The 139962-nt window shown below is 49.9% G+C and overlaps 4 protein-coding genes across 14 annotated transcripts; 2 read left to right on the top strand and 2 right to left on the bottom strand.

Annotated features, from left to right (window-relative positions):
• Positions 1-3965: 3965 nt before the first annotated feature.
• Positions 3966-22526, bottom strand: KDELR2 (KDEL endoplasmic reticulum protein retention receptor 2). 2 transcript variants are annotated; one of them, XM_080831117.1, is made up of 5 exons: positions 22298-22526; positions 12654-12754; positions 8707-8865; positions 7419-7671; positions 3966-6031 (listed from the first exon to the last, which is right to left on the bottom strand). In XM_080831117.1, exons 1-5 carry the CDS (start codon positions 22386-22388, stop codon positions 5997-5999), a joined length of 639 nt encoding a protein of 212 aa, XP_080687243.1. In that variant the 5' UTR covers positions 22389-22526; the 3' UTR covers positions 3966-5996. The 2 variants fall into 2 exon arrangements, with proteins under 2 accessions (XP_080687243.1, XP_080687244.1); XM_080831118.1 differs by lacking the exon at positions 7419-7671 and having other exon boundaries at positions 5678-6031; positions 22298-22508.
• A 13286-nt stretch (positions 22527-35812) lies between these two features.
• Positions 35813-69061, bottom strand: GRID2IP (Grid2 interacting protein; the record flags this gene model as incomplete). 5 transcript variants are annotated; one of them, XM_080830582.1, is made up of 22 exons in its annotated part: positions 35813-35884; positions 36126-36290; positions 36897-37015; positions 37094-37223; positions 38256-38342; positions 38477-38632; positions 38989-39185; positions 39708-39785; positions 40592-40679; positions 41225-41641; positions 42024-42379; positions 43142-43259; positions 43422-43519; positions 43787-43933; positions 44812-44966; positions 48096-48279; positions 48552-48646; positions 49295-49364; positions 51886-51971; positions 52211-52459; positions 60163-60317; positions 68648-69061. In XM_080830582.1, the coding sequence occupies 22 exons, from the start codon at positions 69059-69061 to the stop codon at positions 35813-35815; spliced, it is 3636 nt and encodes a 1211-aa protein (XP_080686708.1). The 5 variants fall into 5 exon arrangements, with proteins under 5 accessions (XP_080686708.1, XP_080686707.1, XP_080686711.1 ...); XM_080830581.1 differs by having other exon boundaries at positions 43787-43936; XM_080830585.1 differs by lacking the exons at positions 60163-60317; positions 68648-69061 and adding an exon at positions 59344-59357.
• Positions 69062-90175: 21114 nt separating this feature from the next.
• On the top strand, positions 90176-104778 carry ZDHHC4 (zDHHC palmitoyltransferase 4). 5 transcript variants are annotated; one of them, XM_080830673.1, is made up of 8 exons: positions 90176-90243; positions 90752-90942; positions 91511-91634; positions 92406-92479; positions 93592-93770; positions 95708-95833; positions 97620-97864; positions 104432-104778. In XM_080830673.1, exons 3-8 carry the CDS (start codon positions 91518-91520, stop codon positions 104720-104722), a joined length of 1032 nt encoding a protein of 343 aa, XP_080686799.1. In that variant the 5' UTR covers positions 90176-90243; positions 90752-90942; positions 91511-91517; the 3' UTR covers positions 104723-104778. The 5 variants fall into 5 exon arrangements, with proteins under 5 accessions (XP_080686799.1, XP_080686801.1, XP_080686802.1 ...); XM_080830675.1 differs by having other exon boundaries at positions 90752-90890; XM_080830676.1 differs by having other exon boundaries at positions 90195-90243; positions 90752-91049.
• A 1221-nt stretch (positions 104779-105999) lies between these two features.
• INTS15 (integrator complex subunit 15) lies at positions 106000-119790 on the top strand. Of its 2 annotated transcripts, none has more exons than XM_080829969.1 (6): positions 106000-106399; positions 106878-107099; positions 109180-109345; positions 113225-113749; positions 114721-114760; positions 119051-119790. In XM_080829969.1, exons 1-6 carry the CDS (start codon positions 106208-106210, stop codon positions 119250-119252), a joined length of 1347 nt encoding a protein of 448 aa, XP_080686095.1. In that variant the 5' UTR covers positions 106000-106207; the 3' UTR covers positions 119253-119790. The 2 variants fall into 2 exon arrangements, with proteins under 2 accessions (XP_080686095.1, XP_080686094.1); XM_080829968.1 differs by having other exon boundaries at positions 106079-106369.
• Positions 119791-139962: the final 20172 nt, after the last annotated feature.

The raw sequence follows: 139962 nt of genomic DNA on the forward strand, positions 1-139962 counted from the left end.
TAAACAAACTCATTGAATATCAAGGTTTTCTAAGTCTGAAGTTCCTTCAGGGATCTGCTAAAGGGCAGGATTTCAGAGTTAAAAATAATATCGAAATTATATTGATGGTTGTGGAAACCATACAGGAAATTGTAGATGGGGAAGTTACCAAGTTTCTATAGAAAAGAGAACCACTCATTATAAAGTAAGTATTCATTGGGTACTTGGTGTGGCCAAAAGTGACTTACTCAGAAAGTCAGGGAAGACTTCCCTGAAGAAGATACTAAAATGAGATCTGGAGGAAGAATAGTTCAGTGGAAGAGAGTAATTCAGAAGCTACAGGGCTGTGCCTATAATCCGAATATTCTCAAATGTAATAGTTCCCTTTTGCAGACAGAATTTGTAAGGCTCACCACTAAGTTCTTCTTCTTTTTTAAAAATTTTATTTATTTATTTGACACACAGAGAGAGGGAGAGAGATCACAAGTAAGCAGAGCAGCAGGCAGAGAGAGAGGGAAAAGCAGACTTCCCACCGAGCAGAGAGCCTGATGCAGGCCTGGATCCCAGGACCCCGGGATCATGACCCGAGCTGAAGGCAGAGGCTTAACCCACTGAGCCACCCAGGTGCCCCTAAGTTAATTCTTCCAAATAAGCTTTTGTTAGTAAAGATAAAGATACTGATGACTTAATGTTACAAACAATAACAACCCACAAAACTATGACTTCAAACAGGTAGCATACACATTAAAAAAAAAAAAGAAGATGTATTTTGTACAGTTTTTTGTTTTCTGGTTTGTTTTTTTTTTTTTCAGATTTATTTGTGTGTGGGGGTGAAGAAGCAGGGGGCGAGGGCAAGAATCCAAGCAGACTCTGCTGAGTGCAGAGAGCAATAGGGGGCATCATCTCAGGAGCCTGAGCTCATGACCTGAGCCAAAACCAAGAGTCAGATGCTTAACCAACTGAGCCACCCAGGTGCCCCTGTATTTTAGGTATTTATAATCTCTGTATGTTTTGCTATTTCCTTGTAACATCATTCCATTTATTGAATTAGAGCCTTTTTAAAAAGATTTTATTTATTTAACAGACAGAGATCACAAGTAGGTAGAGAGGCAAGCAGAGAGAGAGGAGGAAGCAGACTCCCCACTGAGCAGAGAGCCCGATGTGGGGCTCAATCCCAGGACCCTGGGATCATGACCCGAGCCGAAGGCAGAGGCTTAACCCACTGAGCCACCCAGGTGCCCCGATTAGAGCTGTTTTAAAACATTATTCCATCGTGTTGATATCTCATACAAAGCATATTAACTTCCTTATTTTATTTTATTTTAAAAGATTTATTTATTTATTTATTTGTCAGAGAGAGAGAGAGAGAGAGAGGGCGCGCACAGGCAGACAGAATGGCAGGCAGAATGGCAGGCAGAGGCAGAGGGAGAAGCAGGCTCCCTGCTGAGCAAGGAGCCCGATGTGGGACTCGATCCCAGGACGCTGGGATCATGACCTGAGCCGAAGGCAGCTGCTTAACCAACTGAGCCACCCAGGCGTCCCATTAACTTCCTTATTTTAGACGTTTTTCAATCTTTTATTAAAAAGTTTTTTAAAAAAGATTTTATTTGTTTATTTGAGAGAGAGCACAAGCAGGATGAAGGGCAGAGGGAAAAGCAGACTCCCCGCTGAGCAGGGAGCCCGCTGATGTGGGACTCCATCCTGGGATGCTGGGATCATGACCTGGGCCGAAGGCAGATGATAAACCGACTGAGCCACCCAGGTGCCCTTAAATTAACTTTTTTTAAAAAACAGGGGATCTGCCCACGTGGGGCTCAATCCCAGGACCCTGGGATCATGACCTGAGCTGAAGGCAAATGCTTAACTGACTGAGCCAACCAGGAGCCGTTATATACTGTATTGTTAGAATAAAGTAAGCTGGAGAAAAGAAAATCATAAGGAAAGTACATTTACAGTTCTGTATTGTATTTATTGAAAATAACTTGCGTAGAAGTGGCTCCATGAAGTTCAAATCCATGTTATTCAGGGTCAACTGTACTTCCAAAATACCAAAGCATAGCTCTTGAAAAGTAAATAGGCCATCATCACTTTTTTTTAAGTGAAGATTTTAAATACAGAGATGCCTGACACCTAAGGATCTACCAACCGGATGTAACAAAGGATAACCTCCTACCATAGATGCTCCACCTTTTTGGAGAAAAGAAAATCTTCGGTATCTTTCTCTGCTTGTTCTTTCTGGTTAATTTCACTGTGTATTTGCAAAATACAGTAAGTCTTCTTTGGAGACTTTCTTGGCTTTTCATTTTACCTTCCTAGTAACTTGGAGAAATTGTGATCTTTACTCTTTCATTTTTCCAAATCAATTGGTTCATTTCCTCCCCTATTTCTCCCTTTGGGATTTAATTTTCTTTGATTTGAGTAAATGCCTGTGTCCCGAGTAAAGTTAATATCCTTGCATTTAGTCTTTGTCAGGTGGAGGTGGGGCAGTGTTAGCTAGGCGATCTTTCAGGAAATTGGATAGTTGTTTCTCTAAGCCCTTCTTTACAGCCCTGGGATCTCCAGTTCTCAGAATTCGAAGTAAACAAGTGACTTTTTTCGTTTCAGTGCACACCAGTTTCCTTATTACCCAACCATTTATTGTCTTAGATCCTTATTGGAGGAATAAATACATCTGTCTTTCCATTCTGTTTCAGTAACAGAGTCAAGTGTAGTGTAGCATTTGCCTAGAGACTCTCCCCTTTTCAGTGCCCACAGGGAAACTTGAGGTGGAGACCTGGAGCATCCAAGTATTATACAAAAGTATCCCTGTCATTGTTTTAAGACATTTGTGCTGTATTTTGCTGCAACCTGCTTTTAAATGGCAGGGATAAGAGGGAATGGTTTCAGAACTTGAGGAGAAACACCCACAGCACCCACACAAGACTCCACATAGGCTCGCTTAGAGGGGTGAAGGAGTGCCCCCTGTAGTGAGCCGAGTGCGGGGTCCTTGCTATGTCCACATTCAGTCACTAGAGGGCGAGGCGCACAGGAAAACCCCACCTGGAGCCCCAGTCCCATCAGCCCTCAGTAGAGGTCACTCAGATGGTTGGGGGAGGTACTTAGCCCTCAATGTCTACAGATGCGGTCCTCTCCCAAGGAGGGCAAACTCGATCAATATCATTAAGTAGGTCACAGGGTCTCCCGCCAGAAGTAGTTTCCAGCCAGCTTTGGAGGCAGCTGTCCCAAACTAAGCACAAAGGGAGGGGGAAAGGGGATCACACTGATGCTGAGCACTTAATGTCTGTGCCTCAAGCTCTAATTTGAGCTTCACAAAACTCCTGTGGCAGGAGTCTCTGAAGGGAATTGAGGGAGATGGAGACTCATGTTAAATCTAGGGTCACGGAGCTAGGGTGTGAGGAGTGACCCCAAAGATTGTGCCTTCCTTACTCAGGGTTCCCATCACTCACTAACGATTTCTTTTTTTTTTTTTTTAAGAATTTATTTATTTGACAGAGAGAGACACAGTCTAAGAGGGAACACACGTAAGGGGAGTGGGAGAGGGAGAAGCAGGCTTCCCACTGAGCAGAGAGCCGGATGCGGGGCTCAATCCCAGGACCCTGGGATCATGACTCAAGCCAAAGGCAGACACTTTAACAACTGAGCCACCCAGGCGCCCCTCACTATTTCTATTGCAACAAAAATCTTTGCTTGACCAGAAAGTCGTCCAACCTAATGGCATCTCTGGAAAGGCTGGGCAGGATCTTCTCCCTTCCACCTGCAACCTTTTCTCCCCAACCTCCCCCCGCCCCCGTCACCTATTTCCCTACCTACTCCTCTCTTGACCAGCTTGTAAGGAAGCAGGAAATGTTATTCTGACACTGACTGAACCGGACGGGGGAGTGGATTGGTGTCTGTAAGCCCCTAACTTAGCCCAGTTAATAGAACTTTCCTTCTCTTCATGCTTTCATTAAAAAAAATTCACACGAATAAAACACCTGGATAAAAAATATTCATAACCTGATAACCTTTATTGGAGAAGTGAAAGGAACTTTGAAACAGTGCTTTGTAAGGCGCATCATACAAGGCCTTTGTTTTCTATGTGTGTGAGGACGCTGCCCCAGTCCCGCACTTCCACTCGGCCACCCAGTTTATTAAGATGTCATCCTGGTTGGCCACAGAATGGTGGTTAACATCTTAGCCAGTTTCACTTTTACATGGGCAGAATGACTAGAGAAGACACTGATACTTCCAAAGTCAGGCAGTCTGCTGAGGTCCCAGATCCTTGTCGTCTGCATTGTGCTCTCCCACAACGATCCCAGCTCATGTTTAATTTACATGCACAGAAACCTTGTGAGCCCCCCACCCCGCCCCCAGTGTGGGTCACAGTCTGCTCCACTATGCTGAGATTTCCCACCCTTCCTCCACGATCTCAGAATCTTCCAAGGAGGATGAAAACAGAAACTAAACCGAGACAAGAATGCTGGGAAGATACAGATACACAAAAGGACAACCATGAGGTGGAGGGGGGTGAGAGATTGAGACAAGAGGTTCAACTATGCAGTCACACTGCCAATTTAAAGAGACACACTAGATAAAAATAAAACCCATCTAGCTCCCTTCTTCCACAAGATATTTTAATGCAGCAAGCAAAAATACTACATCCTTCTTGTAGTAAGCACTGTTAGTATTCAACACTTTAACATTTATGGTGCATCACATAAAAACAAAGTCATATGCTTTTGCACAAATCAAAAAAATGTAGCAAATCAATAAAATAGCAAAATCAGGAGGAAAAATTATAATTTTCCCTCAAAATACAGAAAGTTTTAGATTAAATTTATGGACAATAAACGTTTGCAGCCCCATATAGAGCTTCTGTTGCCAATTGAAAAATGAAAAAAAATCATCCTGACATAGGATGTTCCAACAGCCTAGTTCACCAAAAAAAAAAAAAAAAAGACAATTTATTCTACATTTAATAAAACGTTTATTTAGGATGGTAACACAAGACAAATCATGCAAGAGCTCAGTAAAAACAAAACAAAACAAAATCAAATAGTATAAGGAATGGCAATTGGTGCTGCCAATTAAGAAAAAAATGTAAATCATTTTACTACCTGAAAGTGATATGAAAAACCTTTTGAATCTGAGCAGGGACATGGTTGTAGTAATCTTTTGGAACTGTTAATTCAAGTGATAAGTGACTTGTGTTCCAGTCCTCAGAGGAGTAGAGTCCTAGATCCAACATAATCATTAATATCCCTCACACCCCACATTTAGATGGCAAGCAGCCCAGAACCCCTGCCCCCCAAGTTCTCTGACACCCCTGGAACAACCTCAAAGTCACTCTTCTTAGCAAGAGAGTAGGGCAGGCACCTTTGGTGACTCTTAAACGAGAGTCATTCATCTACATTCAGAATCTGAAAATTTTGGTAATGAAAATCATAAGCTTGTGAGTCATCCTTACCGGCCTTACATGTAGTGTTGTGACATCCAAGGAAGGATTTCCACATTCGGTGGGAAGAGATTTGAACGAAGATAGACCAGATTGAACATAGTGTCTCAGATTTCAAACAAATATAACTCATCTTTTGGCAAAAAATAAATATAGTGGAATGCAAATTTGATAGATGGAAGAATATATAATCTACCAACTGTCAAGGAGTACAATTTCATTGCAGACACAAAGAATCAACAGTTTCAAAGAATTAAAAAAAAAAGTTTGCACTTATTCCTCACAAAATCTTCACTTTTGGAACTACCCCAATTGAAGCTACACACTGAATTTATTAATACAGCATTAAGTTTCTTTGTGTAAAAAAATCTTTGTACATAGTAATAAAAAAAGATAAGGCAAGATGCATTAAACAGAAACCTTCTGGTTCTTTTCCTCTGGGTTCTTACAGAGCCACTGATGACTATCTGCAACGAAAGAGTTAAGTTTCTGATTTTCCGTATCAAGCATCTTGTGCCTTTGCTGTGGTAAGAATTCTGTCCGAGCACCCTGAAGGACAGATGCTGGTGACGGTCTTTGGCACTTACGCTGGCAGACTGAGTTTCTTTCCCTTGAGTACTAGAATTTTAAAGAAAGGAAGAGAAAACAAAAGGTTATTGGTCTTGACAAGCTGATCATTTCCTTCTTCCTGTTCCTAGAGGTCTGTCACCCTCACGATACTACAGAATAAGGTACAAGGAAAGCTTTTGGCACCAAGAGTCATTGGATTTTGGTGTCAATAACAAAACAAAACAAAACCCTAAACTATGAGTATGTCATGTACACATGTACTAGAATTTTCTTCATATACCCTGATGTCACAGCAACTGAATTTAAGAAACACAAATTCAACTGAAACTGTCACTAAATGCACAAAATTTTCTTCTCATTACTTTCTCCCCTAGTCGACATATAGTAAAATATAGCTGTTAATACGTACAGAGGTCTATGAAATTTGAGATGTTAAAAAAGAGAGAAAATATATATCCCCCTGTAGCTACCAGCTCTACCATTAGGAATTATACTGTATAGCAAGGGTTCTTAGCCTGAGTCTGTGGTTGGGTTACAGGGGCTCCTGAATCCCCTAAAACTATATGCATACATTTGTGTGTACATGCATTAATATGCCTTTTTTTAAAAACAAGGACCACAGTTTTCATCAGATTTTTGTGGTGTTTGCATGTCCTATATTCATATAAACGTGAAAATGCACATACACAAGGATACTCATCTAAGCACTGTTAGTGTGCGCAAGCTGGGTGGGGCGGGGGGGGGGAGGGAGAGAGAGAATCTTAAGCAGGCTGCATGTTCAGCGCAGAGCCTGACACAAGGCTCAATCTTATGACCCTGAGATCATGACCTGAGCTGAAATCAAGAGCTGGATGCTTAACCAACTGAGCCACCCAGGCACCCCAAGCACTGGATTTTAGTAGCAGCAAATCAGTAACAGCCTGAATACCCATAAACAAGGGGCTGAGTAAGTAAATTATGATGTAATATACATAATGAAATGTTCTATGGCTATTGAAAACTATGCAGATTTCTATCTACTGACTTGAAAAACTGTGAATGGGGGAAAACAGATTATAGAACAGCATGTGTAGTTGAACTCACATGTCTGTATATATGCACATACACACACATATACATATATGCATAGACCTATCTGGAATTACGTTTATCGAAACATTAACTATGATCATCTCTGAGTGGCAGGGTTTCAGGTGATTGTTTTCAGAATTATAAAAGCAGATTAAATTTCTTATAATCAAAATGTGTTATTACAGAAAAACAATAAAGCTATAGGAAAAAGAAAAGGCTGAAAACCCTGTGTTTTTTTGGAAATGTTTTTCTGAAACCAGCTGTGCTTGATGAGCTAGTGCCGGACTAGGACCATGCTGGGCCAGGGAGCTCCTAGAAACACAGTGCTGCGGGAACAAAGCAGGGAGGAGGCAGCCCAGGGTACCTTTTGTTATGTACAGGTAGAAGAAGTCGCAGTATAGAATAGTCTGGACAACACCGGCCACCACAGCAATGAGGTCGAAGAAGCCCTCGAAGTAGAAGCGCCAGATCCAGTTGACGAGATAGAGGGCGCGGTAGAGGCCCAGGAAGAACAGGTAGTGGGTGGTGATGGTCTCTGCCTCCCCTGTCTTGCTGATCATGAACAGCTGAGGAAGGATAGCCACGGACTCCAGGTAGATGGAGAAGGTCCACAAAATCTGCAAGAGAGACCAGAGGCTTCAGTCGGCACCCGGCACCCGGCACCCAGCACCCGCCACGAGCTCACGGGAAAATACTCCCGCATTACTGTGGAGCAGCATGAAGAGCGAGGAGTCTGGGCAACAGAGTACGAAATGGAGTAGCTCAGCCACGGAATAAATCTCAGAAATGGGAGCGACACTGAAGAGGCACATTCCCAATGACAAGCTGGGTAACCCGGACACCTCTCCTCCGTGACTCTTAGTTACCCTTCTCTCCAACATCTCCTTCCCGGTACAATTTTCTGTGAATCTACCTATGTGTCTCTCCAGGGTAAGCTTGTTCCACTCCGAATCCAGGGGGCTCTCTACAAGGGGGCACGGGGATGACAGGGCCTTCTACACTCCCACTGCTGCTTTTCCTTATCAGCTGGTCTCCTTCACAGACTAGCTCAATATTTCCACCATCTTTCTTAGTCTTTGGGCTTTCCTGGTGTGGTTAAATCAAAGGGATAAGCAACAGGAATTGTAATTATGCAAATACTCTGCCCAACTTGATTCACACGGACGACAGAAAGCTTTGCAGGTAGCCCTGGGAACATTGTGAATCCACAAGCAGCAGCTTCCCTAGGACACTGAGGGAAGGGCGAGGCACCCAGGAGTGCAGGGCACCACGCAAACCACTTTTCCTCCACACCTGCTGTATGGCAACACTGCTTAGGGGATGGGCACACAGTTATCAATGTGCAACAGCCCTAGGTGAAGAAGAAACAAAGTTGGGTCTGAGTGCAGAGAAGACCATGTTCTTCCAGCACTGGGACGGGCAAGGCACTGTGTTTGCTACCACAGAAGTTGGTTTATTCTCTGGAGGAGAATCCAGCAATCATCTGTCAGCAGACGCCCAGATAGCTGGGGGTTTAATGCCTGTCTGTGATTTATTTAAACCAAATAGTGTATGCTGCACCAGAAGCTGGCCAAATCACGAAACCAAACAAACCAGAACCACCCACATTACCTGCAAGCCCGAGTGTTTCCCTAAATAACCTCTCAACTAACCTCCAGAGGAGAGAAATCATGATTGACCAGGAAGGAGAGGCCTCCCACAGGGACCACCAGAAACTCCACTCGGAAGGTATCATGATTTCCGTCGTAGGTCGCCTTAAATTTCATGTAGATCAGGTACACCGTGGCATAGGAGCAGGCAATGTAGATGAGCTAAGGACAGAAGAAAAGCACAGGTCATCTCTACTTTACAACGGCGCCAGATGCCTTGACTTTCTACAGGACCCGTATGTTCACAAAAGCAAGATCTTTTCCCTTAGCTTCTTTATTTCAAAATTTAAATACAATAAAGTTTACTTCTGGGGGGTACATAGTTCTACTAGTCATATAACCACCACCATAATCAAGACACAGAATGGGGGCGCCTGGGTGGCTCAGTGGGTTAAGCCTCTGCCTTTGGGTCAGGTCATGATCTCAGAGTCCTGAGATCGAGCCCCACATCGGGCTCTCTGCTCGGCAGGAAGCCTGCTTCCCTGCCTGCCTCTCTGCCTACTTGTGATCTCTGTCAAATAAATGAATAAAATCTTAAAAAAAAAAAAAGACACAGAATAGTCCTATCATGTGACCCCACCCCCACCAGAAACCTCCCTCATGCTGCCCCTTTGTAGTCAAGCCCTTCCCCGAGGCCCAACCTCTAGACACAACTGATCTTTTTTTTTTCTTTTTGGATAACTGATGTATTCCTGGACCCCGCAGTTTTTGCCTTTTCCAGAATACCAAATAAATGGAATCATATAGTATGTCCCTGTAAGACTGGCTTCTTTCAAGTACCATAATGCATTCTCGATGCAACCACGTCGTTGTGTATATTAATGACTGGTTTCTTTTTACTGCAGTAAAAGAAGGACTGCACTGTGCAGGTGAACCACAGTGTTTGTCCACACACTAGCTTCGGGACAGGTGGGTTGGGGTTGCTGTCAGCTTGGGGAACAGCAGATAAAGCTGCTATGAACATTTATGCACACGCATTTGTATGAACTGAACTTTTCATTTCTATTGGGTAAGTACCTGGGAATGGGATTGCTGGATCATATGTTAAAAGTGTACCTTTAATTTTATAAGAAACTACCAAAGAATGTATTTTTAATCTCACTTTAAAAACAAAAACAACAACAAAAAACCAAAACAAGACCAAAAAAAACAACTATTAGATAGCAGCTTAGGAAAAAAAAAGAGCACCAAGTTCAATGGAGTTCAAAATCAGTACACTTCCCTCCAGCATGAGGCTATTTCTTAGGTAGTGCTTTTCTTTTCCTTTTTACTTGACAGAGGCAGACAGTGGGAGAGGGAATGCAAGCAAGGGGAGTGGGAGAGGGAGAAGCAGGCTTCCCCTCAAGCAGGGAGCCCAATGGTGGGGCTCCATCCCAGGACCCTGGGATCATGACCTGATCCGAAGGTAGAAGCTTAACGACAGAGCCACCCAAGTACCCCTTTTCTCTTCTAAGATGTATTTATTATTTGAGAGAGGGGGAGGGAGAGCAAGAAAGAGTGAGGGGAGGGGCAGAGAGAGAGGATCTCCAGCAGACTCTTCAACAAGTGGGGAGTAAATCTCACAACCCATGAGATCATGACCTGAGCTGAAACCAAGAGTTGGAGGCTTAACCGACTGAGCCATCCAGGCGCCCCTAGCTCGCGCTTTTCTAAAGAAAAGACACAATGTAGCTCACATTTAACTTTACAATGATCAGTTTTACCTACACTGTGTTACTTTAATACAGAACATTCAGATCATTCTATGAAATTTTGTGTGGTAGCATACCAAAAGCAAAACCAAAAGTAAGGGATAACCTGTCAAACACTGCTGCCTACAAGGGAGCTCACATAGCAGTGCAGTGTTCAAAGGCTTACAGTCAAGTTATGTTCTTTCATATTCAAAAGGTCAAACACCATATAGTCACGTGACCCAAAGGAAAAGTCTGTTACTCTGAAATTACAGCAATTTTCAGAATGCAGAATTTTAGGCCCAAGAACCAAAGGGCAGTTTGAGTCTCTGAATGGAAACAAGTGGGATATTGGTCGAGCTACCCGGTACTACTCTTTCGGAAAACCACCTCATGAAACCTAATGAAGACGTCTGGGCCAATGACTTATCAGGAAAACGAGAGCAATCATCATGCCCTCCTATGCTTAAAAACAAAGTAAAGACTCTAAACTATCCCTAGCACCTCATCATGGAGTTATATTTGCAAATAAATAGTTGGTAAGGTATTAAAGTTGTTGGTCATACCCATACACCAACCTACAAAAAAAAAAAAATTTGAGATTAACACCTTATATTGTTAGAGTTCTCTCCACATACAAATATATGTATACATGGATATGAATAAAATAACATATTATTTACATGTATCAATAAAATACATATACATTTACACAGAGTCTCCTCCAGCACAACATCCGGCCAAGGCATGCGGTATAGCCAGGGGTCCCTCCCCAGCGCCCGGAACAGGGCCGGCCAAGATTTTGTCCATAAAGGCTTAGGCAACCACAGGAGTAAGCAGCTGCTTTCCCCCTCTCCCTGGGCTTGGCATTTAAAGTCAAAGCAATGAGCACATAAAATTTGGCTCTCACTCCTCTAATTTTCAGGACATGCTTGGAAACCAGAACAAAGCAAGAAGGATTCTTCTGAAAGCCACGGAGGAGGTTCTTGCTCACACGCTTGTAATACCAGCAGTTTTAACTTGCCTGGACAACAAGCAGGGACCTACCCATGTTAAGGAGGCTAATTATTTCCTGGACACGAGGCTCCAGTCACTTAGTGATGAAGAATGAAATGATTCTGGGTAACTCAAGTTTGTTTCTCAGTAAAGACCACAGACCCAAATATGGCTTTGTCTACTCTGACCTGTGCTTATAAAAAATGCTTTGTAAGTACAACACCAAGAGGCCTCAGGTTAAACATGACATCCTCAGCTGGCCAATAATCCAGTGCCTACAGCACCGCCCCGCACGCAGGTGCTCAGAAAGCTGTGCAGAACGAATGAATGAAAGAAAGGAGATGCCTTTCTTTCAAGCCCTGAGAGTGCCATACGTCTCCCTCCCAGCACGCATCGCAAACTGCCGTCACCCACTGAGTACTGGGATGATCAGTCTACTCTCCCCAGCCAGACGCTAAGTCTTCTGTTTGTTTGGGGCCCTGTCCTCAGCACTAGGGAAGTGCCCGGCGCTTCAGGTGCTCAGTATTAGTTCAAGGACTGTGCAAAACCGAGGCCTCGGCGAGCGGGAAGCACGCGCCCCCTCGGGTCCACGAGATGTGAGGTGGTATGCAAACACCTTGTGTTTTAGTAACTATAGGTTTTCACGTGGATTCAGAAAAAACAGAAGGACACCGAAGCCACGGATACTAATGCTTAGGACAAGTTAAAAGGTTTTAGAGACACATTAAACAAGTTATGGTACAGCTGTTATTTAGGCATGGAAAGAGTAACAAAGATGGCACACAAAGAAGTTTACGGGACATGGATTTCACAGGAAAAGAAAGAAAAGAAGGGGAAGCCTACACATGATCCCTCCCACAACAGTGAAAGGAGGTACTGCAGCGAGGAGCCCTGGCTTTCGTTCCTCACGCTGAGCCACCCTGCCGGGTTTCCCAGGGAGTCTGTAATTTCTCACAGCTTGAAAACATAATAGTTATCCCTCTTTCTTACAGGGTTATCAAGAGCTTTAGAAGTTTATCATACTCAAGGAACTTAAGGTTAAAAAATCTCTAACTGCAAAGCACTTTAATTAAACAGATACTCCTCTGAAACAGAAAATGTGCTTAATGATAACGCTATTCCCACTTCTATGTACAAGGTGGTCTAAAAGTGCTTAGGTCGAGAACAGCATGTTTAGACATTATTCTAGAAGATGTCTAAGTACACAACTGACACAAACTTAATAGTTGCCACAGGCCCATGAATTATGGATAAAATGCATTCCAATTGGATGCCATACCATACCTTCATAGATGTATTATATAATGAAATAAATGAAGTAAAAAGGTCCAGGTAACGAGTTGTGAAGACCAGTGCAAAGAGAAGCTGGCTTTTTCCAGAAATACCTAAGGAAACAAAAGGAAAGTATTAGAAAAGCCTCTCTTAGAGAAGCTGAACCCTTCTCACAGAGACCACCACAGGTGCAGATACGGAAAGTGGGCTCCAGGGTCAGAGGCTGGTATCTGGGATGACTTCACAAATGAGGACAGCCGTCATCTTCCTCTCACCTTACATTCTTGAACATGTTCCTTCGGGGAGGCTCTAAGAACCCGGCAGTCTCATCATGCTGGGTGACTTGTCTCGATCATGCCAACACCAATATGCCAGGTGAGTAAAAATACTCCAATGAGTATTTTTCTTTCTTTTTTTTTTTTAAGATTTTATTTATTTATTTGAAAGAAAGAGCAAGTGCAAATGGGGGAGGAGCAGAGGGAGAGGGACTAAGCAGACTCTGCCCTGACACGGGGCTCGATCCCACGACACCATCATGACCTGAACCAAAATCAAGAGTTTGGACGCTCACAGACTGAGCCCCCCAAGTGCCTCTGAATGCTGTATTTTCCAAATATATATTTTAGGTAAGAATAATTTCACTACTTCTGCTGATACTAATTTGCTTGCTAGCTTTAGCATCTTTCTTTCCACTTTAAAACAATGTCTCTCAAGGTGACAAACCTTCATGGCCTGGGGGTCTCATCTGATTGAGGAGATAAGGAACCCAGTGAGGAACACTGCTGCGAGTAACAGTGAGGTAACAGTGAGCAGTAACGTCACTCCCTAGAGCAGTGGTATGGCCTCCCAAGGTAACTTATTTTGTAAGGGCGCATTTCTTGGACAGGTTAAGATTTTTAAAAACTCCATTTCTTAGATTCATCACAGCCATAAAAATGTCGCTCTGGATGCCATAGCAACAAGAGGGTGGGAACCTACTATGACAATCCTCAGAAGCAGCAGTCTTTAAAAAAACAAAAACCAAAAAACCAAAAACAAACAAAAAACAGAAAAACCACCACCACCACCAAAACCCCACCCCAACAACCACCACCTAAAGTCTGCTCCCACCTCCAACCACCAGCCCTCCGCCGCCAGAGCACTGTTGCAGCACGCGGAGATCATTTGCGCAAGTGTCGAAGGTCATGTAGTGTGTGTACTCAGCTTTTCTCACATCTATATTTGGCCAAATATTTATGTGACAAAGGATGTGAACTATGGGTTTCAGATGACAACTGAGCGAATTCATGAAGGAAACAGAATTTGACTACCCAGTCAGAATCCACCCACCTTCCTCTATGCTGCAAACTTCACACCATTAAACATTTCAGTAAGCATGTATTTTGCAGAAATGTTGCTGCACCAAATTATTAGCAACAGTCTTATGGAATGTGAAAATTACAGTTTTTTTATAAGCATATGTACAACTTTAATTTTGTTGTCATATGTATATGATTTTATTTATTTATTTGACAGAGATCACAAGTAGAAAGAGAGTCAGGCAGAGAGAGAGAGGAAGCAGGCTCCCCACTGAGCAGAGAGCCCGATGTGAGGCTCGATCCCAGGACCCTGGGACCATGTCCGGAGCTGAAGGCAGAGGCTTTAACCCACTGAGCCACCCAGGCGTCCCTTACACTGGTTTTAAATGATATTTTACAACATAATTTTGCGGCTTGTTGAAACTAAAAGCCAGGATACAAGAATGTTACTTTCTTTCTTTTTTTTTTTTTAAGATTGTATTTATTTATTTGACAGAGAAAGAGAGATCACAAGTAGGCAGAGAGGCAGGCAGAGAGAGACAGGGGAAGCAGGCTCCCTGCTGAGCAGAGACCGATGTGAGGCTCGATCCCAGGACCCTGAGACTATGACCTGAGCCGAAGGCAGAGGTTTAACCTACTGAGCCACCCAGGCACCCCAAGAATGTTACTTTCTACATATGAATAATTGCAGTTCCAGTCTATTCACAAAAATACCTAAACAAAACCTGAAGAAAAAGTTGACTCTCTCCTTCTGGATCAATCAATAGTAACCAATTTCAAGGGTCAAAGGTGGAGATACAGACAGTTTGCTCCTTTCAGTTTTCCCCAGTAATGGGGAGCTTTTTTTCTTATCAGAGATCAGTGTTCCAAAGGAGAACAATGAGGCTGTCATTCACAGAGAGACACGGGAGAGAGAGAGAGAAGATGAGATGAAGGGGAAAAGGACAGAGAGCATGCCATTCACGTCTGGTATTTGTTGAAGCTTTGAGAGAAAAATTCCCAGTTCCTTTCCCATCTGGTTCTTTCCAATATTTTATTTTTATTATTATTATTATTTTTTAAAGACTTTATTTATTTATTTGACAGGGATCACAAGTAGGCAGAGAGGCAGGCAGAGAGAGGGAGAAGCAGAGAGCCCAACGCAGGGCTCAATTTCAGGACTGGACTCCGGGACCATGACCTGAGCTGAAGGCAGAGGCTTTAAGCCACTGAGCCATCCAGGCGCCCCTTCGGTATTTTAAATAAAAAAAAATTATAGGATACATACAGGCAAATTTGTTATAAAGGCTTTATTCTAATGTAACTTTGGAAGCCAGATAGATTTGCGATTTTTCCTCATTTTCAACATTCTTATACTACAAAGCCAGGACTATCATATCGCTTTTACCACTCCCTTTGAGACCCAACTCACATACCACTTTCTCTGGGAAGTCATCTTTGAAGACACCTCCCCCTTGGTGATGTTTATTCATTCAGCAAGTACATAATGGGAACTTTCCACCAGCTGCTGCCCTAGCTCCCATTACGGTCTTATAAAATACACTGCGATTATCTGGTTGCCTGTCTTCCCACTTTCCCAACAGACACTGAGATCTCCAAAGGTTAGGGTCATGTCTTATCCATTTTGTATTCTCTGTGCTCAGCTCTGGGCCTGACACGCAGCAGGGCTAAGGAAGTATCTGCCGAATGACTGAACAAATGGTCCAAAAAAAAAAGAAAAAAAAAATTCATTTTATTTTCATGTCATGGGGTAAATTCTCATTTTGTGGTATTTTGGGATAACATTTCCAAAGAGTATCTAAGTCATACTGTGTCCCTATGACTGTAAATAGGCAATGGTCTTTGGGCTCTGCCCTAATTTACTGCCAACCAGAGGGTGGGAGAGTCCCCTGAGCAGGAGAGGAGCGAGAGACAGGCAGTATGTGGCCTGTAGCTTGTCTCACGGTGCAGAAACCACGCAGGAACTGCCATGCTGGAAATCTAAGTGTGCTTATACAGTTCTACCCTATTCTTCCTGGTCTGGAATCCTGATCAGGAAGCAGCAACTTCTTCCTTTAAGACAGAAAAATTGTCCTGTCTTCACAGATAGCAGAGATCCCAGCTGAAAACAGAGAGGGCAGGGGCAGGAATCTCTTTCCCGGAGAGAACCTAGTCACTTTCCCCCTGTTTGGGACCAAAGCATATGAAGGCTGGCAGTTAACAAGTTAACAAGCTCTCAAGAATATTCATTCTAGGTCGCCTAGGTAGCTCAGTCCGTTAAGCGGCTGCCTTCGGCTCAGGTCGTGATCCCAGGGTCCTGGGATCGAGTCCCACATCGGGCTCCCTGTTCAGCAGAGAGCCTGCTTCTCCCTCTCCTTCTGCCTGCCGCTCTGCCTACTTGTGCTCGCTCGCTCGCTCTGTCAAATAAATAAATAAAATCTTAAAAAAAAAAAAAGAATACTCATTTTAAATGTTTCTGAAATGGCCATCCCAATACCAAATGCACCAAATATTCATATTAATGAGTATACCATTTTAAATGGAAACCAGTCATTAAACCCAACACCATTTCTGTCATTTCCCATTGGGCCAAGTTAGGTTTAATATAATCCTACAACTATACACTATAGTGTGTATTACTTTAAATCATGCTGCAGGCTGAACGTTGCATTTCTTTTATTTCCAGTAGTTTACAGAACAGAACCCTCGAACAAAGAGAAAAGCCTTTCACGACTTATTTTTGTCCTGGTAACAGCTGAGCTGCAATCAAGTCCCGTAAGTCAGACCACCAGGACAGTCTGCACTGTCAACCAGGCAGCATTCAACAGGGGCCCCAGGCACCATACTCCAACCCACTGTCCCTAAGGATGTGGATACTCTTGGAAAGACCATTAACGATGCCTGGAACCAGCAGCCTAAGAGTCAGGAGCTGACTTGTAACACAACTCTTGTGACTTGAGGAAAGAGAGGCTCTGGAGCCAGACAGACTGGGTTTAAGCTCAGCCCCTGAACACACACAGTAAGCCTGGGCCCATTACATACATTGCGCCCCAGCCACAACCTCACTTCCTGCATCTATCTAATGGGAACAAATTATGACATCTTTGTGAGACTGTTAAAGAAAAAGTGCTCTATACTATACCTGCCACAATGGAAATGTTTGATAAATGATAGTTCTTACTAGGTACTGTTTCACTGTTTTTTCTTGTTTTCAAAGAAATCCATGCTATTTAATTAAAAATTCCAACTGGGCTAAAATATATGGAAAAAACCACAAAAGGACCTTTTGACATCCCTCCCACCTCCATTTTAAATGAAACTTTCCAGGCTTTTTAAAAGCCAGGGTGGCTCAGTTAAGAGGCTGCCTTTGGCTCAGGTCATGATCACAGGGTCCTGGAACAGAGCCCCACATCGGGCTCCCCACTCAATGGAGAGCCTGCTTCTTCCTCTCCCTCTGTCTGCCACTCCCCCTACTCTATCAAATGAATAAATAAAATCTTTAAAAAAAAAAAAAAGCTTTTATATATGTATTTGTATCTGCACCTGCATATACGTTTGCCCCTTAAAATGGGGCCATAGAATCTTTTGCTTTACAATTTTTTTTTTTAGTTTTATTTGAGAGAGCGAGTGAGAGAGCAAGAGAGCACAAGCAGGGGGAGCAGCAGAGGGAGAGGGAGAAGCAGCCTCCCAGCTGAGCAGGGAAACTGATCCAGGGATCGATCCCAGGACCCTGGGATCATGTCCTGAGCCAAAGGCAGATGCTTAACCAGCTGAGCCACCCAGGTGCCCCTACAATTTGCTTTTTTATATTAACCTCTCAAATTTATCTTCCCCTGTTAACACTTCCAGCTCCTTCTTGTTAATAGCTGCACAGTGTTCCCACAGTGCAACCATACCACATTTGTGCAACCACTCCATTAATGGACATTTGGGTTGTTTGCAATTTTGTTTTTATGAATACTACACAAACATCCTTTTATCTATAAACAGTGTTTTGTAGTTATTTAGGTACAAGGAACATCTTTATACTTACAGATAGTTAACTTATAGGTAGTTAGCCTCTTACTTTTTTCACCCAGTAAGGAAACAATGGTATGCATTGCTGTTTTACCATCAGAGTTCCCAACTATAGTGAGCCCGGGCAGTCATTCACACTTAATGGGCCTTCTGCTATTCTGTGAACTGCCAACTTTGCCCATTTTTCTATCCTTTTTTGTTTAATTTGTAGGAGTATTTTATTATGTGTGTTATGTATATTATGTGTATTATGTATGTGAGCTTTTCGTCGCTTAGATATATTGCAGATTACTTCTCTCAGTTTACTGTCTTTTAACTTTAATGACATTCTGAATCAGTAAGTTAATTTGAGGAGATGAATCATCTTGCCTCCTTACCAGCCTATCTGGTCCTATTCAGAACCACGGTTATAAAGATACGTTCAGGTCATCTTCTATGTCCATTAACAAAGTTTCAGACTTTTCTTCACAGAGATCTTACATACACCTTGCTGGGAAGTCATGGGAGCCTTCCCTGGGATCCTTCTAGCCACTTCACATCCACAGGATTTACTGCCTACATTTAATACCCTTTATTTTTATCTTTTTATATATGTCTTATTATTTCAAGTAAATTGCAACTTTCTTCAAACCAGAGACTTTGCTAGCTACAAGGTGCTTCTCTGAATTGCAATCTTAGTGCTTTGCACACAATGGGTGGCCAACAGATGTTCGAGAGCAATGATTAGCCAACAGACTGGCACTCAAAAGAACAGAGGAGACAGCTGCTACAAAGAGGGAGCTGGGAATGTGATACAATAGCTTCCTGAAGTACTCAGTGACCTCAATAAAAGATGAGATTTTGTATTCAAAATTATATGCTGTCCAATTATGAGAAATGGAGGGGACGCTGGATGTTCCTGTCATGTTTGGAAGGATAAAAAGTCTACGACAAAACCAACATAACAACACCTAACAACAATCAAAGCAAAGGAGGGGAGAGACTAGGAGAGGGCGCCTGGGAGTGACGGATCGCAAAAGGACTCCACTAGTAATTCAAACACAATAGATACAGCACTATTAATAACTATCAGCCAGCCTACAGAAAAATGTTGCTAGGAAGTTCTTCATCTACATACCAAGGCTTGTTCTCCCAAGGCTATCCAGGTTGGTGTTTAGGACAAGGACAAAGTGATAACTTGAGTGTACTATGGATCCAGCAGCTGCAGCAACGGTTCAGGCATCTGAGAAAGTCACACTTCAACTGGGCACCCCTTTGTAATGACAACAGCAGACAAAGACACAGAGAGCTAAACCAAGATCAGCTCTCCTGTCCTCACATTAAAACAGGTCCTTTAAGGTGGCCATTCTCAAATTAGATGGTCAGGAAAACAGAAGCTGCAGCTTCCTCACTAACCTGTCTCATCCCTTACCCTAAGGGAAAAAAGGCCCATGGTTCCGGCTGCAGGGATGTTCAAAACAGGTGCCCAAATCCTAAAATGAACCCCAATACCAGTATTGTCAAAGTGAGAAACACAACCTGAACGTACAAGTCTCTTATTCCAGTTATTTGAGAAACTCATATCGAATTCTTACTCTTTCAAAAGCCTCTCAACAACTTTCATAATTTAGAATGGAAAAACAAAGCAGCCAATCAAATTTAGCATTTAATTCTGAATAAATGATCTCGGTGATTTTGGTTTCTAAAAGGCCAGGAAATCTCATGTATAAGAACTAAAATCTGACAGAGAATAGTTTAATAAGTGCTACAGGTTAACTGTCAGGATACTTGACAAACACACAACCCATCTTGACAAACATACCTGCCTTCCTTACTATTTTGGCTGAAGTATTTTCTATTTTCCTAAATGCTCCTAGATCTCTCAAATGAAGATAGTGAATATTAAAAAACAAACAAAACAGCAAACCCTCTCACTTTCTCTGCATTACTCAAGGTTCCCTTAAGAATTTTATATGTGGACGGGGCGCCTGGGTGGCTCTGTGGGTTAAAGCCTCTGCCTTCAGCTCAGGTCACGATCCAAGGGTCCTGGGATGGAGCCCTGCATCGGGCTCTCTGCTCAGCAGGGAGCTTGCTTCCCTTCCTCTCTTTCTCTCTGCCTGCCTCTCTGTCTACTTGTAATCTCTCTCTGGCAAATAAATAAATAAAATCTTTGGGGGGAAAAAAAAGAATTTTAGACGTGGAGGTATACTAGCTTCTCCCCAACATCTTAGTTTAAATACCTGTTTAAGACACAGCATGTTTCAATACTTAAGGACTAGACAGAGAACGAGATTCTGAGAAATACACGAAAGAAAATGAAGAGACTCACACAAAAATTTTGGAGCAAAAATCAAGATAAAAGTAACATTTTCTAAGTGAGGGTGAGTGAAACGGGTAAAGAAGGTACATACTTCCAGTTATATAATAAATTAAGTCCTGGGGATGTCATGTATAGCAGGATGACTATAGTCAGTAACACCAAATATTACATATTTGAAAGTTGGTTAGAGAATAGATCTTTAAAGTTCTCATCACAAGAAAAAAAATGGCTAACTATGTGTGGTGATGGATGTTAACTAAACTTATTGTGGTGATCATTTCACAATATACACATATATCAAATCATTATGTTGCACAACTAAAACTAATACAATGTTATATGTCAATTATATCTCAATAAAACACATGGGGGGGCAAATTTCCTGAGTGTAATGAAAAAGATGACTCTGCCATCAGAGTTTAAACTAAAATTACTTTGGCCAAAATAGATACTGATTCAAAATCCTTAACTGTGATTAGATTGCTTGTGTTTCGATCCTGGCTCTACCACTAATTTCCCCAACTCCTTTCAGGCTCAGTTCCCTCCTCCACAGAATCGGGATAATAGTACCTAGCTCTTAAGATCATTTTAAAGACTAGGTGGAAAAAGCTACGTTAAAGCATTTAGTGCACTACCTAGCACACAGCAAGCACTTAATCATCAGCTGTCACAGTTGCCACAATTACTTTTCTATGACTGGAAAACTTACGACTGAATCTCTCAGAATGTGTACAAAATGAGAGATCATCTCCAAGCCAGACAACACTGGGTTCAGTGCATGGACTTTGGAAGATCCATTTTGACTGCTCAAAGGTCTCTTGTTCTTGCTTACTTCCTCAATCTCAGGTACGTTCTGGGGAGATAGGTGAGTCCTAAAGACAGCAGTCAGTGATGTGGGGTGTTACTCTAGATGTGGAAATCTTCAGAAATTGATCAGGGAAATGGGATCTCTGCCACCTAGGTAGATGCATCTTTTACTGCCTCTGCAAAAATTAAGCTCTCGAATTCAAAAGTTACTTCACTGAGGCCATGGCATCAAAAAGAAGTTTAAAGAAGACACTGCATTTCAAGAAACCATCTAAAAAATTGCCCCTCTGAAACTTTTACGGTTAATGAAATGTAAAACTTCACAGTTGTTATCTGGGAAAGATTTGTCCCACTGCCTCCCAGCAATGCGTGCATGAAATGTGTACTCCAGAGGAGGGAGTCGCCAACTCACTGGTGACGTGGAGTGAGGAATTACAGGAGACCACATGAGACCTCGGCGGGCCCCCGGAGCCGCAGGTTTAAGAGAACCCGTTATTAGCTGGAGGCACTTAGGAGTTCGACAAACTAGTTCGTTTTTCAAAGCAGCACTGACGGTCCCCAAGAAATTCACTTAGAAACCTCCTCACACCTCCTCCCGCGGCGGCCGTGATCCTGAACCCCAGAGCTGGGGTGAAGCCCACAGAACTCTAGGGTCAGACCTGACGCGACACCCTAACCTAAAGGCCAGTCCTCGAAGGGGCAGGGTAGCGAGCGGGGTGACCTCCCGCTCCCGCTCCACCTCCCGGGCTGGCCTGGCTGCCACGTCAGGCCGAGCGGGCCGCGGTCCTGCCCATCCTCCTCCCTCCCGTCCCATTGATTCGCGGGCTCCCCACACCTCCCGACCCGCCGCCCAGGCGCCCCGGCGCCCAGGCGCGCGAAGCTGCGCCCATCAGAGCCGAGAGCACCGGGGCGAGCCTGCCGGACTCCCCCGGCCCCCGCCCCATCCAAACTTTTCAGACAGAATGGGGTCCCGCGCATTCCGGCTGGCGCCTCCCCCGCCCCGACAGCTCAAGTTCGGGAGCCCACCCAGCGCCCAGCGGGGCCCAGCGCCGCGACACCCCTCCCGGCCTGCGCGCCCACCCCGAGGGGCCGCAGGGTCCCCCCGCCCCACGCCCGGGCCGACCCCCCGCCGGGCCAGCCGAGGGGGTGTGTCGGACGCCGCAGGCCCGAGGGCCGTGGGGCGGCCGACGTCCGCTGCTCCGCGGGGCGACCCGGCCTGGCGCCCGAGCCTCTCTGGGACCTGGCCCGCCGCTCACCGGCGCAGGAGCGCGTCTTCCAGATCTTCAGCAGCAGGATGACGATGGCCGCCAAGTGGGACAGGTCCCCCGTCAGCCGGAAGATGTTCATGGCGGCGGCGGTCGGCGCGGCGGCCCGGGGCTCGGCAGCTCAGGCGGCGGCGGCAGCAGCGGCGGCCCCTGAGAGGAAGCGGCGAAGATGGCGAGAGCTGGCGCGACGTGGCCAGGGACGTGGCCGAACTGCCGGCGCGCGCGGGGCAGTCTGGGACAGGGGAGGCCGCTGCCAGGCCCCGCCCCCGGCCCCGCCCCTTAAAGGGGACGCGCCCAGGGCAGCCCCGGTCCGAAGCGCCGGCTCAGGGACTCCCTCCGCAGGACCCCGACCCCTCCCCATCATCCCCCTGCCGGTTTCCGGCTTCCCCTCGGGTGCCAGCGATTTCCTTTAATTTTTGAAATGACACTCCCTTGTGAGAGATTTTCCCCCCGCACCCCATCTTAAGAGCTCTGTAGGCTTACTGGATGAAAAAGTGTAAGAGGAAAATGAGTCATGTGTCCATAATTGTATAAGCTGGATAATTGCACCTATTCACGCAGGAGAGAATTTCCATTTTGACACAGAGAACTCACTTACCCTTTCACACTTTTACTGGCTACAACGATTTTTTGCAGACCAGCTTCTGGCCCTCTATTCTGCACAACTTGTTTCTCACAGAGATGTGCTTCTCTCCCCACCCCCTCCCCCCGCATCCCAGATACACTTGCAAGAAAGAGCTTGCTGCCCCGGTGTAGGAAGTGTGGTCAAGATCCTGCAGTCAGTGTCTTCTGGGCTGGCCTCACCTATGGTGGGGGCCACCTCACCCAAGGTCACCCCTTCCATGGGGCAACCCACATCTGCTTCCGGTGACTGAGTGAGCTGGAGGTGAAGGCTTGGCCAGTTCACTTGGGACATTCTAGCAGACAACACTTAGTCCAGAACTCCCATCCTGTGGCCGGAGCTTTGCTGGGCCTGTGTGACCATTTGGCTTCTCCATGCCCTGTCCTGTTTTTCCTTCTTCCTTCCACAGGTATAGATTTCCTGTCATTCCTTGACCTGTCTCGGCAGTGGCTGCTTCTGGAGAACCCATCCCGCGACAGTTGGAACAGGGAGGGATGCAAGAAAGCAGGGGATTAGAATGTGGGATTTGGAGCTGGCTGGCAGTGGCTACCCCACTGGTGGGTGGAGCACAGACAGCCCCTAGCAGAAAGGAGATATTCAGTTATGAAAACTTTAACTTGCCCAGCCAAAATGAGTCTGTTATGTCAAGGGTAGGGCCTTGGTTGAAAACACCTGGAATCCAGGTACATAGATATGTGGGCAGAGGCCTCGACCATGTCTAGCTCCCTGGGCTACCCTAAAACTTTTGAGCCTGCAGCAATGGCCCACTCCCCACCCTTTCCCAAGAGCTAGCATTCCCTGGAGCTGGAAGGCCATGCAAAGGCCTCTCCGCACCAGGCAACATGTGCTCCTCTCAGGACCAGCCCTGACAGGTGGGAGGCTGGCAGCTGCAGGGCAGGGATTTCAGCAGATGGGGTCCGGGGCTGGGCAGAGCCTCAGCACTGGCAAGATACCGGGGAGAGCGACCCCGTGTGGTAACCCTCAGTAACTACACCGCCTGGTAGACGTGTGCGCATGAGTCCTCCTCCGCCTGGTTCTGGGATGCGCCTGAGACTCAAGTTAATTCATAGAATGAAACAGAAGGGATGCTGTTCTGGTTCAGGACCTGGCTTTCAAGGGGACTGGCAGTCTCCCTGTCCCCTCTCTTGGGAAACGTGTTTCTGGGATGCCTGGGCTGCTCCGTGAGGACTCCAGCTACCCTGCTAGGGAGGTCAGGATATGGGGAGAGACCTACGCAACATGGCTGAGCTGGAAGAAAGGCAAAATATTGCAAAAACCAGAATGAGAAAAGAGCAAGAATCCAGAGAAGAAAAGAAGGCCTGGATTTAGAATCAGCCCTGGAGGCTTGTGTTGATGGTTCTGGGCTCGGAAGGACACAGGAGGAAAAGTCTGTACAGTATGGGAGAGGGTTAGGGTTGGCGACCTGCATATAAAGGAGGGCCCTCAAGAGTTGGGACCCTCAGTGGGTACACCAGGGTGGAAATCACAGAGGGTGAAGGGCTTCTTTTAGTCTTGGGTCTGGGTGAAGGGAGCAAAAAAAAAAAAAAAAAAAAGTCTCCCTGAGAATTCTTTTTTTAAAGATTTATTTATTTACTTGAGTTGGGTAGGAGGGGCAGAGGGAGAGGGGGAGAGGGAGAGAGAGAATCCTGAAGCAGACTCCCCACTGAGCCCAGAGCCCCATGCCAGCTTGATCCCAGGCCCCTGAGATCATGACCTGAGCTGAGACCAAGAGTTCGATGCCCAACAGGCTGAGCCACCCAGGCACCTGTCCCCTGAGAATTCTTTTTTTTTTTTTTTGGAAGATTGTATTTATTCATTTAACACAGACAAAAAGAGATCACAAGCAGGCAGAGAGGCAGGCGGGGGCGGGGGGAAGCAGGCTCCCTGCCGAGCAGAGAGTCCGATGTGGGGCCCAATCCCAGGACCCTGAGACCATGACCCGAGCTGAAGGCAGAAACCCAACCCACTGAGCCACCCAGACACCCCTCTTTTTTTTTTTTTTTTAAGATTTATTTATTGACTGATTTTTAGAGAGCATGGGCCGGGGCGGCGGGGGGGGGGGTGGGGGGAGGCGGGCAAAAGGAGAGGGTGAGAGAGTCTTAAGGAGATCTGTACAGAACATGGAGTCCCACATGGGGCTTGATCTCATGACCCTGAGATCATGACCCTAGCTGAAACCAAGAGCCCAACACCCAACTGACTGAGCCACCCAGGCACTCCTCCCTTGGGAATTCCTTTTTTTTAGTTTAATAAAATTTAGTTTTTATTTATCTGCCAAGAGAGACCAAGACAGCAAGAGCACAAGCAGGGGGAGCAACAGGCAGACAGAGAAACACTTCTCTGCTGAGCAGGGAGGCTGATGTGGGACTTGATCCCAGGACCCTGGGTTCATGACCTGAGCGGAAGGCAGCAGCTTAACCTACTGAACCATCCAGGCCCCCCTCCCTTGAGAATTCTTTTTTTTTTAAAGATTTTATTTATTTATTTGGCAGACAGAGATCACAAGTAGGCAGAGAGGCAGGCGGGGGGTGGGGGGGGGTAAGCAGGCTCCCCACTGAGCAAAGAGCCGGATGCGGGGCTCTATCCCAGGACCCCGAGATCATGACCTGAGCTGAAGGCAGAGGCTTAACCCACTGAGCCACCCAGGCGCCCCTCCCTTGAAAATTCTTGACACAACCCTACCCACCTATGAGTTTGAGGCAGGAATTCACAGTACCTATGTGACAAACAAAACAAACCAAAACCACCAAAAGAAATGCACTTTGTTTTTTTTTTAAGATTTATTTATTTGAGAGAGCTAGAAAGAGAGAGCATGAGCGGAAGGAGGGCCAGAGGGAGAAGCAGGCTCCCCGCTGAGCAGGGAGCCCAACATGGGGCTTGATCCCAGGACCTGGAGATCATGACCTGAGCTGAAGGAAGGTGCTTAACTGAATGAGCCATTCAGGTGCCCCAGAAATGCACTTTAAATTCAGACTCTAAAGAATTACCGCAGGCAAGTTTCCAAGAATAAGAGTTCTCAATACAACTGCAAAACAAGCAAAAAGCAAAAAGCAAAAAACCACACACAAGGAGAAAGCCACAGTGAATTAGAAACCGCAGAAATAAGACACTGCAATATTGGACTTGCAGAGACTTTAGTTATTAGAATTAGCAGACACAGGATAAAAAACTAAATGTGTTTAACATGTTTATGTCGACAAGAGGAGAAAAATATGAATGGGAACCAAGAGAGTATAAGAAAAATGATCTGGCATAGTTGAAAAAGAACCAAATAGAACTTTTTCAAAAGAAGATTTTATTTTTAAGCCATCTACACCCAATGTGGGACTTGAAGTCATGACCCCAAGATCAAGAGTCACATGTTCTGCTGACTGAGCCAACCAGACACCCCCCCAAATATAACTTTTATCAATAAAAGCCATAATAATTGATATTAGAAATTCAGTAGGTGAATCAAGCAGATTAAACACAGCTAAAGAGAGAATTAGTGAGTTAGGAGTTACATATGAAGAAATTAAACAGAATTTATGGAACAAATAGATGGAAAATATGAAAGAGACAGAGAATAGAGTAAGAAACAAAATGTCTGATTGGGATTTCAGCAGAAAGAAAAGAAGGAAAGAATGAGAGAGAAACAATACTCAGAAAAACAATTACTAGGAACTTCCCAAAACAGATGAAATATCTAAATTCTCGGATTCAGGAATCCCAGTGAATCCCAAGTGAGACAAAAAAAGAAAATCCCGGCGTGCCTGGATGGCTCAGTCCATTAAGCACCTGCCTTCCGCTCAGGTCGTGATCCTCGGGTCCTGGGATTGAGTCCCACATCGGGCTCCTTGCTCAGCGGGGATCCTGCTTCTTCCTCTGCCTACCACTCCCCCTGCTTGTGCTCTCTCTCTCAAACGAATAAATAAAACTTTAAAAAAGAGAGATTTTCAGATACAAAAACGGAAAGAATTTACTACCACTGACAGGTTCTCACTCAGTAGGGGTGCCTGGCTGGTTCAGTTGGAAGGCCATGCCCCCCTTGATCTCAAGGCCCACATTGGATGTAGAGATTACTTAAATTAATACATAACAATGTTTTTAAAAAAGTTCTAGTGTTGCGGCGCATGGGTGGCTCAGTGGGTTAAGCCTCTGCCTTCGGCTTGGGTCATGGTCTCAGGGTCCTGGGATCGAGCGCCGCATTGGGCTCTCTGCTCAGCGGGGAGCCTGCTCCCCGCCCCCCCCACCTGCCTCTCTGACTACTTGTGATTTCTCTCTCTTTCTGTCAAATAAATAAATAAAACCTTAAAAAAAAAAAGTTCTAGTGTAAGATATGTACTTGAGAAGAGTGAAAATGATCCCAAGAAGGAAGAAGGGATGACAATTGAGAAGAATGTGAAGATAAGAATTCTTCAGTGGTGGGGGCGCCTGGGTGGCTCAGTGGGTTAAGCCTCTGCCTTTGGCTCGGGGTTCTGGGATCGAGCCCCGCATCGGGCTCTCTGCTCGGTGGGGAGCCTGCTTCCCCCCCTCTCTCTGCCTGCCTCTCTGCCTACTTGTGATCTCTGTCAAATAAATAAATAAAATCTTTTAAAAAAAAAAAAGAATTCTTCAGTGGTGGATACTGGGAGACCCAGAATAAGACAAGAGGGGGCACCTGGGTGGCTCAGTTGGTTGGGTGACTGCCTTCAGCTCAGGTCATGATCCTAGAGTCCTGGGATCGAGTCCTGCATCGGGCTCTCTCCTCAGTGGGGAGTCTGCTTCTCCCTCTGACCCTCTCCCCTCTCATGCTCTCTCTCTCTCACTCTCTCTCTCAAGTTAATAAATAAGTCTTAAAAAAAAAAAAAAAGAAAAGAAAAAGACAAGAGCACAGCAACCAGCTCTTCATCAGGGTAGAAGTTCTGCATCCAGGAGACAGTGGGCCCAATGGTTCCCCGAGATGGAATTTTCCACTTATGCCTGAGAAAAAACTGACAAAATTAAAAATATCTGCTATAGCAGTGATCCCTTGTGACTCTGCAGTTCAGCTCACGAACCAACATTGTATTAATTAATGTCCATTTAAACAGCCTCCTTCAGAGATATCCATTAGAATTTAGTATAAGGGAGGGCTAACCAAGGTTTTGGGATGACTTCCTTGAGTACGTGAGAAATGGCTCTTGACACAGATACAAATATTTTCATTTATTTCTGGGAACTTCAGATCATTTTTGGTAACTAAGTAGTGTGTTTTCGACAAGTAGTATGTATTTCAAGGACTTCGACCAGCGAGTAAGTAAAAATCCTAGACCGGTCTTAATATTTTGGGTCACTCGTTGGCAAGCATCATTGTTTTTCACTGATTCCTATTTTTGGACATCCTGGTTGCTTCTGATCTGGCCTACACATTTGAAAGCATCATAAAACAAATTGATTTGTATAGCAAGATGCTGTTAGTTGTATAACTAACATACAACATACACCTGTGTATTTCAGCAATGGGACTGGTGTCTTATCACCTATTCCCTTTTTGTTTGCTTGTTTTTGTTTGTTTTTTATTTATTTATTTATTTATTATTTTTTTTTAAAGATTTTATTTATTTATTTGACAGACAGAGATCACAAGTAGGCAGAGAGGCAGGCAGAGAGAGAGAGGAGGGAAGCAGGCTGCCCGCCGAGCAGAGAGCCCGATGCGGGGCTCGATCCCAGGACCCCGGGATCGTGACCTGAGCCGAAGGCAGAGGCTTTAACCCACTGAGCCACCCAGGCGCCCCTTTTGTTTGTTTTTTAAAAGACTTTATTTATTTATTTGACAGAGAGAGAGATTACAAGTAGGCAGAGAGAGAGGGGAAGCAGGCTCCCTGCAGAGCAGAGAGTCCAATGTGGGGCTCGATCCCAGGACCCTAAGATCATGACCTGAGCCGAAGGCAGAGGCTTAACCCACTGAGCCACCCAGGCACCCCTGTTTTTTGGTTTTTATAAGTGAAAAAGTTTCAGAGCAAGCACACAACCACTCTTCATTCTTCGCCACAGACAGATAAAACAGCTTCCTGTCAGGGCAATTCAAAGTTAAGCACTGAAAGTATCCAGATAGTTTGAAAAAGCCAACCTCTGTTCATCTCTCCTTCCATTGGGGGTACAGCGTGTGTGCCTTTTTTGGTATAGGGTCAGCTTTGTGAACTTTTTGGGTGGGGTTAAAAAATGATAGCACCTCGGCTCATATTGACAATAATGCCCAAGAGATTTACAGTTTCTTTTGACGCTTCTCTAGAGCTTATGACATAAAGTTTCAGCCTTAAGCATCAGCAAAACCTTGTGCTACGTAATGTAATGCTACAAAATTGTACGTTTTCTCTTCTCATTTCTCTTTTTGCATGCAAGTTTGCTGTGAAAATGCAGATCTCTGAATATGAATGAGGTTATGTCTGAGATTTATTTCTGCATATTATGTCTCTGAGTCCATGATATCTTCAGAGGAATAATGAATTATTTTCTATGTGGATGTATATACATATACATTCATGTATGTTTCAACACACATACACATGCATGTATATACTTCTTTTGAATAATATGAAATTATTTGGAGACAGGAACTTTCTGCAGATTCGTTCAACAGTGAGGATCAAATTGACTGCTGGGCACGTGGGTGGTTCAGTCAGTTAAGCGTCTTTCTTCGGCTCAGGTCATGATCCTGGCGTCCTGGGATCAATGCCTGCATCAGGCTCCCTGCTCAGTGGGGAGTCTGCGTCTTTGCCCTCCCCTGGCTCATCTGCTCTCTCTCTCAAATAAGGAAATAAAATCTTTTAAAAAAATTAATTGCTTAAAATTCCTTGACAATCTGAGGATAATTTCTCATGGATTAGATTAAGTGGCTGAGAACACTTAAACATGGCAAAAGAGATTGGATGGCATGCACCTTGTTCTTCTCTTTCTCTGCAGACTGGTCTATGCTCCTCTGGCCCACCTGGCAAATTTACACCTCTTCTGTTCCAGAGAGAGGCCGCAATGAGCTTGAAATATCCAGGTATTTATTTCAGGTCTTCTCAGGTGGGGTTCAGATTGGCTCAGCTTAGGCCAAGAGTCCACTCAAAATCCAACACCGTGGCCAAGTGGGCAAACACATACTGTGGAAAATGGTCGCCAAGGGCCCATTGGGTCTGTTGGGAGGAGGGGCATTGGATGGGGTCTGCACAGACAACCAAGAGGACTGCCCAGCACACTCCATGGGTCAAGGGCAGGCTCTCCGGCTCCTGTGAAAATTCCACTCCGGGCATCTTCTGGCTTCCAAAGTCAAGCCGGAAAGAATGGTCACCTGCAGCCCAGTCTAAAGCTTGACCTGATTCATTTCAGGCCCCAAGATTCACCTTTTCGAGGATGACTGATTATACGATTTCTATTTCCAGGAGAAAACCCATCCCCCAGAAAGGCGAGCACATGGAAGTTAGGATTAGGGCACCCCCCCCCGCCCCCGCCCAGTGTCCACAGTGCTCAGTTCTGAGCGGCTATGCAGCGGTCATGGACAAGCCAATCCCACGGGTTGCCCTGGCCAGCGCTCCTCCTCCTTCTCCTCCCTCACCCGGGCTTCCAAAAACTCATCTCAGCCAAGGTCGTCTTGTTACATCCAATTTTGTATTTTTCTTTTTCATTTATTACATCATAAGTCTTCTCCCACGATTTTGCACCTTCTCCATATTTTAATCACTATGTTCCAGTCCAACATACGACTGTCCTGTATCCTTTCACGAATCCTTTGCTTTTGCCCGTTCTTGTTGCTTCAGATCAACTCCACAAACAAACGGACAGCTGTGTGCCTCGATAACTATTTGCACTCCTGTTTCTGTGGGGTGAATTTCCTAGTGATGGCTATCATCCATTTCACCAGACTGGGGGATATGACGCCCTGGGGGTTTTAACTGCTCAAATCACAATGCTTCTAAGATTGCTCTGGCTCAGACTTGTGGGAGTTCTGGTCTTTCTCCTGGGTTTTCCCTCCTTGAAGAGCTTCTGGGGAATTCTTGAGGGATGGGGCCATGTGCCACACATCTGTCGTGGTGGTATCCTGAATCTTGGTCTGGGCCCTATGCTCTGAGCCACCATTTCTGCCCACCCTGCTTGCATCCCTGAACCAATTCCCTCCTAACACATTTAAGTTCTGCCAACGCAACTAAGCCCCCCCACCAAGAGGTTTCTTCCCAGCACCCAGTGGGGGAGGCAAGGCCTCTGTCCCTGTAGCTCTCACGAGGCAGGGCCCAGATCACCTCTCGCTACTAAGGAGTCCCCAGGTCCACCCCAGTGGGCTCTTCCCTTCTGCACCCTATAGTCTTTCCTGCCCGTGGATGTGAGACAAACTGGACATCCATTTCCTTCTGTGGAAACCCCCCACACTGTCCCTACATGATCCATGAACACACAATCACTGTGTTTATTCAATGCTGGTGACATCGAGAATCCAAACTATCTTTAGAGAAAATAATTTCCCTTCCCTTTCAAGACACTGTCAAGGTAAAGATGTAGCTAATTTGCACAACTAAACAGACCCTTTACCTCTTGGTCTGTGGAACCAGCAGCTGGTTTCGTGGTAGCTCACGGTCCCCCCCGCACCCCAGAACACTGTGCGGGTCCTGCCTTCCTGCCAACGAAGGGCCCACTGGGTGAATTTCCTCAAACAAAGGACATCTTCAAAACAAGGTAATCAGCATCTTTTCATCTAGAAACTGGAACTGCCCACTAGCCTCAAACACAGTTCCCTTGTTAAAATTGAACAAAGAATCACGTCCTTTGTTATGGGGTAACCCACTATTCCCTAGGGCGGTGTGAGTGTGCTAACTGGTGCGGACCCTCTATTTCAGGGGTTACGCACTCACAGCTGGGCCTCATTGGGCTCACAGGCATGTTTTCTTTGGCTCATCACAGATACTCTCCCTTACAGTTTTGCACTGACTGCCAACATTTCACCAGGACATCGTAAATAAAAAATCTAGATTTCTAGCTTCCTTTGAGAAAGGCTGAAGATCAGGTATCACAAGGTGTGCCTCCCCACAGCAAAGTCCACAGGCTGGTTCCCCCTTCAGTTGGGGGATCTGCTCCCCGGCACCCCCATGCTCTCTCCCGTCCCTCCGTATCTACCACCCTCCGTCTTGCGTCGCTTTCTTGCACCTGCCCATTTCTTGTGTTTGCCTTGCTTGCTAAGGCCTCTGTGGGCTTTTACTTTGCAACCCTTGTCCTAGTGCTTCGAATGCACGCGGCCAAACCATCTGACAGGAGGGAGGCGGTCAATTCCTGAGCAGCTTGGAAGCCCTGTATCTGGATGTGATTTCGGTTCGATTTAATGGGCAGTGATCGAGCGTTTGCTGTGTGTAAAGGCTAGAAGCAGCGGGGCCAGTGGGAAGTCAAGCTGTTGAGAGAGTTATCGGTACACCTTGACCCCTGGTAGCCCGAGCCTGGGTGTGTGAGAATTTGCCAAGGGAGGGCAAACAGTGCCCGGTGTTGCTTCAATAAAGGTCAGTTACGATAAGAATAAGCGTGCCCTGTGGCTTCCTGTCAGGGAGATAGCAGGTCGAGGGGGATGATGGGAGAGAAAGCCAGGTGGCTGAACACTGAGAGGTGAGCGGATGGTGTGGATGCAGAGGCAGGGAGAGTGGGTCACAATGCGGAAAGCTTGGCTCTGAAAGGGCACTGGATAAGGCCCTGGGACGCACATAAATTTGTGAAATTGTGCTGAGCAACACAAAGGAGACATTTCCACATAGAGGATGGGCTTTCATGTAGACAGCACTGAGTTTTTGATCCAAAAAGTCACAAACCTTCCTGAGTTGCACTTTTTATTTGTAAAAACGAGAGGACAAAAACCCATCTCAGAGGGTCACCGTGAACATGAAACGAGCTGAAATGTGTAAAATGTTGGGCACACTACCTAGTAAACATGTGTGATCAGGAAAGGTGGCATGTAATTAGGCAATGTTATTTGGGTAGTATTATTGAGAAATTGGTAAATTCCTGGGGCATAAATGCTTGCCTTCACAGCTTGTCACTTGGTGAGGAGTTGCTGGGGGGGACAGAGTACACATATGGCTCACATATAGGGCCTTGTGGGGGATAGAACTCAAGGGATAGAACTCAGGGATAGAACCACCGGGATGCAGGACTCTAGAAAACCAAACTCAGGGATGCTGACCCATAAGGTGTTTGCACTCGCTATGGCACCTGGCACATAGTAGGCAGTGAGAAAGTATTGGCCAATGCATTTATGAATGAAGCGCGCTCACTGAGAATGTGAAAAGAGTGAACATCCATAACCATCTGTGGACGAATGCTCTTAGCCAACCCTCTTAGTGCTGCAAGTGACAGAAACCCATTCAAACCAGCCTAACCCAAAAAACCAAAATAAATTTGGAAAGTTTACAAATGGAGGTGAAATGTGTTGGCTCAGAGACTGACAAGTCCAGATATCTGCTTCAGGCATGGTTGGATCCAGGAACAAAGAGGTGTATGGAGGGGGCTTCTCTCCTCTTCTTCCCTGTGTCGGCTTTACACCCAGGCAGGTGTTCTCCACATGGTGGTCCTGGCAACCCCATCCAGGGTTCCACCCTCTAGACATCCAACAGTTCATCTAGAAGAGAGGGAGCCTCCCTTTCCAAACAGTGCTAACTTGAGTCTAACTGAACGCTGAGCCACCCAGCCAGAGTCATGAGACCATCCTTGTCCAATCAGCCCTGCTCAGGGCCTATGAGTAGGGGAGGCACAATTTCCCAAATGAAAACTGGGGTGTTTTCCCCCACAGAAAGGAGATTAATTGGTCTAGGCAGGTGCAGGGCACTACTGTCCACCGGAAGGAGTAGAGTCGGGGGACTAGGCAATGGGTGACTAGGTAAGAGAGAGGGAGAAGCATGCTACCAGGACGACACGCAGAGATGGCTAACCAGAGCTGAGCTGTCAGGACCGAGGCCACTGAGGAGTTCAGGAGGCTGTGATCTGTACTGGCATGTCTGGCCAAGCGGGCAGGCAATAGACTGATTGTGAAAATGGCCCTGATTCTCCACCCATCCCTGAATCCACGCCCCCTGCCGTGTGACCTGGCATCAGCTCTCATCAAGGGTGGAGCCTATTAGCCCTCCCCTGGAACCTGGGCTGGCCCTGTCACTTGCCAGGAGACTGTGGGGGAATGGTGGTATGCCAGCTCTGAGGTCCGAGCTTAGACATCAAGGGGGTTTCTGTGATTTTGCTTCTGTGACTTTGGTTCTCTTGGACCCCTGCCTCCACCATGGGAACCATCCTGGCTATTTGGCTGGAGGATGAGAGGCCACATGAAGCCGTCCCATCTGTCCCAGCCAAGGCCCCAGATGTGGGAGAGAGACCTGGGAGAGAGGGTGGGGAAGGGCGGAGGGAGAGGAAGACAGAATCTTAAGCAGCCTCCACACCCAGCATGGAGCCTGACATGGGATTCGATCTCATGACCCTGAGATCATGACCTGAGCTGAAATCAAGAGTCAGATGCTTAACCAGACTGAGCCACCCAGGCGCCCCAGGTTTATAGGGTGGCTGTGAGTGGGGAACAAGGAAAGAACATACATGGCCTCGAAGAGCAGTTGCGGGAGACTGGCAAGAACTGAACAGGTCCCAAATACTGTCCAAAAGCAACATTAACCATTTGACTGTAGGGAGAGAAGAAGAATCCAAGAGACAAGTTCAAAGCCCAGTGCAGACTTTTCTGGAAGAAAGTTAAGGAAAGAGGCAATGGAAATCTACTGATGCCGAAACTGCCGGCGGGAGCATGGGAAGGATGGAGGAAATTAACACATTGTCCCTGTCCATAGCAGCCCTGCTCCCTGTCTCCTCCAGCCCCCGACCTCACCAGGGCCTCCAGACACACATGTGAAAAAACCTCCCAGCTACGTCCCACTGTGTCATGCAGCCCAACGCCTACTCTGCGCAGGGGACCCATTTCATGGAACATCACCACGACCCAGCCAATCAGGCCCCGGGTCCTACTGACCCAGCACCGGAACATCTTTCTCTTCTCTCTGCCCCTACCCTGACCACATCATCCCACTTTCAGGCTCCCTGAACTGAACTAAAATTTGTCTGCTGGATAGAGCCCCCAATTCTCCAGTCTGACATGGCGTGTCTTCCTAATCCACACCTCCTCTGGATCCCTGCCCAGCATCTGTCCTGCCTGTCCTGCTTCTGGGCTGCAGCCAACTGCAGTTTCTTCCAGCTTCCAAGACCCAGACTAGGTGCCCAGGCCCCCAGATCCCTGTACCCAGGGATGTCCTTTCTCTCGCTTTCTTCTGAGCTGCCCCAGGAGGCTGAGGCTGGGTAAGGGACCTCAAGGCCAATTGTGCCCACTGGCATGGCATGTTCAAGGGCGTCTCCAGGCTCCAGAGTGAATGTTCTGCAAGGGCGTCCCTCCAGTCCACTGGGAGCAGGCCCCAAAAGGAGATTCCGATGTCCTCATTTGGGGCAGAGTATGCTCTGGCCAAGCTTGGAGGGGCAGACAGCAGACGCTGCCCCAGGGTGGGGGCCGCCCCACGGTCCATTTGCGGGTCACAACCCTGTCACCCCTCCCTGGGACCAGCCAGAGTCCTGAGGGAGTGCACAGCCAGCACCTGCTCCAAGGCCCAGAGCGAGGCGGGGCAAAGCCAGGCCTCCCAGGGTGAGCACACCTGTGGGCAGCCAAGGTTCACACTCCCTGGGGAGTTGGCACCTCCTCTCTGCCTCAAGCCCCCAGTGCTCCATTGGAGCCAGAGTCAGGGCCAAGGCCCACAGAGGGGCAGCCGGCAGGCCCTGCACCTTCCCGGTGCCCAGAGCCTGACGGCTGAGGTAGCTGGAGCCACGGGGAGGCTGGGCCCCGTCTCCCACCAGGCCGCTCTGGGCTGCTCCAGGCCACTGGGATGGGCCTCAGGTAGGACAGGCTCCGCAGGTCACCAGGCCAGGGGTGAAACCATCCCCGAGCTGCGTGGGCCATCCCCAGCCTCCAGGTCACTGAGCGCTCGCTGGGGAGGAAGGGACACGTGGGGAGGGTCTGGTCAGTGGTCCCAGGAGCCCCTGACCCCGTATTGCCTCATTTCCTCCACCCCCACTCCCCCAGAGAGCCAGGGAAGAGACCTGTTGACCCCATGTGGGTCATGTCACACTTGCGGGAGGTCGCTTCCCGATCTGGGCTTCTTGGAGGCCCCGCATTTGACCTCCGGAGGGACTTCTCAGAGGCCCCTTGGGCCTCCCATCATGGCTCACCTCGAACTTGCTCATGAACTCTGCGAAGATGCCGAAGAAGGCCTCAGAGGTGGTGGCTTTGGAGTCCTCGCCGAAGAAGGCCAGCGCCCTGCCCAGCTCCTCCATGGCCTCGCGCTGCAGCCCGTCCAGGGCCCGCAACACCGGCTGGGCCGTCTCTAGGAAGGACTGAGTGGCCTCCGTTAAGGAAACCGCTGGGCGCCCTCAGGTTCTCTAGCTGCCCGGCTCCCACCTGCCCCGTGCCCAGTGCTTGGCCGGGAACCAGGCCGTGTCCAGGGGCTCCAGTGCCTTGGCATGCGGCCCTCTCAGCCGCTCCCGAAGCCCGCCACGTCCAGCGCAGCCCCAAGGCCATCCACTTGCCTTCTCTGTGGGGTAGTCCTCTCCCCACTCTGGGCTCTTCTCAGATGCCATGACCCCCTCCTCCTCCAGCACCCACTCACAGTGGCTCCCTGGCACTCTCTCAGCTTTGAGCTCCCCCTTTTTTTTTCCTGTAGCATTTGTCCCTAACTGTGCTCAGTGGCAACGTGTCCCTCTCCTGACTGCCTCTGGCTGGCCAAGACCTGTATCTTGTGACCCAAACCTGGGCTCTACTGCCCACGAGGACAGACTTGGTGCAAGTGCTTGGGTTCTAAATCAGCAGGACAGACGCGCTCCCAGGACCCATATTAGCCTTGCTGGGACCCAGGGTCTGCAGTGGCCGCTGGAGCGACAGCCAGCTCTACCTGGCTTCCCCAGGGTCCACCCTTGTGCAGGGACAGGCTGCTCACTGGATACCGTCATGACCACAGCAAACTTGTCCTCACTGGAGGGGCACATGCTCTGGCAAGCAGCCTGTATCTCACTGATGGTGCCATGGAGGTCAGCCAGGTCACTGGTCAGGGCCCGTTGGTTCACTGCAGGGAAGGGAACAGAGCCTCATGAGCGCTGCCCCCCTAGCCCTTCCGCGCCCACTGCCCAACCGCTCGGCCTACCTTTGGCAGCCAGGGGCACAGTGGGCAGGTCCTGAGAAAAGCCCAGGAGTTCTGGAAAGTGCTGGCTCAGTGATTTGGCAAGGATGTGCAGGAAGGTGGACTTCCCGTCCACAGTCTTGGTGGAGTTCAGCTGCAAGTGATGCCCAACACACATCCTCCTCAAGGACCCCATTGGATTCCTGGTTGCGTGGGTCTGGGTACTCTTGGCCCCACATCTCCTGGACTGTGGCACTAATTCCTGGCCCTTGACACTCATCAACTCCAAAGTTTATAGTACTCCTCACTGAAGCTCTGCCGGAATGCCCACAGGCCTCCCCAAGGTGTTCGGAGGTTCCCTGGCCCAGATCTTTGAGATACCGCCCCCCACCCCCACCCAGGAACCAGGCCCATTGCCAACAGCTAGAGGAGGCCACCAGGTGTCCTGGCCCTGGGAGCATGCCCTTGTTGGCAGATATAGTCCAAGATTTTCTGACCTCCTGGGGAGGGGGGGAGCACCACTCACATATCTTCACTCTTGTGGTTTGCTGGACCCAAATGTGGCCCTTCTGTGCCTCAGACATCCTAAAACATTCATGTCTACAAATAGAGTTTTTCTTCCTCCCTTTTAAAACAACTAACAGGGGCGCCTGGGTGGCTCAGTGGGTTAAAGCCTCTGCCTTTGGCTCAGGTCATGATCCCAGGGTCCTGGGATTGAGCCCCGCATCAGGCTCTCTGCTCGGTGGGGAGCCTGCTTCCTCCTCTCTCTCTCTCTCTGCCTGCCTCTCTGCCTACTTGCGATCTCTGTCTGTCAAATAAATAAATAAAATCTTTAAAAAAAAATAAAACTAACGGTACCCTGGGGAAAGGTCCCAGAAGCAGTGGGAAGGCTGGATATTCGAGCTGTCCTTTTTCAGAGCGTAGGTTTTTTTTGGGGGGGTGTAGGACATCTTGGCAGTGGTGGTGGTATTAAGGGGCAGAACCTACCAGGCGGGATTCCCTCCTTCTTCCTGGAGTTTACTGCAGTTACATCCTGGCCTGCCGGCAGCCAGCTTTTCCTCCTGGGGAGGGGCCCTCTGGGGTCCTGATGTTCTCTTTTCCTCTGCCACAACTTGGGGTGGGCCTGCCCTCCCCAGCCCGTGACAGTATCACAAGCTCATGGATTACTGCCAACAGGTCCCCTCACCTCTGTCAGGAAGTTGATCTTGAAGCCGGTGGTCTTGTTGGTTTTGGGCTGTCCGTCGTTGAGATAGTTGCCCATGGCCAACACAAACTGTGGAAGGGAAGATGGCAGGCTCTGGGCAGGCTCTGCCCAGGTCCTCACCCCACCGCCCTGGAACCACTATCAGGATGGGTCTCCAGACTGGGAGCCCCAGGGGGCAGACAGTTAGAGCCGTGCTGCCTGACCTCCAGGATCTTGGCGAGCTTCCGGCTGTTCCTGAGCTCAAGGGAGGCCTGGCGCAAGCACTCCAGGCTGCCCCGGATCTCCTCCGTCTTCTCCTGCAGGGTGGCTTGGAAGTGCAGGCTTCGCAAGCGGGTTTTGTATTCGGGAACCGAGAGCATCTGTCACGAGGCAAGGCCAGGACTCACCCGCCCCACCAGGACACTCACCGCCCCACCGCAGCCTGGGGTGGGGGTCAGCTGGCTGCCCGGCATTCCCTCAAGAAAAATAAGCACAACCCCAATATAAGCACAAAAAAGAAGCACAATCCCATCTACCTTGGACCCCAGGTGGGAAGGAACTGGCCGTTAAAGGTGTAACACGGGGACTCAGAGGCGCCAGCGCGGTGGCGGTAGGGGAGCGGGACTCACGCAGCCCCGGTGACAACGAGAGAGCCCTGACTGGGGGCGGCCGAGGCCGCCGGGCAGCACCCCCTGCCCCCCCCCCCCCCGCCCGGCGGCCGTCGCGGCCGCAGCACCTGCAGGACGAACTGGTCGGGCTCGCTGAGGCGGCCGGGCGCCTCGCGGAAGGCCTGGTAGCGCTGCTCCTCGTCGGCGTCGGGCGCGAAGAGCAGCAGCTGCGCCAGGTGCGCGGGCTCCAGGCGCCGGGGCTCCATGCTCATGAGCACCTGCCGCAGCTCCGCCGGGCTCAGCTTCAGGTGAGCCAGCAGGATGGCTGCGGGCGGGGCCGCGAGGGTGAGCCGGGGGCGGGGCCAGGCGGACCGGGGGCGGGGCCCAGAAGTTCCCCGGGGTGACTGGGAGGAGCCTGGGCGGGGCAAGGAACCTGGGCGGGGCAGGGGCCTGCCCAGAGATGGAGAGGGTCCTTCCCCCGGCCGAAGGAAGGTGAAGACAAGGTTCTCGAAGGGACAGACGTAGATATGGGTGAGGCCTGTGGGGTGGAGCCGGAAACGAGGGAGGAGACCGCGAGAGGGAGAGCCAGGGACGGCTGGAGGCGTGGCCAGGCCCCGGGAACCGCTCACACGTGGGGCGGGGGCAACGAGGGGGCGGGGCCAGTGAGGGCGGAGCCCAGGCCGACCACCTAGGTGGGATCTAGGACCAGAGAAAGGGCCTTCACCCAGCCGGCGTCGTCGGGGGGGGCCCCCGGGGCCCAATCCACACACGTGGATTCAAAGCTCTGCGGCCCAGAGAGATGGCCGCTCCTGTCCCCCACAACCCCTGGGACTCCTCAACCCCTCACAGGTGTTGTAGGCCTTCTTGTGAGACAGGATCTCCACCACCTCTTTCTTCCTGAAGGGCTCAGGCCCAGGCACTGGCTCTAGAAGGGAATATGGTTTAAGGAGAGGAGAACAGGCTGGTGGGAGGGTCCAGGAGGGGTGTGGCCACACCCAATAACCCAGACACCCCCTGACATGGCCTTTAACGAATCAGCTCCAGGTGTCCCCAGTCCCCTCCTTCCTCAGTCTCCCACTCGGGACTCTCTGGCCCGCATACTCAGCATGCATGGTGCGTGCCTCTCCCCCATCCTCTTTCCCCTTGGCCCTTGGGGTTGAGCTGCCCAAGGAAGCTGAACCAACCACCTCGCCATCTTGCAGGTGCTTCCTGGATGGACAAAGGCCTTTCTCTTCCATCCTACAACCACCTTCCACAAACAGTATCCCGGCTCCCGGGAGCCCCACCCAACAGCTATGGGGAGATACCCATAGAGAAGGGCGGGGGGACTGAGAGAGTGGAAGGGACATCTAGTTGGCTAGATATGGATGCCTCCTGACCCCTTACTCTGACTGTGTGACTTTGAGTAAATTACCTAGCCTCTCTGTACCTCTTCATCAGGAAGTTAGGGTGATCACAGTCCCTACCTCGTAGAATGGTCACAGCATTAATTTAGAAACGGGGGTGTCCGGCATTCTGTGAGCATGCGATGAATGCCAGCGACTATGACTATCCCCAGTTTCAGACGGGAGAAATGCTCTGAGAGGTTAAATAACTCGGGGATGCAGGAAGGAAATGGCAGGCAGGGCAGACCTCTGGGATTCTAAGCCCTGGGACGTAACAGAAGGCAGCAGGTGGGCTTACGCAGATGGCCTGGTGTGAGGGTTCCTCCAGGGCCCTCAGACCACTCACTAGCAGGTTTCTGGGTGCCAAAATGGAGCTCCAAATCAAGGTATTTCACCATGTCGCTCAGCTTGTCATAGTCAGAATCTTCCCCGAGCTGCAAGGTGGTAGAGTAGGGGGGAGGTTCAGGGAGAGGAGGAACACGGGCAGCTGGACTGCCATTCCCCCCTGCCCCATCCTCTAATAGCTGCCCTGGGAGCGACAGAGGGAGATTCCCTCATCGGGCCCTGGGAGAACCCTGAGGCCCAGGAGCGACTGCAGGAAAGGCTAAGTCACCCAAGTGATGAAGCAGTGCGCCGCCTGCTGGTGAGGTCAGTAACACACACACCCAGAACACTCTCCATGCGGGAGGCAGCAAGCTGCATTGCAGGCGGGGGTGGAGGGGGGTGGGGGGGTTAAGGGACAGCAAAGGGGCTGCAGCCAACCAAGGGGGCTTAAGGAGGTGGCTGAGAGGTCTGGCCCTGTCTTGAGGGGTCCTTTGCCAGGGGTGAGTTCACCGGAGCTGCCCTGGGCTTCCGATGCTGGGGGAATGGCAGTAGGGAAGTGCCAGGGGCTAGACACTGGGCAGGGTTTTGTCTTCAGTGCTTCGGCCCAGGCCAGCCTCCCCTGGTGGAGGGCACCCCCAAGCCCCAGGTCACCTACCTGACCCCAGATGGTGCCTTCCGAGTTCTCCACCTGCTCCCACCGCAGGCGCTTGACGCTCATGTGACTGGTCTCACTTCGCCGGTGGCCCAGGCCCCGGGACAGCATGGGGGGTGCACAGGGCACCGGTGGGGGCAGGGGTGGCGGGGGCGGTGGAGGGACAGGGTGGCTGAGTTGGGTGAGGGGCTTGGCCAGTGTCTGAGGAGGGCCCCGGGGACCATCAGGGGTGCGGGAGCTGGGCTTCGGGTCATGGAAGGGCAGAGGTGGTGGAGGCGGGGGGCTGAGTGGGGGTGGGGGGATGTGGTCGGAGATGGAGGAGTAGGTCAGGGAGCTGCCCTCCTCACTGCTGCTGATGCACTCACTAGCGCTGCTCCGCTCATTGGTCACAAAGCTTCCCTGGTCATCGTGGAAGCTCATCTGCCCGGGGCAGAGCAAGGTGAGGGAGGGTGGGCTAGCCTGGGGCAGAGGGTGGGCTAGCCTGGGGATAAGACAGGCTAGTGTAGTGGGTTAGCCTGAGGCTGTGGGTAGGATGGCCTGGGAGAAGGAATGGGGTAACCTGAGGCAAGGAATATGGGGGAGACTTGAGTGAGGGGTTTATAGCTGAGTCAAAGGGTGGGATAGCTCAGCCAGGGAGTGGGGTAGCCTGAGACAGATTCTAGGCTGGACTGGGGCAGGGAGAGGAGTAGCCTGGGGGCGATCTCAATGTCAAGAGGTCTCTTGCAGGAGCCCTGTCCCCTTTACAGGCCCCCCATGTCATGCCTGGGTCCCCATCCCTCCACATGGGCTGGCAAGTGCTTACCTCCTCATAATCATTCTCAGGGCTCAGGAAGTCATCCACGACAGTGACCCGGGGGCCCAGCTGCTCACTCAGCACATCCAGGAAGCGGTCAGTATCCCGGCTTTGCACAGGGCGGGAGAAGGTGAAGAGCTTCCTGCGGCTGGGCGGGCGGGCAGGGTCCGGGCTTGGGGGGCTGTCGGAACGGATGGGCCCAGGGTCTGGCTGTGGGGAAGGCGCCCTGCTGCTGTCCAGGCTGGCGTAGGGGTGGGACTCGGAGCTGCTGGGGGAGGCCAGGCCCCCTGAACACAGTGGGTAGTAGCAGGGGGAGGGCACGAGTCGCTCGCTGGGCCACGAGATGCTGGACAGGGTCCTGGGCCCTGGGGTGGGGAATCAAGTGTGAGGACTCCTCTCCAGTCAGTACCTGCATTCCAGGTGCAGGCTGGAGGGGAGGGTCCTGGGGCAGGTTGGCTCTGTGTCCCTGGGCACCTTTATTTCCCCCTCTGGACACAGCACAAGAAAACCCTAGATGACCCTGCCCACCCCCAGGCCCTTCCCTGAGGGAAATCAAAGGTCAGAGTATGTGAGGGAGAATATTACTTAGCCCCAGGACAGGCCAGACCCCCGCTCATCTTGGAAGGGACCTCAAGGATTCCCCCTGGGACCAACTAAACACAACTGAAAGGCAGAAGGGCCTTCTCCAGGCCCCAGATCGAGGATCACAAGCACCTCCCAAACCCAACAGGCCGGTGGCTGGCAGGAACATCACCCAGGGGTCCTGCTTTCTGAACAGCAGAGAAACCATCTTCCCAGTTGTGCCATTCACAGAGCAATGCATGCACTTAACAGTTTATCCAACAGCCACAAGCTCATTTGTGGCTCCTTTGGGGAGGATCTCTGCTTTTCTAAATCTACAGTAGGGGTAAGGATCAGAGAAGGTGTGGGAAGGCCTGTGATGACCTCAACCTCAAGAGAGCTTTGCCATGGAGGGGTGCTGAGGTGCCCTACACCTCAGTCATGTGTTCATGGACCAAAGGGGAGGCTCCAAGGATGTGCCCCAGATGGGGGCAACACCCAGACAGACAGCCCAGAGGCCAGAGGCCAGTGCTGCTCCCAGGAGCCAGAGCTGGCTAAGCCCCTACCTGCTGGGCCTGCCGGGCTGGGCACTGGTGGGGAGGCACGGGATCTGGATGTGGTCCCCACCTTCCCTTTGAAGCTGCTGTTCAGCCGGGACTCGAGCTCTGCATAGACGGCTGACATCTTCAGGGAGAGGAGGCCAGGGTGAGTCCAGCCCACTGTCGCCTCCCCCATGAGGCCCTCCCATTGCTTCGGAGGCCAGGCCTGGGTGATCTGGGAGGCAGGGATCTGCCCCAACCACAGGAGCCACATGAACCCCCAGGAGGGCAGGCAGTGGGGTCTCACCATCTTAGGGTTGGGGGTCTCGGGGAGGGACGTGCCGTCGCCCGCCTGGCGCTCGCCTGGAATTAGAGGAAGAGGCATCTCGGGGCAGTCGCTGGGACCTGCCAGGGGAATCAGGGAGGGTGGAGTCCACCATGGAGAGGTCTAGTGATCCCTCTGAGCTCTAAGGTTTGGGTTCCAGCCCAGGCCCTGTGGGCAGCCATCAAGAAAGGACTAGCCAGCCCTGGATCCCCGGGAGGGCCATCCCTCAGCCCTCCTCAAACTGTTCTCGGGGATCTCCCATCTCACCCACCCCATTCTGCAGATGGGAAAACCGAGCACTGTTGGCCCCCTCACACCCAGTCCCGCCTTTCGGTCCAGAGCCTCACCGCAACTGAGGCTGGCCTCCAGGCCCTGGGACCGGAGGCTGCGGCGGCACATGGACGAAGCCCTCAGCGAGCTACGGCGCTGCAGCTCAGGCACCGGCTCGGGCTCCGGCTCTAGCTCCGGCTCCAGGTCCAGCTCGGGCTCCGGCTCTGCTGGGTGACACGAACAAGAGACAGGCCCTTTGTCCTCTCAGCCAGACAAAGTGCCTCCAAACACAGGAGGTGGAGGCAGTCACTGTCTGCACCAATCGGTGACCCCAGGCCCTGCTTGGCACGTGGGCTGAGATGGAAGATTCCAGGTCTAGGCAGATGTATGGAATAACTTTGCCCAGTCCATACTCTGAGCCTCTTGCTAAAATCCTCGAGCCTCCCCCAGCAAATCGTGGGTGTCCAGGACCAGGGACAGCGGGCAGCCGAGGGCCAGCACGCAGGAGATCTGTAGGCTGTGACATCACTGCGTGACGCAGAGCGCCTAGAACAAGTGCTGGGTTCGGCACGCTTCCAATTCCTGTGGCCTCAGTGGTGAAGTGCATGGTTTTATGGGCACATGGGGCCCGTGGTAAGAGGTGCGTGGCAGCGGGAAGCGGAAGCTTCACGTGGCCCCGCAGACCTCAGTGTGCATCTGCGTGCACCAAAGCCCACCAGCCAGGTGCGATCTGGCTGTGTCCTTGCTCTCCAGTTCAATAAATGGCAACCATGTGAATTTCTCGATCTGCGACACGTTTTGTGGTGTGCAGTGCACAGCCACTGAGGTCACTCCCATTCCGTGGGTGCGAAGCCTGGGATTCCGCGCAGCGAGGTGGGGTATCTAAAGTCTGAGGTAATGTGGCAGATAGACAGATGCTTGAGCATCAGGCGGGGAAGGGACGGCTGTGGGGCCAAGCGTGCGACTGGCCTGGTTGCACCCGGCACGTGTCTGCAGGCCCTGGGACGCGTCTGTCCGTGGGAGAGGCCCGGGTCGGCTGTCATCTAAGAATGGGTGCCTGGCCCTTCAGCGGGTGGGCTGGGCAGGGAGGGAGGCTGCTTACCTGTCATGGCCGTGTAGCCCAGGAAGCACGCGATTTTCTCCTGGCAGAGTTCCTGCTCCTCGTAAGTCAGCAGCTGGTAGATGAACTGCCAGAGAACTTGCTTGGCCGGCGTGTCCAGCACCGGGTAGACGTCCACGATGAGGGTGTCAATGTTCCTGGGGGATGGTGCAGGAGCAAGGGGTTCATGACTCAGGCGCTTGCCATGGGGGCAGGGGGAGATGAACGAGGGGGCACTTTGAGGCGCCAGAACCCACCCGTGCAGAGACAGAGAAGTAGGGAAGGTAGGAAGGCAGGCCCTGGAGACGGGCTCCCCCCGCACCAGATTCAAATCCTGGCTCTGCCACTTACGGACCAAGTGACCTTTCTCAAGTTACTTAATTCCCCCATGCCTCAGTTTCCTCTTCTGTAAAATGTGGGTAAAAACAGCATCTACCTCACAGAGATGCTGTACGATGAAAACACACAGAGTGTATTGGGTAAACCGACTCACTCTGGCAGGGACTGGCAAATGATGGCCTGCAGCCCAAAATCTGGCCCACCTTCTGTTTTTGTTAAAAAAAAAAAAAAAGAGAGAGAGAGAAAAAAAAGTTTTATTGGAACAGCTATGACTGTGTGTTTACATATTGTCTATGGCTGTTTTCGATCTACAACAGCAGGGTTGAATCGTTTCTATGGAGACTATATGGGCCACAAAGCCGTTTACCATGTGGTCCTTCATAGAAATAGTTTGCTGATCCTTGCATTATATGGAAAAAAAAAAAAACTGAGTCCTCGCATAACACTATACATAAGGATGAACTCTAGGTGGATAAAAAAACAAAATATGAAAAATACAATTATAAAATTAAGAGAAGACAGTGTAAGGAGAATGTCTTTTGGCCTAGGGGTAGGGAAAGGGTTCGTAAAATTTTTTTTTTGAGATTTTATTTATTTATTTGACAGACAGAGATTACAAGTAGGCAGAGGCAGGGAGAGAGGGAGGAAGGAAAGCAGGCTCCCTGCCGAGCAGAGAGCCTGATGCGGGCCTCGATCCCAGGACCCTGGGATCATGACCTGAGCCGAAGGCAGAGGCTTTAACCCACTGAGCCACCCAGGCGCCCGGGTTCTTAAAATTTTAAGAGCCAAAGCCACAAGGCCTGAAATGTATTGAATTTGATTTTACAAAAGCAAGAATATCTGTTCAAAAAACCCCAACTTGGACACATGGATATTAGATGTAACAGAAGTACTAAGAAGTAACAAATGGGAGGAGATGTTTACAGTGTTTGAAATCAACAAGGAATCAGTCTCTAAAATATACAAAGAACACCTGCAAATCAACAATAAAAAGGCCAGTAAAATAAAAATGGGCAAAAGGTCTAAACAGGTAATCTATAGATAAAGAAACAAAAAAGGCTGAAAGGGATATTCAAAGATGTTTAAAAGAGTCATTTCAAAACCGCAAATAAAATGTCACTTTATGGGGCACCTGGGTGGCTCAGTGGGTTGGGCCTCTGCCTTCGGCTCAGGTCATGATCTCAGGGTCCTGAGATCGAGCCCCGCATCGGTCTCTCTGCTCAGCGGGGAGCCTGCTTCCCCCCTCTCTCTGCCTGCCTCTCTGCCTACTTGTGATCTCTGTCTGTCAAATAAATAAATAAAATCTAAAAAAAAAAGTGTGACTTTATGCCTAAAAGACTAGCATGAGTAGAAACCTGGATGGTGCCAAGTGTTGGGGAGGACGTGGGGACGGGGGGCCCAGGAGCACTGCAGGTGAGAGACAGCCGTGCTCTGGGAAGCAGTCTGGGATGACCTGGTCACATTAGGTAAACAAATACCTTACTAGCCAGCAATGCTGCTCTTAGATATAAATTCCAGATGAATTGTATACAGCATCATGCCGAAATGCGTGCAATGATGTTCGCCACTGCTATCAAGATGGAAGAGAGTGGTGACAAACTGTTGTCTGTCACTGGCAGGTAAGTAGATCAGACCCAGACCCATGAGCCACAGGAACTTGGTTGCAGTTATCAGCAATGTATTACATGTACACAGAGCAACACGGCCAGGTCTGAACACATAGGGCTTGGTGAAAAAAAAAAAAAAAGCCACACCCAAGAATGCACACAGGATAGCCACAAAGGCAATGTAGACCAAAAATACAGCCCATGGCGGGGCGCCTGGCTGTCTCTGTCGGAAGAGCATCTGACTCTCAATCTTGGGGTTGTGAGTTTGAGCCCCACGTTGGGGATAGAGATAACTTAAATAAGTAAAACTTAAAAGAATCCAGCCTACAAAACAGCAGTGCCCACACTTCAAGAACACGTCGGACAAAAGGATGCCCGTTAAACTCATCAGACTGGGTGGCCGTGGGACGGGAGGGACGCAGACGACGGAATGGAGCTAAAAGGTGGAAACAAGGCAAGTGTCCATCATGGGTAAATGGACAGGCAACGTGTGGTCTAGTCACACAATGGAATGTTATTTGGCCATGAAAAAGGGAATAAGTAGATGCTAGAACTTGGACGAACATCGAAAACATGATGTTGGGGGAAAGAAGCCAGACATAAAAGCCCACATACTGTAGGATCCTATTTATATGAAAGCCCAGAATAGGGAAAGCCACATAGACACTAAAGTAGATTTGTGGTTGTTCGGGGGCTGGGATGGCGTGCAAGGGGGTGGGGGTTGGAAGACAGGGGGTGACATTGAAGAGGTACAGGGGGTTTCTTTTTGAGTGAAAATGTTCTAAAACCGAATGTGGTGATAGGTACACGGATTTGTCCATTAAAATCCGGTGCATTGTACAGTTGAATGAGTGAATTGTAGGGTGTGTGACTTATACCTCAATAAAGCTGTTTAAACAAAAAAAGAAAAGGGCGCGGACGGGTGAGGGGTTTGCACGGACCATGACAATGACCCTGTGGACGGAAGAGTGCGACAGACACAGGCTGCTGGCACTCAGGTACAAAAGGAAGACACAAAACCAATCCCAACAGGCCTGGCCGGCTGGTGGTAAACACCCACAGGCCAGTCCTGTGACCTTTCCACAAACGTTTTGAAGGTCACTGCTTCACTTGACTGAGGCTGGGTCACGTGGCTGGGAGGTTTCAGAGTCGGGGTTTGAGGAAGGGCCCCTTGATTGCCCACCACCCAGGGGCCCCTGGTACCAGCAGCTGCTTTCTTTGGGTCTCTCCCAGGAGAAGGGGGCTCGGGAGGCACAGGCAGGGAGACCCAGATGGTGAGTCTGGGCAGGATTTGGGGTCCACCCAGGGCAGCTCCCCCCCCCACCACCCTGGCCCAACCACCTGTGCTGGAAGAAGCTCTCGAGGGCCCGGCAGATCCCATAGCGCTCGGGAGGCGTGAGGAGGTGCTCCAGCTGCTGGCTGAAAGTCCTCCCCTGCACCCGGATGCTGGAGGGCAGGATCTCTGCTACCCACTGCAAGGAGGTGAGCGCCGAGGATGGGTTGGGGGAATCCAAGGAATCGGAGTCTGTCGGGGCCACAGGCAGAAGAGGTGCGGGTGACCCAGCGTCCCCGGACCAGAGGCGGTTTCTCTCCCAGTGGGAGCTGGGGACGGGGACAGAGGGATAGCCCCAGGCAGGGCCCTGAGGCTGCCCCACTGGAATCTACAGCACCACCTGGGGAGGGAAGCTGCAGGTTTGGGGGAAAAGCAGAGTCCTCTGCAGACTTGTAAGTCCCACACGTAGAGGCCCTGGCAGGGGCTCTGTGGGCCACGAAGCCAAGTGGCCATGGGTGTCTCACCGCTGGCAAATGGGACGAGCCCCTCCTCCACCACCAGGGTGGGCATCGCGCCGCTGCCTTGAAGCATGGACACCACCTTGTCATGCGAGCAGTTCCTGCCAAGAAGAGAGGGGCCCGGGAGGGCTTGACCAGGATGAGCAAGGGCCACGGCCACCCATCGGATCTCCCTGTCCTGCCCGTAGAGGCCACTCAGCAGTGCACAGGTGGGCCAGGGCCGGAAGCCATTCTCCTGCTCATTTATCTCCTCTGCAGGAGACCCTCCAGGCCCAGGACAACCTGGACACTCTGGATGCACAAGGGTTGTGATCATGTCACCCTAGGCAGGGCTCCCCTTCAAGGGCAAGACACTCATGGTCCATTTAATTCTGTGTCCCCTGGGCACCGGACTGGCTCAGCCAGCAGAGCCTGTGAGTCTGGATCTTGGGGTTGTTAAGTCCAAGCTCCACATTGGGTGTAGAGATTACTTAAAAATAAAATCTCTAAAAACAGAAATGAAACAGCAACAACAAGAAAAAAAACCCTCTGTGTCCCTTGCGTGGAGCTGGGGTATTTTCCGGTTGGAAAGATAAACTGACATCTGTCTAGTCTGAGGGGACAGAGTCAAGAGTTCCCAAAGGAAGAGGGGCAGACCCTGGGGACAAACTGGTCCCAGGCGATCAGGACCATGGCCTCAGTGTCCCAAGAGCCAGGAGTCTCAGAGGATGGTTTGTCACCAAGCTTTGACGTCCCCAACAGCCTCTGACCTCATGTCCAGTCCATTGAGGAAGAGGATCCGGTCTCCTGACTTGAGGGATGCATTGTCAGCCGGGCTCCCTGGGAGCAAAAAGAGAGAGTGTGCTGGTCAGCTGTGTGGGGCTGTGCTCTGTGAACCCATTTTACAGGTGCCAAATGGGACGGCTGGCAAAGGAGAGCAAACGCGGCCCAGCAGACCCCACGTTAAAACCAGCACCCCTCTGCTCTCGGCTGCTCGGAGCGGGGAATGAGCCCCTGGGTGGGGGTGCGGGAGTTTGGGGCTCAGCGTGGACCGCAGGTCAGCCTTGAGCTATTGGAGAAGGGGAAAAATAAGGAAGGTCCTGGGAGTCATATTTCTGTAACATCCATACACCTGCTGAGAAGCCCCCTCTGTACTGTTCTCTGCCCAGCACGGAATGGTTACCATCATAGATTCTCTGTGCCTTTGTCATGGGCAGAAAATGCACGTGCCTACAGGAAGGGAGCTTCCTCCCCCAGGCTGGGAAACATGGTGTATTAATCGTGCCTGTTTGTTTCTGTGTTTCCTGAGGCTTCGGCATCTCGGGTTGTTGCTGACCCTGGAAACACTGCCCTTCCGTGGCTGGCCCGTCCCTACCTGGTAAATTACTGGCTCAGAAGAGTGCCTCTTGTATGCAAACCGACCAGTCCAGAGCCCGCACCCAGCGCCCTTCCCTAATGGGCTCTCACACCCCAGGCCACGACTGCGCCCTGCCCTAGTCTCCCAGGGCCAGGCAACTGCCGACTCCCTGGGACAGTCATGCCTCAGAGCCTGCTCTGGCTAGGCCTGTACCTGCTTTCACCTGCCTGGCCTCATCCTTCCCTTCCCCCGTGTGGTCCTGCATGGTGTGGCTGTGCTTGGTGTGGCCATGTCCCCTCCTCTTGGGAGCTGTAAGGGACAAACTGTTTTTCCATTGACCATTACTTCCTGATCTGTTGACCTCACCATACTTGAATAATAGTAGACCTGTGTTTTTATACGTTTTTTTTTTCTTTTTGCCTCTTTTATCAGCTGTTCCTCTAAATTTGATTGGAAAGCAAGTGGGGGAAGTGACAAATGCCTAAAGAAAAGGTACTCTCAGATTGTGAGGGGTTCTCTCATGAGGCTCTGGGGACTGTCGGGGGGGGGCAGAGGGGGAGGGATGCTCAGGGAAGACCTGCTGGGGAAGTGGAGTCCTTCCCCCGGGACTGAAGAGGCAGGGAGGGGAGAGGTGATGGTGGTGATGGATCCAACCTGACCCGTCTGGAAGCTTGGGCCAGCCTGGGGTGGGAGGACCAGAGGGGTTGTAGCTGGGGATTCAAGATTACTGGGTCAGGAGTCAGGAGACCCCAGGTTCTGGTCCTTGCTTTGCCAGAGCCTCTAAAGGCCTCAGTTTCCCCATCTGTAAAAGCTCTCACTGAAGCGTCCCATGGCTTCCTATGACAAGGAAGGCATGGGGTTACCAGCCTGGAGGTTGGGTTGGGGAGAAAACACCCCGGGGCCTTAAACATGGCCCCAGGCAAAGTATGCCTGGCTGCACCCCACATGGGGGTGGGGGGAGGTGGGTGGTGCTGGTGGTGGCACAGCTGGAAGAGACAAAGGGGAGAGATGACGTTTTTCTAGAGGACCAGCCATGGGCCTCTTCCCTGCAACACTGTGTCAACGATTTAGTAACACCAAATCCGAGGAGAACTGTGACATGTCAGTCATCAGGATTTGGTGTCAAAATGATCTGATGGCTGGACAATGATGCAAAGGCACTAAGGCACTTTCCTGGGGATCAGAAGTTGTCCAACCCACAAACCCCTGCACTACAGGTGTGAGATGAGGAAGGGCAGAAAGGACTCAGCATCAGACGGACACAGATGGGGATGTGTCACTAGGAGCATCATTCCCAGGTGCTGGGAGGGTATGGGTACACGACAGAGAGAGCAGGTGACCCAGCCCTGTGGGGTGATAACTGGGAGGGAGAGTTCAGTTTAGCACCAGGAGACACTTCTGCCCCACAGAGACCTTCCACAATGGAATGTGCTGTCTCGGGGAAGAAAGGAGTTTCTCCCCACTCTCCCCCCACCTGCCCTGGAGAGGCAGGAAGGAAGAATTCCTGCATCAAGAAGGCTCTGCTTTCTTCAAGATGTCACCATTCCAGGAGGAAAAAGAGGCAGGCTGGGTGGGAGCAGGAGCAAGGTCCAGACTGGGGGTAGGGGACCAGGTAGTAGGCAGAGGCCCTGAGGGCCTAATGGGTCTCTGAGTCTGGCCTGCCCAGAAAGTACCAAGTTCACAGTGGGCACTCCAAACCGGGCAGGCTGACTGGGTGCAGACTGGGCAGGCGTCAGATGTGTGCTGGCTACCCCAGTGTCTGGGGCAGTGGCCCCCAGCCCACCCCGCTGGACATAGAAAAAGTCTGGATGGACAACTTGGCTTTCTTGGCTCAAAGGTGACCCTGAACTTGGAGGGAGTTTGCCCCAACTCGGATGGTCCCTCTGGGATACTTAAAGGACATGAGCTACATGAGGTTAGAACTTGGAGGCAGAAGCGGGGGCTACTTAGTATGGGCCTAAGAGGCTCCTTCAACCCATCCTGGACAACTCGCCCACCCCTCACCAGGCAGGACAGACTCGATCCAGACAGGCCCGTGACCGCGCAGCGTGAAGCCGAAGCTCTTGTTGCCCTTGTAGACTCGTACTGTCCTGGGGAGAAAGAAGGGGCGGGGTGGGGGGCTGGCAGGGTGCCCTGCCCTGGGGAGGGGAGGCTGGGGGTGGGGCGTAGAGGATAGAGAAGTCCCGTGCCCTGCTCCCCTTAATCTCTCCTGACCCCCATCCCCACGCCCGAGTGTCCCACGCCCCAACCTCGCGTCCTCTGCCCAGATCTGCATCCCAGCCCACCGACTAAGAGGGACCCGCGGCCCGTGCCCGCGCGCCCCGGGTACCTGCGCGTGCCGCCCGGGCCCGCACGGCCGCCCAGCAGAGAGGCAGCCTTGCGCGGTGGCGGCTCGTCGGGGCGGCGCGGGGCCGCGCTGGCGCGAGTGGACACCAGGAGACGCTCCGGCCGCTCCTCGCTGCGGCTCCGGCGCAGCCCCTGCGCGCCTTGGGCCCGCCGAGCGCGGCACAACTTGCCCAGCAGACCCTGTGACACCACTTCGTCGAAGCGCGCCCGGTGCTTCTTGGGGATGAAGATCCTGTCGGCGAGGACCGCAGAGTCGGGGCGCGCCCCCAGACCGCGCCCCGATCGTGCCAAACCGCTGCCTTAAGGCTCCTTCTCGCGGGCGCCGCCCTAGGCTCTCCCGCCCCTACACGGGGGTTACAGGGGAATCAGCAGCCGGCACCCCAGTCTCCCTCTCGGTGCTGGGACTTGCGCCCCAACCGGCCTGGGCCACACCAGGACCTCGCGCCCAGCTCTCCACCTCGGGAAAGTCACAATGGGACCGTCTCCATTACTGTGGCCTTGGGGGACCTCGGTGTCCCCTAAAGCCCTTTCGTGGACCTGTTCCTTCTCCTGCCTCCGTCTTCCCATTTCTGGCCTCTCCCCTACGCCCTCATTTCATGCCCTTGCACCTGCCAGGCCTGACCCCAGCCAGGTATCCTCCACCACCTGTCTTCTTACCTGATTTCATGCAGCTCTGCTGGAGGAAACCGAAGCCACACTCTGGCCAGGGTCAGACTTCCCCCAGACCCTCATCACATTCCTGGCCTTCCTGCTTGCCTCTCCGGCCAGCCCTTTCTACAGCCGCCACCTCAGAATTTGCCAGGACGGCCACAACCAGTCCTACCTCTTACACTCTTGCCGGGCACACTCTCTCTGCTTCCTAGCTACACGGGGATGGACCTTCAACACCCAACACTGGCCTTCCTTCTGTTAAATCCAGCATACTTCAATAAGGCCCTGCTGTCCGTGCCAGCCAGGCACTTGGGTTCAAAGCTGAAGGCACTGCAGTTCCTACTCTCAGGAACCTGGAAGTGGTGAGAGGCAGTGGGGAGGCTTGGGTGGACGCTGTATGGTGTCTACACCCTGGCATGAGGCCCTGGAACCTCTGAGTGTCTCCTGCGAGGAGGGAAGCTCTCTGAGGGCTAGGGCTGTAGCCTGGCTGGGAGCCACAGTGACGGCTCAGGATTTGGCACAGGGAAGGGACTCAGTGACTCAGTAAACAGGGGGCCCACCAGCAGCACAGCCATGGCTCCCAGTAACGGCAGCAGTTAACAACCTGGTGGAACCCCCTGTCCGTGGCAAAGGATCCGGGGGCTCAGAGAAGACCTGTAACTTTCCAGGCTGACACAGCTAGCCCTTGGCACAGCTTGAACAAAAGGCCAGTCTCTGACCCTCGGCATCGTGGCAGGACTCTGCCAAGGGTCTCTGAAGCTCTGGTGGCTAGTGAGGCCTCCCTGGCCACATCCCAACGTTCCCTTCCCTGTTCTTTGTATGAGGAGGCACTGCCAAGGCCATGGTGGGGAAGAGGGAGGAAGACGGGAACAGGGGCTCTGCAGCCAGCTGAAATACAACCCCTCTTCGGTCATCCAGTGGCCCCCAGTCGGTTTCCTTGACCTCTACGGTAAGATTAATAAGACCAGGCAGGCAGAATAAGCTGCCTGGTGGGAAGGAAGGGAAGTGGGTCCTCCAGAAGGAGGGGGCATCAGGGTTGACCCCGCTGAGCTCTGCTCCAGGTATGAATGTTCCAGGCGACCAGGAGACCAAAATAAGAGACCTGCTCAACTTTTCCAGGACATTCTGGCCCGATGCTCATCCTTGCCCACCCACAGAGATTGCCGAAAATCTAGAGCCTCGGTCTCATTGCCCAGATGGTCACTCAAGGTCTCCGGAGCCCGACACCTTTTTCTGCCTGATCTGCACATTCCCCACACTGTCCCAGACCCACCACCCATGCCTCTCGCCCAGGCAAAGGAGGGATGACAAGCCAGAAATTGTCCACCTCACAATCTGGGCTCCAGCCCCAGGCTCCAGAAGACCCTATGTCCAGCCTGGGCAGGGGCCTGGTGACCATCCCAGCTCCACCCTCCAGCAGCAATTAGAAAAGGTCTGCCCCTCCCCACTCCTTCTGCCAGGGATGGTAACCATGGTGAGTCACCAGCTGCCCAGGTGGGAGAAGATTGGTGGCCTTTTCTCTGCTTGGTGTCCTTGGGACTGCGCCAGATGCCCTTCCCGGCTTGCACTGGCCCTCCATGCAGCTAAGTCTGGCCAGGCACCCCAGGCCTGGGTCTGCCCTCGATCCACGGACCCAGTAGAGCCAGGCACAATGGGGCCTCACGGACCACTGTGGCAGATCACTAGTCCTCTGACCACGACAGCATGGCTGCCCAGGACTCCCAGGTCCCTGCTATGCCAACAGGCTTCTCTGAGACCACAGGACCCTTCCCTGGCCACCCAGCCACGGTTCAGTCAGTCAGTTCAGTTCCCTCTGCCTGGGGGGTCAGGAGTAAATCCGTGTCCAGATTCTCCTAGGGGTGGCCCTAGGGTCCTCTCTCTCTACCACATTCCCTGCCTAGGCTCTCTGGCCAGGTCCCTGGACCTGCCCAGTTGTAGAAAGGAAAGAGGAGGGCTTTTCAGTCCCAGCCCTTGGTCCCCCCTCCGTCTCCCATCCCGACCCCCAGGGGCGCGTGCAGGATCCAGGCATCCAACGGGGGGAACTCGCCCCCTTGTGCCGGGTGGGTGTCCATCTCAGTGCCCCAGCCCTACCCCTTCTCAGGCCGCCCGAGCCGGGTCGCCGCGCCTAGGGTGCACAGTTCCCGGGGGCGCGGGGCGCGGTGGGGAAACTACCGAAAGTGCCGAGAGAAGCCCTGGTCCTTCCCCATCTGGAGCCGGCGACGGCGGCGTGGCAGGTGCCGACAGGTAGGGGTGGCCGAGCCCGCGAGCAGAGCGAGGGCGCCGCGACTCCACGAGCCTCTGCCGGGCAAGCGCACTCGGCCCCTCCCGAGCCGGCCCGGCCCGCGGCCCCGCGCCCGCCCCCTCCGGGTGGCCCCGCCCCGCCCCGCCCCGCCCCCCAGGGGGATCCTGCTGCTTGCTCGGGGGGAACGCGGGTTGGGGGGGGGCGGTTCAGGGCTGTGGACGCTGCTTCCTCTTGGCTCCCTCCATCAGTCCCTCCCCAGGTGTCTCGCCTGCAACCTCTCGAGGCCGGGGCTCCCAGGTCCCTGCACCGTGGCGAGTCCCCGGCCCCTGGCTGCAGCGAGGCTGAACCCCAAGGGTTCAGAAGAAGCCCCGAATTTCTTTTGTAGAGCATGGGAAGGCTTTCCGGAGGGCGTGGCCTTTGTGCTCGGTTTCAGGGAGTGGGTCAGGGAGGGGAAGCCCCCCTCCCCTTCCCAGGGGGGAAGCGCTGATCAAGCAGCCGGTAGAGAGGGAGGCCTTGAATGACATTGCCAGATGCTGAGACTAAACTTCGTGGGGGCAGGGACGGTCCTGAGGATTTAAGGAGTGGAGGAGGGACCCCAGAGATTTTGGTGTACCAGGGGAGTGGGTGAGGCTGGGAGGTGAACAGGGAGGGTGTGGGGTGGGATAGAAGCACAGAGGAAGATGTATGAGATTTGGTGAGTGAGTGGAAATAAGGAGGGACAGCCAGGCTGGGGCAACTCCCAAGTGTGTGTGTGTGGTGAGGGGACAGAGGGCCTCCTACCGGGAGAGAGGGAGCTGAGAGGAGAAGAGGGGGATGACAAGGAAGGGAGTCTGGACCCTTCTTCTGGCTCTGGGTCTGCTACTCCTGTAAGTCAGAGCGGGAGCAGACCGCGGGGAACCCACCGCCTCGTCATTTTATCGCTGCTCCAGTCCCGCTTGCCTGCGGGAAAGAGCATATAGATACGGGGGAGCCGGCCCAGGACATCCTGAGCAGGGGCTCCTTCGGGAACGTCAGCACCGGGCTCTCTCCTCACCAGGAGTTGGCCGGGACCCAGACAGACAGGACCTGCAGAGGCAGAAAATCCTGGGACTCTCCCTCTGTCTCAGTCACTGGCAGAAAGGGACATCTGACATGGTTCTGCCTCCAGGTTCCTGAAGTCAGTCCGACCACGGTTCCTCAGCCCTGGTTCCTGGCCCCAGCGAGGCCACCACCCTCCCCTGATCAGCCCGGGCTGCTTTTGTCTCCAGCAGCAGCTGCAAGCCCAAGCCAGAATTCACCACCGTCGCAGGCTCCCATGCTGAGTCCTCAGCCCCGCCAGGGAGAGAAATGCCTGAAAACCGCTACAGTGACTACAGCTCCCTGACATCCGCAGGGCCACAGCCATCCCATCATGACCAAGCCACCTCGGGAAGTTGGGTTCTGGGTGCAATGGCCCGGCATCCATAACCAGCCCAGCCCAAAGGTTATGAAGACTGTCCACCTCGCTGGGGGCAGAGGAGGTGTGAGCGGGGAGGAAACGCTCGTGGCTGAGTCCAGACAGAGGCAGAAGTGCACACACTGCCTTGGGGCTCGGTGTCCTTGTCATCCCCTATCCCTGTCCCTGTCTGTCCACACATTGCCTGGACCCCTCGGTCCCAGCACCCCAACACACGGGGAAGGCATCAGAAGGGGAGAGCAGCTGGTGCATCAGATAGCCCAGACAACATGGGGGGGGGGGTAGGGGTGAAGCGACAGCTGGAGTTTGCTCAAGTGCCCGCCCCTGCTAGAGGGGGCTACTAAAGGCCGGTCAGTCTGGGCCACAAGCTCTCAGTTAAGGATTTTGCCCTCTCCTCAGGGGACATTTGCATTATCTGGAGACAGTTTCGGTGGTCACAAAATGACAATTAGGATGGGGAATGTGCTACCGGGATCTAGTGCTGCTGAATATCCTAAAAGACACAGGGCAGACCCCAACCACAGAGGGTTATTGGGCCCCAAATGTCAAAAGTGCCACAGCTGAGAAATGTGCTCTAGGGAGAAAGAGACCTTCCCTGAGAACATACCACGTCCTGTCATTTCATAGATTTCTCCCGATCTCTTTGTATTACGGTGTCTCCGACACTGGTCCCCAAAGCAGAGGGGGATGGAGGGAGCACAGGTGTTCCCTCGCACCCTCCCCCCAGATTATCAGCTAATCTCTTTTCTGCTTCCAGTTGGCAAGGTCCATTTCTGAGATTTCCTCCCAAGAACCCTGCTGGGAACACATAAGCATGACCAACCCCATTTTACAGATGGACTGTAGAGGTCAATGAACCTGCTCAAGGTTGCACAGTCCGTGAGGGGACCTGGGGGTCCAAGGGAGGTCTGTGGGGATTCCACACCCCAGCTCCCTCCAGCACCGTCCCTGCGCTTCCTTCTCCCACCTGCCGGCCCCTCCCTCCCCTTCCAGGTTTCCTGAACCACCCCCCACCCCCCCTGCAGACCGTACAGCTCCCTTTGCTTTCCTGCTCCCTCCTAACCACGTCACACTTCCCAAGCTGCCTGGACTGGCCTGTCCTAATTAGAAAGTCATTTTATCACTTCATCAAACTGGGATCCCTTCGGGGATAGACCTAAATTAAGCTCTGAGCTGCAGGGTGAGCTGCCGTCATGGGGAAAGATGAGACCCTTTGCTTCCATTATCACCACTGACCCAAATCTTATGCTCAAGGCAGCACCATCCAGGGGAACTTTTTTTTGATGATGGGCATATTCTAAACGTGCACTGTCCTGCGTGGTGGCCACGAGTCATACGTGGCTAGCAAGACTGAGAAGCTGAATTTCCAATTTTATTTAGGATTCATCAAATTTAATTTTAAAAAGCCACACGTGGCTACTGTGCTTCATGGTCTCACTGCTCCTTCTTTCTCCGCAAGCTTTCTGATTTGGCCACTGGGACCACCTCTCAGAGATCACACAATGACTTGGGTGGGTTCCAGCCTCTGCCAATCTCTCTCTCTCTCTCTCTCTCTCTCTCTCACACACACACACACACACACTGCTTCAGCTACTGTTTGCACTCATGGTCTAATGTAAACCCTGTCTCTCCTCAGTGGGCCATCCTAAGGCCACAACTGTCACTCTTTGTGCCCACCCATCCTAGGCAAGGTGGTTCACAGCCCAGTACTGTTAAGTACTCAGTGTTGGGTACTGAGTGGCCCCACTCTTATTGTGGTATCGTTCACTTCTGTGGCTAGATGCCTGGCCCTGATGAACTCTTCTTAGTGTCTGTCTTTCCACCCCCATAGGACATACTGCCAGACTCTAAGATTCATTAAGCCACAGTGGTGGCACCTGCTGCCTCCTCCAGGGAGCCCACCCTGATTGCCCCCCCCCCCCCCGCTAAGTTGGCCCTGGGCAGCTGGCATCCAGGTCTCAGAATCACAGATGACTGTATCTGTGACTCCTCCCTGCCCCCTGAGAGCTCTTCAATAGAAGGTTCTGCATGGGGATCGCTATTGCAACCCTGGAACCCAGCATGTGGGCCGCCAGACCCTGGTGGTGCCGATGGGGGTGGGGAGATGGAGAGGAAGGAAGTGGGGGTCGGGGTGGCTGAAGCCCCACTGCCAAGGCACCCCTCTCCCTGCAGAGCCCAGCTGGGCACCGCCCCCTCCTCCAGCCTCCGCCCCACTTGTCCAGTCGTACTTGACACTGACACGCGCTGACAATAGAGGTTGCTGTTTCATCCTCCCCAGCAGTGCCCCGGGAATGCCGCGGGGACCGGGCAGCCCGAGGTGGCCAGGATTCCCGCTTCCCAGGCTCCAAATCCAGCACGCCAAAGGGGACGCCTCCCCCACCCTGGCTCTTCCTGACCCGCTGCCGGTGGTGGCTTGGGGAGGAACTGCGGACAGGAAAGCAAGCGTGGGGAAGCAGACAGGCTATCCGGAGAGGCAGAGGCGACACAGACGGAAGCCAGGGCAGCTCCGAAGGGAGGTGAAGAGGACCAAGAGGACCTCCAGCTGAGACTGGCTGCTAGCAGCCTTGCGACACGCACGTGCCAACTTCCCAGGGGACAGCCAGCTGCCGCCGGTATCCCTGGCCCAGCCCTGGTAGAGATGGGTGGAGTGGGGGGCTGCCCATCCATCACCTCCCCAGGGAGCCCTCATCACCAGTGCATCATCTCCACTGTAAATTAGGCTGGAGAAATAACTTTTTTTTTTCTCTCTCTCTGGATTTTCCTAGCAAGGGGCAGGCCCCTAACTCACCCCAGGCAGCTCATGGTGGCCTCTTTCGGTGGCCTTCTGTGCTCGGCTGCAGAGCCGAGCCGCTGCGCCCGGGCTTTGGGGGGTGGTGGCCAGCCCCATCCCTGACATTGGCCAGGCCCAGAGGGAGGGGCAGGCTGCTGCAGGGTGAATGGCAGCAAGGGGAGGGGGCGGGCTGAGCCCAGGAAGTGGGGGGGCAGAAGTCGCAGGCCCTGGAGACAGGGTGAGAAGAGAAGGGTGCCACCCCCCCACCCCCCACAGGATCCCGACAGGGAAGGCATCACTCAGGCCCAGTGGGGGGCTCATCAAAGCTGCACTGTGCCACGCAGTGATGCCCCGGCAGGAAAGTGGATGGGTGTGGGGGCTCCAGGTGTCAATCCACCAGGAATTTTTCTTCCTAAAGGATAAACTTACAGGGTCCAAAACTGAGCAAAAGAACAGAAAGTGCAGAGCTGATGGGTTCGCGGTCCTCTGCCAGCCACTCATTTGCTGTGTGACTTTTGGGCCAGCCTCTTAACCTCTCTGAGACTGTTTGCCTCCGAGAAATGGGGATAATAATAGCGCTGGGATGATTCAGCTGGAGAGGGCTCCCCTAGGCCCCTGGCGAGGTCCTGGGCACACAGCTGACATCATCCAAAGGGAGAGAGCACACACTCTGTCTAGCATGGGGATGTCCTTTCTGCAGGAGGTGGGTCCTGTCTGCAGCCTGTCCCAGCAGTACTTCCGTTCTCACTCACAGCAATGCCCTGGGACTGGGTCGTCGTTGGACGCCTCTGAGCAAGCCACACCCTGCCTGCCCCTTCCTCCCCCTAACCGAGGTACCTGAGGTTGTCCAGGAGGGGCGTGCAGGCGTCGCGGGGCAGCTCCAGGGTCAGTGCCCACACCAGGTCATCCACCCGCTGCTCGGCTGCAAACTGCTTCAGGGCGGCAAACACTCGTTCCTTGGCAGTCGGCTGGTCCCCCAAGATCTCATCCACCTGCGAGGACAGGCCTGGTGAGTGACCACCGGGACCAGAGCAGAACACTGCTCACCTCCTTCCCTTGCTTCCTCGGTTTACCTCCATGGGACACCTGACATGGGAGCCCTGCCGGGGTAGAGAGGTGACCTCTCTACCCAAATCACACTTCCAGCCTCATAACAGACAGACAAGGCGACGTGGGTAGTATCTTCATGTACATCTAAGCACACGGAGGCTGGTGTAGGTGGAGGTGACCTGCCCAAGGCCAAGGGGGTCATGACTCAAACTTAGAGACAGCCCTTCTACCGAGTCTTATAACAATCAAAGGAATCAATACAAGGGCTTTACCATGTGCCAGGCGCTCAGTAATTGCTAGTCACTTTTATTATAATGCTATACTTCTTTCCACCACACTGTTCGCTGAGAGATCCCACAGAGAACATTCTGGCTCCACAGAGAAGCCCCGGAGTGTGTGCCTAGCCCTGAACTTGGGCTCCCTCTGTGCTCCCTCGGGATTTCTGCTTTCTTCTGCTCTGTGCACAAACCAGCTGACACCAATCTAGGTACATCTAATCAGAGGAGCCCACGCAGCTGCTGGAAAGGGGCGTGCAAATGGGCACCATGTTTCTGGAGGCAAGCTCTGGTAAACGTGTCCAGGGTCTAAAAATGCACCCGTCCTCTTACCCAGTGATCTAGGAACGTATCCTAGAGATGTCCTGAAAGACAGGGTGGTGCACAACATTTGAGTGAAGAGGCTCACCTCTGGGTTGTTGTAATACGGAGACATTGGAAGCAATATCGCTATCTAATAATATGCAATAAATAATGTCAGCACATCCATCTGGGGGATATTTGCAGTCCTGGCTATTCAGCTAAGAAAGGAAGAAACCCCAGACTCTGAGCGAGGTGGGACCCTGGCAGTTAGTGTTGTAGCCTTGGGCATTTGGAGGCTCTGGTCCAGGGTTTTGGCTCTTGAAAAAATGATGCGGAGACTCGGGGACAGCAGAGCTTGCTGAGGGTGGTGGCCGAGCCCCGCAGTGCACCCGGAGCGGACTCTTCCTGACCGCGTGATGCAGGACAAATGGACTCCTCGTTACTGGAACCTGTCCTGGTTCTAAGGCTGGATCTTCAGCGTGGATTCCGCAAACTGTTCCTCCCACAGATCCCTTTCCTGCCTAAGTGAGCAGAGTCAATGTCTGTTGTCTGAGAGCCAAGTTCATTTGACACACTGTAGTACCGGATATTGTTGATTCTGGGGTGAGCATTTTTTCATATTCTTTTTTTTGTTTTGTTTTTTTTAAACAGAAACAGTATCCAGCATGGGTTGGGGTGAAGGCTAAAGGGCTGAACTTTTTTTTTTTTTTTAAAGATTATTTATTTATTTATTTGACAGACAGAGATCACAAGTAGGCAGAGAGGCAGGCAGAGAGAGAGAGAGAGGAGGAAACAGGCTCCCCGCTGAGCAGAGAGCCCGATGTGGGGCTTGATCCCAGGACCCTGGGATCATGACCTGAGCTGAAGGCAGAGGCTTTAACCCACTGAGCCACCCAGGTGCCCCCATTTTTTCATATTCTAACATCTCCAAAATCAGTATGTGTCGTTCCTGTGGGTGTATATGGATGTGATCGTAGTTGTTCCTATTGTTACTTACACTGACTTATGGGCACTGCTGGTGCTGAATATGTTCATGTAAGTCTAAAGTCCTCTTCTAATAACTAATGAAATTAAGTGACAAGTAGGTGATAAGGTAGCACGTGTCATGGGTTTATTGCCAGGGGCATTCCTCTTTTTGTGATTTAAACAATGGGATGTCTTGCAACTGACCGTTTTCAATTTGATGCAGTGTGGTACTTTATGGCCAGGAAGAACGATGCTATAGATATTTATTGAAAACCATGAGGCGCTGAGGCGCCTGGGTGGTTCGGTCAGTTAAGTGTCTGCCTTCAGCTCAGGTCATGATCCCAGGGTCCTAGGATCAAGTCCCGTATCAGGCTCCCTGCTCAGCGGGGAATCCGCTTCTCCCTCTGCCTGTCCCCAACCCTCCCGCTGCTTGTTCTCTCTCTCCCTCTCTCACTCAAATAAATAAATAAATAAACCCATGAGGGGCACCTGAGTCGCTCCATCGGTTGAGTGTCCGACTCTTGATTTCAGCTCGGGTCATGATCTCAAGGTCCTGGGATCGAGCCCTGTGCTGGGCTCCACGCTCAATGAGGAGTCTGCTCGAGGATTCTCTCCCTTTGCCCCGCCCCCCGGCCTGCTCACTCTCTCTCTAAAATAAATAAATCTTTTAATAATTTTTTTAAAGATTTTATTATTTATTTGTCAGCGAGAGTGAGCACAGGCAGGCAGAGCGGCAGGCAGAGGCAGAGGGAGAAGCAGGCTCCCTGCTGAGCAAGGAGCCTGATGTGGGACTCAATCCCAGGACGCTGGGATCATGACCTGAGCTGAAGGCAGCCGCTTAACCAACTGAGCCACCCAGACGTCCCTAAAATAAATAAATCCTAAATAAAAAGTGAAACCATGAAACCGAGAGTGATGGCTAAGGGTGTGGGGATACTTTTTGGTGTGAGTAGCGTGTTCTGAAATTGATCATGGTGATGGTTCCACAAATCTGTGGATTCACCCGAAACCACTGGATTGTACACTTTAAATGAGTAGATGGTATGACACGTGAACCTATCTCAATAAAGCTGTTATAAAGTATTTATTTGTCAGAGAGATAGAGAGAGTACAGGCAGGCAGAGTGTCAGGCAGAGGCAGAGGGAGAAGCAGGCTCCCTGCTGAGCAAGGAGCCGGATGTGGGACTCGATCCCAGGGCGCTGGGATCATGACCTGAGCTGAAGGCAGCCACTTAATCGACTGAGGCACCCAGGCATCCCTAAACCTGTTATAAAGTATGCAAAAATTGCGATAAACAGGTGAGAAAAATGGTTTACAAATGGAATACACGGTGTTATATTTTTAGACACATATGATTACACATGTGTCTATGAATTGGAAATATGTACTAAGTTTTACAGTAATTTGGCTTTTTTTAAAAATAAGCCAGTGGTTTCTATCTTTTCTATAGTGAGCTTATAGGACTTATACAGTCAGGAAAAGGAAGGCATGTTATCACTGTTCCTTTTTTTCCCTTTATTTTTTACTGTTGTAAAAATGCACATAACATATAACAACCGTTGTAACCATTTTAACATGTACAATGGCATTAAGTTACGTTCCACAGCATGCTGTAATCATCACCACCATCCAGTTCCAGAATATTTTCATACTCTCCCAAATGAAAGCCCTGTACCCACGAAGTAATCACTCCCTACCCACCCACCCCCACCCCTGCTTCCCCAGCCCCTGGCAACCACTAATCTGTTTTCTGTCTCCATGGATTTGCTAATACTGGATACTTCCTGTGAATGGAATCATACAATATGCGGCTTTGGGGTCTGAAACGGTTACGTTTTGTTTAAGCAGCAGTTAAGCATTGTCTGTCTGGTCTGTCCGTACTCCACGAGAGCCGTCCCTTGATAGTCAGGGGTCTGCGGTGTGTCTGGACACCGATGCCCTGAGCTGACCCAGAAGCAGAGGTGGGGGGCTGGGTGGTGGAGTGTGTGGGTTTGCCGTGCCTCTCTCTGGGGGGAGGGTGGGCGCAACCTCAGCCAGAGGTAGGGCTGTTCAGCTTCATCCCCTTCCACCCACCCCCAACGTCCCCACACAGCATCCTTCCCCACCACCCTCCACTGGCAGAGCATGAAGACCTCCCCCCTTCCTGGCCAAGGTCGACCCTCCGGTCCACAGACACCCCACTGCCCCACCGGTCCCTGCTTTCTCTTCCTCCACCTACTTGTCACTTGGCTCTCAGCTCAAACTCACCCCCTCAGGAGCCTTCCTGACCACCCTGGTCAAGTGGCCCCTATCTCTCTCTCTCATCTTCCTGTTTATTTCTTCACATCCTTGATCATGAGCCCTAGATAGCTTGCTTATACGTTTGTCCACTTCCTCGCTGGCTTCTCCCCCACAGGGACACCCGCTGCGTGGGAGCAGGTCCCCTGCTTATCCTCATCATAGCCATCTCCCGGGGCCCTGAGACATCACAGGTCCACCATCAGTAATGGTGAAATACATCGATTTCAGCGTCTCTACTGCCTCCTTCCCTTCAGCTTACATAAATGTCCGAGTGTCTCCCTACCTGTAAATACGTGAATACATAAAGTCCGTCTTGCCCTGCAACCCGAGCATCCTGTTCATTTTCCTGGCCCAGAGCTGTCTCCACTTGTTATTTCTATACAACCGCCCTGACCCATTGCAGGGCGCCCCCTACTGGTGGCACTCCGTGGCCATTCTCTGGGCAAGGACTCCTGAAGGTGATTTCTGGACCTTGATCCTCCGCCCACAGCATGCTCCAGAGTTTCAGATCTGCATGGCCAACTCCTCCCTACACACTTGCACAAGGGGATTGAGGCCGGCTTTCCAGAGGTGGTGAAAGAAGCAAGGGGCTTTGGGGGCCTCATGCCTGAGTCCTAGAATGTGCACCCCACAAAGCCTGTGTTGCTGTCTCTACCTGACATGATCTGATGGGACGACCTGAGACCCAGACCTGAGATCTTGCTCCCGCCCAGCCCCCAAGCACAGGGCTTGGCCCATAGCAGGTCCTCAGTGAATGTTTACGGAGCTCAACCCAAGAGCCACAGAGGGCCGGCTGTCCTCTCGCTGCCTTTCCTTCAGCTCCGCAAGGGCCTCAGTTTCCCTGGCGGTGAGGAGGGCAGGCCGCAGCACCAGCAGCCCATCCCCATGCACCCACGGTGCCGAGGAAGGTTAGTGGTTTTGCAGTCAAAGTCAGCGGCAGCCTCAATTCAAAGGAGAACATGGCTGGCTGGAAAGACGTTTTATGTAAGAAAGAGGAAAAAATAGTTCCTCCCCCATGGGGCCTGTGCCACAGCGAGGATTTGGTGTCAGCTCTTACCCAAATGCTCTCAACCTACATCTAGGAGCGAGGCGCCATCACGGGACGCTAATGGATTTTCCATTAACTATCAGAATCCTCAAGGAGGAAAAACTGGGGCAGGGAGAGCGCCGGTGAGAACCCGGGAGCTCACTGTCAGAAAGCCCTTGCTTGTCGGAGGCAGTGTCTTCTAGGGATTTGCTCCCAGTTTTTGGAGGTGAGCTTGGTGAGCTCGAACCAGAACCCACCACTCCCACTCCCCCTAGCCAGCACGCACAACCTGGACGGCCTGGACAGCCAGTCTCTTCCCGGCCCTGCCTTGTGGCTAGGTCTGCGGTCCACCTTGCCCTTCTGGTGGCTCTGACCGTGGCCCCGTCCAACTCTCCGGGGGTCGGATGGCGTCTGGGACAGGGCTTGGGTTCTGCAGCAGGGCATCTGGAATTACAGACATTACTAGATGCTGCGGTCTGAATGGTGGTAACCCCCCCCCCCCATTCCTATGTTGCAAACCTGCTGTCCAAGGTGATGGTGTTGGGAGGTGGGGCCTTTGGGAGGGGATGAGGCCATGAGGGTGGGGTCCTTGTGAACGGGGTCAGTGCCCTGATGGAAGAGAGCCCAGAGAGCTCCCAGCTCCTTCCCTCCCGTGAGGACACAGGAGGTCTGCTACCCAGAAGAGAGCCCTCTCTCCACCATGTTGGGACCCTGATCTTGGGTATCTGGCTTCCGGAGTGGTGGAAAATACATTCCTGGGGTTTTTAAGCCACCCAGTTTGGTATCCTGTTACAGCAGCTGGGAAGGACCGAACCACTCATGCTCTATAGTATTGCTAGCTCCCCTCTGCTCCCTGGGCGCACAGAAGACGGCATTTCCCAGCACCCTTTGGGAGCAGTAGCGTGCCTCGTTCTGGCCAAGGAGCACCGGCTGTAGGTGCAGTGCTTCGCTCCCTCTCTGAAGTCCTTAAGAGGCGATGTGCACGTTTCTGCATGCTCTTCCTCCCCTACAGAAGCTCCTGAAGCTACACATTGAGATGGGGGTGCCTGGCACGTTGAGGCCTCGTGCAGAGGTCAGCCAGCCCAGAGAATGCTTGCACTTTTAGAGGACTTTGTGCAGATGGGTGGCGTGTGCAAAAGCACCAAGATGTTTGATGTTTGTTATAACAGCAGAGCCTGCTCTGGGGATAGAAAGCAAGCCGCATCTTCGGGGAGCTGGACAGTGGTGACCTAGGGAGTCCAGAGCTGGGTCGTGTGTGCATGTGTGAGCGACTGCATACACTTGGCTACCGAGGCTGGCTTGTTCTGGGGTCATGGGCTGAAAGGTTCAAGCTGGGGTCCTACCCAGACAAGGGGTCGTGCCAGGGCATGTGGTGGAGGTGCGGTTCTTGAGGGGGTTCAGTTTAGAAGAGGGGAGGACTGGACCAAGCCTGGGCACTGGAGAAGGCCAGGTGAATGGAGATCTGATACCTGGGCAGTGGGCTGGGGGTCAGTTCTCTAAGAGCAGAGCTCCCCATCTGCCCCCCCAAACTTCTTGGTCATGCTCTGCCAAGAGGACGAATCAGCAGTGCCCTTTCCAGGGAGGAGGAGGGAGGGTGTCTGTGAACTTGAGTGTCCCAGTCATCGAACCGAGTTTCTAAGATGTTGGGCTGGACTCCCCACATCTAAAGGCCCTGGAGGACAGTACATGAGGGCGGAGGGCCTGAGGAAGTTGCTGCGGTGACACCTTTCAGGGGCCCCCAGTAGGTAGGACCGTACTGGTCAGCCTCCTTCCCGACTGTGTTACCTCCAGGTTTCTTGGATTTCCCTGGATTTGTCCAGAAAAGGGCCAGGTTTCTGCAAATCAGGCATTGCTCAGGATTCTGGCCCGAGGACAACTTCATCCTTAGATGTTATTTTCCAGCTCTGGGTCTCTACCTCTCCTGATGGCCACCCCTTGCTTCCTGAAGGTGACTCAGACCTTGGACTCCTCTTGTGGCTAAGGATGTTGGCCATTCCAGGATTTCACTCTCAGTCCTCAGCGAAGCCCTTACTTTCCACCTTCCAGGAAATGCCTCTGGAAGGTCGGGAGACTTGAACCAGGGCCTCCCGTTGCCAACCAGCCAGCCAGCCAGACTACTGTGCGAGGCACGGCCAGTTCCCAGTTTTGTGGGGGCTTGAAACAAGTGTCGCTCTTTTGAAAACACACACACACACACACACACACACACACACACACACACACACAAACTATGGTACTATTGTCTGAATGTTTGTGTTCCTCCCAAATTCATATCTTAAAATCCTAAGTCCCAACAATGATGGTATTAGGAGGTGGGGCCTCTGGGAGGTACTTAGGTCATGAGGGTAGACCCCTTAGGAATGGGATTCGTGCCCTTAGAAAAGAGACCCCAGGGGCAGGCACCTGGGTGGCTCAGTGAGTTAAGCCTCTGCCTTCGGCTCAGGTCATGATCCCAGGGTCCTGGGATCGAGCCCCACATCTGGCTCTCTGCTCAGCAGGGAGCCTGCTTCCTCCCCTCTCTCTGCCTGCCTCTCTGCCTACTTGTGATCTCTCTCCCTCTGTCAAGTAGATTAATTTAAAAAAAAAAGAAGAAGAAAGAAAGACCCCAGAGAGCTTCCTTGCTCCTTCCACCATGTGAGGACACAGTGAGAAGCCACCAGCTATGGACCAGAAAGTGACTCTCCCCAGACACTGAATCCACCGGCTCTGAGATCCTGGACTTCTGGCCTCCGGAAATGTGAGAAATACACTGAAATAAATCCCTGTTGTTTCTAAGCCTCCCGGTCTCTGGTATGTTGTTGCAGCAGCTGCAACAGACTAAGACACTCTGTTTGTAACACAGGCAGTAGGAGGAATGGCCCACGGCCACACGCCGTGGATGAAAGTCACAGCAAAATGTTGAGTACAAGAAGCTCAACACCAGAGAGAACGCGCGGTGTATCCAGTAATATAAAGTTCACAAATGGGCAAAAGTCAACTCTGAGGACGCAAGTCAAAACAGCAACTACTTCTTGTTGGGGTGGACAGAGAAAGGGGCATGCGGGAACTTTCTGGGGTGAAGGAATCATTCTATTTTCTACACTCTACCATTATCTATATTCTGTCGATCCGCATTTTGATCTGGGGGTGATCACGAGGGTGCGTTCATCTGTAAAACCCAGTGAGCTGTCTACTTAATGTACTTTTCTGTACACCTGTGTACAGGAGAGAGAAGAGCCACCCCGACAAAACCACCACACAGGGCCACAAAATTAGGTACACGGCCTTGAAGCCTGCACGTCGTTATATTTCGGGTAAATATGTCCCTAGAAGTCTCCTCAGCTCCAAGCCCGCTCCAGGCCCCGGAAGGGCCTACCCCGCCACTGCCGGGGGACCCTGCCAACCGCGTCCCCCAGGGTCCCCCCTCGCCCCCGCGTCCTACCTTGCGGCTGAACTCCTGGGCCTTGCGCCTGCGCTCCCGATGCACGGCCTCCGGGCGCCTGCGGCGGGTTAGGCGCAGCAGCTCGCGGCCCAAGGAGAGGCCTCGGCCGGGGCGCAGGGGCCGCAGGGCCGGGGTCGGGCACGCGCGGCCAGATCCGGCGCCTGGGTCCCCCTCGGGACCGGGGAGCACGCCGAGGCTGGGCGGCACTCGCGGGCAGCGCCGGGCCAGGCGCACTAGGCGCTCGCGGCTCAGGCCACCCACGGCCAGCCCCTCCACCTCCAGGATCTGGTCCCCGGGCCGCAGACCCCCGGCGTGGGCGCTGCTCCCTTCTGTCACCTCCAGGACGAAGCAGGGGCCCGAGCCGCCCAGCCGGAAGCCGAAGTCTTCGGGCCAGCCCTGGTTGGTGGCCGGCATGGCGGCGCTGGAGGCGCGGCTGGAGAGGGAGAGAGACCCAAGGGCGGATTCATGGCGACCCTGTCCGACGTGCCGCGGGCTGCTTAGAGACCCAGGAGATGCGCCAGGCTGGGTCAATGCTTCTCTCTGCCTCGGAGTGGAGGATTAGCTCTTAAGATAATGTCTCAGCTCCTGGATCCAGCTGTGCCTGAAATTCACCAGCTTCCACGTGACAAAAGGACTTCCCAGTGACAGGAGCTCACAAATTCCTACTGACTTTGGCAGATATTTGCCCATTGAATTGTATGACTCTCCTTTTTGACTTCCTTGGGGAAGCATGGTAGGGCTGGCTCGGAGGTCCCTGGGCTCCTGGGTCTGGGGGTGGGGGGTGCCTCTGGCCTCCAAAAGAGGCCAGAGTGTGTTGGTTGGTGAGGTGGGCCCAAGACAAACGTGAACATTAATAACGGGAGACCTCACTAAAACAGAGTCAGGAGGCCAGAAGGGGGAGCCATACCACTCCTCAATTATAGGAAGGATTATCTATTACAAAGCCCAACAGAAGAATGATGAAACAGAAACAAATCTTCGATTTCAAGGCCAACAGGAAAAGACATGCATTGTCTCTCCTACAAGAAAAGGAGCATCCCTGCAACTTTGCCAATGAACAACAGTGATCACCCCCATCTCTCGCTTCTCTCCAGCGGACTCCTGTTCAAAATCACCCCTCCCAGCTTCCTTGTTCTTCTCTGTGAAGTTCCTCTCCTTTGTTTGTTGGACTCGCCTATGGTGTTTGCCATAGCTTGCTTGTCCTGGATTGCTATTCTCTGCCATTTCTGAGTTAACCCATTTTTGCGGGGAAGATAACTTTTATTTTTGAGGTTAACAAACACAGCCCAGGGAGTCTAGGGTAACTGTCCTAGATGGAACAATCTATGTGTGTTTCTGTAGGTCTGTTTAGAGCAGGGGATGCCCACAGCCCACCGACAGCCTCTGAAATTGTAGGTAGTATGGGTGTCAAGGCTTTGTTTTCTGAGCTCCCCCTCCCAAGACACCTGGACCCCTCTTAGCGGCTGGGGAGTTGGGGTGAGGAGGAGACGTGGGGTTCCAGCAGCATCGTCGACTAGGAACAAGTGGTCTTAAGGGACAACCAGGGAGAATCGGTATCACCTGACCACCAGAGGACAGCGTGGGCACTGTCACCTGGGTGTGGTGGAGGGAGGCTGGCTGGCTGACTCCCGAGCCCATCCCAGGGGACCAGGTGGCCATGCTACCATGGGGCCTCAGGGACACTTACTCTTTCACTTGGTGGCTTCGCTGGAGTCTTGGGTGCACTGGGCCCAGATGGGGTGGGGGCATGACCACGTCTTAGAGGCCCTGAGGTCAGTTCTTGTACCATGAAGTAGTTAGCTCCCCCATAATCAAAGAGGGGCTGGCTGGCAACTCTGAATTTGGGGCTGGGGCCCACGTTTCCCCTCCATGGGCACAGCTGTGGCAAGGCTGCCTCTCAGAGGCCAGAGTAGCCAATGCCCAGCACCTCTACCAACCTGCGGTGCGCCCACGGCCAAAGGGGCTGCCGGCACTTGGACCCCGCTGGGCTTCTGCACCATGGCAGGCCCTCCTGTGTGTCCCCAGCCCTGCAAAGTGACTCAAGCCCCCCCCCCCCCGAACTCCTGGTGTGGGCCACTCTCTGCTCTCTCATCTTCACCTGGAAACAGGAATCCAGGCTCCTGGCAGGGCTGACTCTTTCAGGGAATGCGAGGGAGGCATCCCAGGGCCGCCCATCCCAGAATACTGCGGACCGACCCTCGCGCTCCCAGGTTTGCTCACCTTCCTCCCTGGCGATTTCAGTGGTTGCAGGGACAGAGCACAGGGCTTGTGGAATGCCTGGGGACACTAGCTTGTTGCCAGCCCTCTGCTGCTCAGGGCCTTGGCGTCAGTTACTGATGCGCCCGAGGTGACAGCTGGAGTTTCTAAGGCAAAGTGATCCTCCGAGTAACCTGAGAAGGCCCCAGTTACCAGGCAGACCAGCAGGATGGCTGGACAGCTTGGCCAGGGCCCAGAGTGGCCGGGGCCTTCTGCGTGGTCCTGGGGGGCGAACAACGATGCTCAGACAGGAGTGAAGGCTGCCTGGGGCTGGGCCACGGGCTGGGTCCACCCGTGAGGTCATGGAGCTTGGCAGGTGGGTCAAGAGGGTTCATCCAGGCTGTTTTGAGGTGAGGGGGTGTCCCTCAGTCCAGCGATGGCAGAGGGGACTGCGGAGACTCAGTGGGGCATGGGGACCCAGTCTTCACGGAGAATATCACTGCAGGAGCCCTGACGATCAGATTTATTGTCAGAAGAAGGGGAGATCCAGCCCAGGAACAAAGGTTTGGACGGGCAAAAAGATGCTCACCTAAGTACCTTTGGAAGTGAGTACCGTCCGGAACTAAAGGCGCATGAAACCGCACACGGCACCGTCCTCTAGCAGGAGAAGCTGCTTCCCACGGGGGTACAGGTTAACGATTCTGAAATCACACACGTGCATACTGGGATTGAACAATTAAGTAAATGGCCTGTGGGGGCCAGCTTTCTCTCTGGCCGAGTAGGAAGTTACAGACAAGCAAAGAGGGAAGCTAGAATCATCCGTGCGGTCCTGGATTAGACTTGGGGACGTCAGAATGAGCTCCTGGTTAGCTCACTATAGCTGCAGATGGACACACAGAATTATTTCTAGATCTGTGTATATACATAGGTTAGTCTACAAACATACGTCTGCTTAGCCTGTCAGCAAGACGGCGTGGAAGCCGGGTACCCTGGCAGCAATGAACACATCTAGTGCCAGATCTTGGCTTCTAATATCATTCTCCAATAACAGAAGCCCAGGATCCTTAGAGAAATAACTGATTCTAGGGCTGGAGCAAGAAGCACACAAGCTGAGCCTAGAGCATCTTCTAGGGCCAGAGAGTACACAAGTGCTAAACACACACACACACACACACACACACACACTCGCATGCATGCACCCACGAACGACCGTGCTTGTCAAAGGGACACAGGAGCAAATTGAGAGAGATTTTGTTGGTCAAAGAGGGACAATTTGAGCAAAAAATAAGTAATGTCATACTGGATTAAAACCCAAGGTATAAAATAAATATCAGTGAGTCTATACTGAGTAAACTAATGGTTGAATAAATAGGGAAGAAGAGATATATGTCCCAGGCAGAAGAATTCCACATAATTTATAACTTTCCCCCGTTTAAGTGTGGGCTGCACATAGGGACATCCTTCCAACGAGGACGGCACAAAGGGGTGGGGGTCACAATACTTTACGTTGGAGAAACTGACAAACACGACCTCACACAGGTGATCAACGTTAACGGCAACGGGGAGAAATCAGGTTGATGGCACGTGCCCTTTATCTGCGATAAGAACGATGATCTGCAATAAGAATGGCATTTGCTTTTGTGAATTTCCTCTCCTAAGCCCATAATCAGTCTGAATATGAGGAGAAAAAACATCAGACAGATTTAAATGGAGCGACATTCTAAGAATATGGGGTTTGTCAAAAGGACACAGGAGCCCGCTGAAAGGGCTCCCTAGGGCCAGTGCTGGAACAATTTAAGCAACAAAGTCAATAACATAGTGTTGGATTATAACTCAAACAAAATGAATATCCACTGGTCCATACTGATAGAGACAAAACATACCTGACTCTTCAAAATGGCCAAGGTCGTCAAAAACAAGGAAACTCTGAGAAACTGTCACAAACTGGAGGGGCGTAAGGAGAACCAATGACTAGCTGCCATGTGGGATCCCGGGGCAGAGAAGGGACATCAGATAAAAACTGAGGAATCAGAATTAATGACAATGGATCAACATTAGTTCATTAGTTGTGACAAATGCACCATAGTAACGTCAGACGCCAGCAGTAGGGGACGTCGGGTGTGGGGCAACAGAGAGCCACTGTCCCAGCTTTTCTGCACATGCAACACTATTCTAAAATTAAATTTTCATTATTAAATCCCAGGATGTGGGAGCTGGGGATCAGATGGATGGGACAATACTTTTTTTTTTTTTTTGAGAGAGAGAGAGAGAGGTGGGGGTGGCAGAGGGAGAGGGAGAGAGAGAATCTTAAGTAGGCTCCACGCACAGCACAGAGCCCAATTGGGGCTTGAACTCAAGACCCTGAGATCAGGACCTGAGCCGAGATCAAGAGTCAGATGCTTAACTGGCGGAGCCACCTGGGCGCCCCTGGGCGATACTCTTAGTAGGTCATGACGATTGAGCTGGATGTTTTCCAGGGTTTGCTTACCCAAAGGTGCTCCAGGTTACCGTGTATGTATGTGAGAGAGAAAGAGATGTCTGTTTATATACTCTAGTCTGATTTACATTATAAACTCCACTAGGGAGACTACAGTATATCCTCTTTGGGGAAAAAAAAACCCCAAAACTGTGAGTGAAACAGTGTCCCCAGAGCATGGTCCAAGACTGATAGAACAGTTTAACTGACTGAGCCACCCAGGCACTCCTCTTTAGTTTTCTTCATTAACAAACTGATGTTCCTCTAGATGGTAAAAAATGGCATCATCTGACCCTGCTGATGGGAGTGTAAAATGGTAAGATCGTTATGGAGTACTGCTTGATGGTCTGGCTGGCTTAGTTGGTAGAGCACTTGGCTCTTAGTCTCAGGGTCGTGAGTTCAAGCCCCACAGTGGGCATGGAGCCTATTAAAAAAAAAAAAAAGCTAAATGTACACTTATTATGTAACCCACCCATCCTAGGGATTTATGTCCCCCAGAGAAATGACGGTGTAAGTCCATGTACAGACTTGAACTTGAATGTGTATAGCAGCACTATTCACAATATCCCCACGCTGGAAACAGTTTATATACCGATCTATGGGCAAATGGACTGGGGCATATCTCTGTAATGGAATGCTACCCTATAATAATGAGAAATGAATTACTGATACACATAACATAAGTAAGCCTGAAAAATGTTAAGTGAAAGAAGCTGGTAACAAGAAGCTCTATGATTCCATTTATATTAAATTCTATAATATGCAAATTGATCTATAACATCAGAAAGCAGATCAGTGACTTCTGGGACCAAGGTAGAGGCAAGGGTGAGCTGCAAAGGACCTTGAGAAAACTTGTAGACTTCATATGCATACAGTTTGTTATATATACCTTAATAAGGTTGATTTTATTTTATCTTATTTTTTTTAAGGATTTTATTTATTTGAGAGAGAGAGAGGGAGAGAGCAAGCACGGGGGTGGGGGAGGGGCAGAGGGAGAAGAGACTCTCAAGCAGACCCTGTTCAGCACAGACCCCAACACAGGGCTCCATCCCAGGACCCTGGATCATGACCTGAGCTGAAACCAAGCATCAGATACTTAACTAACTGTGCCACCCAGGCGCCCCTAAAGTTGATTTTTTTAAAAAGAAGATTTTATTTATTTATTTGACAGACAGAGATCACAAGTAGGCAGAGAGGCAGGCAGAGAGAGAGAGAGAGAGAGAGAGGAGGAAGAAGGCTCCCTGCTGAGCAGAGAGCCCGACGCAGGGCTCGATCCCAGGACCCTGAGACCATGACCTGAGCTGAAGGCAGAGGCTTAATCCACTGAGCCACGCAGGCTCCGTCCTAAAGCTGATTTTTAAAACTTGAATTACTTGAGGGGTATATTCCTAAATCCTATAACTTAAAGGGGATGGGGAAAATGACACACTGAGCCAGACCCTGGTAATTTTCATATATATATATGTGTACATATATATACTGTGTTACTGTATACACACACACACACACACACACACACACACACATATTTATCTATCTCATTTGCTTGTCGTGCTCTCCTAGCAAAGTCAGAATTGTTTCCTTTAGGTTAGAGGGGAGAAGATAGAATTTCAGAGAAATGAAGGGACCTGACCCGAGTCACACGGACTTCTGATTGGCTGAGGTAGGCTTTGACCCTCCCCAGGCTCCGCCCTCTGTCAGACCTCGGGAAGACACAGAGGTCCAAGACCCTGGCATTGACCACAGAAGGACGATGCAGTCCAGCCTGGATCTTTGCTTCATGCTTCACGTTCTGCTTTCTCGAAGGCTTGGCCCAGGATGACCCAAAAGGCTCAAAATGTGCCGTGGTATTTCCAGAAAGTTGAGCCAAGCTGTGGGTTTCCTGGGGGGCAGGAAGGGGCATCCACATGTTTGGAGATGCGTGGGTGGGCACTGCTGAGAAGGGCTGGTGACCCTGACTCCCCACTTTATTGTACAAGCCAAACTCAAACACCAGCCAATTCTGAGGATGCTGCCTTCTACCTTCAAATTATAACCAGAACACACCTGCTGCTCTCTGCTGCCACTGCCACCACCTTGGTCCAAGTTGCCATCATCCCTCTTCTGGACTGGTCTCCCAGCCTCCTAACTGGTCTTCCCTTGGCCTCTGCAGTCAACATAGAATCCAGAATGATCTGGTCAATCCAAAGTCAGATCCTGTCACTCCTCCGCTCAAAACCCAACCCATCTCTTAAGTCCTCACCATGCCCTGTGGGACTCTACCCACTCAGGCCTCTTGCACCTCTCTTGCACAGACCTCAGGGCCTTTGCACTAGCTCTTCCCTCCCCCTAGAATCTGTCCCCACCTCCTGAATGTGTTTAGATGTCTCCTGTTCCATCCTATTTCTCTTTCCTTCTCTGCTATCTGCTTCTTCCTAGCAGTTCTTACCATCCACATGCCATGTTCCTTGCTGATTGATTTTGTTTCGTGTCTGCCCCCACGCATTAAAATACAAGCCTCAGGAGGGCAGAGATTTCTGTTTCGATCATTGCTGTACCTATTGTACCTAGAATTGTAGTTGGCGCAGAGTGGGTGTTCAATATTTGTAAAAGGAGTGAGTACATGAATAAACCTTACCCTGAGGTCCCAGCCCTCTAACAGAAGAAAGTGCCTTCTCCTCCCAAGGCTGCCCTAAGTGATCTTTTTTTTTTTGTTTAAGATTTATTCATTTTTCTGGGGGGTAGAGGGAGAAGGAGAGGGGAAGCAGACTCCCCACTCAGTGGGGAGCCCAATTCTGGGCATGAACTCACAACCCTGAGATCATGACCTGAGCCCAAACCAAACCCTTAATCGGTCGACCCACCCAGGTGCCCCTGCCTTAAGTGATCTTATGGGAATCTCAAGGAAGGCCCCCAGTGTGACACATGGTACGTATTATGTGATGATGATTATAGTTATAGTCACTATTATTTCCTTCTGACAATTCAATTGTGTTTCCCAAAGCTACAGACCATCTTTTAAAACATAAGCTTTTATTAAAGTAGTTTTAGATTAGATTTAGAGTAGTTTTAGATTCACAGAAAGAACCCCACATCCAGTGTCCCTTACTGCTGATATCTTAGGTTAAGATGGTGGTTCTGTCACGATTAATGAACTAACATTGATCCATTACTACGAACTAATTCAGAGTTTCTCAGTTTTTACCTAATGTCCTTTCTCCCAATTTTTTTCTTCTAGAAAACATCCAGCCCAACCCTGGTGCCCTGTTAAGACTATGTTGTAGCTGATCTGACTCTTCCAGAACAGATTTCCCCCCCCTCTTAAATAATGCACAGAAATATGACTGAACACCACAGAATGGATCCTGAGAGGGGCTAAATTTGTCCCTTTGAGTCCATTGGTTGAATTCTTAACCCCCGGAACCTCAAAATGGGACTGTGTCTCCTTTCAAGAGGTGATGGAGTCAAAATGAGACTGGGGGGGGCGCTAATCCAACTTGGATGCTTTCCTATGAGAAGAGGAAATTTGGATACAAAGATACACCAAGGGATATGCATTCACTCAGGAAAGACTATGTGAGGACACACCGAGAAGGTCACCAACTACAAGCCTCATGAGAACCCAACCCAACCCTGCCAACACCTTGATTCCAGACTTCCCACCTCATCACATTTCTGTTGTTTAAGTTACCCAGTCTGTGGTGTTTTATTTTGGTACTCCTAGCAAACGAATGCATTGCTATAGTGAAATTTTATCAGAGCATGGCTGAAAGATTCTTTTATTCAGGACGTGTTAAGAGCTGGGTAAGTGGGGGCGCCCGGGTGGCTCAGTGGGTTAAAGCCTCTGCCTTCAGCTCGGGTCATGATCCCGGGGTCCTGGGATCGAGCCCCGTATCAGGCTCTCCGCCCCGCATCGGGCTGTCTGCTCCGTGGAGAGCCTGCTTTCTCCTCTCTCTCTCTCTGCCTCTCTGCCTACTTGTGATCTCTGTCTGTCAAATAAATAAATAAAATCTTAAAAAAAAAAAAAAAAGAGCTGGGTAAGTGGCCTTGGCCAAGGACAGCCAGAGAGGGCAGAAAGGGATTGATGGAGAAAACCCAGACGTAAGGTTAAATCTGATTGGTGTCCTTTCTCTGTGCCAAGTCCTCCTGACACATCCAGCCACTCTGGACTGAGTAGAGAGAGTCCAAACTGGGCATCGATATCTTGCAATCATGTCGTGTCAAACTACCCAAAGCCTCTGGGTATACCTGCACGGTGTCCTCAGATGACGAAGGCGGGGGGCGGGTGACTGCCTGCTGGAGGGATGGAGATGATTGCCCATACCCATGACGGGAGAACTGAAGTTGACCAATGACATAATGGTATTTTAGGGCATTTTGATGATTGCCATGGGGCCAGGCTCTGGCTTTCATCAACAACTTGGATAGCCTATTAAGGAAGGTGATTAATGCTAGCTGCTGTAACAAACACCCTCCAATCTCAGTGACTTAACACAATAAAATTTCATTTATCACCTACATGACAGTCCAGCATGGGTTAGATGGCTCTCCTGGATTGGGCTGTGGGCTTCCTCTGGGAAAAGAGGCAGGGTTCTCGATCCTTCTGTCTGGCACTGACGTTTTAGACACATGGTTGCTTCTCCAGAGGTCACTGCAGAAGGGAAAGAGATTGCCAGAGGGTTGTGCAAGGATATTTTAAAGGCCCAGTCTAGTAGTGACCCGCATTTCTTCTGCTCACTTTCTTAATACCCAGAATGAACTTCGAAGGGGCCTGAGATGTAGCGTTTTCCCTTGTAGCCCAGGAAAAGGAGATGCTGTGGCAAACACCTGATGTTGTCTCTACCACAGATAAGGACAGGAATCCTCCTATCCGGCCTGCAAATGTTGGGGTGCTGGGGAAGACGGTGGGCAGAGACTCAGCCCCCACAGTCAGGGATGTTGGTTGAGACAGTCATTTCAATCTAACAGGACAGGAGGACAGTTGGCTTAGCAATAAACGGGGCAAGAGTTGGGGGCTTTCTGGACAATGGGTCTGTTATGAATTAAGAAAGGGGCTTGCTGGGAGTAGTCTTTGAAGAGGAGGATGGCAATGCTGAGCAGCATTTGGGACAGTAAATCCCACGGCCATGCTACAGGAAGTGTTAGCAATATAACAGTGACGAATGAAACAGCTGCCGTGTCCAGATCCAGACAGGCCTGACTCTGCTCAGCCCTCGTCACTCAGCCCTCGTCCCAGGTCTTGGGCCTGAAGTTGCAAAGTTAGGCTGGTCTGTGAGCCCCGTGCTAGCGGGAGCCCCTCCCAGCACCTGCTTCCACAACAGAAGGGAGATCAGCCCTGGAGCATCTCATCCTTCTTACACTCTCTTCCCTTTCGTCCTGCTTTCCCTGTTTGGTCCTGTTTTCTACTCAGGTCAAAGTTATTTTATCTTGTTTTGTGTGTAAACCATCTCCAGTCCCGCCTGGACAACAGGGAGATGTAAATTAATGGGGTGGAGAAAAGTTTGTGATACTGAGAAGTCGGCTCTTCTCATTCCTTTTATCCACTGCTCTTTCCCCAGGCGTCAAGGTTCTTGGTGGGGGAAGAGAATGGTGGAAGGGCAGGTTGGGGGGGTGGGTTGAGCCCTGAAAGAGCCACTTCTCTATTTTTCAACCTCCTGTGTAGACTTCAGTCTGTCTTTTGGAAAGACAAATGTCCGAAAGTCAAACTAGTCTTCTGCTGCCAAGTTGGGGATTTGGGAAAGGAAAAAGATATTGCAAAAGCTTATGGTCTGTCCTATATACCAGAGAGTGGGAGCACTTGCGCTGGGACTAAGAGCCTCTTGCACACCCGAAGAAGAGTCTGAGTGGTGGGCAAGGAGGGGAGACTCGTGAGGAAAGCTTGGAGGAGCGGACTCATTGCTCCCCTGGAACCTGGCTCGCCGGAGCCAAGCTAAGTCCAGTTATGGGAAAACAGAAAAGGTTGCATTCAGCACAGTGTGAACTCCTCTCAGCTGCACAAGCTCCCTCTGGGGGCCCCACCCCACTTTCGGGAGCACCATCAGAGTCAGGGGGATTAACCCCAGCTGCTGTAACAAACCACCTCCCTGTTTGTATGTGCGACAAACTGGGTATCCCAGACACTTCTCCCTCGGGTCCCGCTGCTTGGGACTCGTGTTCAGAACCGCTTCAGGGGTCCCCCTGCCCCAACCCGCAGACTTTGCAAGCTGCTAATCCTGGTAATTCTGGAGATCCTGGATGGTGATGTGCCATCTGTATCAAGAGGAGTTGCCCTGCTGGCTGGTTGACCCAGAGGAACCCCCAGAACCTGGTGGACTGGTTCACTGTTATTACTGACGGTAGGATGAGGGGTTCTCTGGGGACATTTCAAGGAGCCTGTGGCATGCTCATTCCAGGCTCCTCCTTGCGCCTCCCCTCTTCTAGCCTCCCCGAAGAGATTAATAAATACTTCTTCTATTTGGCTTCCATGGCATTCCTCAAGTTGGGTTGACCACCCTGACTTGGCCGTCTTTGCCAGCTCCTCCTTTGCTTCTGGCCCGTGATATTGGAGAGCCTCTGCCTCTTCTCTCTTTACAACTTTTTGCTCACCCTAAGGAATTGCATCCGTTCTGGGTGACCTTGCAGCACTAGTGACTGCAGCTTTGTGGCTAAAATTTCCTCCCCCTTCCCTTGAATATACATTTCCTTGAATCTACACCAGGAGAAGGCTGCCAGGAAGGAATTTTATTAATAGATTTGCCTTTGCGTCTGGAGACAAAGGACACCCACCACACACTCCGGCTGTGTACTAAGCACCTCACGTTTTCTTGGTGGCACTTCTCGTTCATTCTGGGCTTCATCTAGTTTGGGGGATACTTTTGACAGATTCCTATCATTCCAGATACAATGACTTATTAGATGCCCACTTGCTGAGTGCCTACCCAATAGCCATGCCCCTTTCTAGTATTACCAAGTCAGGGAGAGTGAATTTCAGCACTCCACTGGGAATGCCAGGGTAAACTTCCCCCTTCTCCTCTCACTGGAAGTGAACGTGGAAGCACGAAGCCCCAGGGGTGGCTGGCAGCCATCCCACCACCAGGAGGAAAGCTGTTCTGGGGAATAAGGCTGATACTTGGGTGACAGAGTGAGGAACACAAAGAACTTCTGTCTTTGATGATGCCATTGAGCTGCTGATTCAAACCGTTTCTGAAGCCTGCCCCATCTCTGAACATGACAGTGGCAGAGGCCAGGAAGTCTCCTTTGTCGTTTGATCCAGTCTGAGGTGGGCTTACTATCACTCGCAACATAAAGAACTTCGATACCTCAAACCCCTGGTGTCAGAAATACTTCCCCTTTTGTTCTTCCATATGGATCCTATTTGCTAACCATAATACTAGTGGCCAGAATTGATCGAATGCGTTTTACATGTCTACGTTATCTCATTTAATCTACACGACAACGCTTTGAGGTAGATTCTGTTTGTGATGAGGAAATTGAGACTCAGAGAGGTTAAGTAACCGGCCTAAAACCACACAGCCAGAAGACATGGGTCCCGGACTGGAATTCAGGAAGCCTGATTCCTGAGCTCATACTCTTAACCCTTACATGACTTCCCATCCAGTGTTCTCATTCTGGAATTTCCTCCTGGATGGACATTCATGTCTGTGCTGCCCAGAGTCCTGTCGGTCCTAGTTTACTTGGTGTCCAGAGTGAGCCTGGGAACTAACTGATACGGGCAGGCTAGATCTGAGGACCCAGATTGGGGCCCGCAGGATGAACCAAGAGGGTCCTTGATTTCGTGTAGGACAGAAATCAAATGCAAGCCAGGAGGAAGTGAGAACAGAGTTTATTGAAGATATAGAGAGCAGATAGAAACAGAGCTTCTGGGACACTTGGAATGGAAAAGGAGCGAGTTTCATCTTTACTTGTGGCCTAGGACGACCTCGCCCAGTCACTCCATAGGGGTTATCTGTGGGGCTGGGAGACTCCAGAGAAATAATGGACTCTTTGACCTTCATAAGAAGGACATACATTATCGGTATGATAAGCCATGTGTGAGGCAGGAGTGCAGGTCCTAGCAAGAGTAGAAGCGGGAGGGGCGCCTGGGCAGTGGGTTAAAGCCTCTGCCTTCGGCTCAGGTCATGATCTCAGGGTCCTGGGATCGAGCCCCACATCGGGCTCTCTGCTCAGTGGGGAGCCTGCTTCCCTTCCTCTCTCTCTGCCTGCCTCTCTGCCTACTTGTGATCTCTGTCTGTCAAATAAATAAATTTTTTAAAAATCACACACACACACACACACACACACACACACACACACACAAATAGAAGCAGGAAAAGGAGCAGAAAAGAGGTTTTCTTGTTTTCCTGTGTTATTACCACAAAGTGCCATTCATGTCTTCCTGCTGTCCTGAGACAGCATTCACAACATTGTCCCTTGTCCTTCTCCACCCTCTTTCTGTGTGACTTACAAATAGACCAAGTGGAGTACAAATTGAATACTTTATACGGAAGGCCCACCCTCCATCAGCCCACCTGTAATTTCCGGCTCGTCTGCCTTTTCTCCAGGTTGACAGGTGGCTTCGCTTTTCTGAAAATGTCTCAGTGGTTGTCCCGAGACTGTTCAGCCCCGACTCAATGTCCAGGGCTGCATGCTCCTTTTGCCCAGGACTGCTAGCCAAGGGATGGCCAGATTCCAATTGTGAGACTCATTCTTCTTCTCAACCAAGACAGAAAACTAGAACCTCTATTGAGAGGCATTCGCGGGGCGCCTGGGTGGCTCAGTGGGTTAAAGCCTCTGCCTTCGGCTCAGGTCATGATCCCAGGGTCCTGGGATCGAGCCCCACATCGGGCTCTCTGCTCAGCAGGGAGCCTGCTTCCCTTCCTCTCTCTCTGCCTGCCTCTCCCCTTACTTGTGATCTCTGCCTGTCAAATAAATAAATTAAAAAAAAAAAAAAAAGAGAAGCATTCACATGGTGGCTAGAGATGGGATCTCCAGATTTAGCAAATGAACATACAAGACACTCTGTTAAATTAGAATTTTAGAGAAACAAGAGATACTTTTTGACGATAATTATGCTTACACCCTTGTTTGACCAGCTTGTCAAGACCAGCTCAGGAGTGATCCGGAAATGGAGGTTCTGATCTGACAATCGTGTTTGACCTGGTAGCTTTAAGGGGCAGCAATCAAGGCAGCAGAGGCCAAGTAGAAATTCCAAAGTATTAGCTACACTGTGCTCCCACCTGGCCAATGGTGCAACACATGGCCCCAGGGGCTGGCCCGAGGACTTTGTGTCTTGGTGATGTCCGGGATATCGATGTCTCCTGGGTAGCTTTCATCTTTTCTCTTGCATTCATGCAACATACTTTTATTGAGCATCTATTATGAGCCAGCCACTCAAAGAGTTGCTACTGATAGAGCAGTAAGCAAATACAGACCCAATCCTTGGCTTCCAACAAAAATACCTGTGTTGTGTCCCTTTAAAAATTGTTCTTCTTTTTTCCTCCATTGTAAAACTCCTCCTGACCAATACTATGAAGTCCTGTATCCCATTTCCAAAGTATAGCCTCAGTCATTCCCTTGGGGAAGGGAGATCATGGTATAAAAGGTGGTTGATCCTGTCAACCGATCTTGCAGCAGGTAAAAAACTGATAGCACAGGTCCAGTTTCAGGGGCTGACAGGAGGGTTTAGGGACGCTCCAAGGAGAAATTCTTCGCCACGAGCTTCACAGGCGATACCATCCTTCCTATCACGTTTGAATTCAATGTTTGATCTTAGGCTTAAGCAGTGTTTTCTTCTACGCTAGTTATAAAACGTAAGTGTCAAGGTTCACGCTTGGAGGTTTTGAAGAACAGAGGGAAAGAGTAAAATGCCAGAAACACATGAGTTTCACGAACTGACAAACCGAGCGATTTATCCTGAGAAAGTAATTCAACTGGAAAAAAAAAAAAAGCTATGAATATGTTAGTTGCAAAACTATTTATAGTATTAAAAAGTAGGAAATCATACAAATTCCAAACAATAATATTGAGTTCATTATATTGTATCCCTGGATAATGATTCAAACTGTCTGGATAGGGGCACCTGGGTGGCTCAGGGGGTTAAGCTTCTGCCTTCAGCTCAGGTCACGGTCTCGGGGTCCTGGGACTGAGCCCCACATCAGGCTTTCTGCTCGGCGGGGAGCCTGCTTCTCCCTCTCACTCTGGCTGCCTCTCTGCCTACTTGTGATCTCTCTGTCAAATAAAAAAATTAAAAAAAAAACTGTCTGGGTAAAGGAAAAGCACTTATGATAAACTGAAAGGAGCAAAACACAGAAATTGTTTAGATGCTCTGATTGTATCTATGTAAATCATTTAAATGAAGATATAAAATTCATGTTTTTATGTTTATAGAAATGCACAAAAATTAAATACCACTTAAGAGAATAGAATTTAGCCTTTTCCTTGGCTGTTATTTATATATTTCTATAAAGTGTAAAAGGAGTTTAAAAAGAAAATATACAGTGGGGGAAGAAAAACTGAGTGACTGTATATTTCGGTCAGGATTAAGCCCAACATTTTAAGTTGCAAGTTACAGAAGACGTAACTCCACATGGTTTTAAATTAAGGGGACTGGGACGCCTGGGTGACTCAGTCAGTTAAGCATCTGACTCTTGACTTCTGCTCAGGTCGTGATCTCAGGGTCCTGGGAATGAGCCCTCAGGCTCTGTGTTAGGGGCAGTCAGCTTGGGATTCTCTCCTGCCCCCTCCCTGTGCCCCACCCCTGCATGTGCATGTGCTCTCTCTCTCTCTCTCTCTCTCAAATAAATAAATATAATCTTGAAAAAAATAAAGGGGACTTTTGGCTCACCTAACTGTGAAGTCCAGAGGTAGTATAAGCTTCAGGTACAGTTTGCTCAGGGCTCTGACTTCATTTCTCTGTGCTTCTCTCCGGTGGGCCCTCTCCAGTGCATAGGCTTCATCCTTGGACTGGCTTTTCTCCTAGTCCCAAGATAAGAGAAGTGAAGCTACAGGGTTTCTCTTTAATATCTTTATTCAATCTAGAGGAGAGGGGGCACCATTGAACAGGAATCCTAGCTTCATTCTAACTGGGTCCCTCGCATTCCAGAGGCTGGCTTTGTTTTGAAAAATTATTGTGGTGGGTCGCCTGGGTGGCTCAATCGTTAAGCGTCTGCCTTCAGCTGAGGTCATATTCCCAGGGTCCTGGGATCAAGCCCCATGTTGGGCTTCCTGCTCAGTGGGAAGCCTGCTTCTCCCTCTCCCACTCTCCCTGCTTATGCTCCCTCTTACAGCGTGTCTCTCTCTGTCAAATAAATAAATAAAGTCTCAAAAAAAGAAAAACTATTGTGATAAAGGAGAGGATTATCCTGATTGGCTGATACCAATTAAGTCCCACCCCTAGAGCTGGGGGTAATTCAATGCTACCCTAAGAGCCCATAGGGAGGTATGTGGCTTACATGTTGAGTCTTAGTGTCCATTGAACCATGTATGTGCATAAGAGTGTCACGAGAAGCTGGGATGTGAGTTAGAAGGCAGTTGAGAATTTGATAAATACACTGGGCCTTGGCTACATACTTAAAGTGTTCCCCTTCCCTTCTGAAATGATCTCAGCCATCACAGGAAGAAATTCCAGGTGAATTAAAGATAAAAGCATAAAGCAACTAGAAGAAAATAATGGAGAATATACTTGTGAATTGTGTGTGTGTGTGTGTGTGTGTGTGTGTGTGTGTGTAATTTTGGAGTAAAAAATACCTTTTTAAATAAGATTTTTTTAAAAGCCACAAAAGAAAAGGCCTATAAATATATTTCAGAATTTAAAATCTCTGTATGACCAAGTCACCCTGAGCCAAGCTAACAGATATGGGACACATAGAAGAAAATGTCTGGAATTCCGGTCAGAGACAAAGGATTAATATTCAGAATATTAATCTTATTAATATTTCTCGTTGTAACAACAACCCACCAAGTGTTAGCTCAACACAGCCAGAGGCTATATTTCCCGGCTCCCCTTTGGGCACGTGACCAAGTTCCTGCAGGGGGAATTTGAGCAGGAAGAGGTAAGGACAGCCTACAAGTTCCCTTTTCAAGGGCCAACAGCTGTTCTTTCCTTCCGGTCTTTCCCCCTTTCTCAGGGACGCAAAGGTGGTGACCTTAGGGCAAGGACACCACCCTGGTGCTGTGGCTCCGAACTGTGCACGGAGGAGGCCCCTGGGGAGCCACAGCGAACTGGGGGGCGCCGTGGGCTATCTTAGCAGTTTGAGGAAATGAAGCTGCATCTGTGTTGTACGTGGCATGATAGCTTGAACTAGTTCACATTTTCAACGTGAGAACACTAAATTCCTGATAGCGCATCTTTTTTTTTTTTTTTAAGATTTTATTTATTTGTTTGACAGAGAGAGGTCACAAGTAGGCAGAGAGGCAGGCAGAGAGAGAGGGGGGAGCAGGCTCCCCGCGGAGCAGAGAGCCCGATGCGGGGCTCCATCCCAGGACCCTGAGATCAGGACCTGAGCCAAAAGCAGAGGCCCAACCCACTGAGCCACTCAGGCGCCCCCTGAGAGCACATCTTTGAGAAGAGGGATTTCGGAAGCAATTGCCCCGGGAATATCTAGGTTGAGCAAGAAATGAGAATGGTGGTTTCCCATCTGATTTTAAAGTTTGGTAAATTGTGCCAGGGATGCTAGGTTGTTAGGGCATAAATATTTATGAAGTTGTTTAGAGCTCATTATGTAATAGATGGGATTGTTATCCTTTTGGCCGAGGAGCTCTGCGAAAAAATTTCTAAGACACTTAAGGGTGCTGGTACAGAGAAGGTTTGGGAATTTGTGTCTCGTGGTGGAGAACAAGACTGGAAGAATCTGGGTCCTCATGTGATCTCATGTGATCTTGTGGATGTCCTCGAACAGAAATGCCTACTGTTGCTGAACTGCCACCTACCTCTGGACTCTAGACTTCTTTCCTATCAAAGCCACTGTGTTTGGGAGTCTCTCTGTTTTGACAGCATACAGACAATGTTGGCGGCCTGCCTATATCCCCACAGCCCACCGCAGAGGTCACCTTCAGACGGTTTCTGTACATGCTGATGATTTCCTGAGTTTCTGCCTGAGAGGGTTCTCTGCTTGGGGCTGGGCTGGCCTCTGTGTGGGCAGACCAGAAAGATTAGGGAGTTACTGCCCCAGGAGTGGTTGGGTGAAGACCCCTGGTGCTTTGTCCCTCAGTGGAACAATTCTGAGGCATAGACTATGGAGATTCTTAGAGGAACCCAGGAGGGACTGTGCCCTAGATGCCCATCTCTACTCATCGACCCCTGCTTTCTTGGATTTCTACTCTTCTCTCACTTTCCCAATCCCTCGCCATGTTTCCTGGGACTATCTCCAAAAACAAGCTACTTATGCCAAATCCTCGTCTTGGAGTTTGCTTATTTTGGGCTGGGAGTTGGTTACCTAACTGAGAGAAGCACTAGCCCATACCCTAGCAAATACATAAAATATGTAAATAAGTACTGCAAAGCAATAAGAGAATGGGAAACAACTCAAATAAAAATGGCAAAGGATTGGGGCGCCTGGTGGCTCAGTGGGTTAAAGCCTCTGCCTTAGGCTCAGGTCATGATCCTAGGGTCCTGGGATTGAGCCCCGTGCCGGGCTCTCTGCTTAGCAGGGAGCCTGCTTCCCTCTCTGCCTACTTGTTATCTCTGTCTGTCAAGTAAATAAATAAATAAAAATCTTAAAAAAAAAAACCTTTAAAAAAATGGCAAAGGATAATTGTAAGCAACTCACAATAAAGGAACGATAATTGGCCAGTAAACACATAAGATGTCCACCAGGAACTGGCCAGTGGTAATTGAGATAGCCCAGCCCAGTAATTGAGACCACCGAATGATTCTTAGTCCAATGGTCTGAGTTTGAATCGTGGCTCTAATACTTTCTGGCTCTATGTCCCTAGGAAAAATATTTAACTTCTTTATGCCTCTATTTCCTCATCTATAAAAGTGGTATAATAGGTCATCTGGGTGGCTTAGTTGGTTAAGCGTCTGCCTTCAGCTCAGGTCATGATCTCGGGGTTCTGGGATTGACTCCCATAGTGGTCTCCCTAATCAGCCGGGAGCCTGCTTTTCCCTCTCCTGCCCGCTTGTGCTCTCTGTCACTATCTCTGTCTCTCTCAAACAAATAAATACTTTTAAAAAGTGGTAATAATAATAATTCTCTCACTGAGTTCCTATAAAGATTAAATGATAAATAATTAAAAATATTTTAAGTGCTTAGAACAGTACCTGCAACACAGGTATCACTATGTAAACGCCTGTTAAGCAAATAAATAAAATGCCATTTCACCCATCAGAATGGTAAATATTAAAGGAACCAATCCATTAAATGTTGGAAAGAATTTGGAGCAAAAGATTCTCCCAGACATTTGTGGCTGAAGAGCAATTTAATGGCATTTATTAAAATTAAAATGCCTATATGTTCTTGGGGCACCTGGGTGGCTCAGTGCGTTAAGCTTCTGCCTTCAGCTCAGGTCATGATATCAGGGTCCTGGGATCAAGCCCCGCATCGGGCTCTCTGCTCAGCAGGGAGCCTGCTTCCTCCTCTCTCTCTGCCTGCCTCTCTGCCTACTTGTGATCTCTCTCTCTGTCAAATAAATAAATAAAATCTTTAAAAAAATGCCTATATGTTCTTTGGCCCAGGAATTTTACTTCATGTGGCTGCCCTAGAAAATACATCTACTTGTGTGTAATGAACCTCATTCAGGTATTTCCACCATAGCACTGTTCGCAATACAAACCGAAATGAACCTAAGTGTTGAGTAGTAGGACAGCGGCCGTCGGTTTAAATTTGTCCTGCAGGGATGTTCTGCTTAGCCTGAACAGTGTTTTAAAGTCCTGGATTAGTTGCCAACATTACAAAAATTAGATTTACATTACCAAAAAAAACCAGATTTTCACATACTCTTAAAACACTGGAATTCAAAGAGTGCCTGGGTCGCTCAGTTGGTTGAGTGCTCCCATTCTTGGTTTCAGCTCAGGTCATGATCTCGGTGTCCTGGGATTGGCCCCACGTCAGGCTTTGTCCTCAGCTCGAAGTGTGCTTGAGATTTTCTCTCTCTGCCCCTCCTCTCACTCACTCGCTCATTCTGTCTCTAAAATAAGTAAATAAAATCTTAAAAAAAAAAAAAACCCACTGGAATTCAAGTTAACAATCTTGAGGTCTGTGTAAATAGCTATTTCTGCTCACAAGATACACCTGCTTCACGTTGTCACTTTACTACCTGCTGAGTCCCTGTAGGCACTGGAAAGTGGGACCCTGGCAGATGAGTTAAGGCTCAGCTATGTAATGAGATGTCTATAATAAGGTAAATACAATATAGTAAGATAAATACGTGGAAAGATCACCAAGACTGAAAAAAAAAAAAAAGGAAGATGGAAAGCCATTATGATGCCATTTTTGCAAACAACAACGAATTATGTATTTGTATATATACACTAGAATGTAAACTATAAAGTTCAGGAATTTTTGTTTTATTGCTGTACTCTCTGTGCCGAGAATAGTACTTGGCATATACTCAATATATATTTGTTGAATAAATATTTCTGAATAAATGTATAAAAATTTTGGGAGGACACATACTAAATAAGTGATTAATTTTGTCAAGGGACTGGGATTTGGGGGTGGCGTTTGAGGAACTGTTTTGTATAGTCTGATTTTTTTTTTTTTAACAAGCACAGTGTTGTTATTACTTGTGTACATTTTAAAAAATTAAAGACGACCCGGCACAAAAAGCCATAAGTGATCAAACTCAGATTCAAAGTTAAGTCTCCACTGAAACCATCCGGAGAAAAATGAATGGGGATAAAAATAAAGCTCTGCATTTATGAGCCAAAAAAAGTAACCCAAAATACTTAACCACTGGCTCAGAATTAATCAGCAGGGTGATGAGTCAGCTGGAGGCACTGAGGCGATCCAGCCCCCTCTGGATGTGGGATGAGGTTCCATCCACAACCACAGTCTTCCCTGGTGGCCTCGCAGCTTCTGATTTGTAGCTTTTGTTTTTTTCAATTCTGTGTCCACGAGTTCATGAAGGCTTTGCACACCATGTACCAGAAGGCGCCCAGCTTGTAAGTTTCTTAAAAAGGAAAAAGAAAAGGAATCAAGAAGCTGGGGTAGGTCGCAAAGACAGAAAAAGAGAAGAGCTTGAAAGCCAGTGTTTGGAGATCAGACGGTTCCCCTCAAAGGGAGGACAGGCCTGACAGATTTTCAGAGGCATCAAGAATAGACTGGTCTTCGTGGATGCAGAGGCGTTCGGAGCAAAGGGACACCCTACAGGGGGCTTCTCAGTGCTATGTTTGGAAGCAGCTCTTCTCACCCCAGGTTCAACTATCATTAAACAGCCTTCCTTCTTATCCTCCAGGTTTGGAGTCCAGCAATTGTTCACTGTTCCTGGGGACAGGATGTTCAGAGCTGTTCTGAGACATGAGGAGCAAAGACACTGGGGCGGGTCGGACGGGGACGGGTCGGACGGATCCCTACGGTGCGGTTAGCAGAAAGCAAAGCAAGTCCTGCCCATCGCGAAGATTCGGTATAGGAGCCCCTACGTGTGCCCGCCATGGGCCAGCCGGGGTCCCTGCTTGACTGGGCTCAACCCAAGCCGCCAGGCGGCTCCGCCCGCTTCATAACACCTGCACTGGCTTAGGACCGCTTTTTTAAGATTTCCTGGCAATAATGCTCCAAAGTTTGATTTTCCAGCCCTCGGACCCGACCACCCCTTCTGAATGGTCCAGGGTGCGAAGTTACCAACACCATCCCGACCGCAAACGCCAGCCGCGAACCCCACCCCCGGGGGCTGCCCGTCCGCCGGCATTTCCGCCGGAAGTCGGCCTGGCGGCTAGCGTTGCGTGCTAACGTCACAGGCCCGCCGGAAGTTTAAAGAAGCGCCCTAAAGGCGCCGCTTCGGTGCGCCTGGCGGTTGGCTGATCCCGGCGGTAAGGCCGCCTCCGAGGGCTTTTTTTTTTTTTTACACCCAGCTGGTCCAGGGGCGTCTGTCTCCTTGTCTGATCCGCCCTTCCACCTGTGTGAGAGTGTGTGTGTGTGTGTGTGTGTGTGTGTGTGTGTGTGTGTGTGGGCGTGTGGGTGTGGGCACCCATCGTATCCCCTCTGCGCCTTCTGCACCCCGTCCCCCAACCAGGCTCCCGGCCCCCGGGGAAAACTCCGGCCAGACCCACCCGCCGGGACCCTCGGATAGTGTAGCCTCGGATAAGCCTTTCTGTCCGGTGGCCAGCTTAGGCACCTCAGAGATTAGGAATAGGAACCGGGATCCAAGGCTCCTGGCTTTAATCTTCCCAGTTAGCTTTTCCTCCCTAAGTCCTATAACCCCGTTCACCCCCGCGGGATCTCAGCATCCCCTGACTTTAAAATTATTTTCCACACTTTATACCGCCCCTGACTCCCACCCTGTTTTATTGTGTGGGTGTTTTATCGATGTCTCTGCAGCCAGATCCAGACTTCTAGAAGAACCATGCCTCCTGCAGCTTTGGGTGCCACCTGTTGTGCCAGGCACACGCCGCTGCACACGAGGAGATGCCGTTTGAATTCTCCGTGAATGTTGGGAGGAGCAATGCCCGAGCTGCCGGTAGAAAATTATCCAAACGGGAAATTTGTAGGCTGGAACCCTGAATCACATCGTGAGAATTGCTGCTCATTGTTTCCTCCGTCTTACCTCGTGAATAGTTTGTAATTTGGTTATCTCAGTTGGAAGTCCTGCCCGGAATCATATCTGCTAAGGCCAAAAGTAACCGTTTCCAGTTAATACAGGCCTGTGTGTTGACTCTGGTCCCCGTGGGTGATCCACGATTGTTGTGGGAGTGAGTCCCCGACTGCCTCTGGGGGTGCTTGTTCCAGTAGCATTGTCAGCAGATTCTTTTGGGTACATTCTGTATCAATATCTATGTGGGTTTATATTTAAGTAAATACAAAGATGATTTGTTGCTGGTGGGAGGGAAAGTGTGTGCATTTTGCATATTTTCCCCCATTTAATTTTGGAATTTGTAGGCAGAAGATGCCGTAAATAAATCAAAGTGGTTTGATTAGGAAACTCTTGAAGAACAGTCTGGGAGGCCTCAGTGCAAAGCAGTGTGTGCATGAGGGCTGGTGAATTCTGTTTGGGGAGCCGTTTACAGAGTTGTTATCTAAGAATATGCACCTTGGAATATATCCCCCAGTAGTAGTCACACTCTTTCTGTTTCTTTGTAGCCCCAGGATGGACTTCTTGGTTCTCTTCTTGTTCTACGTGGCTTTGGTGCTGATTGGTGTTGTTATGATCTGCTTCTGCTCAAAAACCCATTACCTGAAAGGCCTGGTCAGAGGGGGAGCACAGGTAATGCTGATGCTTGGAGACTGCTGGATTTTGACTACCATCAGTCTAAAAGGCTCATCAGTTCCCTGATGGAACAAAAAGAGAGTTGCCATTTTTATTATTTGTTCACTTCTTTCATTTATGGTATTTGTGGTCTATTCAAAAGTCTCTTTTTTGTTGTTGTTGTTATTGTCGAAAGTAATCTTGTGATGTTGCTTTGAGAGAAGATAACATTCTCAAGGTTAGCTATTTTTCTTTGAATTTGATGCCTGTAATTGGGCCTGGATGTGAGCAGTGTCTGCCTAGAGGGGCCTGATGGGTGGAACTGGGGGCTGTATGACCAGGGAGTGAGCATCAGGCTTCCAACCATCCTTCAGGGGTCAAAGTGAGCAGAGTTGGGGTCAGCAGCCTTTGGGAATGGGTTGACTTGGGACTGACCTGGGTTAATGCCTAGTGATTGCAAATGGACTCTGGAATTTAGGATTGAACCCAAGGTAGGGAAGGGAGTGGAATTCACATTAACATTACCTACCAGCCCCTCTACTCTCCTCCCTTTGCCTGAAGACCCTGACATGGTGCTTTCTTTGGAGTTAGAGTGAAAAGGGAGGAGAGGAACTGGCATCAAAGGAAGACCAGCTGAGGGAAACCTTTTATTTTATTCTCTCTCAAATCTGTTCTCTGCCCTTATGCAGAAACACAAATCCACAGTATCACTAGCTCAAAGTGGAGCATCTGGTATGTTTGGGAGTGGGGAGAATGCGAAATGACATTGAATCCTTCTTTCTTGTTTAGATAATTTCCTATATAATTCCAGAATGCCTTCAGAGAGCTATGCTAAAATTGCTTCATTACCTCTTCCATACACGGTATGAGTTTAAATACTCTCTTCTTGTCCGGGTGGGTCAGTTGATTAAGCGTCTGACTCTTGGTTTCAGCTCAGGTCCTGATCTCAGAGTCCTGAGAGTGAGCCCCGAGTCGGGCTTTTTGCTGGGCATGGGGCCTGCTTAGGATTCTCTCTCTTCCCTCTCCTTCTGCCCCTCCCCCTGCTTGCTCACTCTCTCTCTCTCTCAATAAAATCTTGAAAAAAATAATTAAAAAATAAATACTATCTTCTTTTCTGTTTTGATTATTAATTGTTGCTGTCCCCTAGCTTCAGGACGCTCCTTGTTGGTTTCTAGCCGTAGTTCGGGGAAGGAGGCTGAGAAGGATCAAGAGTCCTGGGTTTAAGACCTCTGCTCATAAATAATCCGCCTTTTATTTCTGGAGTTTTCACAGAAATATTTAAGGAGTGGCAATATTACATGCATTTCTATAAAAAGAGATACATCCTGGGACGCCTGGGTGGCTCAGTTGGTTAAGCGGCTGCCTTCGGCTCAGGTCATGATCCCAGCGTCCTGGGATCGAGTCCCACATCCGGCTCCTTGCTCCGTGGGGAGCCTGCTTCTCCCTCTGCCACTCTGTCTGCCTGTGCTCACTCTCTCTCTCTGACAAGTAAATAAATAAAATCTTTAAAAAAAAAAAAAAAAGAGAGATACATCCTGATACCTCAATCCCCAATAAAGACAAAAGGGGTGCCTGGGTGGCTCAGTCAGTTGAGCCATCCAGCTCTTGATTTCAGTTCAGTACGTGACCTTGGGGTCGTGGGATCAAGCCCCACTTTGAGCTCCCAGCTCAGAATGGAGTCTGCTTGAGATTCTCTCTCTCTCCCTCTGCCCCTCCCCCTGCTGTCACGCTCTCTGTCTCTCTCTCTGAATAATTAAAATCCTAAAAAAAAAAAGTTAATAATAATAGATGACATCTATTGAGTACTGAGTATCGTGAGGCACTGTGGGAACTGTCTCACATCGTCTCTTGCGTAATTCGTGCTATTATCTCAAGCCCAAAGGAAGTGGTTGGGCCCAGGTTAACTTTAGTATGACATGATTTCTTCATGGAGAAGGCCTTGTGAACAAGCCACGTGCTGCCTTTTTCCTTTCAGAAACCACACCTTCATTCTCCTGCACCTCGTCTTGCAAGGGATGGTTTACAGTGAATACACCTGGGAAGTGTTTGGCTACTGTCGAGAGCTGGAGTTCCCCTTGCATTACCTTCTTCTGCCCTACCTGCTGCTGATTGTAAACCTGGTGTTTTTCACGCTGAGCTGTGTGAGCAACCCTGGTAAGTTGAGGCCCTCAGTATGGAGACTGGCGGCAACTCAGCTGTCCACCTACATGGTGACAGACTAGTGATCCCTCTGGGGACTTGGTAAAAGATGCGCTATGCAGTGCCTTCATCATTTTCTCGTTGTGATTGTCTTCTGATTTTGTTTCTTCTTTGACCCTTGGGTTATTTAGGATGGCCTAAAATTTTCTACATGCTTTTTTAGTTTATTTTTTGATACTTTGTGTTATGTAGAGAGTTTGTGGTCTCTGTGGCCCTGTTTCAAAAATTTCATTGGTATTTGCATCATGCCCAGTTATGTGTCATTTTTGTAAGTGATCTGTGTGGTTTTGAAGTAATGTATATTTTCTAGTTCTTGGGTGTAGACAGTATGTGAGTTCATGAAGTCAAGTTTGTTAGTTATGGTCAAATCTTTTATGTTCTTCCTAATTTTTTTGTTTGCAATAACTGAGAGAGGTATGTTACCTCATTTTGATGATAGATTTGAGGTTTCTCCTTGTCAGTTTTGGCTTTACTTATTTTGAAGCTATTATATATGTATGTATGTGTAGGTGTGTATAATAGTTATGTATATATTTCTATTATATGCATTCAAGTTTAGAATTGGTATTCCCTTTTCCTTGAATGTTTTTTCAACATATAATGAGCCTCTTTGTCACTAGTAATGCTCTTTGCTCTCAATTTTCTTTTGTTTGATATTATACTTTTTTTAAGAGGGAGAGAGGGGTGGGGGACAAGTGGCAGAGGGAGAGGGAGAGAGAGAATCTTTTCTTTTCTTTTTAAGATTTTATTTTATTTATTTGACAGACAGAGATCACAAGTAGGCAGAGAGGCAGGCAGAGAGGGGTGGGGAAGCAGGCTCCCTGCTTGAGCAGGGAGCCTGATGCAGGGCTCGATCCCAGGACCCTGGGATCGTGAGCTAAGCCGAAGGCAGAGGCTTTAACCCACTGAGCCACCCAGGCGCCCCGAGAGAGAGAGAGACTCTTTTTTTTTTTTTTTTAAGATTTTATTTATTTGACAGGCAGAGATCACAAGTAGGCAGAGAGGCAGGCAGAGAGAAAGGGGGAAGCAGGCTCCCCACTGAGCAGAGAGCCCGATGCGGGGCTCGATCCCAGGACCCTGGGATCATGACCTAAGCCGAAGGCAGAGGCTTTAACCCACTGAGCCACCCAGGTGCCCCCCGAAAGAGAGACTCTTGAACAGGCTCCATGCCCAGCGCAGAGCCCAACACAAGGCTTGATTTCACAATCCTGAGATCATGACCTAAGTTGATATCAGGGGTCAGATGCTTAACCGACTAAGCCATTACCCCCCCCCCTTTTTTTTAATTGATATTTGCTTGGTATCTTTTGTCCATGCCTTTACTTTTAAGCTTTTCTATCCTTGAAGCCCCACGTGTCCATCAACTGATGAATAGGTAAATGTGATGTGCCTCTTCAATGGAACAGTGTTTGGCAATAGGAAGGAACGAAGGAGTGATATGTGCTAGAACATAGAGGAACCTTGAAAAACTATGCTAAGTGAAAGAAGGCAGATACGAAAGACTACAAGTTGTATGATTCCATTTATAAGAAGTATCCAAACAGGACAAATGCATGGAGGCAGAAAATAGATTACGTGATTGCCAAGGGCTGGGATTCGAGAGGAGTGGGGTTGCCTGCTAAGGGGCTTCTTTCTGAAGTGATAAAAATGTTCCAAAATTGATTGCAGTGGTGGTTGCGTAACTCTGTGAATGTACTAAAAACTATTACATTGTACGCTTTAAATGGGTGAATTGGGCCTATGAATTGTATCTCAGTAAAGGTGTTTATTTTAAAATGAGTTATTTAGAATAGTAAATATACAAGTTTTAGTCACTCTTTGTCAGGACAGATTTTGTGATCGTTCAGTCCATCGGATCGCTCGAAACCGACACTTGTTCTTACGTTTTTCAGGTACCATAACAAAAGCAAATGAATTATCATTTCTTCAAGTTTATGAATTCGACGAAGTGATGTTCTCAAAGAATACGAAGTGCTCTACTTGCAATTTAAGGAAACCAGCGCGGTCCAAGCACTGCAGTAAGTTTGGCTTTGGTTCGTTCCGGCTCTGTCCTTGCACAGCAGACACATGGGCCATGTAGCAAGAAAATGTTACAGAAATCTAGAAGCAGGGCCATTTGTCTCCCACACATGGAGCAGCCACTGCTGGTAGAGGCCACATAGTGGTTTCTTACAGATGACTGGAGGTGAGCTCTTATTTTATTTTATTTTTAAATTTTATTTACTTATTTGAGAGAAAGAGAAAACACGAGTGGTTGCGGGGTAGAGGGAGAGAATGAAGCAAACTCTGTGCTGAGCAGGGAGCCTGACACGGGGCTCAATCCCAGGACCCCAAGTTCATGACCTGAGTCGAAGGCAGACACTTAGCCCAACTGAGCCACCCGGGCTCCCCTGAAGATGAAGCTCGTAATGTTCTTGTGTAGTGGGCAACTCAGCCCTGGGCATAACAGCCCTTCCTTTGCCACGTGGTAGGCCGTGTTACCCAACAAGAATTTCTGTGGGATGTCATGTTTGCAGATGTCATTCGTGGCAGAGTCTACTCTTTTGGGGAATAACCAAGATTCTAGACTAGTGCTGTCCAACAAAAATACAATGTGAGCCACATGTGATTTCAATTTTCTAGTAGCCACATTACAAAAGTAAAATGAGGGACCATTAAATTTAATGATACATTTTATTTAACCTAACATATCTAAAATATCATTTTAATGTGTAGTCAATATAAAAAATCATTCATGGATAGTTTATATTCTCTTTTTCTTTCTTTTTTTTTTAATTTATCATTGAGGATAAGTCATTTATTTTTTTTTAAAGATTTTATTTATTTATTTGACAGAGATCACAAGTAGGCAGAGAAGCAGGCAGAGAGAGAGGAGAAAGCAGGCTCCCCATGGAGCAAAGAGCCCGACGCGGGGCTCGATCCCAGGACCCTGGGATCATGACCTGAGCCAAATGCAGAGGCTTTAACCCACTGAGCCCCCCAGGCGCCCCTATATTCTCTTTTTCATACTTAGTCTTTGAAATCTGGTATATATTTTCCATTTACAGAACATGTCCACTGAGACACTAAACTTTCCTTGGAACTACTTGATTTATATTTAGATTTTATAAAATTTGCAGTAAGAAGAGCAGATTCACATACCCAAGTTATTCCAGAAATTCTTAAACGTTTTTAAATAACTGAATCAGTACCAAAAAATCATTTTCCTTTAATGCCCACATAATGCTTCATCTTTATCAGAAGAATTGATTTGACCTTAAAGCGTCAGTTTTAAAACTATATCTGTTCAGGGGCGCCTGGGTGGCTCAGTGCGTTAAAGCCTCTGCCTTCGGCTCAGGTCATGATCCCAGGGTCCTGGGATCGAGTCGTGCATCAGGCTCTCTGCTCAGCAGGGAGCCTGCTTCCTCTCTCTCTGCCTGCCTCTGCCTACTTGTGATCTCTGTCTGTCAAATAAATAAATAAAATCTAAAAAATAAAAAATGTAAAAAAAATTATATCTGTTCAAGTAATGCTCATATCGAACTTAAAGGAGCATTGCATAAATTGAAAAACTATCTTGAATTTATCAATATCAACAAAGTATGCTTTCAGATTTTTCTTGTAGCCACGTTTCAAGTGCTTACTAACCCACCCGTGGCTCATGGCCACTGTACTGACGCTGCGGTTCTGATAGCTCGGTGATAGCAGCCATCATTTCTTCCAGCTCATACTGCCAAGAGTTCGTAAAAATCTCCATAGATGTGCTTGGTCTCATTGTTCCCTCAAGGACTAACTCGGGCTTGTGGCTTTCCCTGTTCTGTGCAGGTGTGTGTAATAGGTGTGTGCACCGTTTTGACCATCACTGTGTTTGGGTAAACAACTGTATCGGGGCCTGGAACGCCAGGTACTTCCTCCTCTACCTCCTGACTTTGACGGCCTCAGCTGGCACCATGGCCGTGGTGAGCACTGTGTTTCTGGTCCAGTTGGTGGTGCTGTCGGACTTGTATCTGGAGACTTACGTTGATGATCTGGGACACTTCCAGGTTGTTGACATTGTCTTTCTCATTCAGGTAATTAATATGCAGGTAATTATGTTGTAGGGTGTATGTTTCTGACTTTAGGTTTCAAAATTGGAAAAAGGACATTTTCCTAGTCAAAAGATGAAGCCATCCCTTTTTTAAAAATTAATATATAACTTTTAAATTTTTAATTATTTGTTTAAGATTTTATTTATTTGAGAGAGAGAGAGAGTGTGCACGGTCGCACATGTGAACAAGGGTTGGGGCAGAGAGAGAGAGAGAGAATCTGAAGCAGACGCCCCACTGAGCGTGGAGCCTGATGCAGGGCTCAGTCTCACAACCTTGAGATCGTGACCTGAGCTGAAATCAAGAGTCAGATGCTTAACTGACTGAACCAACCAGGTGCCCCAGTATATAATTTATTTGGTTGATATATAATACATTTACCGTAGAATTCATCCTTTTTAAGTTTACTTATTTTTTTAGTAATCTCTACACTCCATGTGGGGCTTAAACTTATGACCCCAAGATCAAGAGTCACCTGCTCTTCCTACTGAGCCAACCAGGGGCCCCTAAAATTCATCCTTTTAAAGTGTACAGTCTAGTGGTTCAGAGTTGTGTAACCTCTACTACCATCTAATTTCAGAACATTTCATCACCCCAAAAATAAACTCTTACCTATCAGCAGCCATTCCCCATGCCCCTCTTTCCTTGCAACCACTAATCTACCTTCTTTTTTTAACAGATTTGCCTTTTCTGAGTATTTCAGATAAATGGAATTGTACAGTGTGTGGCATTTTGAACTGGCTTCTTTTTTTTAGCTTAATATGTTCAAGGTTCATCCATGTTGTACCATGAATCCATATTTCACTCCTATTCGTGGCTGAATAATATTCCATTGTGTGGATGGACCACATTTTGTTGGTTCACCACTTACGGACATTTGAGTGTTTTCACTTTTTATTTGTTTTTGAATAAGGCTACCATGAACATCTGTGCATGAGTTTTTTTGTGAATATAGGTTTCCACTGCTCTTGAGTCAGACCTAGGAGAATTGCTAGGTCATATGGTCACTGTATTTGTAATCATTTGAGGAGCTGCCAGATTGTTTTCCAAAGTATCTTCACCATTTTACATTCCCACCATCCATGTATGAAGGTTCCAACTTCATACATCCTTGCCGGATACTTGCTACTCTCTGTCTTTTTTATTAAAATCATCCTAATAGATGTAAGTGGTGCCTTATTGTGATCTGATTTGCGTTTCCCTGATGACTTAACGATGCTGACCATCTTTTGTGTGCTGCTTGGCCATTTATATGTCTTCTTTGAAGAAGATTTAGAGGAGAAGCTCATTTTTTTGGATTGTCTTTTCTTCTTGTGTTGTAAGAATTTTTCATATAACCTGGCCACCTGACCCTTCACGGGTGTAGAATTTGCAAATATTTTCTCCCATTTGGTGGGTTGTCTTTCATTTTTTGGATAACTTTCTTTGAAACACAAAAGTTTCGTATTTTGATTTTATTTTTTCTTTTGTTGCTTATGCTTTGGTGTCATATGTAAGAATCCATTGTCTAAGGTCATGAAGATTTGTACTTACATGTTCTTCTAAGTATTTATTTAGGTCTTTGATCTTTTTTGAGTCAATTTTAGTATGTGCTGTTGGGTTGGGCTCTAACTTGATACTTTTAGTATGTGAATACCCAGATGTCCTGCATCTTTTGTTGAAAAGACCCTTCTTTGCTCATTGAATTGTTTTGGCACCCTTGTCAAAAATTAATTTACAATAATGTAGAGTTTTTTAAAAAACTCATTTGATGACTAAAAGATTTCTACTGAATTTATGGGAAGTAGATTATGAGCAGTCACTAGGGAACTGCTTACTTCTTCTTGAGTGTTTTTCCCTTTGGTTTCAAAGAAAATAAAAATGCCATGAACAAGTGGGATATAGTCCATGAATGCAAGGTTGGTTCAATGTTAGGAAACTGACTAATATTTTATACAGCAAGGTTGGTTCAGTATTAGGAAATTGATTTAATATTTTATACAGCATTATTAAATATAAAGAACAATGACATGATTATTTCTCTAGATCCTGAAAACTTTTTCACAGAATTCAACACCCATTCGAATTTAAAAGCACTCAGAAAATAGGACTGGAAGGATACCATGTTAATATGGTAAAACACACTTTTTTTTTTTAAGATTTTATTTATTTATTTGATAGAGAGAGACAGCGAGAGTGGGAACACAAGCAGGGGGAGTGGGAGAGGGAGAAGCAGGCTTTCCTCAGAGCTGGGAGCCCGATGCGGGGCTTGATCCCAGGACCCTGGGATTATGACCGGAGCTGAAGGCAGATGCTTAATGACTGAGCCACTCAGGCACCCCGACAAAATACACAGTCTTAAAGCCAGTATTTTTTTAAAGTTTATTTTGAAATGATTACAGTTTTATAGGAAATTATAAAGAAACACACCAGAAGCCTATGTGCTCGTAAGCTCTTTCCCCCATGCCAGCATCCCTCTACAACCTCGGCTCAAGGCCAAAACCAAGCAATTGACGTTGGCACAATCCGCATAGCCAATTCAGATTTTACCAGTTATATATGTGTTTATTTGTGGGTTTTGTGTGTGTGTGTGTGTGTGTGTGTGTGTGTGTTTGTGTGTAGCTTTGTGCAATTTGTCACATATGCAGCCATGTACAGCCACCACTACAGTCAAGACGCTGTATTATCCATCACCACACACTCCCTCATGTTACCGCTCACAGCCACAGCTTCCTCCTCACATCCCTAATGCCTGGTACCACTACTCCCTTCTCCACCTCTGTTATTATGTTATTTTATGATTGTTACATAAATGGATCATACAGTATCTTTTTGAGGTTGGTTTCTTCACTTAACGCAATTTCTTTGAGATCCACGTGAGTGGTTGCGTGGGTCTAGGGTTCCTTCCTTTTTACTGCTGTGTAGTATTCCACACTTTGTTTAAAAGTTCACCGTTCACCCTCTGAAGGACCCTGTGAAAGCCTGCATTGAACATTCCCATTCACAAGCTCCTGCATGATGATCTGTCTTCAGTGTGATCGTTGGGTTGATGATAAGTCCATTTTCAGTCTTGGAAAGGACCGCCATCCTCTTTTCCAGAGTGGTTGTACCATTATTGTACATCCTCACCAGTGATGGGGGAGGGACGGGTTTCTCTGGATCCTTGCTAGCACTTAATGTTATCACTATTTTTCATTTTAGCCATTCTGATAGGTTGTGTAGTGATAACCTTGTTTCAACCTTGAGGAGTTTTTACTCTTAAAATTTTTTTTTCAATTATGGGGCTTCTGGGTGGCTCAGTTGGTTAAGTATCCAATTTTTTATTTCTTCTCAGGTTGTGATCTTGGGGTTATGGGACCAAGCCCCATGTTGGGCTCATAAATTGAAGACATCATGTCATTTTGCCCCTAAATACTTGAACATGCATTTTAATTTTTATTTATTTACTTTTTAAAAAGATTTTATTTATTTATTTGACAGAGAGAAAGATGACAAGTAGGCAGAGAGGCAGGCAGAGAGAGAGAGGGAAACAGGCTCCCCACCAAGCAGAGAGCCCAACACAGGGCTCAATCCCAGGACCTGGGATCATGACCTGAGCCGAAGGTCACTGAGCCACCCAGGTGCCCCTGAACATGCATTTTTAAAGAATGTCAACCTTCTCCTATATAACTATAATTATGTTACCTCACATAAGAAAATTAATAATAAATCTATGTGATAAACATAGAATATATAATAAATAGGTACTAAATCATCTAGTCCATATTGAAATATCCCCACTGTTTCTCTCTCTCTTTTTTTTTTCTTTTTTTTTTTCAAATGAATCTTATAGCTTTTTTTACCTCCTTGAACCAGATTCCACCTCATTGTTAGGCATCTGAATGTTGTCTTGTTAGTCTGTCTAAAATAATGCCCCCGCTTTTTTTCATGAAGTTGACATTAAGTAGTTTAGTTGGTTGTCTTTTAGAATGTCCCTTGTTCTAAATGTGTCTTTTTCCTACTTCTGTCAACAGATTTTCCTCTATTCCCTCATATTAATGTGAACTGGAAGTTAGTTCTAGAGCCCTGATTAGATTCAGGTTTAATATTTTTGGCAAGAATGTTTCCTACGTAGGGATGTGTATTTTAATGTTGCTTCCCATCAGGTGGGACTTGGGACCTGTGATACACAGCTCTCTCCATGGGTGAAGTGCATTTTCCCCTTTGCAGTGTATATGGTTTTGTCTTTGTATTTAGGACTTTCTGTAGGATAAATTCCAAATAATATGTACTGGATCAGAGATTATTGACATTTGTAAATCTTTTGACTTTAATATATATTTTTATCAGTGTTCATTTTGTTGAGTCAGAGCTGGCATTGAGGATGCCCGGGGACAGCAGTTGCTTCTAATTTGGTAGGAAACTACCATGTATCCTTTTTTAAAAATTGTATTTCTTTCATTACTTTTGATTACTTTTCTTGTTTGTCAGTTATTTGTAGATCTTTTATGAATTATGTCCTTTTAACTGTTTATCTATTTGATACCAGAATTACTTTTGATCTGAGATCATGCAGTAATGACAGTTCATTCTTACATTTGTGTTCAATTTATGTATCCTTTTCTGTATAAAAAGAGTTAGACCTCCTTTCTCATCAAATATATCTCTTTTCTTTATAACTTCAGTTAGAAAGTCTCGCCTGTCAAGAGATGCATCTACTTCTCTCTTATTCCTGACTTTCAAATATACCGAACTCTTGGGGTGCCGGGGTGGCTCAGTTAAGCTTCTGCCTTGGGCTCAGGCCATGATCTCAGGGTCCTGGGATCGAGTGCCACATCGGGCTCCCTGCTCAGCAGGAAGTTGGCTTCTCCCTCACCCTCTGCCCACCCCCCCAACTTGTTCTCTCTCTCTCTCTCTCAAGTAAATAAAATTTTTTAAAAAATACTGACCTCTTTCAAAATTCATTTTCTTTATTTTATTTTTTTTTTCATTTTCTTTATTTTAAAAAATAACATAAAAATTCAAGCAGTCCAGAAGCATTTAAAAAGAAAAGACGGAAAAGGTGGGGAATTGGGCATAGGTAGTCAAAGGTACAGAGTCATATTAGAAAGATGAGGAAGTCCTGGGGATACAATGTACAGCCTGGGAACTGTAGTTAACAATACTGTGTTGTATATTTGATGTTTGCTAAGAGAGTGGGTTTTAAAAGTTCTCATCACAAAAAAACATTGTAACCATGTGTGGTGACGGATGTATTAACTAAGCCTGCTGTGATCATTTGCTGTATGTCATGTTATGCACCTTAAACTTTCACAATGTCCTGTCAATTATATCTCAGTAAAGCTGGGGAAAGAAGCATAACACTTTAAACATCTTTAGGAAAAAATGAAAAGAGAACTGGGAGATCCGCCCCTCCCCTCCTAACAACTTCACGCCCCAGAGGCAACTACTTCTGTAGTTGTTTGGTTTTTTTTTTAAGATTTTATTTATTCATTTATTTGTCAGAGAGAGAGAAAGCACAAGCAGGCAGAGTGGCAGGCAGAGGCAGAGAGAGAAACAGGTTCCCCACTGAGCAAGGAGCCCTACATGAGACTCGATCCCAGGACCCTGGGATCATGACCTGAGCCGAAGGCAGCGGGTTAACCGACTGAGCCACCCAGGTGTCCCTACTTCTGTAGTTTTGTGTGAACATTTCAGTCTTTTTTTTTTTTTTAAGATTTTATTTATTTATTTGACAGAGAGAGATCACAAGTAGGCATAGAGGCAGGCAGAGAGAAGAGGAAGCAGGCTCCCTGCTGAGCAGAGAGCCCGATGCGGGGCTCGATCCCAGGACCCTGGGATCATGACCCGAGGTGAAGGCAGAGGCTTAACCCACTGAGCCACCCAGGCGCCCCCATTTCAGTCTTTTTTCCTGTGTGTGTTTCCATAGTCATATGGAGTTTCATGGAGTCTTTTTGTTTTTACACAAATATGATCCCATTGTAAGCCTCGCCTCTTGTCTTTCACATCCAACAATCTTTTATCAATGTCTTTTCCAAATTGGAATGTAGAAATTGATCTCATTTTTATCGGCTCCTTTTTATTCCAGAGCGTGACTATCCCGAGGTTTGACTTCCTCGTGGATGGACTTTTACCATGTTTCTTTTAGGAAGAGGGGCCATTAAAATCAGTGTAGTGAATACTCTTGTATGTGCATTTCCATGGTCGTGCTTTGTTGAGAGAGAGCGTGATCTCCTCTGTCCATCTGGACTTGATTTTGATGCATGACCTCAGGTCTGTAGTTAGGGCTTTGTTTTTACAGACCGCTAGCTGGGAAGGCACTTCCTCCTGGGAGTATCCTTTCCCTTTTCCTTCAACGTACACGTTTCATTTAGCTCACTTGGAACTCTCGTACGTACGTGGGTTTCCTTCCGGGCTGTTTTTCAGTGCTGCTTATGGTTTGGTTTTGTGTTTAGAGGGTCAGATGTGTACGCAGGTGGGTGAGCTGGGTGGGCAGCTCTCGCGTGTTTGCGGACCGGGCCACGGCTGGAGGGTGCAACCCTTTCTTCTGTCCCAGCCTGGCTGCCTAAAGTGCTGTTTCTGCTTTGCCCCCAGTACCTGTTCGTGACCTTCCCGAGGATTGTCTTCATGCTGGGCTTTGTGGTCATGCTGAGCCTCCTCCTGGGGGGCTACCTGTGCTTTGCTTTGTACCTGGCTGCCACCAACCAGACCACTAACGAGTGGTACCGAGGTGACTGGGCCTGGTGTCAGCATTGCCCCCACGCGACCCGGCCCCCTTCAGCAGAGCCCCAGGTCTACCGGAACATTCACTCCCATGGGCTTTGGAGCAACCTCAGAGAGATCTTCCTACCTGCCACTGCACATTATGAGAGAAAGAAAAACTAAGAATGGGAAGTGTTACTGCCACTTAAATATAGTATAAATTTATTTATACATATAGATACTTTCTAAGTGTTGGTGTGGTGTTTCTTGGTTTTGCGGGGGGGTCTTTTTTTCTGGTTTCTGCATGTTTATAGATGGGCTCTCAGGGGTTCAGGAAGGGAAGAGAAAACTAGTGTTTCCTGGATGCTTAATCCTTACAACTGCCATGCTGATTCCTGTGGTAGAAATCTCCCTGTTCATCCTCTGTTCCCTCAGCCTGTTGGGATGGAGTTTATCTCAAGTCCTGATGCCAAGGGCATCAAAGGTGACTTCTCAGAGGTTCCAGCTAACCTTGGTCTCCTACTGTAGATTCGAGGCTTCTGAAGGAGGGGACTTGACTGTGTCCCCTGATGTGCCGGAGAGTCTCAGTGAGGTAGGGTTGTACCAGCTGCACCCTCTTTGATGCCCTTTCCAGCTCTCCCAGGGAAAGGACTTGGCTTTTCATCTCCTTAGTCCTGGCCCTCACCCAGGCCCTCCTTGTGGCCAGCATGGGCCTTTTACACAGGACCCAATCTTGTGCTTGTGGTCCCCCGGCTGCCCTGCCCTGGCTTCTTGTGGCCATGTTCAAGTTTTTTGCCCTATTTTTAAAATCCCAAACTAACACCCCAGCCCCCACGCTGCCACTGCCCCGTTAATTCAGTGTAGAGATGGATGCAGAAGAGAGAAAGTGTTGAGGATTTTGGGGAGGGGAGAGTTTTCAGGAGCAGGACACCTTCGATTCCCCTGACCAGCCGCACTGGAGGGGACTGGGGAGTAGGGGGACTCGGGACAAGAACTCGGAGGCCGGGGGTCGGATGGCATCATTTGTCACTGCGGCCCCAAGAGTTCCAATCTAGACACACCCTTTGACACGGCCCTGCACCACCACGCCTCCGTTACAGGTGGAAAAGCGCGGTGAAATCAATCAATGGACTGAGAGCGCCGCGCAAAGGAAGCCCGCGGAGCTTCACGTGCGGCGCGCGGGCGGGTGGAGCGCCAAGCCGCGCCCAGGTCCGCCGCGGCGGATCGCTGGGCCCCAGGTCCGGGGGCGGTCGCGGTGCCCGGGGGCGGGGCCTGTGGGGCGGGGCGTGCCTCCCTCCGCGCGGGCGGGCCGCGCCGCCAGGTGGCGCCCTCTTGAGAGCCAGCCCTCGCCGCCTCCTGCGCTTGGCCCCTGCGGGCCGCCGTCGCCGGGCCCCGCGTTCCGCCGCCGTTCGGCTCCGCGGCGACGGGCTCCCGCTGCCCTCGGTGGCGCCGCACTCGCACAGCCGGGCGCCCGCTGGCCGGCGGCGGCGGCGGCGATGGCCCCCTGAGCGGGCCGGAGCGGGAGCGGCGGGCGGACGGGCGCCGGGGTCGGCGGGCGGAGGCCGGGTCGCGGCCTCTTTGTCTCGGCGGCGGCGGCGGGCGCGCCCGCGGGGCCCGGGGCGGAAGTCCCGACGCGCTCCGGGCGCCCCGGGCCGCAGCGGCCGCACCATGAGCGACATCCGCCACTCGCTGCTGCGCCGCGACGCGCTGAGCGCCGCCAAGGAGGTGCTGTACCACCTGGACATCTACTTCAGCAGCCAGCTGCAGAGCGCGCCGCTGCCCATCGTGGACAAGGGCCCCGTGGAGCTGCTCGAGGAGTTCGTGTTCCAGGTGCCCAAGGAGCGCGGCGCGCAGCCCAAGGTGCGGCGGGCGGCCGCGAGAAGGAAACTCCCGCTTCTTTCCCGCCCCTCGCGGTGACAAGCCTTGGCCAACCACAGACCCTCTTCCCACCGGCGGCGCCGTTCTCGCCCCGGGCCGCGCTCCTTCGCAGCAGCCCCAGTCCACCTGCTCTGGCTCCCTGAGCATTGCTCGGCTGTGGGCCTGCTTGCCGGGCGTGCGACAGCCCGGTCTCGGCGGTGCTGCAGGAAGAGACGTTAAAGGCCTGTAATCGAGTCTCAGACCGCTGTAGGTCATCATCCCGAGGGCCCCAGGATGATGTCGAATTCTGTATACTGACATTTCCCGGGATTAACAGAGTTCTTCCCCCTGGGACCCAGGCTTTAGAGGGGAGAACAGTTCCCAGGGGGAAAATAGGATATTTCCTGCTTTCTTACCGTATGGATTAGTGCGCACGTTAAAGCTAAGTTTCTTACCGCTTCTCTTGGATTTGTTTTTGCAGAGGTTGAATTCACTTCAGGAGCTCCAACTTCTTGAAATCATGTGCAATTATTTCCAGGAGCAAACCAAGGACTCTGTCCGGCAGATTATTTTCTCGTCCCTTTTCAGCCCCCAAGGGAACAAGGCTGATGACAGCCGGATGAGCTTGTTGGGAAAACTGGTCTCCATGGCGGTGGCTGTGTGTCGGATCCCAGTGTTGGAGTGCGCGGCTTCCTGGCTCCAGGTACTACCCGAGAAATAGCCTTCTCCGGAGAGGCTCTGAAGAGGAGTTTAGTGCCCCTTAATTGGATTTTGGCAGAGGCATTTTGTGTGTTATCTCCTTGATGTCACTGCCCTGTCTGCTAATACTCCACACCTACGGTTAGATACAGGTAGTACCCATTCCTAACAAAACTTGTTTGTAATGGTAAATGAATTTAAGAGAAAAAAAGAAAATTCTTCATCTCCAGAATAAGCAAAATATCATTTTCCTTGGTTGAAAATGATATGGTAGAATGCATAATGTGGCCTCAAAGATAGATTTTGTGCATAATGTGGCCTCAAAGATAGATTTTTTTTTTAAAAGTAAGTAAATTACACAGGTCAGTAAGCGTGTGAATTGTTTCGCCTTGTTGCAGGGTGACATTACAAAGATCCTGGCTCTTCTTTTTTTTTTTTTTTTTTTTTTAATTTTTTATTTATTTATTTGACAGACAGAGATCACAAGTAGGCAGAGAGGCAGGCAGAGAGGGAGGAAGGGAAGCAGGCTCCCTGCTGAGCAGAGAGCCCTATGCGGGGCTCTATCCCAGGACTCTGAGATCATGACCTGAACCGAAGGCAGAGGCTTTAACCCACTGAGCCACCCAGGAGCCCCAGATCCTGGCTCTACTAATGGGTATGGCGCATGAGCCTTTTAGAATGTTTTTGAATATCAAAGAATATCAGTAGATTTTGTGTTAGATGGTATTTTGAAAGATTCATTTTGTTTTGCTTTTTTGTTACTCAGAGTCTTTCAAAAATTGATAATCCACGTAGAGTAATTATTAACTCAGAATTGAGATTAACATGATTCTCAGCTAAGCTAACAGAATTTACCATGTTCAGTTTCACAAACCTGCTTCATTCTCAAGTACTTGAAGGCTTTGGTGTTGGGTTTGTTTCTCCAATTTATGTAGATGTTTTCCTTGAAATCTGTTTATCCTCAAAATTTGGCTAGAAGAAAATACACTGTTCTCTGTGGTACCCAGGTAAGTCTCAGTGGAATCTGTACCTTAATTGTCACCAGGCTGATTTCTGGGCCGTCTGAATTGATCACGTGTGTTGTATTTAATGTCACAGTTACCTCTGTCCCTTCATCAATCACCTAGTGAAGACAGGCTTCGCATCTTGTCATTCATCACGTAATTTCTCATTTCTCTCTCCTGATGCTGTCGCGCTGGCTTTTTGGCAAAGCAAAAGCAGATGTCAGTGACAGGAAAGGCTCCTAGTGGTTTGAGTCCAGATTTGCCACCCCAGGGCGAGGGGCTGCAGCTTCCCATTGGGGAGGGCAGGATGGCTGGTTTGAGGTGGTGGGGGCAGAGTTCAGCCCGAGGGAACGATCTGGCTTGCTGTCTCCTTGTGGTTCTCCCCATCCACCACCCCACCGTAGGCCACATTGGGGCCCTGGACCTGGAGCGTCCTGAGCAGCCATGGAATGTGGCGGAAACTACAGATTGGCCTCTGATGAGGGGGGAGGAAAAAAACGGGGGAGGGTGCTGATAGAGGATTTGAAAGTATCACAGAAACCTGTAAGAGTAGGACCCGCTGCTCCAGAATCACAGGGGGCACTCACAGACTCTCCATGAGTTCTTTAAAGTGGTAACAACTGCTCATTTTTGTCTTTGGAGTCTCACCTGGAGGGTCACAAAAGTTGTCATTTCCTCACCTGAAGTCGCAAGTTACCTTTCCTAAGTGAACTTCAGAGCAAGTCAGCAGGCCTTTCTTGTAAAGGGCAGGACGGTAAATGCTTTAAGTTCTGCGGATCGTATAGTCCGTCACAAGCAGTCCCCTCTGCCCGTGCAGTGTAGGGAGCAGCCTTACACAGTCAGCAAACAGCCAAGCAGATGCATGTATCAGTAGAAGTTGCTTTGCAAAAAACAGGTGGCAGGATGGATTGGGCCTGTGGCCTTGGGTTTGCCCGGACCCGGCTTCCGAGTGAGCTCTGAACATCTTTTTCCCTTGTTGGGAGTGGTGCCACCAGCCCTGGTGGTCTCCTCCACGTGTACGTCGTTGTCGCCCGTGAGCTCACGACGCCTGTAGTTACGTGCACTGTGGCTTCTTTCCAGAGGACGCCTGTGGTCTATTGTGTGAGGTTAGCCAGGGCCCTCGTGGATGACTACTGCTGTCTGGTGCCGGGATCCGTGCAGACGCTGAAGCAGATCCTCAGTGCCAGCCCTCGCTTCTGCTGCCAGCTCATTACCTCCGTCACCGCGCTCTATGACCTGTCATCAGGTAAACTCCAAACAGGCCGCTGAGGTCGCTCGGGTGGCTGCCACTCTTCTTCCCACCGAACACCCAGGCGGAAAGCCCAGTGGACGCTCTGAAACGTGTGTTGTTTTTCTCTGAAACGTGTGTTTTCTTTTAGGCTGAAAGGGAAAGGAAGGGACGGCCTGGACTTCTGGAATTTGCCAGCAGGGAGCTTTCCTTAGTGCCTCCCACTCGGCTGACTCAGGGACGGTCCGAGTGGCAGGCAGCCTGCAAATGCTGGCGTCTGATGTCTGGGGAAGACGTGGCTTTCTCCCCAGACGTGATTTGCTTTTTTCTTCTTTTTTTTTTTTTTGTATCCCTCACTTTTTATTTTGGAAACTAGCAACACTTCAGGAAGGTGGTGAGACTGTTATAAGTGGCGAGACTCTCACCTAGATTTCAGCCCCTGTTAACACTTGCCGTGGGCTTTCTTGCCCTTCCTCCCTTTGTCTCCCCCTCTCACACACACTCCAGAATATTTGGTTTTCCTGAACTTTCAAGAGTTTGTTAGCAACGTCACATACCGAGTACTTCAGCGTGTATCTCTCCCCCGAGAACAAGAGCATTCCCTTACGTAACCCTGGTACCATTATCATGGTACCTGAGAAATTAAATAGCCTGAAAAATTAAATATCGAGGGAATTCTATTATTTCTTACATAGCCTGTCTTCAGCTTCCTTAATTGTCTCAATAATGTCTTTTTTTTTTTAAAGATTTTATTTATTTATTTGACAGAGATCACAAGTAGGCAGAGAGAGATAGAGAGGAGGAAGCAGGCTCCCCGCTGAGCAGAGAGCCCGATGCGGGGCTCGATCCCAGGACCCTGAGATCATGACCTGAGCCGAAGGCAGAGGCTTAACCCACTGAGCCACCCAGGTGCCCCTCAATAATGTCTTTTAGAGCCTTTTCCCTCCCTTGCTTCGAAAGGTCAGGAGAGCTTAGGATCCCTTCAGGGATCATACGTTATATAGTCGTCATGTCCCTTTGATCTTTTTAAGTCTTGAACAGATGAAGCATTAAAAAAAAAAAATCTCTTAGGACATCGATGGCTTTTGAAGAGCCCGGGCCTGTTGTTTCGCAGAGTATCTCTCAATTTAGATTGATCAGACTGTTTCCTTATGCAGGATTCAAGTTCAACATTTTTGGCAACAACCCTGCCTAAGCAGGGTTGATGTGTCCCGGGCATATGGTGCCAGGAGGCACGCATGTCACTTTCACTGTGGTGACATTTTTGAGGCTTTCTTGGGAAGATGCCAGGCGCAGTCCTCAGGGCCGCCAACAGATGGCATTTGACTTCAGCTGGGAGGGGCCCGTGTCCTCTGCCCCCTGTCCCTTTCCTGAGCATCAGAGCCCTCTGGTCAGATCATTTTATACAGGCTCTGAATAAAGACAACTGGTGCAGGTTGACCAGCTCTGTCTGAATTAGAGCAGGAGTCTCAGGCCCACGCTCACTAGGCTCTGCTGCCTACTTGCCTCCCGCAGGGGTGGGTTCCAGGGAACGTAGATTGACAAGGCTTTGTGGAACAGCGCATCCTTTCACATCCCTGTGCCCATGTGAGCCCCACGGCCCACGCGGCCCCTGGGGAAGTTTCGGGCCTCACCGCGGTGAGCACTTTTTCTGCAGAGTCGGACTCAAAGCCTGCTCTGCTCCTTCAGGCTCCTCCTCCTTTGCCCACAGCTCCTGCCGCCCTGGGGGTTGACCGTGTCTTATCCTGGTCTGATAGCGAAACCAGCCGCTGGGGAGCCCTCAGCAGCATTTCCGTTTGTGTTCAGTCCAGCGGCTCCGGGATCATATTTGATTCTCCTTTTTTTTTTTTAACCTTTTCCTCCGTGCTGTTCGGTTTTTTTAGTTCTCTTAGGAGAGTTTTCCTGGACAGAGTGTGAACACCGAAGTGTGTATCACAGTCACAAGTACCGTTTCTGTCCCGGCAACATGCCCATGGGCTGGGAGGCAGGTGTTGTGAGCGGTGGATGCCCTGCTGTTAGAGTGAGCTGTTCCCTGGCACTCTCCGGCAAAGGCTTTCTCAGAGCTGTTCCTAGCTGGGAACGGTAGCAGGCTCTCTGATTTCCTGTAGGAAAGGTTTCCTTAAACCCACTGGACTGCACCACGGTTTCTTTTCCAAGCCATCAGTTATCCCAGACCAACAAGGACCGGAATTGCCCTTAACACTGAGGACACATTAGACAGCGCGCAAAAGGCGGTCATGTTCAGAGCATACTTCCAGCGTTCTGGAACGAGATGAGACGGTATTTTTCTGGGATTTTTCTCTTAAGCCCCTTTGCCCGTCTGACGTGTGGGGGACTTTCACGACCACGTCATGGAGGTTTGATCGACATACCAAAAGCTGTGCATCTTTAACATGTCCAGCTTGGTGAATTAGGAGATGGGGAGGTCACCGGGCACCTGGTGGTGGCTCTAGAGGCAGAGCTGGAGTCCGCCGTCAGGATGGTGACCGATGCTGCTCTTGGGAGCCTCTGGTGACGGGAGAGCACTCCTGGGGACTCTGTGCCTTCAAAACCACAAGACAGAAGCAGCTCACCTCAGGAGACAGGACCTCCTCTTGCCTGAGTGGTGCAGAGACTTGGGTCACACACTCCTTGGGCACCCAGACACACGCAGCTTCGGGCTCTTGGAGACGCCTCTGCTTAGATGGGGGGGGGGGGTGCTGGATGGGGTGGTCTGCTGGATGCGCGTATGAGACTGGCATTCCTCATGCACAAACCTCTCGGGGGGGGGGCTTGAGGGCCAGACATGGGCTCCCCCACCGTTTATTTTGCCAAGTGAAGACCACAGGCAACAGCGGCTACCTACCGTTGTCCTCATTTATAGCAGAAGGGCAGGGCACAGTCGAACTCCCAGTCAGGAGGTCGGCATGATCTCGGGGGGGAAAGGCCGTGTCTCTGGAGAAAGAGGAGCCTCTGCCCACGTGTCTCACTCGCCCTGCACTCCTCTCTCGTGCTTGTCTCTGGCCTCAGCATCCCGGAAAGGGCCCCGTCTTCCTCAGCTCTCCGTGAGCAGGGGGCCACTCAGCCCCAGAGACAGAAGGGCGGGGACCCAGTCCCACGCTCACAGACACCTTCCAGGCGTTGTGTGCCAGGCCCAGGGTGGGCAGTGCAGCCGATCAGTCGAGAGCCAGAGCCTCTGGGGCCACGTCTGGGCCCACCACACGCTTTTCGTGAGTCCTGGGAAAGTGACTTAATATCACTGTGCCTCCTGCCTCTGATAACAGGCGGTTGTTGGAGGATTGAGTTGATCTGTGGAAAGGATTTAGACCAGTGCCTGGCTCATAGGGAACCCCAAATAAACGGCAACGCTTGCTTTGTGGAAAGTGCCACATAGAGGAGGTCAGGCTCTGCTTAGACAAAGATGCCACATCTGCGGCTGGGAAGGCTCTAGGCCACCAGCTGAACGTCGACTGCACCCTGAGCTGCTCTGTGAAGGCCACCGCAGCCGTCACTGGGCCACAGAGGCGACACCAGCAGAGGGACAGACACTATTCTGGGAAGGGCTGAGCTGTGGTGGCAGTTTGGGATATCAAGAGTGTGGGAATTTATTTAAATTGACCCAGGGGATGAACTCCAAAGCTTGGTGGAATCCCAGAGAATTGTTGACTTAACAAATACGTTTTTGAGCCCTACTGCGGCCAGACAGTCGTGGCCCTGGGGAGAATCACCGACTCAGACGGGAGTCCCAGCCCTCACGGAGGGGATGTTCTCAGAAAGGGGACAGAAAATAGTTAAGCAGAGCACATAACCTGAATGTCGGGGGCTGGGTACCATGCCGGTAGGGGGCCCATCTCCCCAGCCGCCACTTGTGTCACCAGGGCTGCAAACCCGTCTGACTTAAAGCGTCTTTGTTGGCAGATGACCTCATCCCACCGTTGGACTTGCTTGAAATGATTGTCGGCTGGATTTTCGAGGACCCGAGGTTGATTCTCATCACTTTTTTAAATACTCCGATTGCGGCCAATCTCCCGATAGGATTTTTAGAGCTCACCCCGCTCACTGGGTTGATCCGCTGGTGCGTGAAGGCCCCCCTGGCTTACAAAAGGAAGAAGAAGCCCTCCCTGTCTAACGGCCACGTCCCGACCAAGGTTACCAAGGACTCGGGAGGGATGGACAGAGACTCCCACCTGTTGTACTCGAAACTCCACCTCAGCGTCCTGCAGGTCCTCATGATGCTGCCGGTGCACTTAACCGAGAAGAATCTCTACGGCCGCCTGGGGCTCATCCTGTTTGACCACATGGTCCCGCTGGTAGAGGAGATCAACAGGTTGGCAGATGAACTGAACCCCCTCAACGCCTCCCAGGAGATCGAGCTCTCGCTGGACCGACTGGCGCAGGCCCTGCAGGTGGCCATGGCCTCCGGGGCGCTGCTGTGCACGAGAGGTGGGTGACTCCCTGGCCCTGGGCCCTCCCGAAGGAAAGCAGGGGTTCCGGGACGAGTAACTCTTCTCTGCTTTTTTTACGATTTCTTTCCCCTTAGCACAGGGAACTGGGTGAAGTCGCAGAGCGGACCCAGGTAGAGCACTGGCCGTGATGTCTGTGCATCTCCCGGCTGCTTTGCCCAGGCCTGGGGACTCCTCCAGAGTGAGGATGACCCGTCACCTTCTTTCCTCGTAGAGAACCTTATCTTTTTTTTAAGATTTTATTTATTCATTTGATAGACAGAGATCACAAGTAGGCAGAGAGGCAGGCAGACAGAGGAAGGGAATCAGGCTCCGTGCCGAGCAGAGAGCCCAACATGGGGCTCAATCCCAGAACCCGGAGATCATGACCTGAGCCGAAGGCAGAGGCTTTAACCCACTGAGCCACCCAGGCTCCCCTAGAGAACCTTATCTTTTCCTGCAGCCCATTTTTATTGAGGCATAAGTTTCATACAGCACAGTACCCAGGTTCAAGGGCAGGAAGCATCCCCAGCACCTGTTTCTGGGTCCGTGATGCTCCTGCACTTCGGTGCTGGAAGGCTCCCAGTGTCTGATAAACACCTGTGCTGGTTTAGTGACCGTGCGCTGGCAAGAACGTTGCCTCTGGCCCCAGGCAGCGGTCACTGTGGTGCGGTGTCCACTTAGTGCCTGGTGCGTCTGATCTGCTCTACGAGAGCCCTGCCTCCGGGCCCTTTCCCAGCCACCTGACAAATGACCAGTAGACCTGCCCCGCTTCTTGAGTCACGTATTCTGTCTGGGGCCTAGTTGTTAAAGCAAGAATCAAAAGAAGAGAGAGCACAGTTTCTAAGTGATGCTAGGAAGTTGTAGTTAAGACACAACTGCTCTCCAGCCAGCATCCTTGAAAAGAACTCAGTGAACGTTTCCCCTTGTTGTCTCCAGTCTGTTCCTTATTTTGTGTCTCCTTGATTTCAGATGACCTGAGAACTTTGTGCTCCAGGCTGCCCCATAATAAGTAAGTGCTCTCGAAGGCGTTGGCCTGGGGTGGGGTGGGGCCCTTGTCCTGGCCTCCTCGGGGAGAGTTGGGCTGCAGGGTCTGAAGCTTCTGTATGTCAGGAGCCCCCTCGGGACCTGACGGGGGATAGGATAGCATGACCCACAGGAGAGAAAGCCCAAGTGGAGAGTACATGGAAGAGGTGTAGCCAGCCTGTCCAGGGGTCCAGGGAAGAAACCAGAACCAGCTCAGAGTCGTTGACCACTTGCTGAATTGGCATACGTGGTTCGTGGTGACTTTGGACATTTGTGCACGCACACGGCCGGTGACAGGCGTGGGTGGCGCAGCCCTGTGGAAAACACTCAGAACCACGGCCCTTGGGCACCGCATGTCGTTTTAGGCTTTGTCGATGGGTGGCAGCACTGAGTGGCTTCTGAGCGTGATTCTCTCTGGTTTTCCGTGAGGCTGCGGCAATTTCTTCACCTGTCTCTGAGCCTCTGTTTCCTCCCTGGTAAAGCTGGGGGGATAATGCGCCTGTGTCAGAGAGTCGTAGTGAAGACTAAATGCGGCGCTGTTTGTCAGCTCTCGGCCTGTCTGTAAATGGCACTTACTGTCATTGTGTGGGAGAAGCAGTGCGAATAGTGGTGAAGAGCGGGGCTGTGGGGGCACACGGCTCCTGGGGGAAGGTCCGGGCCAGCGGCTTGCTCTCCGTGTGACCCTGGGCGGTGTCCTGGTCTTCCGCTGCCTTGCTTTGTCTGTGAAATCGAGAAAATAATCGTTCCCGTCCCCCTGCCACCCCTGCCTGCCGCCCCGTAGGATTTTTGTAAGGATTAGAGTGGAAACACAGAAAGCCCTCCGAACAGCGTTCTTGTGTTCGTGCTGCATGCTTGGTGTGTGGCCCGTATCTAAGAAGCATCAGCTGCTGGGCCACTTACTGTTGTCGTGACGTGGGAATGTCCCTTCCTCTGATTAATTTCACGGACCCTAAGAAGCAAAAGCTGTGCGCGCGAAAACGTTTCAGGCAAATGGAGTATCTTCAGTAGCAAAATACCAGAGGCAGCCTCCCGGGTGGGAAGCTTGGGGATACTTAGTAAATCAGGAGTGATACATGTGAGGGACAGAAATTATGTATCCACTCCAGAGAGTAACTGGCGACTGAGCGAGGGAGAGTTTGTAGCTGAGCACACAACTCCCTCCTGGTGCGCGCAGGGACAGAAGACGACGGAGTGAAGTCGGTAGGATGACCAACGTTCTCCTTTCTGCAGAGGCTCACGTTGGCCTTCGTTGGCTGGGGCTGCAGGGCTGGTGGTCTCGGACAGCGGACAGAGGGCAAGCCAGCCCGCCAGGCCCCTCTGCGTGGTGGGTGCTCACAGCTGCCGGGGGCCAGGAGTCTGGGCACGTATGGCAGGCTGACCACAGGCATCACCCCGGGCCGGAGGAGTGGCCAGGAGCCGGCTCACGGACTGACGGCGACAGTAGCCGCGGCCCGAGGACTGTGCGCTACTACGTGGTTGGGGATCTTGGTGCCAGGCCTTGTGGCTTTGGCAGGTGTCTGGGCCGAGGCGGAAACCAAGTGGGTGGAGTGTGTGGGTCCTGGAGGAACAGAATGGGCCGCTTGGCATAGTCTGTCAGCAGAACGGACAGCTTGCCCAGAGCGCCACCTGTCCCTCAGGAGCTCACAATGTTCCTTTCTTTTTTTTTTCCCCTGGGCTCTAGCGAAATTCCCTGGCATCTGAGAACATCGTTACTGAGTTGGCAATTTTCTGCTCCTCCTGCAGTCATCTCTCCGTACTGTTTCCCATCTCTGTGCGCAGCTGTTGTCTAATGTGTAGCGTTTCAGGCCATTAGAGCAGTGAGAGGGTCTAAATCCTTTCTCGTCTTAGCACTGTGACCAGGGGTCCCCATTGGAATCCCAGGGAAACGTCTTCACAGCCTGTGCTGGGCCCCATCCTGACCCGTGTCGCCCAAAACCCATCCTCCCAGGGGCAGCCTGGCAGTGACACCGGGAAAGACAGGACACAGAGCCACTTGGAAAACTTATTTGACTTCTGATAGTAGTCTCTTTTCTGGTAATTGTCTTTCTGAATAGACTGGAAACTTCTTCTTCTTTTTCTTTTTTTACGATTTTATTTGTTTATTTGACGGAAAGAGAGAAAGTGAGAAAGGAAACCCAGTAGGGGGAGAGGAAGAGGGAGAAGCAGGCTCCCCGCTGAGCAGGGAGCCCGACACGGGACTCCACCCCAGGACCTGAGATCATGATCTGAGCCAAAGACAAATGCTTAATGACTGAGCCACCCGGGCACCCCTAGACTGGAAACTTCTTGAAACCCCTTTTATCTCTGGCAGATTCAACCGAGCATATGACTTAAATTTTGCTTCTGTAATGCTCTTCTTAGATTTGTTTCTGTGTTTGCTTATTTGGAGTGACTTTCTCACTGTGAGTTATAAAAAAAAAATGTGGTAACATAAAAGGGGCTCCGGGGGTGCCTGGGTGGTTCATTGGTTAAGCGTCTGTCTTCGGCTCAGGTCATGATCCCAGGGTCCTGGCATCGAGCCCCACATCAGGCTCCCTGCTCAGTCGGAAACCTGCTTCTCCCTTTCCCTCTGCTGCTGCCCCTGCTTCTGCTCTCTCTCTCTCTCTCTCTGTCGAATAAATAAATAAAATCTTCTTTAAAAAAAATGTAAAAGAAAAGGGGCTCCGAAGAGCCTTAGGCCACTGGAAGGCACCAACGTTCTTCGTGCCTTGGGTTTACTTTCGGAGCCCCTCCTGTGGGCTCTGAGCACCAGACTTTATCTTCAGGGGTGGGAGGGGTGAGGGTCAGTCTGCAGAAGACTTAGTCCCCACCGTCAGAGCTCCAGGAAGGTGGCAGCCGGTGGCCAGGGCAAAGTGGCCTGGGGTGGTTCCTGGACCAAGCAGGGTCGTGTGCAGGGAAGGTTGTGGCCTGGTGGGATGAGGAGGAAGTCCTCAGGGTGAATGATGGGTGTGAACAGGACCGGGCAGGCAGATTTGGTGATGTGGCGAGAGTGACTTAGACGCTGCAGAGACACAGAAGGCAGCCGGAGCCACCGCCGTGGGTTGTGGCTGGAGAGCAAGCACGGAGTCTGTCTGTCTGCAGGGGAGAAAGGGGAGAGGCGGGGCTGGGAAAGGAGGCCTCTGTCCTGAAGAGGAGAGGGCCCAATAAGTTTCTCCGATTAGGGCGTGATTGGGTGTTTGGGGTTGGCTGCAGGAAGTGGGCCAGCTAAGGCCTGGGAAGCTCGTGGTGCTGGGAGAATTAGGAATCTTTGCTGATCTCACTGGGAGGAAATGTGGGATTGGCGAGGATGGGGCCAGTCAGAGGGAACTCTTCAGGGAGTTTTAGAAGGGACCAGTATTGGAAACTGGAAGGGATTCCAGGAGGAGGGTGAAGGCCATGGATGTCCTGAGCCACAGAGAGCAGAGAACAGGCCCGAGGAGGCACGTGGCACCTAGGGCTTGGAGTGGTCATGGGTGGGAGTTGGCAAAGGAGTGACTGGGTCCTCCCTCGGAGACCCCGGGTGTGATGCGTAGGGCTGGAGTGTGACTGCAGAAGGCTCTCCCAGAAGTAAAGGAGCCAGTAAGCAGGAGGGTTGGGAGCTCTGCAGAGAGAGAGGGGAAGGGTGGCCCCTAAAGGTGGGGAAGGGCCTGGGCCATCCCGAGGGCAGGGCCTGCACCGTGCTCACGTCTGAGCCTTGGAAAGGCCTGCGTTCATGTGTTGTGCCTGGAATTCATTTGGGACTCAGTCATTACGAGTGACGTTGGGAGCCCTGTGGCCTGCCGTCCTGCTTGCTGCCCTGCCTTGGTCATAACCCTCTTAAGTGTAGGTGATTGGGGCTGAACTGGATGTGGGGTCTCCAGGCCACAGACATCGAGCCTGTGCCCAGAGCTTCCGTGGACCCCAGCCCTGTCCCTGCCCCGCCTTGGCCACCTCCCCTGTGGTTTCCTCACCCTCCTCCCGAATTGTCGCCTTCAGGATCCTGCTTTTCTTACTGCCAGCCCTTCCTCTCTCCTCTGTCTCAGACCGGTCTCAATCCTGCCACCTCCAGGTCACCTCCTCCTGCTCTGACCCCCACTCCCTACCCCGGCCATAAGTCACCCCCATCCCATGTCCCGAGTTGACAGGTTCCCCCTCTGGAAACCTCCGTGTTCTGTGCCTGTGTCTGGTGCGTTTCCCGGTGCGTGTGTGAGGCCACCACCACGCCCAGGCCCTCTCTCCCTTCCGGGGGCCACCGCGTCCGTAAGGGGACAGGCCAGCCCAGCCGCCGTGCGCCTAACCCTTGTTCTTGTGTTTACAGCCTGCTCCAGCTGGTGATCTCGGGCCCAGTGCAGCAGGCGCCCCACGCAGCGCTGCCCCCTGGCTTCTACCCTCACATCCACACGCCCCCGCTGGGCTACGGGGCCGTGCCGGCCCACCCCGCCGCCCACCCTGCCCTGCCCGCACACCCAGGGCACACGTTCATGTCGGGCATGACCTTCCCGTTCAGGCCCATCCGCTAGGCCGGCCCCGGTGCCGCCGAGGGGCAGTGTGCCTTCCGCCCGGGCCGGAGGAAGCCTTCCAGAGAAAGGGGGGGAGCCACCCCCTCGAAGAGGACCTTTTCGGGAAGCCGGTGGCCCCTCGTCCCCAGCAGGACTGTCGGTGCGGACGGTACGCGGCATTGCAGTCCGGGGGGCCTTCTGCCGGGTCACGTTCAAGTCCGGATGGGATATGTGGAAGGAAGGACGGACAGCGCGCGCCCAGCCGTGTGGGCGTCCTGCTGAGACGCCGATTCTTGGAGCCGGTGTCCGTGTGTAGTTTCAGACGCGCGGGGAGCCCGTGCTGCCCCGAGCACGGCTGTGATGAGCGGCATTTGCAGGTCCCGCTGGTGTCTCTGCGTGTGAGTGGGACGGGTCCCTGGGAGCTCCGTGAGCTCGAAGCTGGGCCCCGGCGCGGGCCGGGCAGGGAACCGGGCAGGGGGCCGCAGCCCAGGAGCTCCTCTGTTTTATTGAGGTCTAAATTTTCCTTTCATATGTTCAAATAAAATTTTTCTAAACAGTTTTATAGACTTTATGGATTATTTTTACAACATAGTCGGTGTGAGCGGCAGTGGTTTCCTTGTGGGTCTGCAGTGATGGGGTAAGAGGTTTGAATATAATTTGAGTCACCTGTTACCAGAAGCACTGCTGCCCTCGTCCCCGCCGCCCTCGTCCCCGCCGCCCTGCCGGCCCCCAGGGGCCTGTCTGCTTCCCTCCGTGCGATGGAACTCTCTGCTTTGAGTTCTCATTTCCTAGTTCCTAGAAGGCACAATGCCTGTAGCGATGACATGGGACCCCCTTGGGCTGGAAGTGAGGCGGGAGAGACACTTACAGCCAACAGTGAGCAATGACGGGCTGAGATGAACTTGTGGGGATGAAATTGAGCCTTGTGGTTTGTCTGCCTTTCTGCTCCTGGCCAAACGCCATGACCCAGGGGACCAGACCAAACCAGCCTGCCCGATAAATTCCTGTGTGTGTTTCCTTTTTTTTTTTTTTTTTTCCCCAGGTCTGGGGTTCAGGGCATGCCTCGAGACAGGGAGCATGAGCTGATACAGCTGCCGTGTAGGGGCCGTCCTTGCTTGGAAAGGGCCCCAACCACACCTGCTTTCTCAGCCACGTCAGACTGGCTTCTTCGGGCGCCTGCAGCGCTCAGCCGGGTTCCCGGAGCCGCAGCGGGTGGGAAGGAACCCGCCCGCAGGGCAGCCTCTCAGGAATCTGGTTTTAAGCTGCTTCCGAGAGCCACGAACTAAAAAGGAAATTGCCCTTACTTTGACTTTGATTTCATTATTCTTGGTTGATTGTGTTCCGTGTTGGTGTGTTTATCTGCTGAGGTCGGTTCAGGAACTGAAGTGAAAAAGTAAAAGTGAATATCGGCTTCCACCCATGAGACACACCCATGAGACCGAGGAGATGAGCACTTGGCTGGTGCGCGCTGTTCAGCTCCGGTGCCCGGTGTTTCTGGAAGCCATGGAAGAAGCCCTCCTGCTGCTGTGCCGTTAGGGGAGGTCTGTGAGCGTGGCTCCGTCCCAGAAGGAGGCATCCACCAAATTCTAGGGCCTAGTTAGGGCTTAGTTCATCTTGGGCCCAAGGTGGGTTTTGCCTTGAATGACAGGGAGAACAGAAAAGGGGAGGGGCGGGCTTGGGAGGGGAGGGGAGGGGAGGGGAGAGGAGGGGAGGGGAGGGGAGGGGGAAGGAAAAATGGAGGAAATAGAGCTCCTGGAGCCTCCACTTTCTCTGGTGGTGTTTCTAGTAGTGCGTAAGCAATTAAGTCAACTTTTTAAAAAGCTGGGTGTATGTGGACTGTTACACCTTTACCAAGTCTTGCCTTTCCACCTATTAACAATAAGAAGTATTTCCTATTTACTAATTAAGTGCCAGGCTCTTCCTAATGAGTATTTTAGGCACATAAAAAATTTGTGTAGGGGCGCCTGGGTGGCTCAGTGGGTTAAAGCCTCTGCCTTCGGCTCAGGTCATGATCCCAGGGTCCTGGGATCGAGCCCCAAATCGGGCTCTCTGCTTAGCAGGGAGCCTGCTTCCTCCTCTCTCTCTCTCTGCCTGCCTCTCTGCCTACTTGTGATCTCTGTCAAATAAATAAATAAGACCTTTAAAAAAAAAAAACCTTAAAAAAATTTGTATATGAGGAAGATATGTGCAGAGTATAAAATGAAGTATACCCATATAGAATGTATCAAAAATGCAAATTAATCAAAAGACATCCCAATAGGGGTGCCTGGGTGGCTCAGTCGTTAAGTGTCTGCCTTCGGCTTGGGTCATGATCCCAGGGTCCTGGGTTCAACCCCCCCGCATCGGGTTCCCAGCTCAGCAGGAGGCCTGCTTCTCCCTCTCCCACTCTCCCTGCTTGTGTTCCCTCTCTCGCTGTGCCTCTCTCTGTCAAATAAAATCTTAAAAAAAAAAAGACATCCCAATAAAAAAATGAGTGAAGGACGTGAACAGATACTTCATAGAAAACCCAAACTACCAATTAAAAAAAAAAAAAAGATTCTAAAACTGGTAACCAGGGAAATACAAATTAAAAAGAGATACAAATTAAAAAAAGATGCCATGATTTCCATTTATCCATCAGATTGGCAAAACAGAAAATAACTAAAGGTCTGAAGAAACAATGATCGCACTGTGTATGTAGATAACTGGTTTAGCCACTCCGGAGAAATGAAGAAATAAAATGGCCCTATGGCCCAGCAAGCCCAGATGCCAAAAAGAGTGTTCACGGATGTTGATGGCAGTATTGTTTTTTAAGTAACAGTTCTATGAAGAGAGAACTCACTTACCCAATTCACTCATTTCAAGAGCACGCTTTGGTGGTTGCAGAATATTTACAGAGTCGTGCAAACCAACATCACCACTCTCTGTTCTAGAACATTTGATCATCCCCTAAAAGAAATCCTGTGCCCACTAGCACCCTCCCCCTCGCCGCAGCCCCCCCCCCGACCCGTCTACTTTCTGTCTCTCTGGACTTGCCTGTTCTGAATGTCTCGTGTAAATGGAATCCTACAGACACGGTCTTCTGAGACTGGCTTCTTTCACTTAGCATCATGTGTCTGGGGGTCATCCTTGTAGCACGAATCACCACTTCATTACCTTTTGTGGCCACTAATACCCCATTGTGTGATGTGTCACATTTTGTTTGTCCGTTCGTTGGTTGATGGACACTTGGGTGCTTTGGCTCATATGAATATTTCTGCTATGAACATTTGTGTACAAGGTTTTGTGTGGGCGTAGGTTGTCAGTGTTCTCAGATAGACACACACACCCCTATGGAAATGCTGGGTGCGGTGTGTGTGTGTGTGTGTATATATATATATATATATATATATTTTTTTTTTTTTTTTTAAATAAGGAAAATCCAGAAACTGCTTGAATAGCCTCAGGAGAGAACCGGCCAGCTAGGAGTTGTAAATTCAGACGTCTGTAGAGACCAGGCAGGTGTTGACCATGGGTGAAGCTTCCAGAACTAGACACCAGGGGGTACCAAGTACTATGCCAAACTGGGGAAATCCTAGGGGTGCCGTATCTGGACACCCAGGCCAAGGTGAATGTTGTCCGAACTTCTGAGTATTCAGGAGAAGTTGGAAATCAATTTTTTACGGTATATTTTCCTAATTTGAAAGCCTCTCTTAGAAAGTAATCTATGAGGGTGCCTGGGTGGCTCAGTTGGTTAAGCAACTGCGTTTGGCTCAGGTCATGATCCTGGAGTTCCGGGATCGAGTCCCGCATCAGGATCCCAGCTCCACAGGGAGTCTGCTTCTCCCTCTGATTCTCTCCCCTCTCATGCTCTCTCTCACTGTCTCTATCTCAAATAAATAAATAAAATCTTAAAAAAAAGAAAGAAAGTAATCTATGACGTTAGAAGTCAGGATGCCAGCTGTATGTCCTGGAAATGGGGTAGTGATCAAAGGAGACCTTATGCTGTCCGTATTGTTTTAAAGTTTCAATTTTGTTTTAAGTTTTTTAATTAAAAGAACCATTCTGAGTCATAATGAAAGATGACAAGACTTGAATTAGCCCCTGACGGCTAGAAGAGAAACCCATTTTTGACAAATCTACTGGCCAGTATTGCACACATTTTACTTTTTTTACAAGGACAATGTATTCTTGTTACTTGTCTAATTAATTAAAAGCTGATTTTTAAAAACCTGCATGGTAGAACATCTATCTCTGGTCGTGATGGGCCGGATCTGTCGGACCAGCCTTTCTGCTTTAACTAAAAATGCTGGAAAAAATACAGAAATATCTTTTTAAAAAATATTTTATTTATTTATTTGACAGACAGAGATCACAAGTAGGCAGAGAGGCAGGCAGAGAGAGAGGAAGGGAAGCAGGCTCCCTGCCAAGCAGAGAGCCCGATGCGGGGCTCGATCCCAGGACCCTGAGATCATGACCTGAGCTGAAGGCAGAGGCTTAACCCCCTGAGCCACCCAAGCACCCCCAGAAATATCTTGCAGTATGGAAGAGCCAACGGGTTGTAAAGAACTTCCAGGCCAAATGCTGGGGGAGCGCAACCAAGAGGCGGCTAAGGTGCACTGAGACCCTTTGCCCTGAGGGTCTCAGGGGTTAAGGGCTGAAGGTAAGCGTCTCTCTGTTTTGCTAACATACACCCTCAGTAAACACAAAAGACTTCAGGGAAGGTGGCTCTTGCCCCAAGCAGAGCATAGGAGGGAGGGATGGGGTAGCAGGGAATGAAAGGAAAGTCCTGTTCTAAGAAGTGAAGGACAGGGACCAGGACTCACTCCTGTTGACAGCAAGAGGAAACCTCCCTCTGTGACCTCAATTCTTAGGGAACCTTAGACTTGTTGTCCTCCCAGGTGCCCAGCAGAGCAAATGCATATCCTCCGGAGGAAAGGTGTTTATCTTAGGCTTCAAGGAGCCTGCAAACCGACTGTTCAAGGACAGTGACCAGCATACAGTGAAAAATGAGCCAGTCGCCACACGCAGGCACCAACAGCTGCAACCCGCAGCAGAAACAGGCTCAGAAAATCAGGAATGTCAGGGTCAGACTCCACACCAATCATGCTTACTCTGTTTAAAGGAATAAAAGACAAGTGTGGGACTACAGGGAAAAAGAAAGCATGAATGTGACCTAGCAGATTTGGAAAAAAGCCGGATGGAACTTCTAGAAATGAAAAGTGGAATCACCTACTTAATTCAGTTAGCGTGGAGTGCGTGGGGATGCAGAGGGGCACGACCCCCTTGGAAAGAAATGTGGCAATATTTAGCAAAACTGCATATGAATTTGCCCTTCCCCTAGGAATCTGCTACTTGCAGGGCTGTGCCCTGAAGATCCAATGGCAGAAATACAAAATAATATCCGTGCAAGACCTTTCCCTGCAGCATTCTTTTTTTTTTTTTTAAGATTTTATTTTTTTATTTGACAGACAGAGATCGCAAGTAGGCTGAGAGGCAGGCAGAGAGAGAGGAAGGGAAGCAGGCTCCCTGCCGCCGAGCAGAGAGCCCGATGCGGGACTCGATCCCCGGACCCTGAGATCATGACCTGAGCCGAAGGCTGAGGCTTTAATGCACTGAGCCACCCAGGTGCCCCCCATTTTGGATCCGTTGAGTTAAAATATACTACCAGAATTAATTTTACCTGTAACTGTTTACTGTTTACTGTTCTAAATGTAGCTACTGAGATTTGTTAAATTCTGCTTATGGCTTGGATCATATTTCTGTTAGCCCTGGTATAGACTGCACCCGAAAACCAACCTATAAATATTTGTTGAATGAGTATGATGTTTAAGATGTTTGCAACAGGCAGTATTAACTTTGTAATCAGATGAACCAAAGCTTGGAAATGTTTAACACAGTTGCGAATAGTTGCCTGGTAATCTCAATCGTGCCTCAGTGCGTGGCATTTTGCATTAAAGGCAGAGGGCTGGGAATTATTTCCACGGAGGGGTCAAGAGCTTGGGCTTTGAAATTCCACAGACCAGGATCTGACCCCAGCTCTGTTCCTTTGTTACCTTGGCCAAGTTAATTCAACCCTCTGAGCCCTGCTTTCTTCAGGCACAAAATGGGGTTAAACACATTTTTGTCCATACGTGTAGCTTGACTAAGGTGTCTGAAAGGAGAACGTTCTGTGTCTGTGCTCCTCGGTCTTGTACTACCACGAAGGTTCAAACACTTCCCATCTACCTGCGTGGAGTGGGGGTTCCTAGCCATCTACCAGGTCCGTTCTCTCGTTCTACCATAATGAGAGGGTAACTGAACCCATCACTAGATGCCTTTCCCTAACCTTCCTTGTACCTCATCTCCCAACCTTGGGCAGTATGGACTGGACAGCTGCGCCACTCAGAATTTCCCTACGAATTTAGTTAGGTTGGCCAAGAAAAGGCACCTCTCATAACTTCCCCCGTGGGGAATGCAGCTGACTCACAGCCCCAGCGGCTGCCTCTGCCAAGGATACCAGCGTGGGTCCACGCTTGCAGGACAGAGAATGCCTCTAATTTGAGTCTTGGGCTCCCCGTGGCACCCCATGGTCTTGGAATCTGTTCTTTTAACAAGTGCCCCAGGTAATGCCTATAACCAAGTCATTTTAAGAAAGACTTGGTTTGGTAATCATCATAACTGCCCAATACACCACAAATAATGGAGGAGGAAAAAATGGTCTGTGACTTGCAAACAAAGAAACTAGCCTCAAGCCTTCCTTTTTGACAGAGGCCCTAGGGGAAAGCCCCAGGCCGCCATGCAACAGGCACTTGGTGTCACCAGAGACTTGGTTTTGCAGGTAGGGATAGTTTGGTACGTGACAGGACTAGCAGACCTAATCGGACATCATTTTATTGATGCACATGCTTGACGGTGGACAGGGTCCCCTTGGTCGGCTGGTTCACTGGGGGCACCTGTCCAGTACCTTCGAGATTCACTGAGGCACCCTCGTCTCCTAATTGTTGCATTAATTTTTTTTTTATTGAGGCCAGATCCACAGAACATGAAATTCATTGTTTTAAAGTGTATACAGTCCAGTGGTTTTTAGAATACTCAGAACGTTATGCAGCCATCACAGTTATCCAATTCGAGAACATTTCTATTGCCCCAGAAAGAAACCCTGTACCTCACCTTCTCCCCTTCCTGTCCCTTGACAACCAGTCTACTGCCTGTAGACGTGCCTGCGGTACATATTTCATATACATGAAATCGCTTAATATGCGGTCTTTTGTGACTGCTTTCTTTCACTTAGTATTGTGTTTTTCAAGGGTCATCCATATCCATCAGAACTTCATTTATGTTTATGGCTGAGTAATATTCCATTGTGTGGATAGACCGTATTTTGTGTATCTGTTAATCATTTAGGTGGTTTCTACTTTTTTGGCTTTTATGACTAGTGCTGCTATGAACACTTGTGTACGTGTGTTAGTTGGAACACCTCTTTTCAATTCTTTTTTTTTTTTAAAGATTTTATTTATTTATTTGACAGAGATCACAAACAGGCAGAGAGAGAGAGGAGGAAGCAGGCTCCCTGCTGAGCAGAGAGCCCGATGCGGGGCTCGATCCCAGGACCCTGAGATCATGACCTGAGCCGAAGGCAGAGGCTTAACCCACTGAGCCACCCAGGCGCCCCTCTAACTGCCTTTTTAAAATAGAAGTGAACCAGCTGATCCTAAAATTTACATGGAATTAAAAGGGAGCCGAGATACTCAAAACAGTCTTGAAAATCAACAACAACAACACTAGAATATTCACAGTTCCTAACTTTAAAACTTGCTACAAAGCTACAGAAATTTTTAAAAAGCACAGTAGTGGTAAGAAACAGACATATAGGGGCACCTGGGTGGCTCAGTAGGTTAAAGCCTCTGCCTTCGGCTCAGGTCATGATCCCAGGGTCCTGGGATTGAGCCCCGCATCGGGCTCTGTGCTCAGCAGGGAGCCTGCTTCCCCCTCTCTCTCTGCCTGTCTCTCTGCCTACTTGTGATCTCTGTCTGTCAAATAAATAAATAAAATCTTAAAAAAAAAAAGAAAAAGAAACAGACATATAGACCAATGGAACAGAATAGGAATTCACATATCTGTGGTCAATTACTTTTCAGCAAGGGTGTCAAGACCATTCCACTGGAAAAGAGTAGACTTTTCAACCAATGGTGCTGGACAACTGGATCTCAACATGCAGAAGAATGAACTTGGACCCCTATCTCACACCATATATAAATATTAAATTATCTCAAAATGTAGTGAAGACCTAAATGTGCGTATTGGGGCACACCTTCAACACTCGGGCAGGCAGCTAACTACTCTGCGTTAGGTTGACTTCCTCCTCGCCTACAGACAGGAGGAGTGAAAGCATAGAGACTATTCAGGTCTTTCCTGAGCATATGCATGGCACCAGGCATGCCTACGGTCTTCTAGATTTCTTTCTTTCTTTTTTTTTTTTTTTAAAGATTTTATTTATTTATTTCACAAGTAGGCAGAGAGGCAGGCAGAGAGAGGAGGAAGCAGGCTCCCTGCTGAGCAGAGAGCCCTATGCGGGGCTCGATCCCAGGACCCTGGGATCATGACCTGAGCCGAAGGCAGAGGCTTTAACCCACTGAGCCACCCAGGCGCCCCTCTTCTAGATTTCTAGAAATATGTCGGAGCTTCTCAAAGGCCTTATTCTTCCAAAGACTCTCATTCTCCAGCTTCTCTTATTTCCCAATCTCTCTCCTCCTCAGCTTTTTAGTTAGTCTGTTGTTGGTCCCAACTACTATCCATTGCCTCCAGCAACCACTAAACATTTTCCTATAAATATTTTTGATAAATGTCCCTCAGTAACAGCTTCAATAGTGGGAAAGTTCCAAGGGAAGAGAAAACAAGCCTTTTGAGCAGGTCTTCCAAGAAGCCATCAGACAGATCAGTAAGAACATTTCTTTGCAAATTAAGTCTGTTCTGCTCTCCCTTTGATACTAGTACCAGGAATTCAGCTTTTCTTTTCTTTCTCTCTTTTTTTTTAAAGTTTTATTTTTATTGAAGTAATTAAGTGAGTAATTCTCTTAATTTTCTTTCATCTTAGAATGGCTTTCTATCACCTTCTCCCTGAAAGATATTTTTGCTGGACATAGAATCCTGGTTTGATATTTCTTCTATTTGAGCACTTTAAAAAATGTTGTTCTGTTGTTGGGGTGCCTGGTTGGCTCAGTGGAGCATGCAGTTCTTGACCTTAGGGTTGTAAGTTCAAGCCCCATCTTGGGTGTAGGGATTAGTGAGAAATAAAATCTTTAAACAAAATATTGTACCACTGTCTTCTGGCCTCCATAATTTCTGATGAGAAATTCAGTTATTTGAATTGTTATCTTTCTGTTTAAAACATGAAGTTTTTCTCTGGATGCTCTCAAGACTTCTTCCCTTATCTTTGGTTTTCATCAGTTTGACTGTGATGTGTTTGGGTGTTTAGTTGTTTTGTTTTGTTTTAATCTTATCCTTTTGGGGGTTTTCTGACATTCTTGAATCTGTAAGCTTAAGTCTTTATCCAAATTTAGGATGTCTTTATTTCTTCCAGTCATTCTTTCTTTCTTTTTTTTTTCTTTTAAGATTTTTATTTATTTGACAGAGAGAGAGAGAGATCACAAATAGGCAGAGAGGCAGGCAGAGAGAGAAAGGGAAGCAGGCTCCCCGCTGAGCAGAGAGCCCGATGCGGGGCTCGATCCCAGGACGCCGGGATCATGACCTGAGCCGAAGGCAGAGGCTTTAACCCACTGAGCCACCCAGGCATCCCGCAGTCATTATTTCTTCCAGTATTTTCTCTGCACCAGTCTCTTTCTCCTCTCCATTAGGGTCTCATGACACTAATGTTAGACCTTTTCATGCTCAATACGTCACTGGTACTCTTTATTTTTTCAATCTTTTTCACCCTGTGATTTCTGTTTATCTGTCCTCAACTTTACTGACTCTTTCATTTGTCATCTCTCTTCTGTTATTGAGCCCATTCAATAATTTGGTTTTGTTTTCTTTGTTTTGGTTTGCTTTGGTTTGTTTTGTTTTGTTTTTGTGGGTTTTTTTTTTAATTTTATTTTTTCTTTGAAGTTCTAAAGTCTTTATTTTTATTTATCTTTTAAAGTTTTTATTTATTTATTTGTCAGAGAGAGACACAGCAAGAAAGGGAACACGAGCAGAGGGAGCGGGAGAGGGAGAAGCAGGCTTCCCGCTGAGCAGGGAGCTCACACGGGCTCAACCACAGGACCCTGGGATTATGACCTGAGCTGAAGGCAGACTGAGCCACCCAGGTGCCCCTAAAGTCTTTTTTATTCAGTTTATATTTATCTGCTGAAAACAAGTTCCATTCATTTCAAGCATGTTTACCTTTACCTCGTGGAGGATAGTTATGATCATTGCCTTAGAGTCTTTGATAATTTCAACATCTAGGTCATCTCTGGGTTGGTATATGTTGATCGTCTCTTCCCTCCTGAATTCGCCATGTTTTCCTGGTTCTCGGTATGTTGAGTAATTTTGGATCGTAGGCTATACATTTGCAATACTGCTTTGGTTTTTTTTGTTTTTGAGACTCTGGGTCCTGTTGCATTCTCTGGAGAATGTTGGAATGTTGCTTTTTTTGTTTGTCCAAAGCAGGTGATCAGCCTGGTTAAGACCACAGATTCTTTCCTTCTGTGTTCAGCAGTTCCCGTGTCAGGCCAGTTTTCAAAGACTTTGCTACATAGCTGATGAGTGTGACCCATGGATGCCCTGTGGCAACGTGTGTTAGTCAGTACATAGAAGTAGGGGAACCCACTCTGAAGCTTCCTCCTCTTTAGAATTTCTTCCACACCCCCTGACTCCCAGGTTCCCTTTTCCAGATTCCTCTGACCAGGAAGACCAGATTCTCCAGGAATGTCCACCCTCCCATCCCCCAACCCCCACCATAGGCACAGTTCTGTGTGATTGGGCTTCCTCTGGGGTGAAGTAATGAGCGAAAGATGGAACAAATGACAGGGATCCCGTCATTCTTCACACAATAGGGACCCTTTATCCTTGTTCCTCTGTCCAGAAATATGGGTCATCTCTCAAGATGTTAGGTGCCCATGCCCCCTTCCACCCCGACCATGAAAATGAGGTTCCACAAATGGCCCTGGGCTCAGGGTAGGACTGGGGAGAAGAAGAAGAAAAATGTGGAAATTCTCCACCCACTCTCCTGCCCATGGTGGGCCACCGTCCTGGTCTTCTGGCCCTAAACACTAGTTTCTCTTGAAGGGCTTATGATCTCCCGCTGCTAATCAAGTCCCCTGATTAGCCCTCAGCCCAAGGCCAGTAGATAAAGGAGATAAACAAACAGGAAACCACCTCTGCCATACTGGTTTCTCTTCGTCTTTTGACTTTCCCAGTCTGCCCGCTAGTATTTACTTTTCATAGCCTTTAGGTCACTGCTTTTTGGTTTTTTCCAGTTTTCAGTTGTAATCAGCAGAGGAAGGAGATGTGTCCCCTTTTATCTTCTCAGAAACCTTTCCCACAGAGGCCATTTGCTCCTTCCTCAGGCCTGGGGATTACCTGAATCTAATTCCAGATCCTTACGCACCAGGCTTAGGGGTTTTCTGGCATGCGATCTTACAGAGCCGAGGTTGATTGTTGATCAGTTTCATTCCGGGGGACATAACTGTGCATTGGCGTAGCCAGTGGGTTCCACAGGCCAAACCGTTCTTGAGCTCGCAGTAGCCTTGATGACCCAGCTTGGTGGCCATTGATTAACCGCTGAGTCCTGAGTCCCGACTCTAGTGGCCTTGACCTAGGGCCTGGGCGGGGAACCCCAGGCTGGGCATGGGCTGGCAAGAGCCCACAGTGGATGCCAGGATGCACTCTTCAGATCCTCCTTTCTGCTTCAGGGTTGAAGGATGGGTCTCCCTGAGCGGCCAAGTGTGTCGTTTCCCAACAGGCCGTATCTGTGCCATCTTTAGACTTGCATTTGCTAAAGAGCAACACCTTGCCCCAGGTCACATCCCCCGCCTCAGAGGAGCCTGTATCTAATGACTGATGCAGGTTTACCAAGTCCTGGCTCTCATGCCCCCAGCTTGTGATAACTCTGAAAACCATCTTGGCTTTAGAGGTCCCCACTGGGTTGCCTGGGGCCTTCACGGAGACCACACCACAGTCCAGAGTCTCCTTGGCTTGGTCCTGCCACCTCCTCTCCTCCCATCCAGTTCCCAGGCCTCTGTAATGAGGCTCTGGCAGGCTAATCTCCATCCCAGAGGCAGCCTCCGAGCCAACCAAACCGGCAACACAGCCTTTCTCTGCCACCAGGCCTACCCAGGCTGTGTGCTCTGTCCTTGGTGCCAAATGCAAGGCTCAGGTCCAGGCACGGGGCGACAGGCCACACACGGCAGCCCACACGGAGGCTTGGCTCAAGCTGCTGTTTTCCAGACCCAGAAAGGTCGGCTTCCGCACATTAGGTATTTTCTTTTTGGGCTGCCCACTGATTCGAGCATCAGACCAATGCTTGAGACCTGATTTCCATGCCACCCACACAACACCTAACGTACGAAGCATGCCAACTTTGCTTCTGGAAATTGAGCGCTGCCTTCCGGCCTCGGCCTGTAGAAGGTCCTCCCATCGCTGCTCAGACTAGGAAGTTCATTTCCAGGGCCTGGAGGCATGCCCAGCTGATAAAGAGCTTTGCTAATGACCCTGGCCCATTTCTCAAATTGGGGGTTGGGGGGGGACGTCCTCTGAGCCCCTTTGGGAGAGGTACTAGAGGGAACAACTGGGGTAGGGGCAGAATGTGTTCTGGCCCCAAAGTCTCTATTCCATCCTCAATCCAGGCCAAGGGCAGTGCCCCTAGGCACAGAGCTTGCTTTGGTTCAGGTTGGCATTGGCTCCCCTGGAAACTGCTGCACATTGGCCTCGGGGCAAGCGGGCACAAAAATACAGACTCCCATCCGCATTCAGTCCTCCCACTCAGCCTGACTCAAGAAGCCACATGGTGCTCCTTGTGGCTGAGTTTCCTCATGGTTCCTTCCACTCCTACAATCCCTGCCCCACCCCCCCACCCCCCGCCAAGTTACTAAAGTTGTAGCTCCTCAGGATATTGTTTGGAAATAGGGTTATTGCAGATGTCACTGGTTAAAATAAGGTCATTAGGATGGGCCAGAAGCCAAAGGGATGGGTGTCCTTATAAAGAGGGGGAATTGGGACACACACACACACACAAACAGGGAGAACACCTGCAACGATGAAGGCAGAGAGCGGGGTGAAGCTTCTAGAAGCCCAGGAATGCCACAGATGGATGGCAACACCAGAAGCTGGGAGAGACACCAGGAACAGACCCTCCCTCACAGCCTCAGAAGGACTCAACCCATCCAACACCCTGATCGCAGACTGCTGGGCTCCGGAAAGTTCTGACATTCATTTCCGCGCTGTCGGCCCAGTGTGTGGTGCGTTGTCACGGCAACCCCAGGAAACTCAAATGGAGTCCAAGTGGGGCTCCCTTCTGGGGACCCAGGAATCTACCTGAAATCGAGGTCTCGGCCTGTGGCTCCCAGTGCTTTGAGATGCTCTCAGAGCAGCCCCACCACGGTCCCCGGTTCAGTCTGGTCCTCAGCAAAGGGATGCTGAGATCTTACTGGAGGGAATGTCCACTGTCAGACGGACCCATCCAGTGCTGTGGTCCTGGCATCCCTGTTCCTTCAGAGCCTCACTGTCAGAGGACCCGTGGTCTCAGGGGGCCCTCGCTTGCACCTGGATTCATTGTTTTAACAGAACACACTGGCCCATCCTGAACACAGGTGGGAATCACCTTGCCTTGTCCTCATCTTGGTCCAGTAGCTGCTTTCAACTACCACATATTTCTGGTGGCATCTGGGCCTAAATGCCACTTCTAGTACCAGTTTCTGCATTTGTGAGGGTTCTGTGCTTGCGGAGACCAACCGGGAGTGAGTTAGGCAGGAGAAAGAATTTTTGTGGAAGGATGCACAGGCGCATCCCAGGAAGGGTGAGGACCGGAGCTCAGGGATTCTCAGCAATGGGAACTCAAGAGTTTCTCTCTCTACGGCACCTCCATGGTACCATCCCTCCAGGCACCCTTCGTTCCAGGGAGCCTCTGCTCCAGGTCCCCCGGGAGAGGGAGAGAATCCCCGTAGACGAGAGGTGAAGATTGGATTATTATTCTGAGTTGTGTTTGCAGTGTTAATGGGTATAAAAAGCACCCCAGTCTGATTATTTTAGTAATTCATTCAACAAATACTTAATGGAGTGTCTGCTGTAGTGCTCAGGGAACAAGGGTGACCAACCTAGACCCACTCCTCGTCCTTGCAGGTGGCAGTCAGGCAAGTGTCATGGGTTCCTGGGGCTCTGAGAGGGAACACTGGGGGTTTGACCAGAGGAAGCAAGGCCGGAGACGCATTCCAGGCCATCAGTGCTGCTCCCCGCCGTCATTCTTCCCTGGATCATACCCCACACCTCGTCCATCATCCCCAGTGGACGATGAAACTTCCCGCAGCCCCAGGTGGCCATCGGGGCACAAGTCTGGCACACGCCTCTCCCCAGTGGGGCCCCCACTCCCGGCCCACTGTTTGTTCCTCTCTGTCTCTCCTTCCATCTGTCTCTTGTGCTCACTGTCTCTTGTCGGTCTCTCTCAGTAAGGAAAAATCAAAAGTACACGATTTTAGAAACTGGGACACAGGTGAACTCGTGGCTCTGACTTAGCAGAGGACAGAAAGTCGAAAGCTAAGCTGTCGGAGGGGGAAGCCAACAAGGAACAACCCAGAACCCCCACTCCCACCCCCCACCCAGAACGCCAGCAGAATGCAAGGCTCCCAGTACAGCAGAAAACAGAAAGGCTGTTACAATGTGTCACAAGGGGCCAGTGGGTCCCCACACCTCCCGTCCCACTTCGCATCGACTCTGGCAAAAGCCTGGTACCAAACAGGCTCTGACTTTGGGGGGTAGTGGGCATCAGAGGCAGGAAGAGTTCTTGAAACCATGGGGATTTAGGGAAATCTGCTTTCTGATTTCCAGTCTCCCCACCCACCCCCGCCCACCACCCCGCCCCAATTTGGCTCCTAGAATGCTCAGGGCCAAGTTACTTCCAGGCAGGAGATCAAACAAGTCCTTTCTAGAGAAACTGAGTGGCCTTGGCCTGAGAGAAAATACTACCAGATGTTAGAGAACACCCCTCCCCACGGCGGAATCCCTCTCTTGCTTGCAGAGCGACTCACTCCACACGTATCACCAAACAGGCCAGCATCACCGGGCATCTTAGGAAATCCTCCAAGAAGAGAAATGAAGCAAAAGCTTAAAAAAAAATGGGGGGCCTGGGTGGCTCAGTCGTTAAGCGTCTGCCTTCGGCTCAGGTCATGATCTCGGGGTCCTTGGATAGAGCCCGGCATGGGGCTCTCTGCTCAGCAGGGAGCCTGCTTCTCCCTCTGCCTCGGCCACTCCCCCTGCTTGTGTTCCCTCTCTCATTGTCTCTCTCTCTGTGAAATAAATAAACTCTTTAAAAAAAATTAGAGCAAGCGATGATAGAGGAAATAGAAACAAAGCTAACTGTTATTAGGGAGATGGGAGAAAATATTACAATCGTGCAGCAAAAGCACGTATAAGAAAAAAAAATGAGTCTGAGAATAAGAAAGCTTTGGAAATTAAAGACAGGATTGCAGAAATAAAAGCAAAAAGGTTAGAGGACAGCGAGGAGAAACTCTTCTAGAAAGCGTAACCAAGAGGGGCGCCTGGATGGCTCCTTCAGTTGGCTTCAGATGGCTGGCTCCTTCTTTTTTTTTTTTTTAAGATTTTATTTATTTTATTTGATAGAGAGAGAAAGACAGCAAAAGAGAGAACACAAGCAGGGGGAGTGGGAGAAGGAGAAGCAAGCTTCCTGCTCAGCAAGGAGCCCGATTCGGGGCTCGATCCCAGGACGCTGGGATCATGACCTGAGCCGAAGGCAGATGCGTAACAACTGAGCCCCCCAGGCGCCCTGGGCGTCAGACTCTTGATTTCTGTTCAGGACATGATCTCAGGGTCCTGGGATTTAGCCCTGTGTCGGGCTTCTCACTCAGTGTGGAGTCAGCTGGTCCCTCTCGCTCTGCTCCTCTCCTGGCTCTTTCTCTCTCCAATAAATAAATAACATCTTTTTTAAAAAAAGAAAGTGTAACCAAGAGATTAAGTGATGAAGATGAGGAAGAAAGTACAACGACGTTAGAGGATCAGAACAGAAGATCCAACATCCAAATAATCACAATTCCAGAAAAGCAGAAAAGAGAAAATGGAAGGGGGCACTATCAGATCAAGAACTCAAATTCATTTCTCAGATCAGAAAAGCATGAGTCAGGGGCGCCTGGGTGGCTCAGTGGGTTAAGCCTCTGCCTTCAGCTCGGGTCATGATCTCAGGGTCCTGGGATCGAACCCCACATTGGGCTCTCTGCTCAGCGGGGAGCCTGCTTCCTCCTCTCTCTCTGCCTGCCTTTCTGCCTACCTGTAATCTCTGTCTGTCAAATAAATAAATAAAATCTTACAAAAAAAAAAAAAAAAGGAAAGAAGAAAAGTCTCCTGATTGAAGTGGCTGCCTGAGATCCTCTCATCATGGACCTTCAGAATCCAGGTTTAAAAAAAAAAAAAAAAAAAAAAAAGATTTACAACCTTCCAGAGAGAAAATACCAGCCACACATGAAAGGATCTGGGATCAAAATGGCACGGGACATCCTTAATAGCCACACTGTAGGCTAAAAGACAATGAGAGGGCATCTGGAGAAGCCATTGTCATTCTAGAATCCATGCGCAGTCACATGTAAGAATAAAAACTTTTTATTTTTTTAAGATTTTATTTATTTATTTATTTGAGAGAGAGAGTGAGCACAAGCAGGGAGGTCGCCAAGGGAGAGGGAGGGGGAGAAGCAGGCTCCCCTGCTGAGCAGGGAGCCCAATGTGGGGCTCAATCCCAGGACCTTGGGATCATGACCTGAGCCGAAGGTGGACGGATGCTCAACCGACAAGCCACCCAGGCGCCCCGAAAGAAACCTTTTTAGACATGAGGGCTCCCCAGATTTTCCTTGCCATGTACTCTCTCTCAGGAAGCCCACTAAAGAATGTGCTCCCTGGAACGAAGGTCAGGGTGATCAACGCTAGCGACACAGCCTTCCCAACCCTGTCTTAGCTCAGAAATGTCTGCATTTCCAACACCGGCTGGCAAGAGGCTTGCTTTCATCACCAAATGTGCCAGCTCTTTGCCTGTTGCCTCTTGACTCAATCCCCATCCTTCCTTATGCTCCATTGCGGGAGGCTGGAAGATGGGAAATGACATTTCCCGGGGCTCCCTTGCCAGCTGGCCTCTGGCTAGATCCTGCTAATGGGAGGCACCACGGAGGGATCAGAAGTCAGGACAGCAGCGAAGACCTTTCTTGTTCCTGGCAGAGCTGTCACTGGCTGGAGAGTCTGCGCTGGTCACTCCTTGCTTACACAGCCCAGTTCCCACAGTGCCTACCCCAACCTCGTTGATACAATTGTGTCTGTCTATAATATCATTTCTCCTTCTCGCCTCTCACCCCTTTCGCCCTAGAGGTCCTAATCTCTAGATAGTTCCTTTGTCCCCTGTGTCATGCTCCAGCCCTTTTAACATGTTTGTGACCATTTTCCTGTATTAAATGTTCTGCTTAATTACTTATGAGTTCTGGTGTTTTCCTGACCGGACGGACAGATCAGGCTGAGTGACGTTCCAGTGTCCTGTGGTTACACAATCTGGGACACATTGCGTCCAAGGCCCCAGGGCAGGGGAGGCGTGAGGCAGAGGTGGCCCACCAGCTCCTGAATGCTTTGGCTTAGACATAGCCCAGGTCACTTCCTTTCATAGTCCCCTGGCCAAATTATTCATTTAACCACAGCTGAACTGTATTTAAGACTTGGAAATACAGGAGAAGACTTGGAATATTTGGTGAGTGCTAAGTGTCTGTAGGAGGACTTCCGAAGGAGGAAGACGCAGTGTGAGGAAACAGATGAACACAGGAGAGAGAAAGAGCAGGAGACACCGAGTCCCACACTGACAGAGAGCACTCCAGGGGGCAAACTGCCCAATTTGGGTCCAAGGGAAGGAGGCTCCAGGAGGGATGTCCGGAAACAAAATGAAACAAAGAGATTTTCTGGCATGTTTGCCCAGGTGGAAATTCGGGTTTACAGGGATTTAGAGAGCCAAAGGAGAATGCAGGAAGATGTTTCAGGAGATTCTAAGTGGAATCAAAGCAAATTTTAAAAAGAAAAAAGAGAGAGAGAGAGGGAGCGACGAGGAGAGATTAATTGTAGGAAGAACTAAGAGTTGTACAAGGAAGGAACTAATACAAATCCCTCTAATGGGCTCAGCAGGGGAAAATATTTACAGAGATGTATTCATGAGAATGGTACAGTACAGGTGGATTTCCCCCCGACTGTGCTAGAACTATGGAGAGGTGCCGTCCGTCCCATTGTCCCATCGGAGACTTCTGCAGCTGACCACCAAAGTTGGTTCAGATGTCACAAGGTAAGGGCATCACGCCCAGCAAGACTGCCCCCAGCGGCAAGTCTGGGAGTCCCCAGGCTGACTGGCTACAAAATCAGGGATTCCTTTGACCTACTCAGGTCGGGTCATTAACTAGATCAACTCACAGAATTCAAGAAATTACTCTACTTACGAGTACCGTCTTACTGCAAAGGATACACAGCAGGACCAGCCATGGTCCCTGAAGAGACAAGGTCTAGGAAGAGTCCTGAATGTAGAATTTCCATGTCTTCTTTCTGGAAAAGGAGTGTCTGTTGCCACCCAGGACGCTCAGCTGAATCTTGGGGCCCATAGTTTTCAATGCTGTTTCATTGCATAGGCATGACGGATTGAATCATTGGCCATGTGACTGACCTCAATCTCTAGCCCCAGAAGTTGGGTTGATATCCCCTGGTTCAGAGCCCCAACCCTGTAATCATGTGGCTGGTCTTTCTAGTACCACCAGCCCCCCATCCTGAAGCTAATCCAGCCACCTCGCCCCCTGAGTAACAAAGATGTTCCTATCCCTGGAGAAATTCCAAGGGTGTAGAAACTCTATCCCAGAAAACTGGATAAAGACCAGACAGATTATTGTAGGCAGGAAGAAGACACGCGAATGTGTGGCTTAAAGGGTTGAATCTGCATCTCCCAGACTGGGATGTCCATAGATACTACGTAAGATGGAAAGAACAAATAATAGCATTATAAGCACATTATTTAAAAATGGCAAAAAAAAAAAAAAAAGGCAGAAGAAACGGAGGGGGGGGGACTTGGAAGCGAGGAGAGGTTTTTATTGTTGCTAAAGCCTCCCAGAACAATTTGACTTATTCAATTCAGTACGTGTATTGCCTGGACAAGAAAAAATTAAAGGGAGAGGGTTGCCTGGGTGGCTCAGTTAGTTGAGTGTCCGACTCTTGATTTCAGCTCAGGACACCATCTTAAGGTTGTGAGATTGAATCCCGTGTCGGGATCAACACTGGGCGTGGAGCCTGCTTGGGATTCTCTCTCTCCCTCTCCCTCTGCCCTTCCCCACCCCCTCTGCTCACTCTTGTTCTCTCTTTCTTTTTTTAAAGATTTTATTTGACAGAGAGAGAGAGAGATCACAAGCAGGCAGAGAGGCAGGCAGAGAGAGAGGAGGAAGCAGGCTCCCCGCCAAGCAGGGAGCCCGATGCAGGGCTCGATCCCAGGACCCTGAGACCATGACCTGAGCCGAAGGCAGAGGCTTTAACCCACTGAGCCACCCAGGCGCCCCAACTCTCGTTCTCTTTCTTAAAAAAAAAGATTAAAGGAAGAAAGAGTTAGAAAAGGGGTGGCTGTTGTTTGTGGGGATACTCTTCAGGATAGAACGGTTGGTTTGGGAAGACACCTTATATAGGTTTTGATGACGTGGAGATGAGCAGCGAGCCCGGAGTCAGAGAGGAGGCAGACGGCGAGGAAGGGGGAACCAAGGGTGGTCCCTGTCATCGACCACCAGACAGCTGTCCAAAGCTGCCTAGAGGTGGAATAGCATGAGCGAGTCAATGATGCGCAAGTCCCTGGTGACATTAGGGGGAGCCGTCTGGGTGGAGTGAAGGGGCCGAGGCCAAGTTGGAGAAGAGGAAGGAGGGACAGGTAGATGGAGATGTGGACAGAAAGCTATGGGGCATCTTTCCAAGCAGTCTGGCCAGCAAGGGCAGGAGAGAGAAGGGGTTGCTCGGTTTTAAGATGGGAGAGCTGGGAGAATGAGCAAACACTCTTGGAAAGAAGCCCGCAGAGAGAGAGGTTAAAGATCCAAGGAATGGGTGGATTCTCTGAATTCTCTCGGCAGGAGGAGGTCTCGGTGGAAGAAGGTGGGCAGAGACAGCTCTGCTCCCAGCCCTGCCAGGGGAGGGAAGGTGCACAGCCCGCTGGCCAGAGGGGAGATGCTTGCTTATCCTTTAACCCCGGCTAGCAGTGTGCTGTCCCCGTTCCACAGATGCAAGGGAATAATCTGCCTCATTACCCAACCAGAAGAGGCCATTGTGAATCCAGATCTTCTGCCTCCAAAGCTAGGCTCTCGCTCCGCTGGATCCCCCGATGAGGCAGAGCCGGTCCTGGGACGTCTGGAGCATCCAGTCTGGGGGTGAGGAAGGGCTGGAGGAGAAGTCCTAAACTCCACAGCCTGTGGGGACAGGGAGCATCCAAAATGGAACAAGGGGGCGGCCCTGCTAGCATGGAGACCCTAAGGAGGGAGGAGGACGATGACCACACCGCCTCCCATGAGGGATTCCCATACTCTAGCCCAGGACCACCTCTCCAAGCCCAGATCTTGGG

The sequence above is a fragment of the Martes martes genome, assembly GCF_963455335.1.
Source record: "Martes martes genome assembly, chromosome: 18".
Taxonomy (NCBI): Eukaryota; Metazoa; Chordata; class Mammalia; order Carnivora; family Mustelidae; genus Martes; species Martes martes.

Coding starts and splice junctions, on each gene's coding strand:
- KDELR2 (XM_080831117.1), bottom strand. CDS start 22,388: ATGAACATCTTCCGGCTGACGGGGGACCTGTCCCACTTGGCGGCCATC. Junction 12,755..22,297: donor GAAGACGCGCTCCTGCGCCG/GTGAGCGGCGGG, acceptor TTGTTTCCTTAG/GTATTTCTGGAAAAAGCCAG. Junction 6,032..7,418: donor CTACCTGTACATAACAAAAG/GTACCCTGGGCT, acceptor TTAAAATTCTAG/TACTCAAGGGAAAGAAACTC.
- ZDHHC4 (XM_080830673.1), top strand. CDS start 91,518: ATGGACTTCTTGGTTCTCTTCTTGTTCTACGTGGCTTTGGTGCTGATT. Junction 92,480..93,591: donor CATTACCTCTTCCATACACG/GTATGAGTTTAA, acceptor TTTTCCTTTCAG/AAACCACACCTTCATTCTCC. Junction 97,865..104,431: donor ACATTGTCTTTCTCATTCAG/GTAATTAATATG, acceptor CTTTGCCCCCAG/TACCTGTTCGTGACCTTCCC.
- INTS15 (XM_080829969.1), top strand. CDS start 106,208: ATGAGCGACATCCGCCACTCGCTGCTGCGCCGCGACGCGCTGAGCGCC. Junction 109,346..113,224: donor GCTCTATGACCTGTCATCAG/GTAAACTCCAAA, acceptor CTTTGTTGGCAG/ATGACCTCATCCCACCGTTG. Junction 114,761..119,050: donor TCCAGGCTGCCCCATAATAA/GTAAGTGCTCTC, acceptor TTGTGTTTACAG/CCTGCTCCAGCTGGTGATCT.